The 130,704-nt window shown below is 33.0% G+C and overlaps 6 protein-coding genes and 2 pseudogenes across 11 annotated transcripts; 6 read left to right on the top strand and 2 right to left on the bottom strand.

Annotated features, from left to right (window-relative positions):
* Positions 1–18,721: 18,721 nt before the first annotated feature.
* On the top strand, positions 18,722–22,038 carry LOC128160579 (uncharacterized). The gene has a single exon (XM_052823913.1). The coding sequence runs from the start codon at positions 18,722–18,724 to the stop codon at positions 20,690–20,692; it is 1,971 nt and encodes a 656-aa protein (XP_052679873.1). The 3' UTR covers positions 20,693–22,038.
* A 3,451-nt stretch (positions 22,039–25,489) lies between these two features.
* On the bottom strand, positions 25,490–35,567 carry LOC128161694 (uncharacterized). Its single transcript, XM_052825058.1, has 23 exons — positions 35,426–35,567; positions 35,200–35,262; positions 35,029–35,107; positions 34,758–34,825; positions 33,856–34,588; positions 33,583–33,690; positions 33,101–33,207; positions 32,360–32,425; positions 31,933–32,031; positions 31,502–31,551; positions 30,379–31,388; positions 30,116–30,223; positions 29,480–29,655; positions 28,978–29,040; positions 28,586–28,661; positions 28,335–28,405; positions 27,379–28,108; positions 27,008–27,115; positions 26,796–26,896; positions 26,433–26,492; positions 26,216–26,320; positions 26,018–26,067; positions 25,490–25,787 (listed from the first exon to the last, which is right to left on the bottom strand). The coding sequence occupies exons 1-23, from the start codon at positions 35,537–35,539 to the stop codon at positions 25,664–25,666; spliced, it is 4,269 nt and encodes a 1,422-aa protein (XP_052681018.1). The 5' UTR covers positions 35,540–35,567; the 3' UTR covers positions 25,490–25,663.
* A 143-nt stretch (positions 35,568–35,710) lies between these two features.
* Positions 35,711–37,185, bottom strand: LOC128160706 (integumentary mucin C.1-like). Its single transcript, XM_052824060.1, has 2 exons — positions 36,166–37,185; positions 35,711–35,823 (listed from the first exon to the last, which is right to left on the bottom strand). Exons 1-2 carry the CDS (start codon positions 36,794–36,796, stop codon positions 35,711–35,713), a joined length of 744 nt encoding a protein of 247 aa, XP_052680020.1. The 5' UTR covers positions 36,797–37,185.
* Positions 37,186–44,788: 7,603 nt separating this feature from the next.
* Positions 44,789–79,399, top strand: LOC128158280 (protein kinase C delta type-like). Of its 5 annotated transcripts, none has more exons than XM_052821039.1 (19): positions 44,789–44,889; positions 50,571–50,821; positions 61,401–61,569; positions 64,599–64,795; positions 68,041–68,101; positions 70,176–70,208; positions 71,509–71,668; positions 71,816–71,847; positions 72,118–72,203; positions 72,649–72,778; positions 73,049–73,188; positions 73,500–73,676; positions 74,211–74,384; positions 74,662–74,753; positions 75,322–75,384; positions 75,694–75,832; positions 76,535–76,723; positions 76,921–77,061; positions 77,362–79,399. In XM_052821039.1, the coding sequence occupies exons 3-19, from the start codon at positions 61,446–61,448 to the stop codon at positions 77,506–77,508; spliced, it is 2,085 nt and encodes a 694-aa protein (XP_052676999.1). In that variant the 5' UTR covers positions 44,789–44,889; positions 50,571–50,821; positions 61,401–61,445; the 3' UTR covers positions 77,509–79,399. The 5 variants fall into 5 exon arrangements, with proteins under 5 accessions (XP_052676999.1, XP_052677000.1, XP_052676998.1 ...); XM_052821040.1 differs by lacking the exon at positions 44,789–44,889 and adding an exon at positions 50,292–50,384; XM_052821038.1 differs by lacking the exon at positions 44,789–44,889 and adding an exon at positions 50,344–50,491.
* A 15,817-nt stretch (positions 79,400–95,216) lies between these two features.
* LOC128158276 (uncharacterized) lies at positions 95,217–99,197 on the top strand. The gene is made up of 3 exons (XM_052821036.1): positions 95,217–95,580; positions 98,505–98,723; positions 98,944–99,197. The coding sequence occupies exons 1-3, from the start codon at positions 95,217–95,219 to the stop codon at positions 99,195–99,197; spliced, it is 837 nt and encodes a 278-aa protein (XP_052676996.1).
* A 984-nt stretch (positions 99,198–100,181) lies between these two features.
* LOC128160705 (uncharacterized) lies at positions 100,182–105,323 on the top strand (annotated as a pseudogene).
* A 3,552-nt stretch (positions 105,324–108,875) lies between these two features.
* On the top strand, positions 108,876–110,942 carry LOC128157665 (uncharacterized; annotated as a pseudogene).
* A 15,597-nt stretch (positions 110,943–126,539) lies between these two features.
* On the top strand, positions 126,540–128,733 carry LOC128161303 (uncharacterized). 2 transcript variants are annotated; one of them, XM_052824561.1, is made up of 3 exons: positions 126,540–126,936; positions 127,340–127,555; positions 127,775–128,733. In XM_052824561.1, exons 1-3 carry the CDS (start codon positions 126,591–126,593, stop codon positions 128,026–128,028), a joined length of 816 nt encoding a protein of 271 aa, XP_052680521.1. In that variant the 5' UTR covers positions 126,540–126,590; the 3' UTR covers positions 128,029–128,733. The 2 variants fall into 2 exon arrangements, with proteins under 2 accessions (XP_052680521.1, XP_052680520.1); XM_052824560.1 differs by having other exon boundaries at positions 127,337–127,555.
* The last annotated feature ends 1,971 nt before the right edge of the window (positions 128,734–130,704 follow it).

Genomic DNA, 130,704 nt, shown 5'->3' with positions numbered 1-130,704 from the left:
CAAAATGTTGAAAAACATTTAGGCTTGAAGATCGTTGGTATATAGATTGCACCATAATTCACAACCGTTGAGGACTGTGGGAAGAACGATCGTCTTATAGGGGTGTGACAAAGTAAGCGGGTTAAGATAGTTGGAGCTTATATCGTTGAGAGCATGATAATATGATTTTTGTCCTTTTCTACAAGCTGTTATAATCCTATATGAGAGTGTAAGTTTGTTGTTGATGATAATGCCTAGGTGAATATAGTTGTCAGCACTAGGAAATATTGTATCAGCAAGTTTCCATATATAATTAAAACCTAATAAGGAGCCTTTGGAAGCGGACTTGTAAAATGCACGATTTTGGGCATTGAAGGAAAAACGCCACTTCCTGGAATATTCGTAAGAGACATCAATCATACGTTGTAACGCTGTCTGTGTTTTTGCAATACACGCGATATCATCCGCAAGCGATGGACAGTTGCTGGTTATACTAAAAATACCAGTATTTGTACAGGACTTTTCCAGGTTAACAACAATTTCATTAATATACTAGTACACAAGATATTAGTAGGTTGACAGAATTTCACCTTGTCGTACACAATGTGACACGGGAAATTAGTCTGATTGGGTTTGATTGACACCAGTTGCACTGGTTGTGTTTGTATGACAATAATTAATGATTGACCAAAGTTTTCCAGATATACCCATTTCGCGTAATTTGATGAGGAGGTCATGCCTCCAGACCGTATCAACAGCTTTTGAGATATCTAAAAGCATAGGTTAATATTGCTGCCCTGTTCAACGTTATGTATATAGTTTCTTGCATATTGAAGGAATCGGTAAAACACCCAAGATGCTTTTGAAAACCTTGCTGTTGTCCGCAGGTGAAATGTCTGTAAATGACAAACTCTGATATTCTTGAATTGATAACATGTTCAAAAACTTTAAGGAAACATGACAACAGGGCAACTGGTCTGTAGCTATTGCAAGACGTCTTAGGTTTGTCTCCTCCCTTGTATAATGGTACGATGAATCCACGTTTCCAGAATTCTTTGATTTTCCCGATATATACAATTGCATTAAAGAGCTTAACAAGACGCATATTCAAAAGGTCACCGCCAAAAATAAGATGTTCATAGGTAACAAGGTCTGGTCCCGAAGATTTGCGGCGTTTGAGTTCGTTGAACACTGCTATGTCATTTGTTGATATTTGGCCACCAGGTAGTTCGTCATGCGATTGAGTACATTTGGTTTCGATGTTCGTGTATTTTGATTCAGTTTGAACATAAAAGGTTTCATTAAATGACGGATCCTTAGACGGCGTATATATTTTTTCATAGTACGTCGCATATATATTTCCTTTGAGATAATTATCTCCGAGCATCATACTTACCTGTTAGAGTTTACGATAGCTACTTATTCCGGAATTTGTTACCACCGCCGAGTCAAATTTTAAACACTCCCCCAACCTTAACAGCGCCCCCTTTACTACAGCGCATGCTCATCTTCATTAGAGATGCCTTCTGTCTGATATAAGTGGGGAGGTTGGGAGGGAGTCTAACAGGTAAGTATGATGCTCGGAGATAATTATCTCGAAGGAAATTTATAATCTCCTTCGCATCATACTAACCTGTTAGAGTTTATGATAGCTACATATTTTGAATCTAATTGGAGGTGGGTGTACTAACTAAGTGCCTCACCAAAATGAAAATATCTTATAAATTAAAAGAAATATAAGGAACAACTTACCTCTGAGGGTTATTCTGAGTGAGCAGTTGCCATCACAGCTCTTCCAAAGAAGGATTTCCTGCACATATCTCTCATGTAGGAGGATGTAAAAGTATTATCTGATTTCAGGATGCAGCTTCCATGATGTCTTGGATGGGTGTTCCTTGAAACAGTGCCCAAGATGATGAGAATCTTCAAACATCATGTGCTCTCACTCCCTCCAAACTTTTATCTGTATAAGCTATCTTGATAGTACTCACAATCCATTTAGATATTGAATCTTTAGAAGCTGGATTGTGCTGGTTTTTCTTATAACATATAAATAATTTATTTGACCCGGCTCTCAAGTGCTTTGTCATCTTAATGTACATTTTCAAGGCACGCACTGGACAAAGTAAGTCATCTTCTCTAATTGAAGAAAATGTTAACATTTGTTTTTCAAGTAATTTAATGAATTATTCTAATCTAAGAATTCAGGAGAAGGAATAATAGAAACACTATCTCTGTTCCATCTAATATGTCCTTCATCAACAAGAGCATGTAAACAGCTGGCTCTTCTACCTGAAGCTGCATCCACTAAAAATAATGTTTTAAAAGTCAAAAACTTAAAGTCTACCTGACTTAAAGGTTCAAAGGGGTGTTTACACAAGGCTTGTAAAACAAATCTAATATCCCACGTAGGAACGAGTCTCCTCTTTGGAGGACGAGCAATGAAATATGCTCTCAACAGTTTCTCCAAACTTTTTGTCTTACCAACACCTACATCATCCCAACCAGGATGAACAGCAGCTATAGCAGACTTATAACCTGCAATAGTTTTAGCCTGTACATTTTTTACTGATAATAGGAACTTAAGAAAATCAGCTATCTGAGTTTCAGATGCTAGCAAGGGATCAATATGTTGCTCTTTGCCTCAATCAAAATAAAGTCTGAGTCTGTTATTGTACGTTTTGTTTGTACTGTTTCGTCTACAAGATGCTGCTCTTTTTGACACTAATCTAGAAAACCCTTTCTTAAGGTACTTTTTGCGGATATTTTCCATGCTGTCAGCTTTATCATTTCTCTGCTTGGATGATGAAACCTGCGTCTTTGCTGACTGATCAAGTTTTGTAGCCTTGGCAGTTTCACTGGGTAGTCTTATAATAACTAAGCTAGATCTGGAAACCATGGCTGTCTTGTCCAGAACGGGGCTATCAGTATTATTACGCAGTTTGATGACTGAATTTTCTGCAATATTTTTGGAATTAGGATTACTGAAGGGTAGGCATATCCCACTATTCCCTGGCGAGAGCATCCACTGATAGTGCTAGTTCGTCTTGAAATGGAGACACGAAGGTCTGAATTTGACAATTCCAACGTGTTGCAAACAGGTCTATTTGTGGTCTTTCCAACATATTGAATATTGTCTGTACCACAGTTTTGTTCAGCATCCACTCTGTTGGAAGTATTTTGGATCTTCGAGACAGAAGATCTGCCAATATGTTAGCTTTTCCCGCTATATGTTGAGCAGTTAAGGCAATCTTGATGACTCACTGGTACATGTTCCATACCAGAATGCATAGGGATGGAGAATGCTTCCCCCCTTGTTTGTTGATGTAAGTCATTACAGTGGTGTTGTCCGTCTTGACCAACACCTTTTGATCCCTCAGTGACTCTTGAAAGTATTGAATGGCAAAATAAAACTGCCATCATTTCTAAATAATTTGTGTTTCGCAAGGCTAGATCCCTTGACCAAACACCCGATATCTGCATCTGACCTAGATGCGCTCCCCAACCTGTCATAGAAGCATCCATTACCAAGGTTTGAGAGACTAGTTTTTCTTTCAAAGGTAACCCTTTGAAAAAGTTTTTTTTTTTTTTTATTTTCCACCCGTGTAAGTGTGCCTTTACATGATTTACATGATCTTTACATGTAACTGGTATTTCTAAGTAAATATTCTTCTCCATTACTTTCCAGTAATACAGGAGATGCATTTGAATGGGCCTCATGTGCAATCTTGCCCAAGGCACTAGATCTATGCAAGAATTCATTATTCCCAATAACCTTAGAAATGTTCTGACTTGGATCTTTTCTGGTGTTTTTATAAGATAAATCAAGTCTCTCAAGGCTTGGTAACGTTCTAAAGTAGGAAAAATCATACCCTTCTCCAGATCTATAAAGGCACCCAGAAAAAAGGGTTTCTGGGTTAAAAGAAAATTTGACTTCTTCCAATTCACCAAGAACCCAAATATGAGAATTTGCTCTATAATACATTGTTGTTCTACCTTCAGTTATTGATAACATTGGTTTTTGATTAGCCAGTCGTCTAAATAAGCGTGGGGATGTAATCCCCTTTGACGCAAGTGGCCTAACAAAGTTGACACTATTTTTGTGAACCGGCAAGGTGCAACAGAAATTCCGAAGGGAAGTACTTGGTACTGATAAACTGTTCCTTCTACTGCAAATCTTAAGAATTTTCTGCTTTCTGAATGGATAGGTATATGCAGATATACATCTGAAAGATCTATACAAAAGGCCCAGTCCCCTGTATTTAGTGACTGAATTACTGATCTAAAAGTTTCCATTTTGAAATGCTGATTCTTTATAAATTTGTTTAATTTTCTTAAGTTCAGAATTGCTCGAACCCCCCCCCCCCCCCCCCCTGATTGTTTTGGTACAATGAATATAGTTGAATAAAACCCCGCATCTGAGTTTTGGGGTTCTACAATTTCCATTGCATTTTTTCTAGGAGAGACTTTACTTCCTCCAAAACAATGTTTCTTTTTTCTGGGTCCTTTGGAATTTCTGCGTGCCTTACGCCTGAAAAAGAAGGAGGCTTTTTCAAAAATTCTATTTTGTAACCTTCTGATAGAACTCTGAATATGAAACTGTCGTCTAAAAATTGTTCCCAATTTATAACAAAATATTGGAGTCTTCATCCAACTTTTAAACTGGCATTTGGAACCTTCCATGACTGGCTAAGGACATCTAATATTTTCCCTTTTTTGGAACTAAGATGGCTGAAAGTTTGATTTTGATTGGTTATCCCAATCTGAGCGTCTGTATTCATCAGGCTTCTTATATTTAGTGTCTCTGTATGAGCTGTTTACAACGCTAGCTATATCACCTGATCCATAGCTGCTTGGCTTGTCTAAGCGTTTGAATTTTCTATCAGAGGCTTTACCGCCATCAGATTTATCAGGGAATGGTCGTTTCTGGCCATTGGATTGTATCCCATAGGCCTTGGATGTCTCTCACACATCTCTGATCATCTCTGAAGATTTGTGAGTAATTTTCTGAAATTTGCCAGAAAAAAGTTTGTCCCCCTCTAGAAGGCACTTTCAATAATTCGTTTTTTGCAGATGAATCTGGGATATTCATAGCATCAATATGAGTGTTGCGTCTGGCAAGAACACAGCGAGCGGAAGCTCTTACAGACAAATACCATTGGCGATTCAGTACCCAGAAAACTGCATGCATCGTCATCTTCCTCCATTACGTTTAATGGGGGTTCATTCGACACAGCGGTCGTATCTGCCGAAGACTGCTTATTCGAGGTCGATTAAAGATTAATAATTTTATTTTCGAAAGCTAAAAACCTCGAGTTGAACATCGCATCGACATGGCAGTCGAAGAATTAATCTCCGAAATAAGATAGGAACTTACCGGTTCCGAAAAATCTTGTACGAGAGAGATAAATTGTCGGCTAGATGACGATGTCTTTTCGTGGCGAGAATCCTTACCAGGATTCTTTGAAGTTTGGTTCTTACTAGAACCACGAGGTTAATGTTCCTTACCGGGAACTTTATTAGCATTAGCCTCTTTCTGTGGCGAACTCGCCTCCCCCGTTTCTCTAGAGCCCTGAGAAAGATGTTTATCTTTATCTTTCCCCATCATAAAGGGACGAAAACTGTCTCTTAAAACAATCAAAACTTTCTTCTCGATGTGGTAACGTCTTAACAAAATGGCGCCGAGAATGAAGATGAGCAAGCGCTGTAGTAAAGGGGGTGCTGTTAAGGCTGGGGGAGTGTTTAAAATTTGACTCGGCGGTGGTAACAAATTCCGGAATGAGTAGCTATCGTAACTCTAACAGGTAAGTATGATGCTCGGAGATAATGCACTTGCGACGTCAAGGGGATCGCGAAAGGATACACCTTCTGTCGAAATGATTTTTGGATATCTGCAGGAAGTTTTAACTTTGTGTCTTTTCACAAGTTTCAAAAAAAGACGTATATCGCACTAATCGGCTTCATCTAGATGTTGATATACTTTGCGCATGTGATCTTCGTATTGTTTAGTGAGCGCATCTCTAAAGCGTCCTTTTGTGCGTTTATAGTTGCGATAAGAGACAAAGACCATGGCATGTGGCCTTCCTTCGCCTATCCATATGCGCCGGAAGTTTCGTTCAGTGAAGTGCAGTTGCTTAATTTCCTTGGTACATCCTGGTCGAGTGTGAGGGTTATAACCTGTATGGGGAATGCATTGCCGTGATGTTACGATAATAATGTTACACAGTTGTTCACAAAAATGATTCAAATCGGCAACTGAGTGCATTTCACATTCTAATGGACTGCGAAGATCGGATAGCATAGTTGCCTTGTAGCAATTTATAGCCTCAGAGGTTGCTTTGTGCCAAGCTGGTGATTTTAGTGTGGATGTATGAAGACAATGGGGTAAACATTGAGATTTAAAAGAAGCTAATACAGGCAAATGGTCTGACGTGTTACAAAAATAGCCCTCTTAAAAAATCTGTTGAGTAACTAGTGAATCCAACATGCATTTGGTAAATAAAATGTAGTCAAATATTATGTTTTTAGGACAAATGTAAACAATTTGCCTGAAATTTTAAAATCTTTACCAGGCATACAAAATTGGCATTTGCTAACAAAGTCAAGCAACAGTTTGGACTTGTAAGCGTGTGTTAAGATGACTTATAATACTACAAATTGAGATCACCTGCTGTAATATCTATAATGACAATATAAACTTTCTACATGGTTGAGTTCTTGTATATAAGTATCTACATTACTATCAGCAGGGAGATATACTAGTACATCAAAAATATACAACACTTTACCGTTGTTGTATGTAAGTACAACACCAACAATCCGATGTGAGTTACAATATGGTATTTCTTTGATTGAATATTGTAGTGACCTTTTAAAAATGATACTCACTCCACATTTCCCAACAAAATGATTTTTTTAACAACTGTTTTTATTACCCCAGAAAATGTAAAGGAATTCTTATAGCCGAGGTTGGGGAGCCTTGGAATCTATAAGTTGACATGATTATATATTCTGAATATATTTTGATACAGGGTATTTTTTACAAAGAGCATCATTCATACGCCCACTCATTCAGTTGCATGTATATGCACATTACTCTACATCATAATCAAGTACAAAAAAAATCAGCATTTTACAATGAAACAAATATTAAGTACTTTGTAATATCTAAGATCAAAGGGACAAAAGGCTGAAAATCAACAATCATTATCGAAGGACAGCCTCGCCCATCTTCCTTGAATTTTTTTTAATTCACAATTTTTCGTGAAAATAAATTTTTGACATTTGTAAAAATAAAGTATTTCACGTTTGAGTCCAATAAAGGAGGGTGATTCTTTTCATTTTTCTATATATATGTCTCTTCACAATACATATTATTGTATTGAAAATATTATTATATTTGTAGTATTTACCAAATATAACATCAATTCTGTTCAATTGATTATCTAGTTCAAATTCTTCCTTCATACAAACTAGTAAGTTATCCCAGAATTCACTTACATATTCACATTCCCAAAAAAGATGACAAAGAGTTTCTGCATTACATCTGCAAAATACACATAACTCTGATTCATCTATTCCTATCTTACGTAAATAAGTATTAGTGGCAAGCAGGCTTGGGGCGAATTACATTGTAAAGTAATGCATTACATTACCATTACTTCATGAATTTGGGCATTAAATTACCATTACCATTACTTGATTTTCTTGAAGTAATGCATTACATTACCATTACATGAGTAAAGTAATGCATTGCCATTACCATTACTTTGTTTTAAAAAGTAAAGCTAGTAAAGAGTTTTTGCAAATGTTTCAAATACATAAAAAACTCTTAAGCATATCTACAGGTCATGCTCAGTATCAGGTTCAAATTCAATGACTATAGAAGAGTCATTCTTTATTTGCTCAATCTTTAATCATCTTGTGGCATTATGAACAACATATTACATATACATAAGTAAAATGATATTTATAGACATTCGGCATGATACAATGTAGGATACGAACTTGAGACACAGAATTACATGCATAACAAAAAACAATTTATGGAATAATCATATGTTGCGATTATCAAAAGCTAAATAGAGATATTTCCCCAGATTACTCAAATCTTTATAATTTTGGACACTTAAGTGTATTAATTCATAAACAGATGGGTTTTCCCAGTTATATTTCTGAAGATACTGTATTTGAATCGTATTTCTTTCTACTGAGGACACTTTAAGACAAAAGATTGCTGTTGCACTTTATGATCGAAGTTTCAAAGGGTTCATACGAAAGCCGAGAAGGATCATTCGAGATTCGAGATTCGAAATACGAGATTCGAAATACGAGATTCGAGATTCGAAATTCGAGATTCAATATCTAAATTAACCAATCAAATCATGGATCTGAAACCTGTATCCTAGCAACATCAAACTGTTCTAAATAAAGATCATTCGTACATGCTCTTTCCTACAAATAAATGTCTTAATAGCTCTTATATAGTGGTTATAAAATGGTTAAATTAACATTGATGAATTAACCCCACACAGTATAAACAATTAAATTAGAAATAACACTGTTGGCTTTGCGAATCTAAGTGGTTTTGTTTGCCCTGTATGTATTTCCCCCCGAACAATTTTAACCCGAAGTGTATTCGCCCCAACTGTGTAAAAATCGGCTCGCAAATAAAGATCTGTTTAATCTTAATGTTTTAGCTATGAAACGAAACTCAATGCAAAAATCGACATGTCAAAATATAGGTTATGATAAAGTTTTAAACCATAGAAGATATACTAGTAATGATTTACAACCTCAAAGACAAAAATCCAGATACGAATAGTGTATTGTAGGGTATGGCAATGCCATTGTCGATATGAGAGAGAGAGAGAGAGAGAGAGAGAGAGAGAGAGAGAAAGAGAGAGAGATATTCTCTTTTGAGAAGTGGACAGGCATAGCCTACATCCATGGATGTATGCTATGCCTACATCCATGGAGGCTATGCCTGTCCACTTCTCAAAATAGAATAAGTGAGAAAGAGAGAGAGAGAGAGAGACAGACAGACAGACAGACAGACAGACAGACAGACAGACACAGAGAGAGTAGTGTCAAATTCAGTTTGATTTAGAATTTGAAATTGATTTGATTTGTTGCAAACATATATAGACAATAATTAAGCCTCTAAAACGAGAAAAGAGAGGAGGTAGCTAGGGTAGGGCAGACCAACTAGCAAGCTTTAATTTTAACGGTGTTAGCGCACCTGTGATTTACATCGACTCTCTCTCTCTCTCTCTCTCTCTCTCTCTCTCTCTCTCTCTCTCTCTCTCTCTCTCTCTCTCTCTCTCTCTCTCTCATCACCTAGCATTTCCTTTTCCGTGAGGGGGTTTGGGGTATTTGTGATGTCTTACATTAGCTAGCGAAAATGATAAAAAAACATGAATTTTTCTTTAAATTGTGTGCGGATGTTGTACGCCAATAATCTGTTTTCAGTATATACATTTCAAGAGGGGGGGGGGGGCTATATAGTCCTAATTAATTTGTCAGTTATTCTGTCCCCTCTTTGTTTTCTCTTCGTTTTCCAGGTTTTTTTATTTGGCTCGGCAAATTAATATAAAACTTTCGGTGTAGCTCCATAACGATGCACTGTAGATAAATTATGAGTAGTTTTACTTTTGATAAACAGGTACATATCATTACTTGATTTTTAATTTGACTCTTATAATCGGATTTAGTATTCCAATAATTAAAGGGTAGGAAAGAGTAGACGGGACTTTTTTGCGCATATCCTACTGTACCATTTATTCAACACAGGTAATAGCACTCATCGAGTTCGACTTGCTTTCCTTTTCTTTCATCCACTGGATTTAAAGCTATTAATTTTTGAAAATATTTTGAATTTATGGCCTGATTATATATAAATTAGAGCTGCGCTGGTGCATATATTTACCAAAATGGACCAAAATATAACGAAATGAATCTAAAAAATTTGACAAAATTAGTTTTAAACGTACGACTCTTTTTCAATTCTAATCGGGTATGTCCTTTAGAAAAATCTTGAACCACACACATTTTAGCAAATAAAACGACAATTGTTTCATTTTTTTATGGGGAGGGAGGTGGTGCCGGTAAAGGACATGTATTGCTTGTGGCAGTTGTGCTATACTCTCATTTGTTATAATAGGTAATACTACATATTGATATAAAATGAAAGTTTCCAATTACACTGTACATAGCTTCTTTCACGCATTTTGACCCGTGCGATAGTTTAAAACAATTTTCAAAGCATTTAATGTAATTCAACCGATCATTTTTGAAATTTAATTTTCTGGATCCCCGCCTGATACGTCCGCCTTCTTGTATATCAGAAATACATGTACGTTAACCATATGTACACATTAACTTAATCGGCTATGTTATGGGACGATAACATTTTTTATCAATGTTTTTGCAGGATCTGTAACAAATAACAGCCTATTTGTGGGTTTTTGCACTGATTATTTGAGATAATTTGCCGCCATCTTTTATGCATTCCACACACCACTCACAGTTTCTTTATTTGGTGTTCTGTGTGTATGGCGACAAATTGGTAAATTTGCACCACTCACCCCTTGTAGCTTCATCCTGATTACATTTTATCTGGCTAAGTGTAATGTAGTAGTATATTAAATACACACATCTTTGTTTGCAGTGCTTATTTACATCATTAGAGATTTACTTACAAAAAAAGTAAACATTTGTATGACTTATATGTAATTATTGTCAATTTTGGTGCGGTGGGGGGTAGGGGGGTAGGAAACTACAGAGAAAATTAACTTGGCTGTGAAACATATGCTTTTATTCTTTCTTGTTGATATATCAATGAGTGAATTATAACAAAATATATGTACAACAATTAATTTTGAAATATTCATGCACAATCAAATAAAAGGTTTTACTGTTCTCTGCACAAGAAATCGGCAATGTGAACAAATTGGCACCCTATCATCCCTACCTTTAATTGTAGAGAGTAGGTATCCTTCTATATTGAAAACAATTCCAAAAGTAAGACTCATAATAAGTTGTTTACTGAGGAAAAGGAAAAAAAATTGTATTTCTTAATAATTCCGTATGATGTGATAATATCTCAATGATTTGTTTATAATCATAGTACTAGTGTATCACTGTATGCATACATAAAAACGATAAGTAATGCTTATATTTATTAGTGAAACAGGACAGATTTTTTATATTTAGATTATTTAGATACATGTACTAATCTTCATGCGGGGATCTAGAGAGGAGGGGATCAGGGGATCTGGACCCCCTCCTCGGGAAAATTGGAGCTCATTAAATTTACATAGTAAAATTTTTTAAAATTTGCCTAGGACCCCCTACAGAAAAAATTAGCTACGCTTATGAAGTTCTCTACCATAACCGCATTTTTACACAAAAGGGGTGAATAAACCCGGGTTTTAAACTATAACTGGTGGTGAAATACCTTAGGGTTCAAACGCATCAGGTGGAAATGCACCAGGGCAAACAAAATCACTTAGATCCGCGAAGCACACTGCATTACTACTAGTCTACTTAGATATTCTGTGTAAAAGTAAATACAAATAATTATTTAGTTAGGTAGGGAGAAGTGAACATAGCATTTATTTGTATATAAGAGCATGTACGTATGATTTTTATTTAGAACAGTTTGATGTCGCTAGGATACATATTTTCAGATCCTTGATTTGATTGGTTAATTTAGATATTGAATCTCGAATTTCGAATCTCGAATCTCGTATTTCGAATCTCGTATTTCGAATCTCGAATCTCGAATGATCCTTCTCGGCTTTCGTAGGTTCATCTTTTAACTGCATCTTGTTAGTTTGAAAATCTTCAGAGCTATACTAAATAAATGTTTTACAGGAGCAGTCGCAGCTTGGACTGAAAAGTACTGTTTGACAATCTTTATCTTAGGATACATTAAGTGCAATAATAGAAAAAAACATGAATCTTGTATTTTATGAATAAGTAAGTAAAATTATTTTCAAATGGGTTATAATATTGGAAGTGATATTGATTTTCATCATGGATGGACAGTGCATTCATTTTGCTTTTAAAGGTGCATGTCTGTCTCCAATTATATTGGGACATAGCGAAGGGAAGGGGATTGGGGTGTTTAGCATAGATTGTTTTGATACAATAGATTATCCTGGGGGCATAGTGTGTTGTTGACACATTTCTTATTGAAGTGCAAACTAATTGGAGTAAATTGTTTAGATGATTAAAAACTCTTAATAACAACACTCTTAAAAATGTCATGAAATTGTGCTGTTATATTTAGTAATATTAACAATTCAAAAATGAATTTTTTAAAATCTTTTTTTAATAATACAATTAAAACATTTTTATCTCAAGAATTATTTCCTTCTTCTTAAAAAATAAATTTAGTCAAATCCAACTTCAACTATTCATTTACTCATCACATTTTTTAAAGTGATCATGCATAAATAAGCAGAGTAATGCAAAGTAATGCCATGTAATGCCAGCATTACACTATATTTTGGAAAGTAATGAATTACATTAGCATTACTTGTAATGCTAATTTTGTGGCATTACACATTACTAGCATTACTTTGAAAACATGTAATGCATTGCAATGCATTACCATTACATTTAGCACTACCCCAAGCCTGGTGGCAACAATAAAAATTCTTTCGTGGATTATATCAACAAGAATAGGCTTCATACGGCTAGCCAAAGCACTTGATAATAGCTTATAGGTTACAATAAGAAGTTAAATTGGGCTCCAATTTTTAAGATATTCTCTGGGTTTTTGTCCTTTTGGATAGATTGAGATGATTCCTTGTTTTTTTTGAGTGAGAAAGGATACCGTAATCAAGACTACATGTGAAGGAATTAAATATATAGGATCCAATATCAGACCCAAAATTTTTTTTAAGAAAATTCTGCTGTTAATCCATCTGTTCCTGGTTATTTATCATTTTTAAATATTTTTAATGCCTCGAATATTTCCTTTTTAAGTAATTTCCAATTCTAATTGGTTTTTCATACTTTCTGTAACCTTTTTACACCCTTTTCCATTATTACTTTTTTAAGATTTACCTCATCAAGTAAATGATCTTTTTTCTCATACAATGACATAATTTTTTTTTACTTCATCTAAGATTTCATTTTGATTATTGATCTCCACTTCCTGATCATTTATTATCTTAGATATGTTTTTATTTATATCTTTTTTTTTTCAAGTGCAGCAAACTATTATGTAGGTTTTTCTCCTTCCTCTATCCATTTACAATGATACAATTCTTATTATCAATTTATTTAGTTCATATTTTCTTATATCTTCCAACTCTGTTTGAAGTTCATTACATAAATCTGAAGAAAGTTGTAAGGGACACATGTCATATATTTCTTGCACAGTTTTAATCCGAATAATAATATTTTTTTCTTATCTTTTCTTTCTTTAGCTTTAAGTGATGAGTAATATATGGTTTAGCTTCTGATTTTCTTTTGCAATACATCGAAGAATAAATCCTTGCAGATGATTAATTCCGCATCAGGCCCTGGCAAATATGGAGGCCTTGTACATGTATATTTAAACACTGTGTCATTAATAATTTCTTTAATTTTCGACATGTACTCTTTATCTCTTCTTCCGATTGTCTCCGGTGCACTCGGTTTATATCTATTAGATGGGTTCTTTGGAATCCTGTGCGAATTCTGTTTTATGATATCCTTTGCCTCTTCTTCCGGATTCCTAAAGTTTGTCTCCAGACATTTGAGGACAACTTCTGTTGTATCTTCTTTATCTGCTTTGGGTAAGCCATAGAACAGCAAGTTTTACTTCCTGGAACGACTTTCTTGTTGGTCTATATATTTTTGCAGCTCTTCTATTTGACTCTCTAACTCTGTAATTTTTTTCTCATGTGGCTCTTTTTTCTCAGACTTCATTTGTTCGAGGTCGGCGATTGTAAGATACTGGTAATCTAGGGATTTTTCTAATTCTGACAACTTCGTACTTACATTTGATATCTTTTCCCCTAGTGATCCAAGGTTTGCATTCATCGATGTTTCCAACTTCTTAATCAGCTTCGTAAACAGCGTTTTTAAGTCCTTGTTAGACACCTCCTCACTGCCCTCTACCTCCTGTGCTGCCTTAGGACTAACGTCTTTCTCTTTCTCTTTATCACTTTTCGTGCGTCCCATTTCGAATTTCCTCCGCCAGTTTCGAATTTACTATATAACTTTACGCTTTGGAACCCCCAAAACCATGAAATATCACTGGACTGTCATTTATGATCGCTTAGCAAAGTTTCTGTTGAGTCCAACACGCTATAAGGTGGGTCGCGGGTTTACACCATTAAAAATCTCAGGAGAAAACATACCCTGAAAATTTGTCAAATCGTTCTGTAGTATTTACAGTTTATTATATAAAATATTCATCATTTGCCTACGCTATTTTTATGCAATACCGCCTTGAACTTGGTATTGTTGATGGTGCTGTTTTGACGCTTTTCTAATGATTACATAGGAAAATGAGCATTTTTCGAAATGGAGTTATTTTGAAAAATTGCAAGTAACTTTTAAACAATTTAGACAAATTTATCAACTGTTTTTGTGCGGAAAGAAAAAGTGATTTTTAAATAAATTGATGTAAAAAAAATTATATGAGCTCTCGCTAGATTTATTGCAATTTTATCTTTATTTTAAAAATTTTACCGAAAATTGTCGTATTTCCGTATTTGACGTCGTGAGTACGACGTCATTTAGTTTTAACCCGTTCCACTTATTTAGTGATAACAATCACTTAATAATCAAATTTAGAGTTCTTAAGTTAAAACTAGTAACTTACATATACAAAAAGCAATTTTGGAGAGTATGAAAATAATACAGAGATTAAAAAAGGCATATTTTTACTATGAATTCGAAGTTATAAGGCCTCCCGTGTACCCCCAGTTGGCATTGGCCTGTATAAAAGCCCAAATATTCTTAATTTTGCTTGTATTATAAAACATTCTGTTTTTAAATTAAAAAGATTTGTTTAATTGCTATTAAGGGAATCAAATTAAAAAGGACACTTTTGCTCTCTTATTCTAAATCAGGGATGCAGAGCATATATTTTTTATTTCTAAAATTTAGAGGAAAGGGTGGTACCAAATTTTTAAGTAGGTTCCCCATTTCCACTTTCTCTTTGTTGAAATGTTATGTTAATGCAAATATATGCAAATATTCTCAAATCTAGAAAACTGATGATATTCGTTAGATATGTAGTAGTTATCCCATATAATATTGTTGGTTATGTGCAGATACCCGATGGGCGTGGTCATAATGACACTCGGGAGCGTAGCTCCCGAGTGTCATTATGACCACGCCCATCGGGTATCTGTACATAATCAACAATATTATATGGGATAAGTTACTTGTACCATAGTTTACGATTATTCATTATATCTTATTATTATAGTAATATCGGGAGTACACTTGCCTCTAAACAATACGGTGCCAATGCGCTGAATTTCCAGAATGACTTTCTATCCCTGACAAAGATTAATGATTCTTCATTTAAAAAAAAAATCATAGCCATAATGAAGAGATCGACTTCTCATTGTTATATTTTTATTTCATATTCATTCATTTCCGACTTATAGTATCGATATTTGCTTCAAAGAATTAAACTTATTAACTCAATTGCATATACATGTACGAACCCTAAATTGTGCAATGCATCTGTTTAAACAATTGAAATTAAATTTAAATTGATGAAGGTAATAAGTTTTTTTAAATCGTATTTGATACTCCATAGAACAAAATCAGTCAATAAGCAAAAAAAAATTATTTGAGAAATGGATGTCGCGAAACCGTGAATGGTAAATGTCAAATTCGATTGGCTACCGCTATTCACTCTGTCCACAACAAGTTTTCTATTCAAACGCTTTCTTACCACGTGATTGACTTTCTATAAAACCTTTAAACAGGATACCCGTATTTCATTTAACACGCGTTTCTCTACTTGTCCGAACACATGGAGAGGAATATTAAAATAGAGCCTTTCTGACAAAGCCATTGCCGATATTGTTTTGTCTTGAGCTAAAAATAAGATTTATTCGACGAACTAAGTTAGTCGAGTCATTATCCGTGTTGAGTTTTGGCGATTTTGATCTGGAGGAAGCTCTTACTGTGGAGTATTATGGACGAGCTAAAAAACAATTTTGTTGATGTTGTTTTTACTGAGATAGTGGGCGGAGTTAAAAAAAAAGTGTGGGGTATGTACATATAACCCACACTATTAACAATAGAAAACTCGCCAAGCTATGGTACAAGGACTTTTACTTTGGTTATCAAAATCTTTACAACTAATTTTAAAAATTTAATCCCCCGGCTTTGCTCCTCCCTTTTTTCGGTCAAAATAGTTACGATATACTTACAATTAATGCTTGTAAAAATTTTTTTGAAGAATAATTCCCGACCCAAACTATTTTACATAACTATCTCTCTCTCTCTCTCTCTCTCTCTCTCTCTCTCTCTATCTCTCTTGAGACTACACGACTGTCATTACTTGGTTATAATTTATGTACAGTTTCACATAGAGTTAAAAGTAACGCTCCAATTCTTGCTAATAATCTAAGAAAATATGATGTATTGCTTCCAATCTGCATTTCAAACTTACGAATCTTACATGAAAACTAAGACTTGGTATGAATTACTACTATTGTATTTACACCAAAGACCTAAATCGAATTTCTTTATTATAACTAAAAGCTTTTGACGTTAGAAAATGTGAAGCGGGAAACTTTGAGATGTCATCGTTATGACATCATAAACAAATGTGCACAAAACAGCCTCTCAAGTTGTCTAAATTGAGTACAGAATTTGATGACGAAAGCAAACCCGCGGCCCACCTTAAACATATTTGTCATCGAAATAAACCTCACCTTTCTTCCCCCGAGAAATTCTTGCCATTTTCGGCGCGCACGAAACCAACAAAATGTTGGTAGGTAGGCAATTTAACACCTGTATCTACCTTAACAAAACTCAAATAATCTTCATGTACAAAATAAATGTCCTTCAACTTATGTTCAGAAATAACAGCTAAGTCGCATTGAGTTTGGTCTAACAGCTTTGACAAAGTCGAGGACATAATCCCTCTAACATTCCATGGTAAAATAACTACCATTGCAAATGATAATAATACATTCAATACAATTGTGATTTTGTGAAAGTACATAAAACTTCTTTAGTAATAGGCATCCCGTTTAATGAGTCATACTCTTGTCATCGTTCGGGTTGCCGCTGGTACCTTTCATTGTCACTTCGATTTTGCCATTTATTCTCCCATTCACGAGAGCTGTATAACCTTCAGCACGAAATACCGTCAGGCCAGAATCCGCGATTCTCTACACGTTGTGCGTGTTGGTGAGGTATGTTGATTCTTGCTGCCAATTGCGACCGATGAGAGCGACTGGAAAACAAAACAATGTGTGCGATATTAAAACCTTTGCTTGCGAAATAGTTTTTATGCCTTGTTTTAATGATTCGGGATCAATTCCTGAGAGATCAAATCTGGAGTTTCTCTTGTAAGTTATCCCTCGGAAAATGTCTTGTGTAGAATTACCGGGGCCTTTGGTGTCGTCAAAGGTAACCTTCAGGTCAACTGAATGAAGACTGGCATCTGTGACAAGGTCGTGCCTGACCGGTTGTGGTTGACGAGACACGGTTACACGAGTACCGCTATCTGCTTGATTGACTTGGCTTGTAGAGTCGGTGGAGCGTGATGTACATTGAGACACAATTGAAGAAAAAAGTAATCATTCCTCTATGTTAAACCATTTTTTGGCAATGACTATTTATATCCATTAACTAACTCTTTATTTCATCGATATTTCACATGATCATGTCTACTAAATGAAGTTCCTCTTGATTGATTCAATGTGATATTTATACCTGTTCTCAATTAATTCAATGTGCAATGGTGCGTGTTGAAACTACAAACTATAAACTTTTAAAACAATTACAAGTGTTTGGGGTGCTCTATACATAATAGACAACAGTTGTCCATTGGCATCACAGTATATAAAATCGTTAGTTATATATTCTCCGTATCTGTCATTAAAAATTTGTAAATCTGTTTCAATACACATTTGAAATAACATTAGCCCGTAGGAATTCACTGTTTTGTATGGACACACACGGTCACTTAATATATTGTCCTCCGTGTAATTAAAAGTAGGTGTTATAAACTCAAAGATTCGATCGTGCACCCTGTCACATCCATATTAATCATTTAACACTCAGTATCTACTAGTTTCTCTGCTCTGATATGTAAGACATTCAAACGGCACGTAATCTACATTGTATATAAAACCGAATTCCATGTATTATATGATATGTCTCACTGACTTTTAATTTGCTCTTTGAAACTGTAATGAGCATTTAAAACAATATCAAATTTTATGGACCACCCTGTATTACGCTATAAGAACAGTATATTATAAATAATGTAACCTATATCATCTGTGAACTTGGTCGACCAACTATACATGCTATATTATCAATCTATTACCCACAGTATTCTCTTTAGTTGATGGAAGGAGCTTAAACGATAGAATACATTGCATCCGTCCAAACGCCTTAGGGAATATGTCAAAAGAATGATTTTGTTATTGATAGCAATCTATAAAACGTATTCAGTTCCGTGACTTACTCTGGTCAATGCTGTATCGTACAGTATGTGAGATATTACGGCTTTATGTAACAAACTATTTCTAAAATGTACCATCGATACTGGATCTTTCTGTTTTACCTTAAATTGGGAGCGATCGTTTTCTTTATCAATGTTCTTTTTTTTACAAAAGATTTTTACAACACAGACTTTTACAAACGTCCGAAAAGTACTAAACAACCAGTCAGACATTGGACCGAAAAATCTCCGTATCTGGTTGACACCTCTGCTTGTAAAATTCCAAAAATTGACCCTTTTGACCCGTCAATTGCCAAATTCATCAAATCTCATCGCGAACCACTTCTGTGTAACCGACGACCGTCCCTAACATATGAAAACGGGACCAGGTTGCACATTAATTGGACAGCAGTTAATCAAATAAAATGGAATGGCCAGTTTGGTTACTGTAAAATCCAACCTATATATAGACCGCCGGATAACCATGACCACAACTATTTCACATACTTGCCGAGTGAAAAATTTTACGATATCATTGAAATGAGGCATGAATTCGCCAGAGTTATATGTTTCGACCGCAATCATAGGAAAATTCATAAAAATTTTCATCAATTTATTTTACCGAAATCCGATGTCGATGAGAGGTGTTCACTTGCTTTTAATGAGCACAGAACAAGTTCTAACATTAAAGAGACTCTCAGTATTGTCATGATTGGGGTGGATTCCGTGTCAAGGCTGAATTCTCAAAGGTACATGAAACGCATGCGGAATTATCTATTGAAAGAACTAGGTGCATTTGAGATGACTGGTTACAACAAAGTAGCGGATAATACCTTTGTGAATATTGTTCCTATGACCATGGGAAAATTCTTGGAGGAAGTGCCCTGGAATGAAAGCATGAGTAAAATTCCATTTGATGATTACGATTTTATTTGGAAACAGTTTGCTTCCAAAGGATATCGGACTCTTTACGCAGAGGACGCTCCAAAAATAGCTATGTTTGATTATTTGAGATCGGGATTTCACCGGTCTCCAGCGGATTACTTTAACCGACATTTTTCATTGGCTATGACGGCGGACAAGAGTGTTTGGTATTACAACCATAATTGCGTAACAGATAGACTAGAAACCGACATTATTCTAAGCTACACTTACCACTTCATGGACATGTACAGATACTCTCCATATTTTGCTTTTTCTTTTATATCTGGTTTAACTCATGATGACCTTAACGATGCGAAATATGCAGATGTTCCATATTTAGAATTTCTGAAGAAACTTCAGGAAAACAGACAACTCAATAATACAGTGTTGATCTTGTACAGTGATCATGGAATGCGCTTTGGAGAAATACGTGAATCATACGTTGGGAAAATGGAGGAGCGCTTACCTTTTTTCTCTATTGTTTTTCCACAATGGTTTCTCTCGAAATACAAGGATTATGCAAATAATCTGAAAACGAATACTCAGCGGTTAACAACACCATTTGATATTTATGAAACTCTTTTTGATATTCTTTATTTTAACAAATCAGTACCAATGAGGGGGTTTAAAAACAGAGGCATCAGTCTTTTCCGAGAAATTCCGGAGGACAGAGGATGCGAGGAAGCAGGAATACTTCCGCACTGGTGCACATGCGCTGAATTTCAAACGCTGTCACTGAATAATGAAATCGTACAAAAAGTAGCTAACGACATGATAAAGGAAATCAACATCCAACTCAATAAAGTGTCTAAAAGATGCGCGTTTCTAAGATTAGGAAAAATTAAAAACGCCATTAAACTTCTTCCATCTGAAAAGGTTCTAAGGTTTGAAGAAAGTAAGAATAACGTCATCAACAGATTTGTAAAATATGGAGACCGCGTCAACGCACCGGTGAATTATCAGCTGACGTTTAGCACTGTTCCCGGTAACGCGCTGTTTGAGGCTACCATGCAATTTGATGAGAGGGACGACTCGTACAAGATGGTCAGCGATATTAGTAGAATCAACGAATACGGCCACCAGTCTGATTGTGTTGATGACTTCAACCTGAGGAAATTTTGCTTCTGTAAATCATGACTACATGTATGTAAATTGAATACTTCCGAGAAAAACTGTAACATGTTTGGCAGCTCGATGGCAGAAAATCATGGTTAAAAATTGTTGCTGAAAATGAATGCTTTGTAAACATATTGTGCCACTGCCAATCATAAACCGTAAATTGTTTTGAAAGAAGTTTTATCATTTGTAATATTTTTACAATTTAGAAAACCTCAATAATGGTGTGATATGAAAGGATTTTTAAATTTTCAAAATATATTTAAATGTATTAGATATATACGAATTAATCATGTATTAAAGTTAAACTTATGAATCATGTGGTTGTTGGTGATAAAGATTAAGGAATAAAAAAATGTTTCAATTTTTAAAGTCGGTTAACACTGAATTATTGTATTGAATGTATCACAAAGCTTTGTCCACCTTTTTAAACATTAATATGTAAGTGGAAAAGGTTGCTGATCATGAGTTGTAAAAACGTGAATCCAATCTTATGGGGTTTGGTTTTTTTAGTTTACAATAAAATGTGTGTAAAAAAGAATTGTTTACGTGTAATTTAATTCATGATTTACGTTATTTGTGATCAACGGATTTGTTTAAAAAGGCTTTTTGTAACTTTGTAAGGACTTATATTTAGAGAAAACATGCTGACTAAAAGGACTTTTTTTTCATTTTACCTTTATATATGTATTATATTGTACTTGGACTATGAATACAACCATAATGCCATTACATATGTGTGGAAGAAATAAAGCATTCAAAATTATACTAAAAAAATAATAAACGTCTGTTTCTTTAGGCGATGGGAAGAGCTCAAGCAAAAGAATGTATCTTGCTCCAGGGAAATCATGTTCGGCTTGTTTGACGGGTACATAACAAATGTTTATCATACCAGTCTATTTAGACTGCCTTGACTTACACTGTTTGATTATATATTTCATGCACACCCATTTTTTAAATCGACGTTTGGGGAAGTTCGTAGGCAATACGACCCTTGTGGTTTCCTTTAACCATTAGAAAGCAATGCACTTTTTCAAACATGAAAAAAAAAATGCTGTGGTCACTTAACCAACCAGTTCATTAATAAGTCTTGACTATCATATACGGTGTTGTCACTTATTCTGCAAGATCTTGTTCTATAAAGTAAACAAGGCTATTCATCTATTTTCAGTATGCACCCTCGCCGATGATCCTTCGTGTGCAGCCATGTATGTTTAACTGTGATCATTTCCTATGCAAACGCGCCTTTATCAATCATTAATTACATCAGATTTCATAAACAAAGCTTTCCTCCAAAGCTGAATAAGATCTGTAAACCTTGATTGTGGTACAATATACACATGTTTTTGACTCGTGAGAGGATATAATAAGAAGTGGATTAATGTAATTTTTGGAAATAAAGTATACACGTTACATTTATGGTTTTTTTTTATCTTTTGATAGGTATCTCAATATTTGTTTAATGAAGTGTAAAAAGAAATATTATCATAAGGTACATTTGACCCCTAATCAGAAATATTTTGATATAGAAATTTTCCCTATTTTCTACATATTGTATCTTTATATTGTAATTGTGTTTCAAATTATTTCTGGAACAAAATGCACAAAAAGTAACTAATATCTTTTTGTCACTATAAAACCCATTTCGCCGAGAGGAAATATTTTTTATCACCTGATAATCTGCTTCGTAAATATTCACACTTATCACGGCGATGAGTGTAATATCCATCTAGTTAAGGTCAAACAAATTTTACGTAACAAATTTATTTTCTTTTAGAAATTCCTTTTGATGTATGATCTACTCAGTTAGTGTCAGGTCATCGGATTAAGCCCCTTTGTCTACCCACGCTATATCTATCTTTTTGTCAAGAGGCCCTCGCAAGGGAATCTTTTGTTATTTTTATTGATACAAAAAGTAATTAACCTGTAATGTACTTCACCTGGACTAAGTCGATTTTTGTCCCAAGATCCCAGCGCGTCACTTTATGCTGGATCTTCGAGGAATAAACTTCTTTACCTTATATCGACTCAATTATCAATTACAGGTAGGACATTATTTTATATACATTTTTATATGCATTTTTATTACAACTATTTGTCTTTTTAAAGGGTAAAACATTCAACTTTTCCTGTCATTGAATTTTATAATGTCTTAAAATTACATTTATATACATTGATATTTTATGCTATGATATGAATTTATTGTTTGTCAGAAATATTAACTTGTATGTTTATTTTCTCAATCATTTTATGTTCATATTCATTTTTCCATCTGTTCTTGATATTTTGTTATTTTATTTTTGATTTTCTTACCTATCAATAATTAATATTCCCCGCTTTTCACTTTGATAATTGCTAACGCGTCTTCCGGAATTACCATGTGATTGGTTCTAAATTTAATCATTGTTTACACTTCCGCCCAAGAGGAAATGCGGGTTTTACAAGAGTATACGTGCTTCACTATATAATTTTAATCGATCGTTCTTAAATTATAACGTAAGTGTTTAACATGTTAATTTTTATCTACACTTTCTTTTATTTGAACTTAAGTTCTATATTTAACTTTAATCCACTTTACATTTTTATTTCGGCTCGACAACATAGCCGAGTACATATGTACTCGTGCCAAGAATAGGTTTATAGCTTGTTACTTAATATAGTTGACTCCTCAGTAATTGTGGTCTTCATCATAGCTAAGCGATCTTAGTTAAGTTAATTTCCTTCATTTATTTAATATTTTTATTTATTATCATATGATAGTTACCTACATATAAAACAAAGTTTTAATGTGTCAATATTCACTTAGCTTGTCGATATGTTACAATTGTGTAAGGGTATGCAAAGACTCATTTTATTGTGGTCCTTTTATGTTGCATCTCTATACATATTTTGTAAAGACTCCTTGTCTATATTCTCTTAGCACGTGTATATGTTACAATTGTGTTAGAGTATGCAAGGACTCATTTTATGTGGTCCTTTTTATGTTGCATCTCTATACATATTTTGTAAAGACTCATTGTTTAGTACTCTGTTTTCTTTGTCATTGTTTTTATCATTTGTTTATAATTCAGTTTATGCTGGATCTTCGAGGAATAAACATCAATACCTTATATTGACTCAATTATTAATTACAGAACACCCGACCATACAACCTCTCCCATACGCACCAAACTTTTTCGTGACAATATTATTGCGTGGACCCTGAGGTCCACGCAGAAAATATATAAGCAAGGTTAAACCGGATGCTATGGGGAAAATCCAGCCCGCGCATGAGCTAGCCTGGTTCATGTGCGAAATAGGTAGCTCAGGGAACCAGGCTAGCACAGGTTTATCTGAATCGGGATCGGGATTCCATGCTATATGCACATATAAGTTCAAAGGCGCTGTAATTGTAAAGTTGTTGGTAAATATTACAGAAACAAAGTATTCCTTTTAAAGAAATGATCGGCATGTGATATAAACTGCCAGTATTATGAAATAAGGTAATGTTATGCCGAAACTACAACATGCATCAAATAGCATAATTTGCAATGTTTTGTTGTTTTCCGAATACACATGTATAGTACCAATCAGACCCAACCTAACAGAGAGTAAACCCCAACTAAACCCTGGGTTTATTTTCCATGACACTTAATTTAAAATTATTTTGTACTTTTACCAGGTACATGTTTTAAATTCGAAGGAAGATACTAGACTTCTCTTGTAGATAAATATGTAATTTCAGCAGTAAACTTTTAAAATAATATTCTTTATCAATAAAGCATTTTAAAACACTAAGAATGGTGTGAGCAATTTTCGATAGAGTTATGCCCTTTTGACGTGGAAAAATTCTATTCATTTGCAGTTTTTGTTCGTTTTATTCGCAGAAGTTGCACATATTGAAAAGAAAATTGGTATACAGATTAATTGTAATAATATCTACGTCAAGTTCGATATTGGGTAAGATTGTGAAATTTTCGACAGAGTTATGCCAATTGGACTTAGAAAAATTCCATTTTTTTTGCACTTAACGTTCATTTTCTTTGTGGATGTTTCAAAGGGAGGGAGCATAAGTGTCTCACTAACATCTCTTGTTTTATTTTACATAAAATAGATCAAAAAGTACACAAAACATGTGGATTTGGGTTGTTCAATTGCACAAGAAAACAAAATTTGTTGCGCTCAAATAATAAACAAGTTTTTCATTCGTACAGGTTCTGCATATTTGTATACTTTTATGTTGCTTCATTACAGGCACTTTACATAAAATGTCACCAAGAATCTGATTTTTTGATGAATTCAAATGGTTTATCAGAGTAGATTTTTACGCTGTTAAAATATTTCTCAATTTGTTCGAATTTGTTGGTCACATGCGTCTTAACTGATGCTCAACGATGCTCTAAGGCTCGTTATATTAAAACTAGCATGATGAGCCCATATGGGCACATTCGCCGAACCTGCTCTCTATGGATAAATTTTAAGGCCTAATTTTGTCGTCTGATGTCCACTAATGCTAATGCCTGAAGTAATTAATATTTACGCTCTGCAAACATTTTCATTATAGAGATGACTTATTTTATCAGATATAAATCTCTTACTTTTTTCCGAGGAAAGGCACCATATATCAGCTGTTATTTCGAAACTCAAGAATACGATCCATATTAAATACAAATAAAAACAATCTTTTTTCATATATTAAATTTGTTTTATTGTTTGATAAAACTAATATACATCATTTGTTTTTTTTTACATATTATGCTACATGCATTGAATACATATATATCACTTGAATGATTATATATGTGATGTATTTGTCAAGTATAAATTAATAATTCATAAAATCATAACGAATCGATTAAAAGTACAATGAAATAATGAAATAAAGTTATAAGCTGCCTATATATCATGACATTTAAAACTGTATGAGGTAGAAAACTAGAGCATATGTGACAATACTGATATTGTAGTACCTGTTTTATGTATCGCGGTTTTAAATAATATTTGATATAATATTTAATCCAGAGGATTTGCCAAACTTGACAAAAGGTGACACTTCTGGTCCGGGTTCATACTGGATCCGCCCGGACATCCAAAGGCCGTTTGAAATGCAGCATCGTTCTGAAGTATTTTGTTAACCCTAAAAAGTCAACCATATGCACTGTTTTTAAACTTATCTTGGATAAAACAATAAGTAAATAGCAAAGTTAGAGAATTTCACTGAGATATAAACTCAGTTGGTCACGTGGTAAAATCATCTTGACTGGTTCCATCAAAGTTCATGTTTCTGACCTCTTGTTTATTAAAAGTTCGCACAAACGAATGGCGAATGAACTTAAAATTTATTTCCATAATTAGTTTCAACATTACCTTGATTGACCTGATGGTGTACCAGATAAGTTGTCTATTTCACACATTTGCTGCATAAAACAATAAGAATATTAAAATACACAAAAATATTGCAAAACATATTTCTTAATGAAATGATTTTTTAAAAAATAGGAAAAATAAATAACAGCATAATTGTTAAACAAAGAACGACAAATTGCATAGAATAAACATAGATACCTGTGCAAACGTCAAGAAGATTAACTCTTCCATTGAGAAGATAGAAGAAGGGTCTGGAAGGACGAATTTCTGTATATCATCAGCAGAAACTAGGTCTGAGTATACCTTAAATAGTAATCAAAAATTTTATACACATCCAATTTATTGAAACAAAGTTGAATAACTTGTACGGAAAGGGAAATAGTAGTTCTATTTGTTCTCTTTACTCTTCTGTTACCTTTGTAATGAGATCCAAACTAACACCTCCAGCAATGAGGTCACCAATTACAAAATCGTCCTTAAAACAGAAACTAAAAAGTTAAATTTGAAAGCAAATATTGGGGACCTTCTTTAAAAAGATTGTCAATTTTATATGTAAATACATGTATAAGATTTTTGACATTATTATATATAATATCATATAATTACATGTATAAACTTGTCTAAATACAAACCACGTTTGTGGTAGTACAAGACATTGGAAATACTTATATCAAAATTATACACTGTCTTACACGATTTTTGAAAGATCAAAATAGTACTAATATTTTTAGAATTGTCACCTGCACAACGGTCCTGTTATAGTTACAAAAACCCTTACCGAGTTGACTCCTGGGTTTTGGGTATTGTAACAATTTTTCTTCTCCAACAAGGTATCTAAAGACGAAGTGCTCCACATAGCAGGAGTGGATGTAAAGTCCCCTGTAAATGGGAAAGAATTTGAAAGAATTTATCAAGTTTGTTTAGAAACCAACTTATATCATAGATGCACCAGGGAAATAACTACAAGAGCGTGAGAAGCACTATAATTACCCATCACAGCGGTTATCATTTGTCTTGCAATTTGCCAACCGGAAGTAAATAAGGCTGGAATCTGTGGGTCGACTGCATAATGAAAGTCTAAAGCAGGATAGGAAATTCCTATAAACACAGATAAAAAAAAATAATGAATGTCATCACAATCATCTCATCTACAAGGTTAGTTAAGCAGATCTAAATTGGCTACAAAGATAATGTTTATGTCAAGACGGCGTACAGACAACTACACTTTAGACAAATACAGTGAATATTTATAATTATTTCACAATATAGGTCGGATGATGTGACTGAAATGCACAAATTAAAGAGACTCTTTGCTGATATTTATCATATAAATTATTTAAAACAATTTGAATTTATCCTACCCAAAACATTGAGATTGGAGTCCAGTTGAATACTTGTATCAGCCCACGCTATGTCTGATTGCGTTGCTGGAATTCCAATCGTGTCAAACTCTTGATACCTTTTCACCTGTATTGCAGCATTCGCGCGATAAAGAAACGATATGTCTGGTGTATTAAAAATTGAGACCGTCCAAGAAATCTGCGGATCTTCCGGAAACTGAAATTTTAGCTGAGTTAACTTTGTACGTATTCTTTCAGATGTAATATCACTAAAATCACTTGTTGATGTTATATGGTTGTATAATGTTTCGTTGATTCTTTGTGATAAACTTAAATAATACGTTGTCTTTGTCTGTATTTCTTCCTTATATTGTAATCTATATTCGTGATGAATTTCCTTATTAAGTAAGTTAAGCACGGAGTCTAGACAATAACCCCTTGAAAAAGGACTACTTGTATCGTTTCCGTAAATGCCTTCCATGCTCTTCCTGATTACGAGCGGAGTGTGAGGTAAAACTCCCGTCAAAACTGCCTTTATATAGATATGCATGGCAATAATATCTTCATTTGTGACATTGAATAACTGGTCAAGACTCTGAAAGTAGGACGGCTGGACAACTCTGATGGGAGTGACAGCAAAGTTCTGCTGAGCAGGCAACATATATACCCAGTCAATATTTGGGTATCTCTGCTCGAGTTCTATCAGACTGACGTCAACATAGGGTTCAAAAACATCATCTGCTTGAAGTGCCTAAGAGGAGGGAAGAAGGAATGTCACTAATTCATCATTTGCTTAATATTATGTCATTAGAATTATAGAATATATATATTTTCACAAGAACACTACATAGATACAACAGCTATGATATAGATTTGAAAACATTTCAATTATGTATTACATTTCGTTATAATGTATATCTCGTACATGTTTATATTGGTACTTTTAAAACTATATGCATGATAGTAAAAGTACACACCTTTGCCAATTCTTGTTCAAAAGCAAACACCTCCTTCAATCGTTGAAACAATCTATCTGTAATGTCCTCACCTTTAAAGAACAATTCAATTTATTGTCTAGAACTAAGAACTCTTGTCTAGAACCAAGGGGTTGTTTTTTTAGAAAAAAATGTGTGCGTGTGTATAAAGTAGTGTATTAGGCTATCTTTACTTTTACATTGTTTCTTTAGTAGCCTTTGTATACCAGAAATATAAGTTTTAAACATATTACTTGCAAATGGGGCCCTTAATTGTTCGTTGGACGTTTGCAAAACAGGTACTAATCTTTCCAGGTATCGTTTGGCTATCTACAATAACATCATGAAATACATTGCAATGCAAGTGTAAACCATGAAGTCAATCAATAGTTTCTTTCTTTTTGCAAATGTTGAAAAAAAAACCAGAGTATGGATTACGATCTATTTACTGACATACATTATTTTATTAGGATAAATTTAATGTTCACTTTTGATTTCACAAGGTGATCGGGATAAAATTAACAAAGTAAATATTCTATATTTTGGTAAAAAAAAAAAAAAAAGAATTGGCGTTCTAGATGGCGTTTTAAAAATGTTGAGATAATACGCGAAATCAAGTTTAATGAACATGATTTAATGGAAATACCGTGTTGTCTTCATAAGGCAAGAAGTAGGCATCACTTCTTAAATATAGAGTCGATGGAGTTATCTATAAATATTAAATACACTATAACCACAGGCACCTCACGTTATAATTTTTTAACTTACAAAAAGAAAATGCTCTCCACCTAGTAAATAATATAGTATATATTATTACATTATAATTTTTTTTATTTTTTATAGTTTAAGAAGATATTTAACGGTGATTGTTTGTGTCAAAAGCATCTTTAAACACTACAAAATATCACATTAGATATAACTTAAGCGTAATATGTATGATGAAAACATGACAATAACAAACTGTCAACCATCTCAAAAATCCATAAAACGAAATACAATTTCAAAGCAGAGCAATACGGACCTCCAAATAGATAGAGATAGGATCGGGTGTGCTCTTGGTGTGCATAAAAAGTTCACATCATATTTGTAAAAGTCATAAAGAAATAAATTCCATAAAAAACTTAAAATTTTAAGGTACTGATGCTTACTTGCAATATAAATGTTGGTGTCTGGTCAACAAGAGCCTGTATAACGCCGTAATCAAACACCCCGGATCCGCCAAAATCAGCACCCAGAATGCTGTGCATGAGAGGTGGTCCCAAATAAGACGTAAGATCACTTTGCATGCCCAACACGTCTAAAAGAACTTGCATATCATTTGTAACTGCAATAAAAGATATAAAATTATGTTTGAAAGATGTACATGTAAAGTTACATGTATATTTTAATCACCAAATAGACAACATGCATAAGTACACACATTAACTTAATTAAACTTGTAAGATAATATCATCATTACAATGTTATGTACAAAGATCTGTCTGTTCAATCTTGATATTGGTGCATTGATGCATTATGTATTGCTAGTTTGCTCCAAATCACTGAACAAGCAACAACTTTTACTTTCTATTATAACAAACCAAATTTAATTCTTTGAACAGAAATGGGCAATCATTTTCAAACAAAACTGAATATGATTCTAAAAGGACAAATTAAGAAACTTTCAAAATGTACGTTAATCTTTCATCTTTGAGTTAAAAAGGGCAAAATATTCCAATATCTTACTTATGTAAAATCACTTATCAATAATAGCACAAACTAAGAAATAGCGTTAATTTTCTCACCTGATTCCACCTGTCTTATCTTATTGGAAACCGTGCATGCCTCATAATGTCGTTTAATCACCTGGAGGTATTCACTGTCTTCATCAGTAACCTTAGCTTCCACAATGCCTGACAAAAGCATTCAAGAATTAACTTCCAAACAAACATCAAAACGGTCGAAATCTTTTATATGTTTATATTGTTTCAAATAAAATAACATCTAGTGGATTATATATGCTTGAAATAGAATTAGATAACCATATATGATATAGAAGTGATGTTACCTAATAATTTTTCTCTAAAATCATAACGCACATCCTCTGTAATAGAGTTCCTTGATTTATTGTACATGTTAAGCTCCATTAGAGTGTTCCTTCCAGACACCCACCCGCCACACGCATGCTGGTAAAAATCTTCACATGGGTCAGCAAATAGATCCAGCCGAGAATAGATGGAGTATGCCAAGGAATAACAGAATCCTGACTGGCATATTGGGGGCTCAGTGTCTGGGTCTTCATTAAAGGGATTAAACTCTGTTGTACTTAGTGTGTCTTGTTCCGTTGTTGTCCGTTGAGTAGATGCAGCTGTCGTCGATGTGGTCGTTGTAATTGTAGTAGTTGTTGTTGGACTTGGAGTAGTTGTTGTTGTTGGTTTAGCGGTTGTTGTTGGTTTAACTGTTGTTGTTGTTGTTGTTGTTGGTGGTGGTGGTGGTTTGGCAGTAGTTGTTATTGGTTTGGCGGTAGTAGTTGTTGTTGGTTTAGCGGTAGTTGTTGTTGTTGTTGGTTTAGCGGTAGTTGTTGTTGTCGTAGTTGGTTTAGAAGTAGTAGTAGTTGTTGTTGGTTTAGCGGTAGTTGTTGTTGTCGTTGTTGGTTGAGCAGTAGTAGTTGTTGTTTTTGGTTTAGCGGTAGTTGTTGTCGTTGGTTTAGCAGTAGTAGTAGTTGTTGGTGGTGGTTTAGCGGTAGTTGTTGTCGTTGGTTTAGCAGTAGTAGTAGTTGTTGTCGTTGGTTTAGCGGTAGTTGTTGTTGTCGTTGTTGGTTTAGCGGTAGCTGTTGTTGTCGTTGTTGGTTTAGCAGTAGTAGTTGTTGTTGTTGGTTTAGCGGTAGTTGTTGTCGTTGTTGTTGTCGGCCTTGTTGTTGTACTTATAGTAGTTGTCGTCGGAGCAACTGTTGTTGGAGGTACGGTATAATTGGTTTGTTGAAACAAATGACACTTATAGCGTGGGTTCATCGTGGAGTCGGACGGGCATTTGAAGGCTTCAATAAACGAGTTGTCGTTCATAAGAATAGTGTTCCATCTAAAAAAAAATACGGAATGCATTCAATGTCTCCATCAACACCAACATTTCTATCCGTTTAAAGCTTTTCAAAATAATTTAATCATTAATTTTAAATACTCATGCAATATTACCTTAATTTGTTGGACAAAATATCTTCCGCTTTATCAACTTTGCACATTTCCTGAAATAATTCTACTCTATAAGAGCTATATGAAACGTTTAAATGGTTTTGTTTGCAAAGAAAAGTGTGTTCTTATTAAATTTTATACAAAATAGCTTTCATATTTACGTTGATTTTTATATGAACTTTTGTTATTGTCTTATCTAATTATATTCATAAAATAAAAAATGCGTTGTTCGCCAAATTCCTTTTTTTAAATAACTCACAATTCTTCCCCTAAATTCTAAATGTGGATGCACTTTGGTTTTTATTGAAATACCAAACATTATCTAATAACCTCTTTAAATCTATACAAATAAAAGCATACACTGTTATCTAAAATCACTTTGCACAATAATGCTATATGTACAATATTTGCCAAAAATAAGACAATAAACTTACTTGGATCATTGAAAGATAGAACAGTTGTTCTGAATGGAGAGCTAAAAAGGGAAACTGGTACTGTTGGATCAGGTTATTCTGCAATAGTCGTTTTTGTTCCTGATAATCAAAGCAAACAATTAGGAAAATACAACTCTGACTTTACGTCATACAACGATACTTTAAAACGGAAAACAATATCTATTTCATTTGTTTTTAGGTTATTTTCACATATTGGTGCTTCCAATGCAGACTTCGTGATACTGTGGACAAAATTTTTGCGATATTAAACTATTATTTTGAAGAAAAAAAATATCCAAATATTTTCGCTTTAAAATTGGATGTATCCTTATATCATTATACAGAGTCCTGCGTCTAAAGGAGAATATAGCCTAAAAATAGCCATGGTCTAATGTCCACATAAACAGTGTAAACAAAACAATCACACCTGAATCACAATGTAAAGCCCTGCATGACCAGACATCACCCGTTTTGTTTTGTCGATCCCAGTCTCCTGAAATTATACACAAAATCATGTGTAAGAACGTTATAAACAATATTTTATTTACTGATATTGCATTTTATGTAAGTATATACTTCACCAGGCACGTAGCATCAGGAGGGCCCGGGGGGGGGAGGGGCTGCCCTACCCCCCCCCCCCCCCCCCACACCTTTTTTGAGCAGCAAAGATTTTTCTTTAATTTACATACAAAAAATTGAATTAACATGGATTTGCCCCCCCCCCCCCCCCCACACACACACTTTTAAGGGACCATGTAAGAAAATTGATTTGAAAATAAGGAAAAAACCACTGAAAAGTTTTCGGAATTTTGGAAAGTAACCTTTTTCCTTTTTTTTTTTTTTTTTTTTTTTTTTTTTTGCGTGTCAAGATTTTTTGGATGAGTCACACCCCCCCCCCCCCCACTTTCAGAAACGATGCTACGTGCCTGTTCACCAAAAGTTATCCATACATGCAACCAGTATTCTATATTCAGTGATTAGCGTTAATTTCGTTTCCTAATGGTAATGATTTTGAGGAAACCAACATTGATATACCGGTATAATATAACGCAAATCACTTTCATACTGGTTTAATTTTCTTTTATTTTCAAAATGTTGAAGATTTTTTGCAATATCAATATCAATTCTCATCCAGTCTACGAGAATTGTCACAGTGTTGCATACTTACAGTTCTTTTCTCAAACAGCTGATTGGAGAAGCAGTTTTGTTTATCCTCAAAATGTCGGAAAGAACTTCCGCTCCATTCGGTGTTTGGAGACTGAACGTCCAGAGAACCTGAGAGCAAACAATAAGTGGATGCAAAAATTTTAGAAAAAAATTAACCTGAACGTCTAATTTAGATATATATTGTGAATGAAAAATTTGCACAGCGTATACTGAGGAGTGTTAAATTCAAGGTGGATTTATTAATTTTCATAGATTTTGCAGACTACCCCTTTCAAACGAATTTACGTCTGCAACGAAATGTGGAACATTCACGTTATTATCAAAAAATCATGTAGATCCCCTTTCCTACTTTTCAAACCAAAATATTATGACTTTTTTATAAGGAGGGCATTTAATTTGTCTTAGACGAAACGATAAATGACTTTATAAGTATGCAGAAAGTACTTTTTTTTAATTTCAAATAACTTTAACCATCATACGTACCATAGATTGCACTGGTAATTTTTTCAGATAGAAGTACCCCCACCGATGACATGAAGGAAAACTCAGGTTTCAAGTTTGTTTTCCAAGAGAGTGTTCCATATGGTATTCCTATAGTTAAAATTAAATCATTAACTTAAAAGGGTTTGTGATAAACGGAAGACGTATAAAATTCATTAACATATTGGCCATAAGATTCTTTTATAACAGTCTTAATTGTATTGTATATATAACTGTATAAAAGATCTAATTACACAAGGAAATAAATTGTTATACCGATTGTGTTGATATCTTTGTCATACACAATATCGACATCGCTCCATGGAATGAACGGCATAGAATAGACCTCACCTATCCTACTCACTAACCGACTGGCGTAGATCTGGGAGGCATAGTTAGCCCTGAACAGATAGAGTACGTCACTGCTGGTGGGGAGGGTGACCGTCCAGGTAATGATGGGAATAGGTGTGATCACCACAGACAAAAAAGACAGAGTTCCAGACACCGTAAACTTGGTGGAATCACTGTATCCTCCGTAAGCCATGAAGGACCGCAAGCTAGTGTCAATCAGATTGGCGGCCAAGGAGGAAACGTACTCACTCACTGGTTTGATACGATCAGCGTATTTTGTGGAGTACTCCACTAGGACTTCCTCCGGTAGAAGTTTGAGAGTACTGCCCATGCATTCTATCCAAGTGTAGTCCTGTGCGGTTTCAGACTCGTACATGTTATCCATGAACTGTCGTGTAGCTTTAGGGGCATAAGGAAGAATTCCGGTTAAAATCGCGCGGACGTAAAGGTACATGGTGAGAGTGGATCGGTCGATTTTGCCAAGCATTCCATTCAGAGAGGTAAAGTAGCTTGGGAAGTTGAGCTGGATTGGGGTATCGACGGACAACTGTTGTGCGGGTAAGGCAACGGTCCAGTTGATGTTCGGGAAGTTTCTCTGGAGGTCGGTAATGGTATATAACAACTTGTCCTCGTTGGAACTTTCTGCGATACGGATAGCCTAAGACAAAGATATGATTTAGATTCATTTTATTTCTTTCATAATGTTTTCTTCATGGGTTTTGGTGGATTTTTGATATAGCTTAATGCATATACTTTTTTTCAAGTAAACTATATATTAATTTATTTAATAAGATAGAGTTGAATTCAAGTATTTTATCATGCATTACCTGTGAAATTTGTCTTTCAAATTCAAAGACTTCTATAACTTTTCGTCGCAAATCTCGTCCGATGTCATCTGATTGAAATAATATTACTGAGTTAAACAATTAGTTACAGGTACCAATTAAGGTATTGCTACAATTAGGTACCAGTTAAGACATTACTATCTAAAAAAATGTTTTTTTCATTTATTTCATTAACTATATTGCATATGTAACTGAAGTTAATAGAACTAATACATGTATTTGTAATCACCATTGTAAAACCTAACAAACTCACCAAAACTGGAGCTGCTTTCCCAATGGCTGTTGAAGCGTTGAATCATTGGAACAACTCTATCTAGATAACGCCTAGCAACCTAAACATAGAGAAACCAATCAATCATACTATAGATATTCTGAATGAGTAATCTCCTGAAAACAAAATATTCTTTTGATTTTTTTTTCAAACCTGGTTGTCTTCATACGGGTACAGATAAACGCTGTTTCGCAGGTACAATTCAGGTGGATTCAACTGAAAGGAAAAATATAGATGGTGCATGGTACATCATTTGTTACTAAATTTATGAACATGGCTAATTGTTGGACAACTTGAAATGAAATGCATCTATTTTTCTTGTAATATGCGAGAATGGTTCGTTCAGTTTTACATTAGATTCCTCCAAAATCAAAATTACCTGAAGAATGTTTCGTTTTGTGTTTCCAACCATAGCCCCTTCTATCTCGTAAGTAAAGAAGCCAAAGGCACCGAACTCTGAGAACAGAGTGTATTGCATCATTGATGGCGTCATCCAAGTTGTCAACGTGCGGTCAACACCAAACACTTCTAGTAAACGTTTTACATCGTCTGTCACTGGAAGAAAATTTGTTGACGATTATGAATCCTTAAGGTTGCAACACATTATATAAAATATCGAATTGTTCTGTGTTTTCTTTCTTGACAAATTCATGGTTAAATTATACTAACCTTGACCACTATCAAAACGAGTGTTTGAATCCATACAGCTCTGATAGTGAAGCTTCGCGGCTATCAAATATTCCGAATCCCCGAACAAGACTCCTTCTTCAAGCATCTCTTGAAAAGAAGTATCAAAATATTCTTCATGCTTTATTTTTCATAGTCACTGATTTTAGTCTTTTGACGTGAATTTGCATTCTATTTTAACCAATATGCACCATTATTTACCTTTGTTATGGCGTTAACATGAAATAATCGTGGTATAATGATTAGATTCAAAGTTTAAAGTACCAAAATATAAACAGTAATGCTGTTTCTGATAAAATTGAAAAAAAAACGAACTACTTTGAACAAAATATGGAAAAGTCATTAAAACCAAGAAATCAAGGATCAAACACCAAAGGGGGAGGACTTTTTGATACTAGTATTGTTGTAAATGTTATGGTTATGATATAATACCTCTAATTTTTTGCTTAAGATTCAACTTGGCATCACTCAGCACTGAATTTCTGTCCTGATCAATGACATTCATATCCAGGAGGATTTTTCTACCGGAGATCCAAGCACCACATGAGTAGCTATAGAAGTCCGTGCAGGGATCGACTGACGTGTTCATTCGTCCCAACATCTCGTACGACAGCGTGCTACAGTATGTGTCGTCACAAAGCACCGGATCTGACGAAGGTGCCAATGTTGTAGGCGGCGCTGTTGTCAGTGTTTTAGTTGTCAACCTCGTTGTGGTTCTGGGTTCTGACGTAGTAGATGACGCAGTGCTCGTTGTTGTTGGACGAGGTGTTGTGGTTGTTGTTGTTGTTTTGGTCGTAGGTCTTTTAGTAGTAGTAGTAGTTGTTGTTGTTGATTGTGTTGTGATTGTTGTCGTCGTTGTTGTTGTCGTTGTTGTTGTTGGTGGTGGTGGTTTTGTTGTTGGAGCAATATTTGCTTTGGTTGTTATCTTTGGTGTTACAGCTTGCGTGGATGACGTAAATAACGCATTATCTTTGGTTGAAACTGATTCAGGTATTGCCGCAGACTGCTGCATTGGTCCTTGTATTGCACTGTCAGACGATGTTAATGAACTCGCCCCCTGCATGACAAAATGAAAGACATCACAGTAGACGTCATAATCACAGGCGATACATAATAGTTTTTAATTTCTGCTACTCTTTAAAGGTTCTTATAGTCTGTCCATTTTAGTAGCATATAAGTTGTGTTTATCAAAGGATAGGCTTGTTTCTTCTCCTAAGACAAATTTTGGCAGACCTTCGGGCTAAAACACTATTAATAGGAAGCAGTTTTCCGTTTGATGAATTTTATGTGCACTTTAAAGGTACGGTAGGTGAAGTATACATATCATTTGTGGTTTGTAAACAGGCCGCTATGTTACAGGGCAGAAGGATTACAAATGTCAATATCTAAAAAGATAATGTACTTCAGGATCATTTGCTGGTAAATCTAATATTAAATTTTAGTTTTTGATTAAGACCAAATTTAATTGCACCCACCGGACGTTAAAAGGATTATCTTACTATAGGCCTTTTCTATGTTTTTTAAAGCATAAAAAATCATACATACACACTTTTATTTTGACGTCAACTTATATTTCTAATATAAGTGTTATATTTCTGATATATCTTTTCATATTTTAATATATGTGCAGTCATGAATGTTCATAAATAAAAATGATTGTATTGCAATATTGTATTTTGCCAATGTACATTAACTGATAAATTTATGAACTGAAATAACCAAAGAAAGTGACATGCCTGACTTATATAGCATGTACATTATCACGTATTTCTTTTTCTTTTACCTTTTGACTCTGTGTTCTTTTTCTCTTTTGTTTTTCGTTTAGTGTGTTTAAAGGTGTTATCTATGTCCATTGGACAGGTGTTTAATCATATTGTGTTGTTAACACCATGTATGAGAAAACATACCCTTGCCACTCCATGTTTAAATAAATAAAACTACTTATAGAACCTTCTCTGATTGAACAATGAAATTTTATACTGTGTAATATAAAATGCAATATGGGTTTAAGAGTTGAGAAAAACTTACTTTTAGTCTGTTTATCTGTAGATATTCTTTGTTGACATTTTGAAATTGATAGCTTTGTTTTAATATTATGTGAGGAACGAGTGGAAACTTTCAATTTTCAATTTATAATTACACCAAGGTGTCTCCTTTTACTTAATGACTTTAAAATACCATTTCATTTATTTGCGTTATTTTTTTTTCAAATTTTATTTATCCTTACTTATGTAGCAAAATACCTTCATCACCTGCATATGGTGTTTTTGTCTCTCAGTTAATTCGATACAAAAGGACATGCTCTTCGTATGAACAGTTTCTAAGACTAGGCAAGCTATTGAATAACAAATTGATTAAACAAGACTATCAACAGTGTCGTTTGAAATCATCTCTTCGTACGTTCTATGGTCGATACAACGACATTGTCAGCAAATACAATCTTCCACTGGGTCGCATGCTGACTGACGTTGTTCATACTTATTGTTTGACCATAATCACCTTATTGTCTACGGACTTTTCCGTTTTTTCCCGATTACGACAGAGAGCACACGGCGGGTGTGACCGGTCAGCATAGGATGCTCACTCCTCCATGGCACCTGAACCTACCTCTATCTTTTTAGAGGTCTGTGTTGCTCTGCTTTGAATTTATATTTCGTTTTATGGATTTTTGAGATGGTTGACAGTTTGTTATTGTCATTTTTTCATTCAAATTGCTTAAATCAACAAAAAAATGGAAATAGCAATTCTATGATGAAAAGAAAATAAATAAGATGATAAGTTTGTTTGAAATATATGCTTGTAAATGTAGAGGACAACACACGGTTGTCATAGTTTTGCAGACTGGGAAAGAATGTTAATTTGTCAATTGAAGAAAATAAAAGATACAGACCTAGAGGTCGACAAGGAAAATTTGAAAATAAATGTCAGAACATTTGTCAATAAAACTCGTGCATATTCAAAATTCATTCGTAAAAGAGTGTGTTGTAACAATCATATTCAGATATTGGTTTTTCCTGCTATACTAACGGGGCATGATTTCAAACGATCATGTACATGAACGTATTATCTTAAAAATTAATATTGAATTGCAAAGACTTGGATTGGTGTATAAAAGCAGTGCAGTCCATGTACTCGCATTTATTGCAAACATGTCTATAGTATGAGAGACAGCTATTGACTACTTTCTGTTTACAAGAATAAATGATAAAATGTTGGCGATAGTCAGATATACATGTATATGAGAAACAATAAAGCAATGTTAAAAAGATCCTTCGGTAATGATCTTGTTTTTTCCAACATGCACAGGAACAAACCGTTTTTCTTTCTTTTTTTCTTTTTTTTTTTTTTTTTTTGCTCTTCAGTAGGTTTTAACATGTATTTCAAAGGTATTACTAAATATATCAAGAAGTACATCTATAAATACTTACTTTAAAAACAAATGAGGTGTATACGTTTTATATTTTTTGTCAGGATATTCATTTGATATTTTATTTCAAGCTTTAGTACCTGCATGTTTTATTTCAATTTACTATTCTATTGAAGTTCGTCATGGCTTAATTAGTAAACAAGTCCGTGACAGTAAAAAATGGCGAGATGTGTCGTTTCCTTTGTATATTCTTTAATTATGCAGTTGTTGTATGATGATAAATGTTTATATTTTTAGCGAAAAAGTAATCATTCTTCTAACTTTGTATCATTGATACTATTTTGAAAAGCAAAATTGATTATCTTCCATGTTTCAAAAGATTTTTCATAATGATTGAATATGTGCTAAAGTTTTATAGGAACAAACGCGCTTCATTAAACATGTATGATGTACTTACATTTTTCAACTCGTTGATGTTTGAGTCCAAAGTTTTCAAAGATGAAACCAAGATTCCAACAATAACTATGAGCGCTAAAAGGGCGATAGCCATGTACACGGCAATACCATAGGCAAACTTTTTGAACGTGGAGCATTCTTTCCCGCCATCACTGGATCTAGGGGATCCATGATCATCACTGAATTTCTGCCACTGATGTAGGCGGTTCCTCGCGGAGACAGGGAAGTAGCTGAAATGGTCATCTGGTACTGAGCTTGGAGTCGGAAGATCGAGCCTTAGATCGTGGTTTGGAGAATAGGCGAATTCGGTTGTTTCCGGTAGATACGAGAACTCATGTGTTCCTTGGATGGAGGAGGGAGTCGCTAGCGCCGACTCGGCAAGGTCGTAGGGGGAATGGTAAGGTGTTGTCTGCAATAGAGACAGAATCTCTTTTGGTGGTTTTCTGGGCAAAGTGCGCATGGCAACCAATCGAATTTCACTGAAGTATCCATGGAATTCCTCCTCGGAGTAATTCCTGATGTCGCCTGTCCACCAAGACATTTTAACCACATTAAAACAGAGAGCAAAAGAGAACTAGACTTCCATTTTGTCGCTCGTCTGTGGTCATATGTTGAAAAAAAAGGCTGATTAAGAAATTTGACCCTAATGGTAGATTAGCGCCAAAGCGTGCTTTACAAAAGCGGATTACAGAAATAAGATTTTAAAACCAGCAAGGAAATTAAATAAATTGAAGTCTTATTTTCTTGTTTAAATAAATACAGATGTGCTTTTTGTAACCTTTATAAGCGCTTAAATCATAAAACACAAATGCGTATTAGTCCAATATCGTGGACAATAAAACTTGCCTCATTGACCACATATGTGCAATGGAGAAGTCCACTCATGTGTTTTGTACAACCCTCTTTAAACTTAAAGATAATTAATCATTCAACAAAATCTATCATTGTAATCTGGTAACAGGAATTTTGTTTTTAAACTTTGTATTTAAGATATAATTTTATGGTGCATTGTGGGAAACAAATTTCATCGGTCAATGTTACCATACTAGTTTAAATGGACGTAATTTTATTCAAGTTAAACTTGGTGTTTTATAAACTTTACCATTTCAATGAATCAACTGTGTTCGCTTTAATTTTTGATAGAATACGTCTTTTCAGGCACATTTGATAAAGTTTTTCATGTACAATGCAAAATCATTTGTATATAATAACGTACGGTTGTACATCAAAATAGTTATGGTTCAAGAAATCGGCCCAAAAAATACATGCATTAACAGATATCAGTATTTGCTAACATAAGATATAAAGATGATCTCCTGATTACATGTAGTATGGTTCCTCAATAACATGTTTAACATCTGAATAAAGATTTTAGACATTGTGTAATGACAAATCAGATTTAATTAAATTTTTATGAGATTAAACATACTAATGATTGTCATAATCATTACAACTAGAATCAGTTTATGTCTAATCAACTGACATTAACAACCCAACCTGACCCCCCCCCCCCCCCCATTACCGAGGGCATTTATGAGCTCAGAAACAAGTGAACATGATATACTCAACTCGTGTGGGTTGTCACACACACACACACACACACACACAGATATATATATATATATATATATATATATATATATATATATATATATATATATATATATATATATATATATATATATATATATATATATATATATATATATGCGTGTGTGTGTGTGTGTGTGTGTGTAAGGAATAGTTAATAGTTAAAGAAATATTACAAAATTAATTTATACAAGATTCGAAAAGTATAGTAGATAACTCATCAAAATGTATTAATTATAGAATTTTTAAAACAAATTTCAATTTAGAAAAGTACTGAAATAGATCTACGGATCACGTTTACAAAATTACATTACGATTCCCAATAGAAACAGGTAGATGGCAGCATATTGAAAAAAAATAAGAACATATACAATGTGTGACTCTAATAGCATTGGGAATAAATTCCATTATATTTTAGAATGTACACATTTTGTAGACGATAGAAAAATGTTTTTGCTCAAGAGATATTATGAAAATACAAATATTAAAATATAACGAGCTAATGATTACTTTTAATGTAGAAAACTATAATACTTGTCAAGATTTATAAAGAAAATTTCCAAAGTCTGTTCTTCCACTTCCAGAAACAAACCATAACAACCTACTGAACATGTATCGTAAACTCGAGAACCTACTTTTTTGTCATTATTACTTCTACTGTACATGTGATCCTTGACTATTTTTTGTGTACATTTGTATATACTTATTTTGAAACTCAAATACCAGTGAACTGGTCTTGAGTGAATAAAGAATTGAAAAGTGAACATTTCTAGTCATTAATCGTATGGCATTTGTCTGTCTATCTGTCTAAGTGTCTGTCTATGTAGTCGTCTGTTCGGATAGTCGCCTGTCCGTCTGTGTAGTAGTTTATCTGGAAAATTTGATATCGCGTTCTTAAATTTTTTTTTATTTCAAATAGAACCAATGGACCTAACTCAAATGAATGTAGTGTGAAGGAGTCTAATAGATGAAGGAAGATATTACGGGACGCTCTCTCTCTCTCTCTCTCTCTCTCTCTCTCTCTCTCTCTCTCTCGTACGAATTAATTCTGGACCAACCTTGAGCTTACATGAGTTTGGTATGCATCAGCACCGAGGGTCTGATTCCAACTGCTATAATTACAATTCAGTTCTATGTATAATGAACAATGGAATGACACAATAAAGGATTTACATAATAGGTAGAGATCTCAGGAAATCAATTATCAAAAAGCTATTGAGTAATTCATGATATTTTAGCAGCATGTACATAAAAGGATTAATGAAATGAAAGATGAAGTGTCAATAAACATAAACAGAAGTCAATTAAAAGATTAACTGTCCATCTCTGACTGTGCCCCAGTTGGGATAAAGGCGGTGTGGAATTTAGAACGTTTTTAAAAGTTGTTGAAAAAGGAAAAAGTTTTTGTAGCAATTAACGCAAAGTCCAAAAAAGTTAATTTACACAATAATTAAAAGTAGTCCAAAAGACTGGATTTCAAATCGTGACAAAGGTTCAAGCTCTTTGATTCCAAGAGGAAGTACGTGTATATACTAGTATACACATGAAAAGAACAATGAAAAAATGTAAAATATTTCATAGGATTTGTGATAATACAACGCAAAGTATCCGATTTGATAGTATACAGTTCAAATCATGCACAATCTCACACCGTTAATTTAAAAGGACTACAAAAATGACGCCATTTCCTCCAGAAAAAGAAATAATATTTTTAAAAAACCCAGGAAAGTTGTTAATGAAGAGACATGTGTTTACTGGAATTGAAGGGGTGTGTTCACGATTTGGGTCAAAATTTATTTCTCAATTTTTATTGTTTACAGTGCTTATGTAATGTTTTTCTAATGATTAACCAAAATTTGAGCGTCAGTCGCAAAGTTAAAAGCAATATATAGAGCTTACAATTCTTTGTTACGTAAAAAAAAGCTAGGCTCGTGCCATGATTTTGTTTACATTGGTTTAATATACCAGTAAATGTTCTTTTTCGCCCTGATTATTGTTTTTTCTATCTGCTAGTTTGTTTTGTTCATGAATAAACAGTTTCTAATGTTTGCTACATTCATTTAAGTTCTTGACCTGGAATTTTCTTTTCAGCATTCTTTTTCTCGCAGCAACAAATTTTAATTGAAGTTATATACTTCGCCACCCCCCCCCCCTAACGGATTAGGATTTTGAAGATTTTGGAAAACTTAAAATTCCCCCCCCCCCCCTTTTATTTTTGCTTGTCATGAGTCTGCCCCCCCCCCCCCCCCCCACTTTCAAAAACGATGCTATGTGCCTGAAATGTACACAAAAAATGACCTTTTTGAGCTCTGGCTTAATTATAACTTGATGACTGACATTCAAATTTAGATAGACTATTAGAAATGTCTCTCTGAAGCATTGAAAGCATTAAAAAATAAAATGAATAAATGTTTAACAGAATCGTGACCATGCCCCTATCATAATATAGTATAAAATTTTTAAGCAAGCTTAGAACTTTTTCTCAACGAATGGTTGTAAAGAGGACGCCAATAAAAATGCCCCCCCCCCCCTCCTTCATATTTTTTTCAGATTTCTAATTCTTCATAATAAGTCTGTAGCTATGCAGTTCAACAGAAAATTCACACTGTTCCTTACAGTGTGAGGCTGGTCGCTGTATTCCGAACTAATAGATCAACAATCATAGTGGACTAGTAAACACCCCCCCCCCCCCAAAAAAAAGAATGAAGGAAAGAAAAACATGTATGACATCGAAGAAGCTGAGTGAATGATAGATATCATAGGTTCACAGATATCGAGGTATAAACATAAACTTAATGATCGAGTCAAATAGACTAAGAGACCACGGTATCAACAAATGGTCCTGCCATTGAGTCAGCTACATAGGTATGCTCTCCTTGATTCTACATCATTTCCATTGTGTGCTCATGCATTATCAACCAAATCCCACCAATATATATGGTTGGGTCCTCCTTTTGAAAAGATTTGACATGAACATAGCTCTTATTTGTTATCGAACAACAATCCGCGAGAAACCATGCATACTAGTGCTTGTTTAAATTATAATAACTATGCTAAATATACAAACAAATTAATTTGTAGATTATTTACATAAAGCAGTGTCATGCGCGGATAAAAAAAAAAAATAAATTCGGGGGGGGGGGGGGGGGGGAGAGTCCGACGGTTATTTGAGATTTCCAGTTGGGGCTCCATGTCATATTTTGGGTAATTTTATAAATTAAAGAACTTTGAATTTTGCAGGGGGGTCTATATACACCCCCCGATGCCCCCCCCCCCCCCCCTCCCGATCCGCATGAGTGTACATATGCTCCTAAAGCTTATATATCATGATTTAATTTGATTTTTTTGTCATTTGATTCTTATTTGATATGGTACAATGTATCAGTAACCCTACATAATAATTAAGAGAATTTGGTCATGTTCAACGGACATCCTACATAAATATCATCATTATAGGAAATGATTTTTGTTTAACGTAAGCAAAAAAAAACGCCAGGTTTGATGACAATTTTCTTCGAATTGCCTCTCAGCTGAATCATGATTTTTATTCAAAACTTATAGATTTTCCTTTCCCTGTGAAATAAAAACGTCCGTGCCACGCCCAATCCGGAACTATACTCAGTGGCGGATTTTATTTTGGTTTATATAATCCGTGACGTCAGAGTGTAGTTTTCCGCTTTCATGGTTCATTTTTTTCTGCACAAGAGTTAATGTTTTGGACATCTTTACCTTGTCATCAGCAGGTATTTTGATTTAATTGATTCACATACCTATTATTTTTATATTTTGTTTGATATATAGTTAACGGATTATCTGTTGTCTAGTTTATTTAACGACACGGAAGAAACGTAATGTGTGCATGATTTAAGGCTACAGAAGTTTAAAGATCACAAATGTCACAGTTTTCGTTTCTTCTATTGACGATGTTTTTGTGAGAGAATAAATAACATTGTTACGTAAACAGGACACGATTTTTAATTGGAAATGTCGTTCTTAGTATCGGTTCTATAGCGTATCTGATTGAAATTTTCTGTTGTCTGAGATTCTGATCAAGATTTTATCCATGTAGCTTGGGGTTTTTATGTATCCATGGGGAGAACAGGTTGACAGAATTTCGTCTCAGTGTTTTGGTTTAGGCCTGTATGTAAACAACCACGGTGCCACTAAGATGTCTACATTTTAATTAAGAATACCAACTTGTCATCTTCAAAGTTAGAAAACAGGCCGCTGTGTGTATGCATGCACATTTTCTGCATGTGAAGAATTATTATATGAATTTATCTCATAAATAGAAAGAATAATGTGTAGATGTTCATTATTCATGTATGTACACCTGTAATATGTATTATATTTCCAATCTTTTTAAGCTTGTCTTTAAATTCATTCAAAGAGAACAATTAAATCAAATCCACTGGAATTTGCTAGTGGATGATCGACCCACTAAAGTGTATACAATATAGTAATTATTGTAGAAATGCAATAGTATGAAGATTTGCTTTATTGCATATAAGTTCATAAAACCTATCACATTCACATTTTAAATTCACAATGTGAAAGTGAGAAATGTATATAACTGGATCAAATACAAAATCACCTTCTCTGAACTGTTGGCTATGTTAGCAGGAAAGAATTGCCCTGTGATGACTTTTATGAGCTAACCATTAGCAGCCCAGAGCTTAGCAACCAATTAATACCCAACAGCAGACAAATTCATCCATTCCCTGCATACAGATAGCACATCATAATAGCTGCTGAACAAAACCTTATATAATTAATGGTATATTGGAGCCTATTGATCTCTGGCAGTATTTATGTATGCATTTATGCATCTCCTTCTATTCCCATTGGTCTTATGATCAATAATTTACTTTTTGACCAAGTAACAGAAACTATAAGGCCACAAGTTAGAGTATTATAAAAGAAGTGTCATTTTAAGTGCTTTTCTTCCCCTGATAGTGCAGTGGTATTGTTTGGTCATCAACCTATGTTAATATGTTTTCTCTCTCCACAAAAGGAGATATTTTTTTTTGTATCCAGTGCTGAATTAATGTTATTGATTTCAGAAATATAATATAGAGTTTGCCTGACAGATACATGTACATATATGATAGGTCTTTGACCTTGTCTAGATGTGCAAGTTTTCCACAAAGGAAAGCAGAGAAGCGCAAACTTAAATTATATTAATACAATATGATATATGAATCACATCATTTCCTTGTGAATGTCAACACTCTGTGTTTAGAGTGAATACATAACAAGGTTATTATTATAGAAGTGTAAATTGACATCATTATAGCATATCCTAAATGAATTTTAATAACATGTATTTGCAGAAGTTGGATGTTTGCAATATCATATTTAAGTTTAAGGTACAACTGTCCCACTGACAAGGTAAATAACTCTAGTTGGACTGATTTGACAGTCACATGTAATATCCAGCATATTTCTTTTATAGCAAAAATTAAGTTAATTTTGTCAAATTTAACCTTGAAATGTATCCTAAAGTTGTGTGCATTTTGATTAGAATTTTCATGTAACTAACATGGAAAATGTACATATATTAATTTTCTTTATAATTTGACAGTGTTATGGATGATGATCCTCCAAGGGTATAATGATAAGATTAGATAAAGATCTATATTGTGGCAGGCCATAAGTTGTATTTTACAATCTTTTAGACCGTATTAAATTTTAAATTTATTAAATTTTTTAAATTTTGACCTTACTTGATGAAAATGATAGATCTGAAAAAAGGTAACTAATACCAAGATATGAATACATCTGTGCTTCATAGAATTTTATGGACCGAGACTAATTTGCATGAGACATTCTTTTCAACACTTCCCAAAGAGCTTTTAAAGGCCAAACAAGACTTTTAAACAACGACAATTGAAATAATGTGAGGAGACATGTATATGTATGGGTACACATTCCATACTTGTTTTTAGTTTAATTAACTTAAGGTTAAATTAATTACGGTCTAGTAAACAAATATTGGTGCTCACATAAATATAAAAGGTTAATACTGTCATTAGGTTGTCATAATGTAATTTTTTAAAATATCAGAGTTATTAAATGATTAATAACTGTTGACATCATGTTATACTGTATTGTTCACAAAAAATCGTAATTGACAAAATCCGAAACAACCGACATTTTTTTACAGTAATGATAAAGCTCAGAACAGATAATTGAGATATCAAAGCATTTGGAGGCTTAAGTTCATGTTTTACCACCATATAGTCTTACAGCACCAAAAGACATCTTGGTATTAATTGATGCAGTTTAATGAGCATCTTGCACACACACTGCTTTTGAGCGATAGGATTTGAGACAACACTGGGGGATACTTTAGGATTCTGATTGACAAAACTAATGGAAAAGGTGTAAAAGATCTCAACAAAGTTACCATTGAAATAGATTACAGTTGGCTTAAAACATTAAACATATCTGAATAATGGATGTTGCTACAGGGGGAAAAAATGTACTTAGTGACTTAATCAACAACCAGTTTTAATCTCTTCCTGATGAAAAAATGGATATTAGGTCTTTTCACTTGCTCAGATAATGACTTTGTGTTGCAGGGAAATATTAAATGAACAGGAAAATTTGTCCTCTGAAAAACATGTAAAAGGAGTAGGAGTATTTTTTTGAATGTTAAACCTCGGATGTGTGATGCCTGATTTCTGTCAAACACTGTATAAACAAGTAAGAGCCATGGGGCTAAGGAGATCTCGAAATTAAATGAGGGTTAGAGTTCACAGTTTGGTCTGATATTTTTTGTGTTTATTACATGTTGCAGATTTATAATGTAGCTGTATATTTGTAGTACATGGTTTTTAATCCCATAATTTCTTATGTTATTACCCATATTTAATCTTTGTCACAACCATTGTTCAGAATATTTTAATTGCAAATGCACATAATTCCATATACTTTTCCACTGTAGATAATATATTTTTTCTCTGTTTTACATCAAACAGCAGATGCTTATAATTCTCCCAATGTACCCTGATTTCAGTGTGTTAACTGTATTGAATGAAAGCATGCCTGAGCCTCCTTTTCTTCCTATAATACAAATGAATTCCTTAAAATCATTGATAATATTAATACACAAACAATATTTTCAAATCTTGGCTATTAATCTAGAATTTTATATGTCCCCTTAGCCCCGAGCCCTTCCCTCCATAAAGAAAGAGGCTGCTTTTGTTGTCTCGACAGATCTCAATGGCTCTTGATGTCATGTTTCAGTGATTGGATGGTACACCCCTTCCTCATTCCAGTGACTTTACTCACCTTTATCATTGAACACAGGTAGTTTTGCTTCCTAATATGATCGGACAAAATCAGATCACTTTCATTGATTCCCAGGTTGATTTTTTATGTAATAGAAATCAATCATTTTATCAGGTTTTCACATGCATGCCCTTTTAATACTCTAAATTCAATGATAACATTTTTGTATAAAATGGTAGGCACTTTGTGCTTGCCATTTGCTGGAAAGAATTAAAAATTTTATTTTAAAAAAAATGATAAGTCCGCTATGCATCAGTGTACATGTATGTAATTCATTAAGAATATTGCAGAGGAAAAAAACTTTGGTTGTTGAAGTTGCAAACTCTCTGGTGGACATGCTTATAAAAGCTGACAAATGTATGTCTATGAGGAATGAAGGATGTTTGATAATTGGACTTGCTAATAATTATGACACTAAAGATTCTAATTGGTACAGTATTTGACAAATTATGTGATGAATGACATTAGGAGGCAAGGTTTATGGTAGATTTAAGGCTAATGCATTCAATCACTTGCATTTAATTTTCTTTGATTAATTGCACATAATTAATACAATATGGATGCAGCTATATATAAACCCATGCATGCACGTGGAGTCAACTATACTGTAGCTCCTGCTGAATGCATTTGCATGTACAGATCTGCTGTGTCAATATAAGTTACTTCGTACATTAATGCATTCACATTCAGGTTAACATCCTAAAGGCTGTAACTGTCCAAGTCGAAGTCAGCTCAAAGATCAGATGGATCACTTCACCTCTTGTTTACAACAGAAAGTGTAAAGTGTCTATCTTACTGCTAAGCCTGTGTGATGTCTGCTACTCATACCCTCCCAGTTCCCAATGAAATATATGGCTAAAGCGATGTTACCAGTTATCTAATGTTCGCACTGTAGGAAAGCATGAAATATTCATGGGTTTTCCTTGGGAGACATTTGTGGCTGTGTGTAGATCCATTAGATATAACAGTATAGTCTAAAGCTCATTGTAAGGGGTCTGGTAAACACAGAAATTGATAAGATATTGCAATTTCTTAGGAAGATGAGCATGTTATCAAGGACTTTGATAAACCTTTATGAGCTAATAATGGAGTTGTTATCTAAACCTCTCTGTGAGTGTGTATCTTGGGTATGCATGAATCCTATATATATCTTCTCCATGGTCATTGCCACAGTAGAATCCACCAGTGGTAAAGTTAAATTAGAAAAAAAATAATTATCAGAATTAATCTTTAGAACGTGCTTGAATACATTTAAAATGCCAATCAATTTGATTTTTTTTCTTCAGTAATTGATAGCATGATTGTATGTATACTGTTAAGAAAAATTCAAACATGATAACAGTATATAGATTTGTATGGTGGTAGTTTCATGATAGTTTACAATTTCTGGAAATGAATTGCCTTTAATAATACAACTCATTTCAAACAACTATGTCCTGATGGACCATAACAAAACCAAGAAATCAATTCCAGTATACATATAGGGAACTGATATTTGTTTGATAGGAAAGTACAAAACATAATGGACATGATCAAGGAAGGTCTCACTAGTATACGTGTATTAATTATAAATGAACATGGATATTAAGTATATTATTATATGTTTAAATCAGATAATGTACCATCCTAAAATGATTTTTTTCTAATATGAATAACAGCACACCCAATTCATATTTTTACATATTTACATGTATTTAAAAAAATCTATTTTGTTAGAAATGTCTCTATATATATTATCTGCTCATTTTGATACATAAATATACACAAACCATGATTTAATGTGAATTGGTCATGCACCCAATACATTGTAGTTGAGTCACCACAATGAAAGTTTTCCCTATTATTCCAGTTGATTGAATCAGTCGGAGTCCGCTGTCTATTATTCATCCAGGTCTATTATTATCCAGTGATTGCCTCCCACAACCCACGATCCTATTTAGGGGTACATTTACAACCAGCTATCCACTCATCACGCTTTCGTGTTTGGGATTTAAATGTCGACTTTGCCATGGTTGAATGGATATTTTAAATATGGGCCTTGGCTAGACTGTAGGTTTTGCATTCAATGTTGTATGGTTGAAGGAAGTGCTTGTATATTGTATTAGTGTTTGTTGTCATTCTTTTGCAGGTCATGTGATTCGATACCCTTAAATACCGTAACTGTGGAGGTCGGGTATCTGTGACTATCGAGGTATATACCAGAGAGGGGCGTGTCAGTAGTACCTCACCTCAGGGAACTCAGCTGGACATAAGAAGAACTCTAGGCTGGTCTGCAATTGTAAAGAATTTCAGGGGATTTTAATGGCTGAACAATGAACTAGATGATCAAGGGACTCAGACACTAGGCCTGAAAGCAGCACTTCAATTGACACAGCTTGGGTAAGATTATCATTATGACTAGACATGCAGTTGTGTCTGCTATTCCTTGCACTTGAAATTTATGATTTATTGTGTATACCTGTTTTAAGTACCCTTGAATGAAGGACCCCCATATGTTATAATCATAAAGATGTTAAAGTGTTTTTTTGGCTGCTACCTGTACAAATGTACTGTAACGAGAAGAGTACTGAAAAGTATATGTATACCTGTGAATTTTAGTTTTCAACAAAGTAGTGAACAAATCAAACCTTTTACGTACAGGTGTACTGAGAGTTAACAAAAACATAATCTGCAGTACTTTAAATTTTCATGTTCAATTAAAAATAAGGTAACGCTTCGCTACGTCTTCATTACATAAATATTTTCGTTATCTGCTGTCATCATCATATATTACAATACATTTAAGATACTCTTGGTATTAATTTACAAGCTAGCAGTGAATGTGTGGGGTCTGGTAAAATCATGTTTTATTAGTACAAATCATTGATGATCATGAGTGCATCGTTTTCTTGACTTGAATGTATCAAACACCCATGCATACATCCTGAGTTCAAGCTAGCTTATGGAGAGAGAAAGAGATGTACCTTCATATCCACACAGGATACAAGTCTTAGCTCCCCCGCGAGTGCCGGCCAACATCAGCACTGATCATTATATATAGTCACTGTAATGAAGATGACCTGAATCAGATATATGTATAATGTATATCTCTCTCTCATAACAATGACAATCTGTCTGCTGGCCATTTGTCATTGGCTGTTTATTGATTTGATGTAGCGTTTGACTACAGATAAACAGGAGATTCAGTATTGTGAGAGATGAACTTACTCTCATATGCTGCTATGTAACCTCTGGAAAATTGGTAAGCTGCAATGAGAGACAAAGAGAGGAAGAGCGATTGGATATGTTGTTACAGTAGTGATTTCTATCGAAATCTACTGGGGCAGGCTTAGCTCCTCTTGATGCATTACTCTTCTTTCAACCGATTCAAACAGGTAATGTTTGGCTTTTTCAGTGTCATGTTTCTAATGGTAGAGTGATACTAGGTTATGTATCTGTAATTTATCTGTAAAGAGAAGATGGAGAAAAAGGAGTTTTCTTGAAGACAAAATGGGATTGCATTTTTAATTACATGATGCAAACTAGCTTTCTCTGCCATGTGCAATATTGTGCAAGGTTGTCTTTTACATAGTTCATGTAAATATAAATTTAAGAGTGGGAGGGAGGAGGGATAGAAGGATTAAGGAAAAATGTCATTAGAAATGTTGCTTTTACTTCCCTGTTGATTGTATGTTAACCTTAGATAAACTGAAACTTTCAAGCATGTACATGAATTTGTCATCAACTTGCTAGGTCAGCATGCTTATTGAGCATGTTGATTGTTGCTGTTGTTGTTTTTAATATGTACTTGCTTACCGAAATTAAAAAAAAAACAATTATTGTTGGTGTTTTAAGCATTCACTAATTTCTGCTACATATACAATGTATATTATAAAGTAACTTTAACTTACAATTTTTGGGGGTTTATCCTGCATATATTAATTATTGCATGTGATTGGTGTTGCAATTTTTAATTGAACGTATTACATGTATAGTTTCGTTGATTTTAGTTGTCCTTTGTACAAGAATAATGTAATTAATGACACCTACATGATTTTATATATATTCATCATGATTTTTTGAAAGAAATCAGTATATATGTGATGAAGCTATCATGATGGCACCATTTTTCAGTCTTCATGCGAAAACATCAACTTAATTTATACCCCCGAAGTGTTCAACATTGTGAGACATCTAGAGTATGCATGCACATGTGTGACTAAGTGTAAATTTATATGACCTAATTATATATCCCTTAAAAAGGTACAGACATGATAATACAAACATGATAAACACAAACAATTAAATGTATGTACATTTGGACATTAAATGAATTTGTTTATCTACATGCATATATGTACATCGCCGTTATAAAGATAATTGATATGTGTATTGTAATTATACTTGTGTGCAGACACATACAAGTTGATATATACATGTACATGTGAAACAGTTGATATGAGCTTGTTTATCCTCACTGAGCAATAAATAGATACTGAGTGTACATTTTTAAATACATAATCAATGTACAAGTTTAATTGTTTAAAAGATGACATATATTTAGTTATATATGTAGAGCCGATTGTACACATACAAACATGATGTAATTAGTGTATATGTACATGTTGTTAGTAGCTAGGAGATGGTTATGTTACAACATTGTAAGTACTTTTTGTTATAATACTGATAGGGGATCTGTGTAAATCTAGCCATGCTGGAATGCTCAGACACAATAAGGCAGGCATACATCAGTGTATAGTGAAGGGATTTAGATACTAATGAATCAGATTTGTTACTGATGCTCCGCAGTGCATTTTAGTTTCACATAAAAGCAAACATGGCATGGCATTGAAATCTGTGTTGAATAGGAAATCCTCTTAATTTAAAAACTGTATTTTGGTAAAGTGTAAAATTCATACTTTAATCTCTAAAATCCACACTTTAAAGTGTAAAATTCACACTTTAATCTATAAAATATACAAATTAAAGTGTGAATTCAGGACCAAGAGTTTCGTCAAATGATATGATACAATGATTCTACCATAATGGTATATATTCAAATAATTTAATAGAATTTATAGGGGTTACATAATTATATGCATGTAAATAGAAATATTTGATGTTTGAGTATTAAATAATATCATAGACAATTAACCTATTCAGAACAAGGAGACATATGATTTATATGAAAAATTATTGTCTAATGAATATGATATATCGCAGTAGCTCTAGGTTTTCTATATAAATACAGTATAATTTGAGTAACATGATATCCCTTTATCCTTTATTTTCCAGTATTTTCACCTTCAAATACTGAAATGGAAAGCAATAAACTGTATTTTTAGCATTGGCACAATAAAGTATAACGTAAACTACAAAAGGTCATTGATTTTTGATATAATGGAAAGCAAAGTTATTTATCTGAATTTTTAAACCATAAAGCCAACAATCAATGATGGAATAGATAAATATAATGATTGAAATACTTCACATAGCTGAGTATCATGCTGCATTATTTATTGATCTCATCCCCATGACTCTACTTTAGTATCTGAAGTGATATATCTAATCAAAGCTGTGGTATCTTAAACTATCTTTTAAAAATGTTGTTTGCATCATATTATGGTTATCGTTATTAACTTCCTGTTGGGACAACAAGATGTCAGGAAGGACTTAAGTCACTGTAAGGAAGAAAGCTACTACATTTTCTGTTCCGCCGTCATATCAGTGACCGTATATACATGTAGCATATCTACAAGTTACTGTCTAGAAAGTGCAGAATTATAGTACATGGCTTTGATTTACAAATAGACTAACAAAAAGGGGTGTATTGTTTCTTTTTTTTTCAATACAGCTATTTATTTGTTACAGATCTTTGTCTGAAGTAAACGAGTGCATATGTGTGCATGCATATATAATTCATAAATTACTTAAATTAAATATATATTTATATATACATTTTTTAAATGTTGAGAGCAGCTTCTGTTATTGCTTGCATTTAGTGCCTACATGTTAGCTAACAACTTATATTTAGTTGTCAGTACTTGTGTTTGAACCATTTGTATATGTATTATATATACAATAAAATATGTTCAAATTCAACTTATTCTGTAACTATTGATGAATTAATTGATTTACTGTCAGTTGTTAAAAATTACTTTCCACATGACATATATCAACTCTACAGTACAGTACAACTTGCTAAATTAGTGGTTGAAACATCTCTTTATTAAACAGTCTTCTAGTTCCTGTAGTTATAGCATAAATTTCAAAAAGAGGAATATTCTTCAGCTCCAAGGAATGTTCTGGAGATGTATAACTGCTGTATGTTTTTGTTCAATTTCAAAAATAATCTTTGAAGTCAAAAATGATTATATTGTTGTGATCTTTAGAGACCGACAGTGATGCTCTCAGTACGGCCTTTTGTTGTTTTAATTTAACAGCGGTAAACCCTTTCTGATACTGATTAGACATTTTTCTCCTACTTAGTTGTCATAGTAACATTATAATTATGCTAATTTCTGTTTCCCAGAGGTAAAAGATGCAGTGTGATATTCTCTATTTTGAACAAAGTACATGGCGGGAGGTAGAACAAAATTAATTCGGGATGAAAAATTATATTGAGTTTGGGATTATTAATGCAGTTATGTATTATGATGTTCTCCTCCAATTTCATTATATGAAAGCAATATTTCACTGCAGTCAACAATAGGTCAGAGCTTGTTTATTACACAGAGATGAACCGGCCAAGTTATTTGCTGGCTTGGCGCTATGTTCTTTTTTATTTATTGAGTATCTATTCATTTCATTGTCTAGATCAAGTGTTCTAACTACATCTAGAAAATGAGTCTCTCTTGGTTTTTGCCATCAATTGTTTGTTTTTAAGTCAGTGCTTAAAAGTTTTTGTATTTTGGTTGGAAATTATTTCCTTCTTTATTGAAAATAGTTTTTCTCCACCTCGATAATTGAGAAGGGAAATGTTAACACGTCTGCTTTTGTCATCTTTGAGGTTATGGTTTTGTATTCGATCAATAATTGCTTGTCAATGAGCAATAAACTCATACTGCATGATGAAATTTGTAAAGTTTATCATCTAATAAGGGATAATATTTTCCTCATTGTTGTTTGTGTTTTTAAAAAAAATCATTGTTACAGATATAACACAGTATGAAAATTATTCATGCCGGTTTATAAACTTAAGTACCCTTTCAAAAGTCAGAGGTGTCCCCTTGTATGGATTAAAGGTCAAGATTTATTATGAATTGTAAGTTAGACTGTCTTTTTGATGCAACCAATCCGATTGCACATCGTTAAGAGTTTGACAATTAATCTTCGGCTGTACTTAATTGATGTCAATGTATTTAGTATGTAGAAAATGAAATCTTTCTCATTATAGAGATTGACTTGTCTTCTGGTCAATCTGGACTATACCTTTAATATTTATATGCATATATTTTTCAAGTATTACTAGCAGTACCTATAACTCTGTGCTGAATCTTTGTATCTTTATCTGGATATATAATACCTTAACCAAGATTACATAGTGACTGCAAATTATAACATGCAATTGTTAAATTCACAAAAATGCTTTTGCAGTGTGGACTAGTTTGTTGAACATGTTGAATGCATTAAAATTTTTAAGATTACAAGATTATAAAAATCCTGTTGCGCATGCATTCATCATAAATGCAGGTATCTTTAAGTTTGCATTATCAATAATCAGAGCTGAAATTTTCTAGTGTGAAAAACTTGCATTGATAAGATTTTTTTTTCACTGATTATATACAGGAACTAACGCCCATGAATCAATTAAAGGTTATCAAAATTAGAAATGTATATACTTTAAATATGAAAATGAAAGTAAAAAAAACCCTTGCAATCCACATGCTGATCCAATATGTACATGCATGGCTATGACATTTGCATGCATTTTTTTGACACTACTAATTCAGCTTGATCTGCATATATGAAGTGATTTAGAAATGAAGTGTACATGCATATTTGCGGGTGATAATTTTGCAGGGTTGAAAAATTGAAGTAGAAGGAAGAATAAACAAGTAGAAAGGGGGGGGGGGGGGGTATGGGGGGTTAGCTTATAGCTAGATAGTGTTTAAAATGCAATAGCTAGATAGTGTTTAAAATGCAATAATAGCCTGGTAATTAAGGCATTATAGGCAGGGGAATTCCCCCCCCCCCCCCCGACCCCCAACCCCGGGTCTTAGAGACAATCCTGAGTTTGTGGGATTGCGGCAATCCATGTAAAGTAATGGAAGATCTGTATCTACATGTACCAATCTGCATTTAGTAATATGTTTTATGTACCGTATTTTTCGGGGCATATGTCGATGTGGGGCATAGGCCGAATTGCTAATTTTTAGACAAAATTCAAGAAAAATCATTAGACTAGCCGAATTAGGGGATAAGCCGATTTTCAATCGATGATTGCTTTAGAGAAAGTATGACCGCTGATTAAGGAAGTCATCGTATTAAGTATATACTTTCAGAATATCGATGTAGAAAGTCAAAAGAGTAATTAAAGTTATTAAATTTGCTTAACATATATATTTCAAGCAATTTTTAAAAATTAATCTGTGTTTTGTGGCTGTTTGGTCTCTTCCGTATTCGTCGTTATGTATTGTAATTTTACATAGTGTAAATTTTTATTGCAACACCAATCTCCGTGGTTCTGTCTGGAAGAACTAAGTATTAATTAATATTTTGCCAAACCTTTTATATTTTATTAATACCTTATTGCTAAATCTCATCTAATCAAGTTATACTTTGAAAGCCACTTGTATATACGGGGTATGGCGTCCATTAGCTTAACACGTGGTTTCATATTCAAATAGAGTTATCCCCCATAATCGCTATGAATGAGAAAACGAAATACCAAACATAAAATATTTAATTTGTGTTCTTTTCATTAATTAATTAAATAGTGACTTGCCGTTATGCAGAGAAGTTGTAATGTTAAAAACACTGTAGTCAGTTAATGCAATGAAGTGTAACGGTGTACACTAGACTACGTGCCCCCAGGCTGTGTTTTAGTCACGGGTTTCACACCTTTGTATACACACGACACCAGAATACCGTTATTTCATCCAACAGAAAATTAATTGTAAAAACACAAAGCATTTGATTTATTCTACACCCAAGACCAGTGATTCCCACGAATGCAGACATGAAGAATTCACAAAAATTCCGTCACATTACATTCTACCCTGTTTCGTTTTCTTTTTTACTACGCAATAATAGTTTCCAGGGTTCATACACGAACGTGGGAAAAAATTCTTTTGATTGGGATTGTAAAGAAATACCTCGTACAGTACTGTACATTTTATTACTCACGATGTCATTACAAAAATTATCAACGGGACAACTATCGAACAATAGTTCAAACGGATAAAAAAAAAACCAACCCTCATAATAAACTGCCACAACAGTACAACGGATAAAAACAGTGCATTTTATATTTTACTGTTAATTTTTTTCAACTTTGAGACTAAGAATAGCCGATCCCGGGGGATAGGCCGGGGCTCGCTCATCGGAGAAAACAAATACCGGCCTATGCCCCGAAAAATACGGTATATTGTTTGTTACGGATTTTTGGAAATCAGAAAGAAATGCTTGTACCATGATTATAATTGTGAACTGGGGTGTTCCATGTAAGGTGCAACCTATAGTAACATCAGCTGACATCAGATTCCCCCATTGTTTGTTTTAAGCATTAGCACACATTGATGGCTTCCTTGTAACAGTATAAGGAAATGAATTTACAAGGAGTATTGTGTCATTGAGTATTGTGACAGCTGACACAAGAGAAGGTGATGTTCTTAGCTTAAACAGTCAGTCTCCTAGAAAGAATTATTTCTTGAATTTGAATCCAATGCAATGTCGAGCAATCAAATAAAACTTTCTACTAAACTACAGCAAGTAGAACCCAATGTTTGCATGGTTTGTTTAATCAGCAGTGTTTATGCTGAATAAGAGCAAAATCTAGCACCAAATAATAAGACATGCTACTAAAAGGAGTTTCTCCCAAGTGACAGTTTATTATAAAGTCTGCTTGAAGTTTGAAATTGTACATGATTAATGCTCTGACATTTGAGAGGATAATCTTCTAACTGGCTGCGTGTGGTAGTGAATTATAATTAGGCCAAATGAAAATAATTAGTGAAAGAAGCTAACTGTTAGGCTTGGGAATTGTAAGAAGTTGATTCCAAAGTAAAAATGTACTGTATTTTTTTTTAGCATTTGTGGAATGGGAACATTGATTTACACAAGAACAAATACTGGCTGATATATTGCACTGGCATTTAAAAGAGTACCTGTCAATAACTGTTATAAATATAATATCATTGGAATTTTTTCTGTCATGAACTTATAAACTGTATCCTCATTATTTCTAGGAATTTTATTTTTCAAATTATGTGGGGTCATCAATATTTTTTGAAATTAGTTGGGTTTAGTTGTTTCAGTTGATCCACCTAAATGTTTTTTCAAAAGTTCATTTAAGCAAGATACATGCAGTTGATGAAGATTTTATTTGTAATTACAGTGTGTATAAATGAAATATTATAAATGACTCACAGACACAGAAAAAACATATATGAAAACATAAAAGAGAATAAGAAGCAATTGAAAGGCAAAATTCTGTTGCATGTTACCATTTCTGGTTAAAAGCAATTAATTGTCATTTCATCCTGGATAAAGTGAGAACTAGATAATTTTCAGTGGAACAAGTCCATGCCCTAGCTATTACAGTATCCACATAGCTGTAGATCTGTAGATTACTAGTTTGAAAAAAAAAAATTGATGGACGATGACCTGTCGCAGAAGCACAGCACCACGTACCTATTGCAAAAAGTGTATACGGAGAAAAAATCAGGAAACGGTACACTTTTGTGCTCAGTAAATATACACTTTTTGCAGTAGGTGGCGATGTTGCTCTCTGGTCATTTATTCACTTATTTTCAGATGAGTGAATAACAGATCTGAAGCTATAGTATCCATAAGGAGGCATATAAACTGATCAGCCACCTAGTAAAGTGCATTAGCCAAGGAGCTGTCTATATGCATACATATTGTAATTTAAAGGAAAGTCCTTGTTTAAAATTTTTTGTTTCCAGTTGAGATATTGTTACCAAGAGCCTATTTAATGCACTTGCAGTTTAAGAAAAACTTGATTTTCTGTAGCAGTCTAGCTCAGAGTGATATTTCATGTTGATTTTTCCTGATAAGACATTCCAAAATAATCAAAAATGGGTTTGAAATTACATCATTGATTTTGAGACTTGTTATTACTTCCTGAATTTTTACACGTTTTTATTTAATATTTTTACCTGTAAATATTAAGATGGTGTCTGTGTTTGTGTACTCGGCCTGTACATGTGTGACATTGTATTATATTCTATATTTGATATGGAGGAATTTAAACACAGATCAAACTATTTTAGGGAGTCTTTTTGCATATTTGTATGTATCTACCATATTCTCTTTACTGAAAAACAAACATTAATAATTTTATATACACTGATGTGTAAAAAAAACTTATACATACATTTACTCTGTATTTTAGTTTTAAACTGAGAATAAAAGTTACTCGATCATCCCAAATATCTGTATTTCCATCAGTTATTGTTAAATTAACTGTTTCATATGTTGCAACTCTAGTGCAAAACATTATATGTGTCATTCACTGGGAGAAGCGGGACCTACTATGAACATGGTCACACCTGCGTGTGTATAGGGTACAGTTGCACCGATACATGAGAGGTGTTGTTAGGATGGTGACAAAGTGTTGCTATAGGGAAGTAATCCTGGCTTTGTCAAGGGAAAATCTTGTATATGCAGTACTTGTGTGTAGGTGTAATTTATGTATTCTCTCGAAAGCCCCTACTGTGTTGTATTGTACAGAAATACTCTGAAAGCTCTACATGTACAATTCGAACAAATGTCATCTAGTCCAGTTTCATTGTTTTGAGACGGTACAAAAGTATCCAGTGATCCACCTCTGCAATTTCGTCAGTGTTGTATTCAATTAGACTCGGCATGTGTTTGACACAAATTTACTCTAGATATCAATGATAGGTGGGATATTACATAATCGGGAGACTCCATCAGATCTCTCTGCATGGGGTAGCTGCTGTGATGCTAAAACATATAAAACCTCAAAGAAATGAGTTATGTCATTAGTGAAGCAGTCAAGTCAGAAAGATATTCATGGGAGTGCTGATTTTATTATAATATTAATATATGTATTAGGAAAAAAGTATATGGTCACCAGCAACAACACTAGACCTGCTAAAGGTACAAGATAAAAGCCGTTAAAAAGGTGATCAGCACAAACAATGCATTGAATTATTAGATGTTCACACTGATTTTAATGAATTTAGATTCATTTTATTTTAAGGAAAAGGGAAATTAATGAGTAACTCGGAAATGTAGAATTTATATCTCCATCCAACTTGATGACTAAAAAACTTAACTAATATCATGAACATGTTATATGCATTGTTTTGCTGAATCTCAGTCATTTCACTGGTAAAACAAAAAGATATTTTCTGTACTTGCAACAATTTGAAGTACTGTAGAAGCAAATATTTTCGTTGGGTTCAATTTTTGTTGTTAAACCAAATACAATTTCGTTGGCATTTAATTTCGTCATATTGTAATCCCTAAAATGTATTGCATATCAACCTTATATTTATTAATTCTTAGGTTAAAAATTTGTCATGGATTGAATGTCCTTACTTTATACTGCCAACGAAAATAATGACATTAAATCCTCTACGAATATTTCTGCTTAAAATACAGTATGTACAAACTTATTGATAAGAACATTAGCTTCTCCATATGTACCAGTCTGTTACAGTGTTACATACCATATGTCTATGGAACGTTGATGGATTAGGAATCAATAATTTCCTGTTTATGAGTGATGAGTAGAGAGTAATTTATTTTTTGCTGTGTTTTGTAGGTGGATAGTGAATAATCAAAGTCCTGAGAGTACTCAAGGACCACGATGCCGGGGGTTGGGTTCATTCGGGTCAAGCTACTTCAGGTAGACAAAGGGGACGCTGTGACCACGTCGGAACCGTTTGATCCGTTTGTAGCTGTCAATGTCAAGGAAACTGTCAACTCACCAGGTATGTTCCAATAACATCACACTCAGGGTTGAAATGTTCAGTTCATGATACACACAGTAAACGTGTTCCATTTTGAAAATCATTCAGTGAAGGTGCATATTTTTCATGTTATGTAAAACAAGACACAAATATTACTCACTTTAAGTGTTCATGAACCTGATCCTCATTGAAAAATTAAATTACAATGCAATGTCATGTGAATTTTGTGACGGAGTTAATGTGATATTGACATGTGGAAATTTTACACAGCAGTTATAATTGTATGAAGAACAGTTGACTGAAAACTGTAGTTACCGTGCTGTGTACAAATTTGCAATTGTTTAGAATTGGATATTTACATGTAGTTATAAACAGTTTACAAATATATCGATCAATGGATTTAGGATATAATTTATATGCATGTTGCTTCATTCTTCGTAATTGTGTACCTGTTTGAAATATTAAACAGGTTTTTTGTTAAGTGTATCCATCCCAGTTAACATTAAGACCACCGACACACTGAATCACACATCCTATAATGCATTATTACAATCACTCCGATGAAAATGTCACTTCACGGAAAAAGCTTCCTAAATATTTAATTTTATCCAAATCTCTACAGTTAGCATGCAGTTGGGTAATATTCCCTGTTTGTTTGATTGTTATTTAATGCAATCTCAACCCTTGGGGAATTGTTTTATGGACACCATAAATTCCTGAGTATCGATTCCCAGAAAAAGTGGTTATTTGTTGTTTTTATGATTTAGGTTGTCTGCTAGCTTCCTACAGGAACATTCAGTGCCTGCATGCCCATGTTCTTGATTTGTCTTACTATGGGTGGTTTTGGCTATAGTAGTTCCTATTTGTGGAGGGTCCATATTAAATAATGTTGTTATATGTATGACTACATGTACATCAAGACTGGAGGGTTATACCTTTTATATATACATTTGTTGTCTTTATGAATTATTCAGGCTTCCATAAAGGATCATATCCTACCAACATTGTTTCCTTTTGATTAAGGTTGAGAATACTGTTGTCAGAATCTTACAATGATATCCACAGCATATATGTTCTCAGTTGTTCTCTATATGAATAATAGATTTAGTTTGCAATGGACTACTTTTGTATGGAATCATATCCTTCTGAATGCATGTATATTCGTTATCTTTATTATTAATTGGACAGAATCTTATCCCTGATATCTGTTAAATAATGTCTTAATGATGGTAGGCAGGTTTGATTTTCTGGTTTTATTGCAAGTTTATTCATTGCAAGCTTAACTTTTAATTCAGAACTTATTAATAATTATTGTTTAGATCAAATAAGTGGTGTTATTTTGGTAATGACCAGTATGTACAATGTACTTCACTAGAACATAACTAACCTCCTCTCTTCCTAGCCTAGGTCCCTTCAGAGCTAAAATCAGTAGCAAATTTATATATGCCATCCTAGGCAGAGGGCAGACTCTCTAGTCCAATTAATTCATTAATCAAATTAAACTTGCATGAAGATTTTTCTGAGAGAGAAATATCTACACCAATTATATATTCCCATGGCACAGTAAAAGAATCGATTTAAACTGCTACAAAATGAGATGTCTTTCAGTGTGTGAAAAATAACAGCTTTAATTAAGAGTTGATTATTCCCTATGTTCTAAACCTTCAAATGAATGGGCTGTGTGATCTGTAATTACTCATCTTCAAACAGCGCGGCTGACACTGGAGACTTGATGTAAGGTACAAGACCGCCATATTGTTGGATTCTGAACAAGTTTGCTGTTTTTTTTAATGAGATTGCTCAGAACAAAATTCGATCAGCTCAGATCAAGGTTCAAGTTATTAAGGATGTGAAGGCTGCTATAATGTGGAAATAAAATGATTCGGATTTTGGCAATAAAATGAAAACTACAGATTCTGCTGATTTGCCTGAGTGAAATTCATAAAAATTGCATCAGGATAAAACTCCGAGTGAAGCTCAAAGATGAACAGGGAGGAAGATAATCCCTCTTTCACAGGCACATCAAAGCCATTCACATTTTTGTATAATGAATTGAAATATTATTATAGCTAGCTTATGTTAAAAAAATTTTTTCATTGAATAGTTGAAAATCATGTAAGGATGGCATTATGCTATAAGCACTTAAAGTTACAGAGAGCATTGAATTTCCTGTTAAGAATTAGCTATCATTCAGCTCTTAGTATTAGAATGGAACTGCATGAATAAATGCATTAGTGGCAAAATGTAGACTTGATTTCTTTTCATAATTATAATATATTTCATAAAGATAAAGCTTTGATCATTTAGTCTTGCATTTATAACAAATTGCATTGAGAAGTAAATATCACTGGAAGCTGTATGATAAGTGTTAAATATATTCACATTCACTTTGTAATATAATAATATTTTTTTTTATCCCCCCCCCCCTAATTAATAATATAATAATCGTGCAAACTGTTGTTTTTCTGCAAACTATATTGAATGATGAGGAAGATCATAAGAACTTTTATAAGCATATTGCTATGTATATTTCATAAATATACATGTACGCTTTGTCTTAAAATTGCATGCTTTTATGCTTTTATTTACAAACATGCTTACAATACAATCCTCTGAGAACAGAAAATACTGTAACAGCGAGTTGAAGTGTATGTCTGTTGTATTGGTAATCTAGCTAGGTCCTGATGGCTCTTTTCCGGAGTCAATTCATGTTTTACAAATTTTGTAGGTCAGTCAGCTTACATTTCCTATTCATTTATTTATGATAAAGCATCACATTTCCTAGTTTTAGTAAGGTTGCATTTTTTAAAAATTGATACGTGCTTACAACACCTGCCTGTCATGCACTCACAATTGTTAATACTGTATATATAGAGTTTTGCTACAGATAGTTTTCCCATATATTATGTATTTGATAAATGTTGTATCGGTATTATAACCATTAATGCTCTAAATAAATGAACGTTCAGATATTAATGGTCTTTTAAACAAATAGTACATTCAGTGCATTTAGAGCACAGTTTTCTTATATCAGCTTGATGATTTTGTAGGTCAGAAACCACAGTATGTACAGAAGAAACGGACAATATACCCAGAATGGAATACTTGTTTTGATGCTCACATTTACGAGGGTCGAGTCATTAACATGATTGTCAATGAGAAGCCCAACAGGATGTTGGCTGAAGTGACCATCAGCGCCAGAGCTTTAGCTGACAAATGCAGGGACGGCAACATCTCGTCGACCTGGGTAAGGCCCCGCAGTCACTGTAATACTGCTTCTATAGGTACTCTCAGTGAACTGAGTACAATTTACTGCATCATTGGGATCCTCACTGTATAGGTTTATTTACTCTCTAGAAACCTGTGGAAAAACCAACAACAAAACACTGCTAGGCTCTAGGTGTCTTATTAGGTCTAGGTGTACTTGGTAACTGTCAACTGCATTTTGGGGTATTCTCACTGCTTATAGGTTCATTTAAACTCTGTAATCTTGTATTTAAAAAAAAACCAATGCTAAGCTCTACATGTAGGTAAATTTAAGTCTACTGCATCTTGGGTATCCTTACTGCTTAGTTTCATCTCACCACTATAAACCATTAAGAAAAAATTATCTGATGAGCTTGTGTTTTGGGTTTGCTATATAAAACCAGAAAAGTAGTTAATAAAAAAGTGTAATGATTTCAAGGTGGTTTATATTATAACTGCATATATCATTGTACAATGTATACCCTTATGCCCTTTTTATAAAAGATATTTGGAAAGTGAATATCACCTCAGTTCTGGTTTCTCTTCATCACATTCTAAAATCCGAGGAAGGAGTCCACTGTCATATAACATTTATTTATTAAATTTGAATCAAAATAATGAAGGAAGAAATTGAAACTCATAAATATGAATGATTCATAGTCTAAGTTTGAAGATCAATTATAAGTAGGAGAAAATCAATTGTTCAGCAGAATCAATTGTTTAGCAGTTTGTGCCATAATTATATGTATCATGTCATTGTTTTCTTGCTATAATAGACAACAGATTTTCTGTTTAACAAACAACATTAGCTCTCCCAAGGCTTCATGGCACTTAAGTTTTTAGTGTATATGTACTAGGGAAGCTTTATCAAATAGCAGCCCCTTTTTTCTCCATTTGTATAATAAAGAAATCTTGGTGGTTTTCCTTAAATGTCTATGATAGGCCCTATTACCGTATTTTTCGGGGCATATGCCGATGTGGGGCATAGGCCGAATTGCTCATTTTCAGACAAAATTCAGGAAAAATCCATAGACTAGCCGAATTATGGGATAGGCCGATTTTCAATCGATGATTTCTATGGTGAAAGTATGACCGCTGCATGATGAAGGAATTTAAGTTGACGTATTAAGTATATACTTTCAGAATATCGATGTAGAAAGTCAAAAGAGTAATTAAAGTTATTAAATTTGCTTAACATATATATTTTAAACATTTAAAAAAAATATAATTGTGTTTTGTGGCTGTTTGGTCTCTTCCGTATTCGTCGGTATATATCGTTAGGTATCGTAATGTTACATAATGTAAATTTAATTGCAACACCAAACTCCGTGGTACTGTCTGATAGAACTAAGTATGATATTTTACCAAACCTTTTATATTTTTATTAAAACCTTACTGCTCAATTTCATTTAATCAAGTAATACTTTGAAAGCTACTTGTAGATCGGGGTATGGCGTCCATTAGCTCAACACGTGGTTTCATATTCAAATAGAGTTATCCCCCGTAATCGCATGAATGAGAAAACGAAATACCACACATAAAATATTCAATTTGTGTTCTTTTCCATTAATAAATTAAAAAGTGACTTGCAAGTTGTAATGTTAAAACGCAATTAATGCGGTGAGGTGTAAGGGTGTACACTACGTGCCCCCAGGCTGTGTTTTAGTCACGGGTTTCACACCTTTGTATATACACACGACACCAGAATACCGTTATTTCATCCAACAGAAAATTAACTGTAAAAACACAAAGCATTGATTTATTCTGCACCCAAGACCAGTGATTCCCACGAACGCAGACATGAAGAAATTCACAAAAGTTCCGTCATATTTCATTCTACCCGGTTTCGTTTTTTTTTACTACGCATTAATAGTTTCCAGGGTTCATACGTGAACGTGGGGGAAAAATTCTTTTGATTGGGGTTGTAAAGAAATACCTCGTACAGTACTGTACATTTTATTACTCGCAATGTCATTACAAAAATTATCAACGGGACAACTATCAGAGACGTATATACTAACGGGCTCTGTTATATCTATGTATCTGCAACTATCGAACAATAGTTCAAACGGACGAAAAAAAAAACCAACCCTGATGATAAACTGCTAAAAACATTGGATTTTAAATTTGACTGTTTAATTTTTTCAACTTTGAGCCTATGATTAGCCGATCCCGGGGGATAAGCCGATGCTCGCGCATTGGAGTAAAAAAATACCGGCCTATGCCCCGAAAAATACGGTAGTTCCTTATTCAGTAGAAATGTCCTTAATCAGTGAAGAATATGTCTAGATTTACAGTATCATACAAGGATAGCATAAACCTTGATAGACCATACTTAATCTGTAATTTGATCGAGTGTTTAGATCGTATAACAACGAGCTCTGCCTCCTTTCACGCTATTGATTCCTCTCGGTTAGCCCTTGTCATCAGGCTCCTTATGGATTCTAGCACTTAATTGCCACTTTAAGAGAGGCCTGTAGAAATATCTTCATCTGACCAGCTAACATGGATGGTAGCAAAGAGATCTTTACCATGTTGCTTTACTGCTTAGTATCATGAGATATCATCAACATCCCTTCTCTCTCTTTCCATCCCCCAACTCTCCTCTCTCTTAATTATTATCTTGAGATGTTATCTGCGCCACTTTTTTTTCTGTTTGTGGAATCGGAAAGGGAAAAATAATGTCCTCAAGTCATATAATGTCAGGTCTTATGATTACTTGGAGGAGAAGGGAGATGAGATATATAGGATTGATTTTCCATATGTCAAACACCCTGTTCCAACCTTTTGACGTTGTTGGGGTCTGATGTAAAGTGTATCTCAGGAGATCTGGCATTTTGTTCACAATTGATGCTCCCTTCACTTTACAGCCCGAGATTATTAGTCTTCATCCTATGGTTTTTTTTCTCTCATCCTAGAGAGAGAGGTTTATTACAGTCTTCAGATCATGAGTCAGGGTTTCTCACATTTTTCTTTCTCATTTGTTGTTGGTTTTATCATGATCTTGTTTACATTTTTTATTCTGCATTTTTCAAAAAATGCAAACAAAATTTCATTGCTCCAAATGTGTTAACTTGTTAATTGAATATTGAATTCATGCTTTTATTTCCAATTAAATCTATTTCAGTTTGATTAATGATTTTTAACCCCCAATAAACAATATGTTTTAATTATTAATTTCATGCTTTTGCTGACATAGAAAATTTTTATTCATCTTTCACATTGATATATTGATTTCGATTTCAGCTGGATTTGAAGCCATCTGGGAGACTGCAGATACAGATTCGATTTTTCTCCGAAAACGAAGGTAATGTCCCAGAGACGTGTTAACATTAAATGTCATAATCTCTAAAGGCATGAAAAATTCATGTGATGTGTTTGCATCTTGTACCATTTTTTTGTTCGTCTTTACATAATATTCATGTGTTAATGTATGTATCTATAAGTAAAAATATATTAAGATTATGATATTCATCAGATTTCAAGTGACTTTTGCATGCAAGAATCTGTTTTCTTTCCCAGTTCTAATTAAAATGTAGTTAGATTAATTCACTTTTAATATAAAAAATATACACTCCAGTCAAAGCATTTTAGTCTACCCATTTAATGATTTGTAATGATTTCATGAAATTTTTAATTATGCTGTTATGAATTAATCCCTTAAAAGAGTATGTATTCAAGCATTTGTTTGAAACAACATACGATGTTTTTGTTCTTTATGTACATGTAATGTACTTAATATATTCCAAAATGAATATTATGGTTTTTTGCAAATCTACACATATAATTTAAGCAAAAAGCAAAACTATAAAGAAATATAATAATGAATGATTATTTTTATGATTATAAAAAAGTAATTTTTGAAGTTTTATGAATTATTTTTGAAAAATTAATAAGATTTTGAATATGAAGATGTAGGGAAGAGAGAGAATGAGTTGTCTTCATGTGAAAAAGACTTCCATGCCTATACGTAGTGCAAATAATATGTTGGCACATATAGTAGCCTGTTATTCAATCATACAGCTGTGACTGCTTGACAATTTAAATCTAAAATTTAAACATGAATGGCTAATGGCATTATTAACGTAAGAAAATCAATAATTTGATTAATGACTAAAAAATTAATCATTATATATAGTTTCTCACGCCAAGTTTTTGAAATGTTGATGAGGGCAGCAGGTATTTATTAATGACTCAAATTTACAACCAATCTTTTAGTTACATGTACTTATTTGTGTACTCATCAGCAGATATTCATTTAACTGATACATTGGCAAAGGTTAAATATTATTTTTTGTTCTTTTTAGTTAAACAGTGTTTCCTTTTCAAAGAAAGAGTTTTTGCAGATTTTAGAACAAACATGACAAATGGTATATGCCTCTGTTTCATTCTGCAGCTCATCTTCTCTTCCACAGTAATAACACAAGTCTGAACTAAAATATGGGATTTCTAATGGCATATTACACAAGTGAATTTGCCTGATGAAACATTAGTCAAATTGAGCATGGGGTGTTTTCTTATCGATCTTTAGTGTCTGGGAGACAAGACAAAAAAATACGGAAAGTAAAAAACTGCAAAGTCCAACTTTACAAATTTGCCATCATAAAATTTCCAAAGAATACACTTGTCCTTTTTTCTGCTTCTAGGCAATATCATAAAAGCTTCAATTTTTAAAGATAACAGACATTTATTTGGTAGATGTTTCTGTCACGTTTCCATTGACAGAGACTAGCATTTATTCTGAGTCACCTAATCGTTTGTTTACAATGGAGAAAACCAATAATGATAAGCTACGTGTATAAAAATCTGAAGAAAAAAAACAACAATAAAAAAGTTTGATACGGCGTTGATTTTTCTGATGTGGCGATGCCTTAGAAACAAGTCATTAATTTTTTTTGGCCCAACATGGTTTTTTCAATAAAATGTGTCTGTATTGAAGTAAATAAGCCATATATTATTCCTAATATGCATCCTGGGTGTCTAGAAAATTGATGAAGGAGGATATCTATATTTGTTAAATTATGTCATTTTGTCATTGAATCATCTGTAAAAGAAATACTTGCTTTCATATGTAAGTACTTCCCTTTAAAATAGAAATACAAATATGTGGCTGAACAATTCTTCATGTAAAAAAAAGTTTGATATCTTATTATAATGTAATATTGTAATAAATATGTCAATCAATTTATTCTATGGAAAGGGGAGTGGGTGCTAATACTGTCAATGGGAAAAATCCTAATGCCATAAAAATACAAATGCCAGAAATTATGGTAAGGTTCAAACCCAGTTTTGTTGGATTTTCTCTTTAGGGAAAGTTCAAGTTGAGTGTGCATGACAAAAGCATGTATCTGTTGTTATTGAGATTGTCTTGTTGTTTTTAGAGGTAGCTCCCGGACCCTCTGTCAAGTCCAAAGGTAATGCATCAGTTTGCTTCCATGACTTGTAATGTGATAGATTCTGTAATATAGATCTCAGTGTGTGGTTGCCCGTGCTTGTAGTGTATATCCTATTGCTACCAGGTCATTGCTTCACATCAATATCTCAATCATTGTTTTTACCTGATCATGTCACATACTGCATGTGTTTGTTCATATAACTGACTGAACATCAATAGACATCTTTCCATGAGATTTTAATACATTTTTTTCATATAAAGTTTTTATCATTGTGTGTTTTTAAAATTTTTTTTTTTAGTATTTCATTTTTATTTATTGATTTATTTTAATGTTTATTTATTTTTGTTTGTTTGTTTGTGCACTAACTGTTCTTGGAAAAAGTTGAAATGAATGCTTTTTTTAAAGGTGTGTGGTATGCATCATGTGTATTTCATATTATCAATTGTATGTAAATGTTAATAATAATCACATCTATACAAAAACATGCAGTTATGAATATCGTATACCAAGATATGAAATGCAGTTAATGTGAATGTTTTTTCAATTATGATCACTTAAAAAATGAAGTAAGTGCTTAAAATTAATACATGTAGATCGCTGTACAATTGCAATAGGAGATAGTTAAACCGAGAGGACATCCTGAGTTACTATTTCCCTGTATTACGATACCCTATCCACTTGTTTTGTTTATAGCTTATATATGCAATCTTATAGATCCATTATTTTATTGTACCCCATGCATTGTTCTTGTTTAAAGTTTATTTGCTATCAGATGGATGCATTATCCTTTTTTAGTACACCCATCCTCCCTTCCCGTTTCTTGCTCCCTGCTACGCGTGAATCAATCACTTCCTGTACAAAATGATGTACCATATCATGATATATGAATGTTATTAATTGTTAAACAGGGGCTTTCTAACTTCTTTGCCTTAAATGAATTATGTTGTACTTGTATGGATACTGAATTGAATTGATTTTGAACATAAAGTTTGTATCTTTGCAAATAAAAAAAATGCAGCAAAATTGAAGTGTGAGTGTGATGAATGTATATCTAGATGTTTTTAAACAGGGCATATGTACCATAAATCAATATATCTGACAGCAAACGTCAGTGCATGTACTAAAAACTAAATTCCACTGTGCCAGGGTTAGTGTTATGTAACTTTTGGAGGATCCTGCAAGCCAGTTTGAAGGATCAAAGTGGAACGTTGCGGCCATACAAAACAGAACTTGTGCAAAATGTTTCATTAATTGTATCAACTGCTATTAGCTAGATCATGTAAACACCTCTATATTATTTTCTGAATGTCTCTTGCAGAACAAATTCCACAGACAGACCCAGACAAGGGGGGAGGAGGGATCACTCGACGCAGGGGTGCCATCAAACAACAGAAAGTTCATGAGGTCAAGGGTCACCAGTTCATCGCCAAATTTTTCCGACAGCCAACTTACTGTTCTTTCTGCAATGAGTTTCTATGGTAATTTACATAACACATGATTTATAGGAAGGATAACAAAAATTTCAGTATATCAATATCTGTTGAATCATTACTTGATATTTTGTTTCATTATTTTAAAGTTTGAAAGCTTTTGATTTATGATATTTTGAATTTTATTTTTGCCAGGGGGCTCAACAAACAGGGCTATCAATGTAAAGGTAGGTTCTTTTTGCAACAGAGAAAAAATGTTTCAATTTATCAAGCAGAGGATAAAATATCATATTGTTAAACAATATCTGTCCAGCAAAGTAGAAAACACATTCTTCTGAATTTAATGAAAAAAACACTTCACATTTTTTTCTTTGTGTTCCTTCATTTTAAGTCTAGTGTAAATGCTAGGTAATAAATAATTTTTCCTGGATGTCATATGATATTATTAAAAAAGTTATGAAAAATAACACAAGTTCTTTATTATTGTGATGATGTAGTTTGTAACTGTGCTGTCCACAAGAAGTGTCATGAGAAGATCCTGGGCCAGTGCCCGGGCAGTGCCAAAGACAGCAGGGAGACCAAGGTCAGGCTCACTCCACCTCTAACAAAGATTCCTTAGTCATTCTGATGAATTTGTTTTGCTTGATCTAGAAATTGACAAACTGTAAAGGTTGCTTATAAAATCCAAGCTGTGAGGTTTAATTGACAAGGTTTTCAACATTAGACTGGTCATATTTAAGAATATAGTGCAGAAAACCAAATATAGTAATATTAAAAAATAAATAGATACATAATTATGAAATGATTTGTGAAAGATCTGTTTTACCTCACTCACACAGTCTGCTTTTCAAAATAAGAAATATACTGAACATTTGATACTCATTTAGTTTATGAATCTGATACTGTAAATCCCTGATTTATGCTTCTCGCATTTTTACACAACTATTAATTCCTTGTGATAAATAAGGAATCTACTGTACACAATATTTATATAGATGGAGTTTAAAAGAAATATTTTGATGTTTCAGATGATGTCGGAGAGATTCAATATTAACGTTCCGCACAGGTTCAAGGTCAATAACTACATGTCGCCGACCTTCTGTGATCACTGTGGCACTCTGCTGTACGGTTTGTTCAGACAGGGACTCAAGTGTGAAGGTACGGCAAAAATCGTAGGACTGTATCCTTCAATCAAAGGGAGGCAATTATCAAAGGATTTCTCTTCAAATGAAACCTTCATAGTCATTCATTAAATTTTAGACTTAAGGATAACTTTAAAGCTTGCACAATATGATAATGATTTTTAAAAATTCATTTGAAAGTTAAATTTGTTATAGATTTAAAAATCAGTAAAATTTTAATTAAATTTATTTTTTTCTGAAAGTTCAGTAAATATATATCTTGAGAAAAATTAATATTTGTTTGCAGTATGTGGTACAAACTGCCACAAGAAATGTGAGAAATTCATGCCCAATTTATGTGGTGTCAATCAAAAGATGTTGGCGGAGGTTCTGAGTGAGGTCAGGAAGGCGCCATCTGTCAGTCAACGAAAACAAGGCACAACTACGGTAAATAACGGCTGTCTTGTCAAAATAATAGAGGAAGATTGTATTAGTGCAATCATTTAGATCTTTTGAAGTATTTCTCAATTTTTTTGTACATATCATAATAGCTTTTATGTTTTTGCTAATTTGATAACATGCATGTATACAGAATATGATTTTGTGAATGAAGTGAGACAGAACTCATGGGATTTTTATACTTTTCACAGCTTTTAACACTATAAGCAGTCTAAGGGATATAAATCCCATGGACTCAAGTGATGCCTTGTTTAATGAAAGCATGATAGAATCAATTGCATTTGATTTATATGTTACAGAATAGCCAAGAAGAGAGTAGCTCAGATGATGAAGGCCAGGGATATGAACAGATCTGGGAAAAAAATGGCCCCCCTCTGGAGCCCCCAGGAAGCAAACCCCCTGCTGTCCCTCGACGAAAATTCACACCCAACGATTTCTCTTTCCACAAAGTTTTGGGCAAAGGAAGTTTTGGAAAGGTATAATGGGCAATGGTTTATTTTTTGAGGGGTTGAAATTTGTAAAATTCATTACTGTTGATTATATTTTTTATTAAAGCAGTTTTTAACAATTTTTCTAAGGAATTATTCATGTATTGATGTTGTTTATAAATTTCACACTTATATACTTTATATGAAAAATTATTTGCCCCCATTTCATTTTCGCCCCTTTTGCCTTTGTCAGCGGGCAAATTTAAGACAGGGCAAACTCCAAAGTCTCAAATATTATCTTTCAAACACAACTTGGTTTGGGCAAATTCAAAAAGGGGAGAAATTGTTTGCAAGTGAAAATGGGGCGAAAAAAACCCTGTATTCAGTATTTATAAATATGATTATTGTAATGGATTTTGTTAATTGCATTTAGATTTTGATATTTTGTAATGAATTATGGACATGAAATATTATTAATCTCGATTTGTATTCAAAAGAGAAATCACTGAAAAAATATCGCAGCTCAGGTCATGTCAGTTAATTTTGAAGACATGTTGATAATTTGCTTTACCTTTCTTAAAGGTCATGCTAGCAGAGCTTAAGGGACGAGGGCGATACTATGCTATCAAGGTTCTCAAGAAGGACGTAGTGTTAGAGGACGATGACGTAGAGTGTACAATGATAGAGAAACAAGTCCTGGCCCTGGGCTGTCAGCACCCCTATTTAACTCATCTACACAGTACTTTCACCACACCAGTAAGTAGAGACTAGAACAACAATTATTATTGGGGGGTAAACGGTAAGGAGGGGAGCTTCATGTATTAAAGTTATATTTCAGAGTCAAAGAGATAATAAGATGTAAACTAAATATAAAAATCCCTTTCGGAAATAATTTAAGTTAAGAAAGAATTGGTTCTCTTAATAATTTGTTAGGTACAACAGATAGTGGCTTTTTCAGCGTTAATGTGTTAATTCTCATCTACTTAAAAGAATTCGATCATGTTTCATTTAAACGAGATATGGATATTTTCAGAGCCACCTGTTTTTTGTGATGGAGTACCTGAATGGTGGAGATCTGATGTTCCATATACAGCTCTCCGGGAAATTCGACATGGCAAGGGCTCAGTAAGTTGTTGTATTCATTCTCATCTTATACATGCAAAGCCTGGCTTAGATGAGATAATCATATACTCATCTAATACTGTGGAATCATTTTTATTTGTGGTGTTCATTGTTTGGGTAGCCAAAATTTTCCTGGTTCGTGGGCACGTCATTTTGTTTGTAGTGCAAGCAGACCATTTTGATAAATATTAAACAAATGATTGTATATAGGTTCGTGGGGATGTGAATTCGTGGGCAAGGGTTACCCACGAAAGCCACAAACATTGGTCCATTGGTCCCCCAAGAACGATGATTCCACAGTACATGTAGACCCTGGCATAGATTAGATAATCGTTTTCATCTTAAACAAGTAGAGACTGGTTTTCTTAGTTAAAAGCACAATTTTTGATGTATGATACTTCTTACAGAATATATCAGTTTTTAATACTGTTCAAGAAATTTTGCCTAAAGTTGTATCGACCTTTAATTTTGATAGGCCAAGACTGATTGATAATATGATTAATTAAATGTATGTATGCCTGAAAATTGGATAAACTTGAAAATTAATGTAACAATTGAATTCTCTTTTCAGATTTTATGGTGCAGAAATTTTGTTAGGATTGCAATTTTTACATTCAAGAGGAATTGTTTATAGGTAAGATTTAGGTTCTTCAGTCTACAGTCAGATTAATTCCAAAGTGTAATTAGCACCCTAAGAATGTAGTCTGTTTTTTGTATTGCAATTTGTTGAAAGAATTTACAACTAATTTTTATGAATCCATCTTGTAAATTTAAATACAGACACACATATCTCTGTAAAAAACCTTAATTGCAACAAAAGCTTCTTCAACTTCAATCAGTTTGATTTTCTTACCCTGAAAAAAAAGTAGGTGCCAATTGAGAGCATGGTCTCTCTATTTCATGATGATATTAAAGTCACAAATAATGGTGTTTTACTTTGCAGAGATCTAAAACTAGACAATGTGTTGCTGGACCGAGAGGGACACGTAAAGATAGCAGATTTTGGCATGTGTAAACTGAATGTATTTGATGAGAGGAAAGCCACCACATTTTGTGGAACTCCAGACTACATCGCTCCAGAGGTAAGGAATGATGTTGAAATAAAACTGTAGAATTAGTTACGTGTACAATGAATAGTTGTGTTTCATCCTGTGTTGTCAAGAAAATGGAAGAAGATGTTTGTTTGTAACATCTTGGTCCTAATTTCATAATTTCAAGGGATGATTTTAATAATGGTTTTGCTTAATATGGGCATATAAAAGTAATCCTTTATTCATTTTTTTCACTTATCTTCCTAAAGTTGGTTTTGTTTACAATGGATGCATAATATGTGGGTTGAAAAAATCCCATTAATGGGGGGGGGGTGTGGGGGGGCGAAACCAAATGTTTACACCTTACTAATCGTGCCCATGATGCATTAATATTTGTGCTGGTTTTTTTGTGTTCCCATACAGAAACTAATTTTTATTTCCATTAATTGCATTTTTCTATCTGTGAAAGGAGATTGATCTGGTGTAAGTAGGTGAAAGTCTATAACTCTCTTGGATAATTTGTTTGTATGGAAAATTGTTTTGTACTGTACTAGCCAAAAAATTGGACCAAGCAGCTTTAAAAATATTATATATAAATATGTTCACATTTTGTCGAATTTATCTTTGTTTTATGGAAAACAGGAGATAGAATGGCTCAGACAAAGAGTTTTCTCCCTTTTGTTGTGTACCAATTTATTGTAGATTTTTTAGTTGAAAATATTCACATCTTTATCCTTGAGTTTTGTTTCACAGATTCTGAAAGGTTGGAAGTACAACCAGTCAGTTGATTGGTGGTCGTACGGTGTTCTGCTGTACGAGATGATGATTGGCCAGTCACCTTTCCATGGAGATGACGAAGACGACTTATTTCATTCCATTATGAATGACACCCCTCACTACCCTAGGTGGCTTTCCAAGGAGGCAGCATCAATGCTTAGTTTGGTTCGTATCTCAAGAAACATTCATATTATAATTTGAAATGTTTCTCTACTAATTATGGCAAAAAGTTGCAAAAACTGATTAATTTCCATCTGTAATCTGTTTTTTTTTTCATCGGCGCTAGAAATTTTTTTTGTTATTGTAAGAATTTGTATGATAGTTATAATTTGTTTTTGAAGAATGTGCATTCTTTTATACAGTTATTTATACGAAATCCCAAAGAGAGGCTTGGCATGCCCGATTGCTCGGCTGGACCAATCAGATCGCAGGCATTCTACAAAAACATTGATTGGGACAGACTGGAGCTAAAACAGATGGACCCGCCATTCAAACCAAAAATTGTAAGCAGCCTTGATTTAAAGATATTTTTTTTTCATTTTCATCTTTATGGGTAAAACTTGATTGCAACTTGTTTAACTGTCATGAAGTAAGTTTGCAAAATGAAAGCATTGCACAAAATTCTGAGAATTTTTTAAATTCTAAATTGTTGTATAACTATATAATCTAATCATATAATGTAAACAAAAACAAATACAGATAAAATATTTAAACAGTTTTGAGAATAGAATTTTGGCTTCTAAATCTCCGTATACATGCTGAATGCTATGGTAACTGATTTTTTGTATGCTTTTCTGTTGCAGAAATCTGATCATGACATATCAAACTTTGACAAAGACTTCACAATGGAGAAGGTCCAGCTCACTCCACCAGACAAAGAACTTCTCAAGACAATGAATCAAAAAGTCTTCAATGGCTTCTCCTTCACCAGCACCGAGGCAGAACACTAAGATCAGAAATCCCGAATCCGCTCGGGAAATCTCCGGGAAACGTTCAGCCGTCAATCCCTGGTCTCCAATGGTGGCCATCTGTGATCCTAATAGAATATATGTCTCTTCTATTCTACTGTGTATTACGGACTGTGTTGTTTTGTGCAGAATCTGTGTCAGGACCTATGGAAACTGAGGATTTTGTATACGGGGCCATCTCAAAAACTGACTGATGGACAAGCTGTACAGCATTACGTTAATGGCTTGGTGTTAGATATGATGATTCACATTCTCTACTGTCAATTAGTAGTGAAGGATTGGAATTCATTTTCATATTTTGTCTTCTTTATAGGTGTGAATCGAGTTTCGAATTCATTGAAAAATATAATACACAAGGAAATATATGTATTTAATAGTTTAATTTGTGGATATTCCAACTCACAAGCAGATTATCTTCCTATTTTTAACTTGTAGCTTAGATAAACGACCAAACAATTTTTTTCTTACTTTGTATTTACATTTTTCTACAAAATGTGATTGTGCCTTTTGTGGTTTATCCAAAGTTATTTCTGTGTGTATGTTTGTCATTTGCTTACCCCCTTTTTATTAAAAGCAGTTTGTATAACCTTTAAAAGAGATGTTCCAATCTGAGTTGAAAACCAAACGTTTATTCTATGTAGCTACCAGAAAACAATCATGATTTGATAGTTGATAAATTATACTTGAAAAGTGTTAAATGCTAATTGCTTGTCAATGGTTTGATATCACAACAAAATGATGTATAATAGAGTGTTAATAATATGAGAGTGTTTTGCATTGACTGCATAATAATAATAGCAGTTGTATTCTCTATTTTTTCATAAATGAAATCCATGTAGGTTTATTTTCTCTACCCAAAGAAAGCTAGACTTGTTTTAACTTTTGCAATGACATGGGCCAGACAAATAGAAAATGTTAAGCTCTTGTATATGTTGGACTTGGAAGATGCTCTCTTCTTCATGGATTTGTTATACACTCTAGAAGTGTACTTATTTTTAGAGTATATTTAATATTTGTGTCTTTATTCCTTGAACACATTGTAGTTGTTCCCATAATAGATTACATCTTGAAACTTTTTTTTTTTTTTATTATCACATTCTCAACATTCACAAATATTTGACTGGTATGTTTTACTATCAACACCTCTGTGTTAATTAATGTAAATAAAAGTTTTATAAACTGGGCCAATTTATGGTAAAATTCGAGTAAAGAGACAAATCTTATGCACTACACATTACATATTATTATAAGTTTGCAATGTTCTGAACATATATATTTCACAGGAGTTATAAGATGATTAATGTTGGAGGTCTGCTAAGACACATTTCACTTGCATTCACAGAAAAGCTTGCATTAACAGAATGAGTAACATAGAATCATAGGCAAATAAATGAATTGTAAATGTTAAATGGATGGCGTGAATGTTAGATAGCAGCATTGTTAAACAGACATGAACAATTGTAAAAAATTTAGGATTGGGTCATTTATTCTCTCCCAGTCTTCATTTTTTAAAACAGAAGTACTTGTTTCCAGTTTTTACTCAGGAATGATGATTTTTTTATCAAAAGCACAGGTATTATCTGCAAGACACATACTAATGGCAGTCAACAAGCATATATTGAATCAATTACCCAATTTGCCCAGCATACTTCAGATAAAGTGTTAGCAAATATGTGTGGACATTGTATGCTGCTGTGTTTGCAAACGTGTATTATGTTTTGCTTCAGTACAATTGGTAAGAACAAGTATTTCCCCCTATCTGGTACATAGTGTCAGCAATGTAGTGTAATTATGTATACGTAACTCTTTTACATTTATACATGTATCGACTAATGTTTCATCAGGACTAAAAATAAAATTCATGTTAAATCTATTATTTGTACCTTATTAAAATTTTATGTCTTGTTTTTATCTGTCAAATGCGTAAAACAGTTCAAAGGGACATAGACATAATTTTAGCTCAAATAATATCAATTTTTTATATAGCTTTTGCATGTCTAGAACAATCATCATTAATGTGGCATTTCCAATAATTTTCGAAAATTTGAATGTCAGAAATCAGTTGCAAGCGAGATACAGAGCTTATGGTTTGAACATATTTTATTACATAAACATAATTATACAAATGTAGCAACAACTTACGAGGTTCTTAACAATAACAATATATATATATAAGTAAGTATAACAATAAACAACTGTGTAGTAGTTTTTTAATGGAAGGCACATAGAAACGGATATTACTAAAGTGGTTAAATTATTGAACAAACGTACATGTATTTATAAACAGTTCTGTTTGAATTTGGTCTAGGTAATAATACTGAAATTACGAGAATCTACCACAATCTCTGATAAATCTTTGAACAGCGGAAAAAGTACGTTGGTTGAAATTGACAGTCGGAGATTCATCTCCCCACAAAAATAAATGTCAGTTAATAATGTTAATTTGATTTAAATTTAAACGGTTTGAAAACAGTTCATTTCGTGCATTGGTATATTTCTTACATCCAAAAAACAAATGATAAGAATTTTCTGGTAATCCACATTGGCAATTAGGGCTTTCCATAATATTTCTTCTGAAAAGGTCGAAGTTTAAGATACAGTTATGACTAAGTTTTATGTGTATAGATTTAATGTTAAGTCGTCTCTTTCCGAAGCAAAAATAGGACGGAGGTTTAGTTTGGTTTAATTGAGTACTGCTTTTAAACTTGTAAGCGAGGCACATTTCTGGTGATGAAACTTAATGTATTTCATTTATTGATCGTGTCAGGAACAAACGATTTCTTGAAATATATTGTCTACATTTTTCAATAGTATTGTCTTCTCGATTGCGTGTATTGTAATTAGATTCTAAAGTCCTGGCAGAAGGAAAAATGTTTTTTTTTAAATAGTCCGGTACCAAATTGTATGAATTTTATACATTGTGCTCAATTTTGCTAATTTTTGTTCTGAGAGAGGAATCCAACCTGTTTCTAAATAAAAGGACTCTCTGGAAGATAATATGGGCAAGCCAGTGATGATTTTTGCTGTATAGAATTGAACTTTTGTCTAATTTTTCGACATCTTGAAAAGAACAACCATCCCAGACAACCGAGCAGTATTCAATTAAAAGGTCGAATAAAAGTAATGTACATTTTTGATAAAGTATTTCTACCTATGCTAAATATGAGCTTTTTCCATAGACCTGATCTTTGAAATGCATTTTTAACAATATTATCGATATACTCAGACCAGCAAAGGTTCTGACAAAAAAGTAAGCCCAAGTTTTTGTGTGATGAAACATATTCTAATCGACTATTTTAAAGTTTTGGAAAGTAAAAATTTGTTTTGAGTGTGAAAAATATCGCTTTTGTTTTGGATGGATTAAATTTGAACAGCCAATTGGATGACCAGTTTTCTAAAACTTTTAGATCATGATTCAGGACATATTCAATATTAGCAACATTGTATGAAGAAGATTGTAAAGAATCATCATCAGCGCAAAGTCTACACAGTGAAAGCATATTTTCTGACACATCGTTAACATAAATCAAAAATAGAAGAGGGCCAAAAACTGAGCTCTGTGGTACACCAGCATTGAATCCTCGACAGGAGGATAATATATCCTTATACATAACTCTTTGTTTACGATTTCATAGCTTTCAAACCAATTAAAAATATTGCCACATATACCATATGTTTGTAATTTAAAAGTAGACCTCTATGCCACACTCTGTCAAAAGTGTTTGACAAATCACAAAAAAAACCATACAACAAAATTTCCTTTCATCTATAGCTTTAACAAAACTGTGATATATTTCTAGTAACTGATATAAAAGTGAATGGCCAGGCCAAAAACCCAGCTTGATTATTTATAAAATGAAAGATTATGAAGTAATAGTAATGGTTAAAAATAATTAAGGTCTTCCGTTTCCAACGGAAGACCTTGTACTGATTCTGTTGGAAATTCTTCATTATTATTTTTCTTCTTCTTTTTCTTCTAGACGTTTCTTTAAACTGTAATATCTCGCTTGTTTGTCATCAGATTTTATTCAAATTTTCAGGGTTTATTGTAAATGACAATAGCTTACTATAGCAAAAAATATGGTGAAATCGCTACTTCCGGTTTTGAGTTATTCCCCTTTGAATATTTTTTTAGTGGGTCTCGTGTACCTGCAAAGGCTCCGAGTAGATCCGTAGCAAGTAGTTTTAATTTACAAATCTTTAATGTAGACATCTTGAACGTTGTCCTCCTAGTTTTACATGTTTGATTAACACACGTATACTGCTTAAAAAATTACATCGAAATTTATGTTTCAAAAAATGTTAAATTTTGCTTATATCTTTGCTCAATAACTTTTTAGTTGTAAATTTTTTCTAGACACATATAGAATAAAAGTTGTGCAGAATATCAAGAGCTTTCATTTGATACCATAAAAAAGGGGCTAGCCCCTAAAATGAGGGGTCTAGATCCCTTTAAAGTCTTTGCTTCATAGCTCTCAAACGGTAAATGTTTCGATATGGGCGTCGCTGCAAAAAATGTTGTTTGTGACTTTATTGATCTCATAAAACTGTTTTTGTGTTCGGGTAGTGCATAATATTCGGGCAAAAAGTAATACGTGTTGACCAGTACTCGCGGCATTTGGCCAAGCTTCCTCGCCCGCGGCCGAGAAAATCGGTCACCATGGTCGCGGCTGGGCTACCTAGCGGTCAGCGGTTATCTAATACACGAGAGTTGCGTCTCTCACAAATGAGTTTATTTAGTCGCGAACTCAAAAATTGTTATAGTTTTGATTACACATAAAAGTTTTATGGACTAAACGATTGGGTGTCAATTAAGAAATCGTTCAGTTAATTAATAAAAGTAATGTCATTCTCAATCTAAAGCAATATCAGACATAGATCAATTGTGGGTTTTAGGTTTAAAATAAAGAACGTCTATTTGATAGAACATGGTCATTATACGGCAAACTTTTCAAATCTTCCTGGGTTCTGAGATGTGCGTGTCTGTGCGTTGTACCTTTACGTAATCTATCCTTCGTCCACGGCCGATCAGCCACGGCTGCACTACTAGCGGTAAGCGGTTATCTAATACACAGGATTCGCACACTTAGATGAAGATGAACGTGTTTGAGTTTATATAGCCGTAAATACAAGAACTGTTTTAATTTTATATTATAAAAGTTTGTCCATCTTGTATTTATTTAATTAAACATTTGAGTGAAACTGAATATTAATGAAAGATATTACTCCAAATCGGAAACATAGTCAGACATAAATTAATGGTTGGTTTGTATATCTAAAAAATTTTAACCCCCCCCCCCCCCCAATATTAAATGATGATCATCCCTCGCACATGGCCGAGGAGATCCAGCGCGAGTGGACAAGTGATCTGCGGTCGGCTCGTGTTCTTCTATATGTACCTTATCACGCGTTCATGTTTCATATTTTGCACGGACATAATATATTTTATTATGTTTTCAACTATTATATAGATTTAAGACGAAAATAAATAAATTTATTTTACTTGTACAGTTGATTAAGCATTGATTTTATTATACGATAGCGTACAAGGTAGTTTAAAAATCAAATCAAATTATAATCAAAGTTCCATGTTACATGTACATGTTTGCGGTAAGTGCTAGCACGATAAAAGAATCCTGAATTGTCCTGAATTGAGGCATTTGATGATTATTTAAAAGAATATTCACATGAGTTTTAAACAACTTAAGATTAATAGATTCTATCAGTCACATATTAATCACTCTGTAGTTTTTCTACATGGTTGTTCGTTTCAGTGTGGAAGCGAACTCAGTGCTGTGTCCCCCCTCCTCCCGCCCCTCTGACAAGTGCTCGCGCTGGATTTTTTTAAATTGGCGAAAAGATATCCAGATCTGTCGAAAATCATTTTTGGTGACTTCTTTTCTCCTCGTGTTTAATTTTCCCACCCGTATGTTTATTCGGTCAGTCTGTGTTAATTCAATCGCCACGTGCGACCGAAGATCTTGTGTCGCTTCAGCGCACACAACTCAGAACATATGTAATTGAGTAACAACTGGAAGGGTGCTTTTATAAACAATAAGACTATTATTCTAAGTCAATCATCTTCACATAAAAGATGTGAAATCGTAACCTAAGAATGTGGCTAATAAATTAACCTGTTGATCACGCTAAACTTTTATAGTTATGAACATAATAATTCATGATATATTATAATTAAAAGTTTGAAGACAAAGACAATTTTTTTCTTGGGAAATACGACTACATTATGCAATGCAGTCGATCGCCATAGAAATCATCAAAGTACTTCAACTGTCGACGGATATCTTATTTCTTTGAAAGACCATGATAATTCACTTGACTTGCAGGCTATAATATAGCGATATATCTGCCTCCCAAAAATATATGCGCTTCTCAAAGTTACACTTAAGTGAGATAGATGTGCGTTATTGGGAATTTTATTTATTGCTAATTGTATGGAAATTGATTTAAAAAAAACAACTTTTAATTGAAGTTGTGTATTATGAGGTTGTAATGCAACTTAATTTACTTACAAGGTAAGCTACAGCCAGTGGAATATAGGTGGCTTTTATGTGAACAATGAATACCCAATATATTAAATACAAGATAAATAGTTTCCAGAATTATAATACTAAATAAATATGCTTGTGTATATGAAGGTTGCACCCTCATTTGTATGGCTGTAGGTGAGGAGGTATAGGTGTATCGATGTACATACAATGTATGACTGCACATACGGATTCCGGACCATGGCTACAGACGATACCAATGATAGTCTTTTAATACATCAATGCACAGTTTGATCTTGGAACTGACCAGTTTCATAACTTCTTCGAATTTCTCTAACACGGACTGTCTAATTCCTTCCCAGAATTCCAATTTACGCAAGCGCAATTGAAGTTGTTTTTTTTTTAATTTAATTAGTCATCCCACTGACATAAAAATAAGGATTTTGCATATTATTACATCGTCGAGAGAAGTAATATTCATTTCTGTAAATAAGTTTATTTAATTCACATTACATAGCGGTGTCTCTATGAAACAGCACCATCTGGTGTAAAAGTTAGATGCTCGCCTTCGCATAAATTCTCCCGCTCATCTTTTTTATTAGCTGATTATATATTATTTTGAATGTCCAAATCTACTCGTATCATTAAATAATATCAGACGACACACATTTCCCTGAAGAAAATCTTAAAGATGCCATCAATTTTGACTAATTACTAAATTTTGTCAGCCCGTAACAATTTTAAACTTGCAAATAGTCTTCAAAAATTTAGAAAGATTTAAATAAACAAGTTATCTTAGAGAAAAGGTTACGTGTTTTGTAGGCGGGTTAGTTTTTTTAAAAAAAAATGCAATTCCTGACATGAATCATGAGTACATACTGTTTATAACAATGCTTGCTACCCTTTTTAAAATTTAACTCGCCATTAAACATCTCACATTTTATAGAATTTTTGAAACGATTACACAGACTGTGTTCGACAAATAGTTTTCCTAAAACATTTTCTTCCTGTCTTGTTCAAAACACATTTTATATACAGGCTTTCAATCACAACACGTTTTTATAACAAAAGCAGAACTGAAAGTTTAGTCATATAATCGTTTGACACCATATTACATATATTTTTAACCCGCAGCAACAACGGAAGACCTACTCGTGGCTTTGCCACGAGCTTTGCTCTAGTTGTAGACATTACTCTTTGATTATAATTTTTTCCATAATTTTAACACAGTGATACAGGTCTATAGTTTGTTGCAACAGAGAGGGTCGTCCTTTTTAAACAGTGTAAATACATGAGCTTATTAGTCCCCTACCGGTTTCACCGGAGGGGACTATAGCTTTCCTCTGCGTCCGTCAGTCCGTCTGTTCGTCCGTCTGTCTGTCCCACTTCAGTTTTCCACTGTTCTTTTTCTCTATGGGTTTGACGAATGACATGAAACTTGCTGAGCAGCTTCAAAATGTCAAACTACAGATCAAGTTTACGCTTTTGTAGTGTCTGGTTGACATATTTTCGAGAAAATTGATTTTTTATATTCAAATGTTTTAATGTTCGGGTTCGTTATCGGGCTCGGTGTTTATCAAATAAATTTCTACAAACCGGTAGGGGACGTGTATTGCTTATGCAATACTCTCAGATTGCTTGTTGTTATTTGTTATGTAAAAGAAATCATGCATTGTTTTGCTAAAAAAAATTGTACTGTAAAGACATTTCCATAAAATGACTCGTGACAAAGAAGATAAACTGTTTCATTGTGTTAAAAATATCTTTATAAACAGAAAAAGAAAGATTTGAATGAAACTTTCTAAAATAACACTTATGTAAAGGTTAACAAGTCAGAGCTTTCTTCACAAAACAAAACATAATTCTGATCTATTGGTCTTGCTAACAAATAACATTAACAATTTGTTTAAGAATTAAAAAAATGCCGATGTAAGCCGTTGAGACATTTAAAATAGAAAAAGAGTAAGATTTGAAAATTTTTAGCACGAATGATGTTAATGTCGGTTTAAATAATTGCATGAAGATTGCTGCTGACAATGGTGTTCCTGTGTAAATAATATAAAAATTATGGCAACTATTTTTAATCGAAAAAAAATGAAAGTAATTGGTTTATGATCATCAAGGGATAAAACATTACCAGTTACACCAATAATTGATCCATTTGTTTCACTTTTTTTTTTTTTTTTTTTTTTAATACCATTTATTGATTCCTTATAAACAAGTACATAATAACATATCAGAAAATAGCATATGGTGAAAACAGAGTTACAATATATATCAGGATTTTATAAACTAAAAATGTACACTGTATATGTATATGAGATAATCAGAAAAAAAGGGAAAAAAATCAATATATGTTGAAAAAACGTATACGATATATATCAAGTTTTTATGGAAAAAAAAAGTTACATGTACACCGTACGTACATTTAAACATGTATGTGTTAATCAAAAAAAAAGTGAGAGAAAATAAATCCTTGCATTGATAATTTACATGTGATTTTTTTATATTTTGTATATATTTTGGCCCACACATAACAAAGGGTTTCCCTACCATCAGTCAAAGTCTGTGTCCATGTTAGAAACCCTTGTATACAACAGAGGGACTGTCTCCCTCGGAGGGTGGGCGTATATAAATATATATATACATACATAATAGATATAAGCATAAGTACATATTCATAGCATAAATGAATATTCATAGTAAAAATGCAAAATTTTGAAAAAGTTTCTTTTCTTTCATTTGATGTAAAAAAGATAGAACAGAACAATAAGATAAAGTATTCTCTTTAATATACATTCTTAACGATTGGCTTGTTTCTTCTAAGTTTTCGACTCTACAGAACATTTTATATTTGTAAATTCTGAATGCAATAAATGAGAGGAAGATATTATAAAGCTTTGTTGTTTCGTTATCATCAACAAAAAAGCCAACAATGACATTTTTCCAAACAATATTAAAATTTAAGCATTGGCTTGCCATATGCCAAACATGTTTTACATTTACACAATCAAAAATTAGATGCTGTGCATTTTCTATCTCGGTTCTACATATTTTGCATTTGTTATTTACCCCTTTATTCCACTTACTGATTAACAGATTATTACTTAGTAAATTGTTTAAAAGTTTATAATTAAATTCCGCAATACTTTTATCTTTGACATTTTTAATTTTGTTGAAATATATTGATTTCCAAATTTCCTTATCTTGGATCTGGAAATCCCTACCAAGCTTTCCTTGTGAAATTGGACTTTGAAATTTGAGCTTTACAAGCTTCGAATAAAAACATTTAGTTTTGTATTCTTCGTCATTCTGTTGCATTTTGATATAGGGGATTTTAGAAAAATCATACATGAATTCAAATTTCTTAAACACTTTTTGTATTATTTTATACTCGCAGATCCAATTGCTTTTTTTGTTTAACCTATCAAATATATCTCTTGTACTTTTTAATTTACCATTTTCTTCAAAGATATCTTTAACATACAGTATTCCGCTTTTAATCCATTCATCAAAACATATCGTTTTACCTTTAAAAGTAATTTTGTTTCACTTGACATATCGTAAAATGAATAAATTTTAATATCCGAAAACAAAAAAAAGTTGTTATAAATATTTTACACGTGTAAGGAGATTCCCTTTCAGTGACAAATTGCGTTTCTTTTATTGCTGCTACCAAATTTTCTAATATCAATTTTCTTTAAACATGTTTTTTTTGGTTGTTAATAATGAGTATGAGACAGAAAATGTCTTGTTTGAGCATACATAACGCCGCTTTGAAATATGTTATTTATATACTTTTTGAAACAGTTATAATAAAACTTTCACTGCAGGATTCATACAAAGAAAGATTAATTTGATATCCCGAAAATGCAAACGTCAAACTTATACAGTTACATGTTAATTTATAAAACGGTTTTTTATATGCGTAAGAATTTTCATTCAGAAGTACACTTCCCGTAAGTTGGTCATTCATTGCTGATCTCAGAAAGTTAGAAATTTGTGATTAGCTTTAAGATAAAATAACAATGCAGGGACGCGAAGCGGAGGTTGACAATGGTTTTCGAGGGGCGTCAATTTCAACTGTTATCCTCCCAAATAGGCACTATTTATTTTATTATACTGAATGTCTTAATTTTAAAGAAATGTTTCTGCTTTTGTATAGAAATGACGTGAATTCTACGGCGAACTGTACGCGCATAATTTACGCGCATGTAACAATTCGTTGTGTTACCCGTTGCCAAATGTGTTGCTAACGCTGAGGGTAATAGAACAAATTATTAACTGCGTCTAAACCAATCAGATTTCAGTATTTAACATGAAAGTATAGTAAAAGAGGTTGCTACATACCACGTTTTCAGTCAAATGAAATATTAAATGATTGAAGTCAGAAAAATCAACCTTTGAAATGTCAAATTACCCAAGACGGCAAATATAGCGGATAGTATGAAAGAGTTAAAGTTTTGAAACCGAAACTTTTAAGTACACACATGTACAATTAAACTGTGAAGAGCAAGTTACACTTCTGTTCAAAGACAATTCAAAACTCTGAAGTCGGAGTCAATTTTCAACAGGGTCAGTTTTCAACGTGTCGATGTCCTTAGAAGTTTGAAAAATATTTTTCAAGCTGTTGAAAACTGACCCCAGGTATAATTTCACGACTTTTGGTATCAATTTTTCAACGTTGAAAAATGATATCCGGGTCAAATTTCAACCCGGGTCAAGATTCCTCGTTACGCCGGCGAATTCGTCATAAATCTCCAATACTCCCTAAACACACCCACGAAAAAGTTTCTGTGTAGTGTTTGTATCTGTATTGAACACAATATTTTTTTCTGTCAAATCAAGATAAGTAGCTTATTAATCATAATTTTGTTAATCTTGCAAGTTTAAAGAAAAGTTATTGTTAAGTTGAATTAATTAAATAATCACTGATCGCGACTTGTCTGATAAAAATATGAAAACTGCTCATTATTGTTCTGTCAGTTAATTATCATGACTTCTCAAAATAAATTAAAGTTGAAGCGATTTACCGGAAATATAACATAAACGGCCGGTATTGGTTTGACAATCTTAGCAAACCACGGTCAACATGAACGATCATGGTGGAGAGATATATATATATATAAACGGACACCGGACCATGGCTTGAGACGATGTTGTTTGACATATATTCCTTTTAGCTCTATCTACACAGTTTAACAACAAGAGACAGAGTTCTTAGTCTTAATAACAAACTGTTGCTATCGGGAAAAAAAAAACCCAAACAAAAACTAACAAAAACAAAAATCCATATCGGCATGAATATCGGACAATATTAGGAATTAAAACATGGAGCTGAAATTTTTTATCAGATACAAAATAATTAGGTAGAGTATCATTAGTGGTCAAGGTAGTACTTATTTCTCAGTTTTTTTCCATATCATTAGAGGTTACGGTTTTTGACCGCTAATGATACAAATCTGAAATTATATCATTAGCGGACGGTTAGGTTGTTCGTTAATGATAAAATTATATCATTAGTGGTCAACATCCTGACCACTAATGAAACATTATATCATTAGTGGACGTTGTATCATTAGAGGTTGCTACAAGGCATGAAAACACAATTTAGCATGTTTTGCCAGTTTATTGTCTGTTATGAATCATAAATTCACCAGACCATATAATCCCCAAATCATTTTATAGCAGCTAGAGCACAAGTTTCAGTCTAGGTTTTTTAACCCCAAGTTTTGTATTTTACAGCTTAATATCATTAAAAGCACAAAATAAACTGAAATCCTGATATAATTAAAGTAAAGGTGTTACCAAAACACAACCAAACAATCACACATGTTATTCTAATAAAATTACCTAGTTATATGTGACCCTGTTTTGGAGAGATATTTACTTTGAGTGGAGTTAATTGGCCTCTTCTTATGTGTGTTGCATACTGAGGTAGTGACACAGTCTACCTTTATTTTTCGCAATTTCTTTGACACATTTTACACATGTATCAATGAAACCAGAAAATTGAACCTTTAAGTTCTACCAGTATGTTTATAATAACTGTATAGATGCACCTTTACCTGCATTAAGTCTCCAAACAAAAAATCCTGGCCTATGAATAAACCATGCTTATATTATTCATAAGTAGATGCCCAATCCATCACCGGCTAGTCAAAACTTGTTATGTAATATCAAAGACATTGATAAAAATGTCATAACTAATACGATTTGCTAATAAGTCATATCCCAACAAATTTGAGACTATACTACATGTAGTATGTAGTTGTACTTTATTTTTTAGTATTTATATGATAATATCAATATTGTTTGGGAAGTACCAGTATTTCCAACCGTCCTGGGAGTATTTTCCGCTTTTTGCCAACCCTGAATATGAGTATTTGTACCAAGGAATGTTTTGAAAGTTAGAGTATCGTATGGCATCTAGGTATCAACATGAGCAATGTTTAAAAACACGGAGAAGTCACACCCACCAAAGGATTTCGATAATTGCCTCATTTTGCTTTGATACTCCATACAGAAATAATAAGGGAATATCCATATCTCAGATATAACAACAGGTCTATTGAAATTCGGACGAGTACAACTCTTCATCAGATAATAACCCTCAGAAAATTTAACCAGAACATTTGAGAAATAAATATCTTGAAAATTGTTGTATATACTTGCAGAAAGAGAATCTAATGAAATATTTGATATATTGCAATTACATATTAATATTTTGCAAAGGAGATAAAGATAATAGGAAATGCATTAAATCAACATATAAAATTTTATCAACAATGTAAAGATTTGATCTCAAACAGAAAATTTTTGAATGCAGGAATCATGGAGAAAAAATATCACCATTCGTTTCAAGTGTTTTACTTCGTAAGAAAGAAAGAGAACCTTCAAATATTCTTATTCATACCATAGAAAGAGGGATATATATAACACCCTTTGTCAATCAAATATTTTTTTCAGCATTAGAGATGAAATCAGGTCACTATAACAATAAAGTCGAGATTGACGTTTTCATTTCTCCTATGTTTAATCATATTAATGCCCCTCCTGGCACTTGGGTATCTAAGAATCACAATCTGTTAACGAACACTCCGAAGTGATTCAAAATCACAAAAGTCTGTTACTTGGCCGATTACTCGGTCCCTTTCTAGAACAACCATTTTCTCATTTTTGTGTCATCCCTTTTAGGCATTTTTCCAAATTCTGATCCGGGGAAGATTCAGATTATTCACGACTTATCATATAAAAAAATGCTTCATTTAACTCAGGGATGCCCAAAGGAACTTTGCAGGCTCCATATATGATTCTAATAATGATATTGTTAGATTGGTTTCTCAGTTTGGTAGAGGTTATCTGATGGCAAACATAGATATCAAGCATGCAATCCGAATTATTGCTATCAAACCTTTAGATTGTCATCTTTTGGATGGAATTGAAACTATTATTTTGATAAGTGCTCATCATTAGCGCCAGCAGCTCATGTTGTTTTTTTTCAAATTTAGCTCAGCTGTACAATAGGTTATTCTTTCTAAATATGGCGCATGGGGAATGTCTCATATTTAAGACGTTTTCTTTTTTATTGTTCCATCAAATTCATAACAATGATCTTTCAAGTTTTCTTTCACTTTGTGAAAACATCCCGATAAAAAAGAAAAATAACACTCCCACAACCACCTTTGATATTAATAGAAAGATTCTGTGATTATGGAATATTGTCTAACTTAGAATATGGTGTCCAAAATTAAGACCATATTGAAAAAAATTATGGGTAGAAAAAATTCACTTGCAGTGTCTTATTGGTCTGCTTAGCTTTGCATGTTTCGAAGTTGTCTATGAGAAGGCATTTCTGAAACGAGCAATTGATTTGACTTGTGGTGTGAACAATCTTGAACATTGTATACTGCCTACTTGTAAAGCGAGAGCTGAACTTCATGCAAGGAACTCTTTTATTTAGAATTACAATGGAAAATCTATGTTGCTTCCCAGTCGTTGATTATCGTCAGATTACCTTACAATATTTACTGATGCTTAAGGGTCTGTATGTTTTGCTGCTGTTTTGGTAAGAATTGTTTGGCATCTAGAGGGACATGCTTTGAACATTATCAAATACCAAGCAAAAAATTATTTTCATACTATATGACTGTTGTTGATATAATAAACACGCAACCATTTAAAGACAAAACACTTATATGACGCTGGTTAGGCTTTTAGTTATTTCTTCTCTAAATTACAACCTACCTTTTTTGATACAAAAAACACACATTACTAGAAAGCACAATGAAACAGCTGATCACCTTTCACATTTCAAATTTCAGGAAGATTTCAGCTTTTAGCTTTTTGATAGTTTAAGGGAGATGTGCGGTCATCTTGTACATTTGAGGATAAGAATGTAAACATTTCTTGAACTAGCTTGTTTCTGCCCGAAACTGAAAAAATGTTGCCAAAAGATATAAAAGCAATAAATATGAAATCCTACATGTCATTTGGTTTGAAAGTATGCATACACGAACAGGTCAATGCTTTTTTAATCACTCAAAACAGCTGTTGAACTGCGCAGCAACAGACTTAATTTGAAGATTTAAAAATCTGAAAGAATATGAAGGAGGTTTATTGGTGTCCTCTCTATGCAGGAGTTACAGATTTATTAATCATACAATTAATAAATTCATAAATATAAGTAATAAATTAGTTGATAAATAAATTAATATAATTATGTGTTAGTTATTGTACAAGTACATTTTAAACGTAATACTAAAGTATCTAATGAAATCTTTTATAAACTTAAAAATCCGGTCATGGTCATTTGAGTAGAACAGACATCTGTCTTCACCATGACATAAATTGCCATATGGTTGTATCTAAGGTTCTGGCCAAATATATAAGGTATGTAGGTATTCAGTTGGTTGTTAGTTTTGTCTTCTTTGATTTTATAGGTTGTTGAGATTTCCCTCCACATTCTTCGAGCTGGTTTGTTAGATTTCTTTGTCACATCGAAGAGAGTAGATGTTATGATTTGAAAGCTGACTGTTGAAATCCTAACAAACTCTTCCTCTTGGAAAGTTAATATTACTAGTTCTAATAATTTTAATAAAATAATTTAACATTTCATTGACAGTGAATTCTATAATATTGCCAAATTAAAACAATAGCTCATGCACTGTAAGAGTGAATGATTTTGTAAGATATTAACTTTTTCATAGATAAAGTGAATAGATAGACTGAAAGTGTTAGCTGCGTTTGGTTTCAAACAGCAATTCCATTAAAAATTGAAATATTTATTCATTGTTCAAAAAATGTATTGAACTGTTTAATCAATTTATTTTAGAATCTGTTACAAAGCAAGAGCTAGTATAACAACACAAATTGTGATATGCTATTATGTAGGGTAAGTATTTTGCTTCTCTACATATGTATTTATTTCATTTTGGTCCCACCGTATAGCACATGCGCACATCAAATATACGGTGTCCTAAGTTGAAAGTTGTAGATTGTACTGTAGTATTTCCCAAATTTGAATGTGGCCACACTCAAGTACTTCTTTGAATCTTTTAAAACTGAGGGATACTGCAGATATGCACCTTCCTGCAAACTGAAATGGATGTACTAAGGTGTGGTCTATATGAACTTGACAAATTTGAAAAAAACCTTAGCAACTGAAATTTAGACAGAGCAATCTTTAATAGGATGATTTTTTGTCTTAATTATTTTTAAATAGAAGAAATTAATTAAAATTAAGTTTGAAAATATTTTTTTTGTGTATTTACAAAATCATCTTTTTATTAAACATTTTTGTAGAAAAGCATATTAATCTGCACAAAACATGTTGTATTTAATGATTTTACGCTGTTTTAGTGCTTGAAACTTTTTGGCAATAAAATGTACCAGTTGTTTCAATTCACCCATCAACCCCCATTTCAAAAATCATTGATTTAACAGAATTCCATCGCTTTACAGCCAAGTTAATTAAAAAATCTATAAAACAACTTCAATATGCTTAAAACATGAAGGCATTTTACATGTATAACTAACGAGTTGTTCAAAAATCAGAAGGCAGTTTTGCCAAACTAAAAGTTTATTAGAGGTAAAATAAATTACCTGGTCTTATCATGTGACTAAGAAAATACAACAAAAGTATCCTAGGTGTGTCCTGAGTACCTGATGTTCCTGATGTATTTCCCCCCACAACTGATTAAAAGAGAAGCAACACAACCTTTTACCCGCATTCTGGTCCTCTTCAAAGCAGGCTTATTGACACCCCTCGAATGAAGACATGGCAGAAACTGTGACCATTTGATTATGGTGGAAGGTAATAATGCAGCTAGTTTTTCTAACACGCCTTTTTATTTGGCGCCTAGGCCAGCTGATTTGGTGCGCATGTTACCCATTTTGGCCCCCTTGTAAGCGGGGATGTTGAAACCCCCGCTGTAGGTGATCGATATATGGGATGCAATTTGAATGTTGAGTTGTATTCTAACTTTCAAACAAGTTTTTCCATCCCCATTCCCCCCTTGCCTCGCCAAAATATATGTATTTTTAGGAGAAGTCTGACGAACTTGTGTATGACCTCTCAGATTTTGTTGTGTTAAAGTGATATCCGAAAGGCCAAGGAGTTTGAGGACAATGATAACGCTAAAGTCAGAACAAGACCCATTTGAAACTTGAAACAAGCTTATCGGCCCTTCTAAAAACGGATTAAAACCTAAATAGTTAACTCCCAATACTGCTTTATATAGAAACCAATTTTGTTATTCCGATGAAATTTGTATCTGTAATTAATAGAACATTGTATTTCGTTGACGAATGTATGTAGCATAAGTTTGAAGACCTAATTATTCTTTCATTGAAAATATCAAAATTCGAAAGAGGTACGTGAAATTTGCAGCTAAGATAAAATTTGAATCGCTATTGTCGCGATAAAAAAATAATCAGGGATGAGGTGCCCAAGGTAAAATCACATAAAACATGTTTAATAATGAAATGCTTCCCAGTTTGTAAGAGGTCGTCTTGGGATTTTATGAAATCACCCAATATATTTAAAATTCGTATAAAAATTGAAACACTCAGTAATATTCTTTTTATTTGAATGTTTGTAGCAAATTTTTTTGGAGGCGATTTGCTCCAAAATCAAAAGGTTACAAACGTGTATTTCTTTAAATCCACCATACAAATCTTAATATGATTCAAAGGAATCTCAACATCCTATTGTCGAATAAGTCATATAAAACTTTGCAGATGTTATACGTTCTGTCAGTTTGTTATTGGGAGTTCATACACTGCTCATGTGGGGAAAGAATATATTATGGAACGGACAGAAATTTCGATGGAACTGTTCCAAAATCTGAGTCGTATTTTATCAACTCCAATTCTCCTCAAACGCAATATTATTGCGCGTTGAGATGTTTTAAAAGTGTAGTTTTTTGCATTGGCTTTCTGTTTAGCTCTCAAAATGCGTCCTGTAAGTTGTTGAAGACATATTTGACTGATGCTGACAAAAACGGTAATTTTGTTGGAGAGGACTGGGAATATCGAAAAAGATCAAGTAAGTATTCAATTGCATGTCTCCCTCATAGTATGACTTCATCAATATTCGTTAAAAACATGCCTGTATTTCCGTGAATGTTGCTGTTAAATTTATCTTTAAATCTTTGTTTTTTCAATGCAATATTGAATATAAGGTTGCATATAAGATTCATCAGCCACACATTTAAGCATCCTTCATACTTAGAATTTAACTAAATCCGCCTTATGTTACTTATGTTATTGATATCGCACGATTGTAAACACATATGTGACGCGTCCAGCAAAAACCTCCCTTAACTGAAAATTATGATAATGTCATTCTTTATTGATTCTAATTAAGTTTTTCCTTCTTGTTCCAGCGATACACAGCATTACATATGTTTCTCATTTTTAGAGTGTTGCATGAGCGCATTAAAATAAAGAATATGCTTTGACGTCGATTGCACAAATAAAGGCTACATAATTGTTGCTATATTATTAACTATAGATATTTTGATCACAATACATCTATCTTATTTTGACTCAGTATATTTGAAACAATGTAATAATAATTTTTGAGATATGGAATCTTACAAATGATTTAAAAGTCCTAAGATATATAAATTACAATGTAAATCTCTGCATTTTTCTTGAAGATGATGTAAATTGATTTTCATTGATTAAATACCCTCCTTGTTTTAAATGTTTTCAAAACCATAATAAAACGTGACTTTACCTAGCAAGATCGTAACTATATGTATGAATTGTTATGAAAAGTTGTCCTACAATGCTAAATTGATTTTTTTCTTGTTAAAACATAATAATCCTACACCATGTGGCAGAGAAAAGGCAGAATAAAGCTGAGATAATCATTCAGAGAACGGCTGCATACCAGATCCCATTTCACCCTTTCTAGATTTTCTCTACTTATGATTTTGACAGACCACGCATATTTCCAGCAAAGAAATCACTTCTCGTTGTAAAAAAGATATTGCATTTGCTAACAAATGGTTTACATTTTATAACCTTGCGATGAAAAATACAATTTTATATCTTGTGTAATTTTATAAACTATTTTCCGATGTACATACTTATGTTCTGCGTATATATATTCATTTCTCTCTCTCTGTCTCTGTCTCTCTCCCTCTGTCTCTGTCTCTCTGTCTCTCTCTCTCTGTCTCTGTCTCTCTCTGTCTCTGTCTGTCTCTCTCTCTCTCTCTCTCTTTTATTTGATATTTTTCTGTTAATATTTTTAATACTGGAACATCGACGGAAATACGTGGAAATATTAACTGCGTTTTTCAAATTGATTATAGAACAAAAAAATTAATAGGAAAACAAAGAAACAAAGGACTTTTTATTCAAAGATAATGCATTTAGTTTATCTGTTACGTCGGTAAAATAATTACAGAACTAATTACACAATTTCAAAAACAATTCTTTGTTTTAATTTTCATCGGTTCCATTGGCATGAAACAGGAGAATAAAAATGAAGGAGGTTTATAGAGATAATACAATTTATTTTCTTCTGTGAAAGGAATGCACAATCGTCTGAATTAATATCGATGAAACATTAGTTTAATCAAAACAATAGGAATATAAATAAGTTAAAATTGGTCTATTTGCATGTGGATAAGCATTAGTTTCAACAAAAAATTTAAACAATGGAAGAAAGAATAATTGAGAGTAGTTTATTTACATGTGAATCTGCCAAGACAAAGGACAGAACAATTTGTTCTCAAAGAAAAATATGTTTTAATTTCATTCTACAAAATAAGCGAACGTATTTTTAATAAAGAATATGACCATAAAATCAACAATTTAACATTATCACAACAGGAAAAAAGGAGTTAAATTTTTCATACCATGAATACGTGTATCTTTTGTAAAAATCGAAATTTGGGATTTAGTCACGAAACGGGTTCTTTTGAGTGTTATAGATGCATATACATAGAATGTTTCAGAAAAAGATGACTTTATGATTATGATTAGCTTCTGTTTACCGCAATACGTGTATCTTGCGAGATATTTTTTTTTGGAAAGGACAAATAGTTCAACACTTGTTTACCGTTATTACTGAATTACGCTGTTTTTTATTAAAGAAAATCATTGATGACGCAAAACTTTATTAAGCCATAGCAGAATTTCCTTCATAACTATGTAATTGATTCTTGAACACAGAAGTGAAACACTCATCATATACATGTAAGAATACTTATACAGCGTTTACGATGATGTAATAGGTACACACGTATTTTAACGTTACGTCACAATTGAGATAAGGGAGGTTTTTGCTTGGCGCGTCACAAATGTTTTTTAAATATCAAAGAAATTAAAAGCTTAATATAAGAGTCATAAATCAGAATTATAAGACTTATCATAAACAAAAACCTTTCGCTAAGGGATTTGAACAATAGATTCTAGAAAGACAGTTTTAAAACTGTGTGTCATATATAGGCTGAATACTTGCAGTACTCAAAATGGTTAAGACTTGGACGTCTTGAAGCTTAATTTTCAACCTTAACTTACTATTGGACTGTTTATTATAAAACCACGATGATAAAACAACCTCCTTTCTAAAATAGAAAAACTATATTTCATTTGAAAAATTTCATCTCGAACAATACATTAATAAATTATATATACATTGACAAATTAGACCATAACCCTAAAGGTAAGGTTGTGTGGGACAAACCTTAATTACCTTTCCAGAGAAAGTTTATTAAGATTTGAATTGATGAGATAGGGAATTACAAACAAAAATGAATATCATCATGTATATTCATTTTGTTTTATCAAAGTCATTCATTAATGGATATTTTTGGTTTCTTTTAACTCACTTCTTATTGAGCGTCTGTTTAACTAATTAATGAATTCATTGTTTATGAAGACATTCATTTTTTTCATTTTCAGGTATTATTACGAGTAAAGACAAAATATCATTTTTCTATCATTATATATTAGCAGAAATCCTGTCTTTGAATAAGCCCGTCAGTGCCAGTTCAAATTTTGAAGATTACTATCCAAATGCTGGCCACAAACTCATTTACCTCGTAGATGGGATAACAAATGCACCTGGAAAATTTCACACGTATTATGAACCGTATCCCTGGGTGACGATCGACCTTGAAAAATTTAGTATCATTAGGGATGTGGTTATGTATAACCGCGCCGATGATCATGGTAGATTTTTTCCAGTGATATAAGCTTACATTTAGTACATCCTTTAATACATGTCAATTGTAAAATCACAATGATTAACATATGTCCATGGAAGGTTATAGAAATGACTATTGAAGCAAAACAAAATACTTATCAAAATCTTTGAAAGTTGAGTTAATAGTTACATGTAACATAGCAAAATGACTCAATGTCGGATATGAAACGTCTGCACATGTTACAGGTCGGTGGCTTCACAGTGTGGAGATAAGAGTGGGAAACTCTTCTGTCTGGTCAGAGATGACTACTTGTGGCACATACCAAGGACCCAGTGAGACGGGGGATATAATTACCGTTGAATGCAGACCATCACGTTATGGAAGATACGTCACTCTGAAGATATTTCAACTTAACTACATAACAGATGACTGGAATGCTAGAAATGGCAACAATGCATTAGTGCTTGAGGAAGTTGTTATCAACGGACTTTATTTGTGAAAAAAAGAAGAAATATTTCTTCAATTATTGATATTACAAGTTAGTTGAATTTAGAATAGGATAAAAATAAATAACGGATGGTATATATTTTTTTTCCTTGCGATTAATGATGAAGTCAAGATAATATAGAACAAAGTTACGAATGTAGGAAAAACTAGAGACGAGCTCGTTGCAAGCAACGATTAGATCTTTCGCTGTAGCTGCGTTATACTTGTGACGTGATACAAAATTGATACCTGACCATGCTACAATACTAGATGTATAAACACTGAGTAAAAGAGACAAATGCTTTCGATATACGTAAGAGTTTCATGATGATTTCAATTGCCTTCAAGCCATATACATGCAACTTTATTGATATGCTATAGATATGTTGTGTTATTATCGTCCTTGTAATGCTTAAAGCCTTATTAGGCTAATACAGTCATGCATTTTTAGTCTTAGATTGGATAAAAATATCTTGGTCGTAGGCTTTTGGCTCTTGGGGCTTAATTAGTCATTTTTTGTCAATTGATCGGGGATTGTTTGGAACTAATATAAAAAGTTGGTATGGATTGTTTTTTATCGTACAACTCTATTGTAAACTCTTTAACAATGCATGCTCAGAAATATAACTCATCGCGTTCATCGTATAAAATATGTAAGCATATCAGTCTCATTTCGATTATTTCTAAAGCAGCGTCACTTGATTAAATATAAATCACAATTGTTGTTATGCCTTTTTCTTATAATAATAAGAATATAGTATAGACATCTGTTCTCTTAACTCTGGACCTCCCCCTCTCAGTTTTCTTCGAACAACATTCTACTTATTTTTGCTCATCCTGTCAAGGCGATTGATAAAAAGAACATGTCTACTAGTTGTACTATACTATTTAAACAAAACTTGTTTATTGTTTGATTCGCCGCGTGTTGTTTATTGTATGTGCATTTTATTTTGAGAAACTTATTTAATCATCATAGTTGATTAAATGTAGACGGAATATGGACGACGATTTTATTCACAAAGTGGGTATGCCCGGTATGAAGGTAAAAAGACCAAACATTTTACAAGCATGTTTAATAATGAATGTATGCTTTACCAATTTCTAAGAGCTGTAAATGCCGTCTGGTGATTTTATAAAATCACCCAATTTATTTAAAATTCGTATTAAAATTGAAACACACAGTAATATTTTTTTTTTAATTTGAACTGTGTATTTTCTTTAAATCCACCATACAAATCCTAATATGATTCAAAATGAATCTCAACGTCCTATTGTCGAATAAGTCATATAAGACTTTTCAGATGTTATACGTTCTGTCAGTTTGTTATTAGAAGTTCTTACACAGCTCATGTGGGGAAAGAATATATTATGGAACGGACTGAAATTTCGATGGAATTGTTCCAAAATCTGAGTCGTATTTTATCTACTCAAATTCCCCTCAAACGCCAGGTAATTGCGCGTTGAGATGTTTTCAAAGTGTAGTTTTTTGCATTGGGTATCTGGTTAGCTCTCAGAATGTGTCCTAAGTTGTTGAAGACATATTTGACTGATGCTGACAAAAATAATAGTTGTGTTGGAGAGGACTGGGAATATCAAAAAAGATCAAGTAAGTATTCAATTGCATGTCTTCCTCATATTATGACTTCATCAATATTCGTTGAAAACATGCCTGTATTTCCGTGAATCTTGTTGTGAAATTTATTCTTAAATCTTTGTTTTTTCAATGCAATATTGAATATAAGGTTGCATATAAGATTCATCAGCCACACATTTAAGCATCCTTCATACTTAGAATTTAACTAAATCCACGTTATGTTACTTATGTTATTGATATGCACGATTGTAAACACATATGTGACGCGCCAAGCAAAAACCTCCCTTAACTGAAAATTATGATAATTTCATTCTGATTCTAATAAAGTTTTTCCTTCTTGTTCGAGCAATATACAGCATTACATATGTTTCTCATTTTCAGGGTGTTGCAAGAGTGCATTAAAAAAAAGAATATGCTTTGACGTCGATTTCTCAAATATAGGCTATATAATTGTTGCTATATTATTAAATATAGATATTTTAATCACAGTATATCTAACTTATTTTGATTCAGTGTATTTAATTTTTGAGATATGGAATCTTATAAATGATTTAAAAGTCCTATGATATATAATTTACGATGTAAATCTCTCCATTTTTCTTGAAGTGTGATGTAATAGTACATGTATAAAAAACACGAGAAGTTTCATTATTCGTTCTGAGCCAAAGGATTACTACAATAGTAACATCTTTGCACAAATTGGTAACAAGCGATAGGATTCGGCTATAAAAGCATACGTCTGCCGTATACGTGTAAAACCGCCTGGTTAAATCTCTCAAGGTCGCACATAATGTTTAAAGTGTCGCACAACAGATTCTAAAATTCATGGAAACCGCCTTACCATCACTTAAATTTATTATGAAGTCAAGATGAAATACATGATTGTTTTCTGTCGCCCGACCAGCAGCTGGGGAAAAACTACATTATGTAGTAGGCTTTCTCCCAACGCTTTAAGGAGGCTGGGGGTCAAACTATGATATAATATAAAACCATCAGATTTATTTGAAAATTTTATATGCGATTTCTGAAGCTATCATTTACAATTTGTTAAAGAAAAATTTCATATATTTTAATATAAAATTTTATCTTTTCCATTATCTTTATATTGAGCTCTACTTTTAAAGGAGATTATTATTGTCTAAAATGGCAGCCACCCCCAGCCCCCTTAATTAAAGGTTTTAGAATAATATTTCTAGACAGCCAGTCAGGTTTAAAATTGATTATTTTTTTTTCAGCCGAATGTTGCAAATTACCTGGATACATTTGTACACGTTAAAGTGTCTAGATCTGTTTCCGATTTATCATTTCATATCGGCAAAATTATTACTTGGAATACATAGAACTGAACTACATTATATTAAATGTACAAGGTATGATATGGTATGCAGTCATGAATAAATGTGTTTTCAATTTGTAAGTAAAAATGCTTTTGGAATGTTGGATATGAATTTTAAAAAAACCTTAAAAATCACGTAGTCTGCCGATCTGTTCGTGCAATATTGTTCGGCACCTATATCTGTCCCGAAGAACAACCTATTCTGCCTTAGTACTCTAGATAATCTCTGATCGCTTTATAACTTGCCAGTTTTGTATACGAACAAATAAAACAAGTAAAAAAAAAGTTAGGGGACAATTTTTAGTTTTTGATTTTCATTGTTTAAATACCATCCTTGTTTTAAATGTTTTCGAAACCAAAATAAAACGTGACACTACCTAGCAAGATCATAACTATATGAATGAATTGTTATAAAAAGTTGTCCTACAATGCTGAATTGATTTTTTTGTTAAAACATAATAATCCTACACCATGTGGCAGAAAAAAGGCAGAATGAAGCTGAGATCATCATTTAGAGAACGGCTGCATACCAGATCTCATTTCACCCTTTCTAAATTTTCTATACTTATGATTTTGACAGACCATGCATATTTCCAGCAAAGAAATCACGTCTGGCTGGAAAAAAATATTGCATTTGCTAACAAATGGTTTACATTTTATAACCTTGCGGTGAAACAATTATACTTCTAAAAAAGAATACAATTTAATATATTGTGTAATTTTAAAAACTATATTCTTTCTGTAATGCATATTTAAAATTTCGATGTACATATTTATGTTGTACGTATCTTCATTTTTATAGCTCTCTCTCTATCTCTCTCTCTCTCTCTTATTTAATATTTTTCTGTAAATATTTTTAATGCTGGATGACATCGACGGAAATACATGGAAATATTAACTGCGTTTTTCACATTGATTATAGAAATGAAACTTAATAGGAAAAAAAAGAAACGAAGAACTTTTTGTTATAACAAAATGCATTTAGTTTATCTCCTACGTCGGTAAAATAATTGCAGAACTTATTAAACAATTTCAAAAACAATTTTTTTAAAAAATTTTCATGGGTTCCATTTCCATGAAACAGGAGAATGGAAATGGAGGAGGTTTATAGAGATAATATAATGTATTTTCCTATGTGAAAAGAATGCACAATCGTCTGAATGAATATCGATTAAACATTAGTTTTATTAAAACAATAGGAATATAAATAAGTTAAAATTGGTTTATTTGCATGTGGATAAGCATTAGTTTCAAAACAAATCTTAACAATGGAAGTAGAAATAATTGAGAGTAGTTTATTTGCATGTGCATCTGCCAAGACAAAGGACAGAACAATTTATTCTCAAAGAGAAATATGTTTCATTTTCATTCTACTAAATAAGCGAAAGTATTTTTAATAAAGAATATGACCATAAAACCAACAATTTACTTTTATCATAACAGGAAAAAAGAATTTAAATTTTCCATACTATGAATACCTGTATTTTTTCTAAAAATCGAAATTTGGGATTTAGTCCCGAGACGCGGTCTTTTGAGTGTGAAAGATGCATATACATTGAATATTTCAGAAAAGATGACTCTATGGTTATGATTAGCTTCTGTATACCGTAACACGTGTATCTTGCGAGTGATTTTTTTAAAAGGACAAATAGTTCAACACTTGTTTAGCCCTTATTTATTTATTACTGAATAACGCTGGGTTTTTTTTTTATTAAAGAAAATCATTAATGATGCAAAACTTTATTAAGCCATATAGAATTTCTTTCATAACTATGTAATTGATTCGTTAACACAGAAGTGAAACACTTGGCAGATAAGAATACTTATGTAGACACGTATTTTGACGGTACGTCATAATTGAGATAAGGGAGCTTTTTGCTTGGCGTGTCACGTATGTTTTAAAAATATCAAGAAATTAAAAGCTTAATATAAGTCATTAATCAGAATTTTTAATCGTATCATGATCAAAAAAATGTTTGCTAAGGTATTTTAACAATAGATTCTAGAAAGAAAGTTTTAAAACTGTGTGTTATATATAAGTTGAATGCTTGCAGTACTCAAAATGGTTAAGACTTAGACGTCTTGAAGCTTAACTTTCAATCTTAATTTACTATTGGACTGTTTATTATAAAACCACGATGATAAAACAACCTCCTTTCTAAAATAGAAAAACTATATTTCATTTGAAAAATTTCATCTCGAAAATTCAATAATAAATTTTACATGTATTTATAATGATAAATTAGACCATAATCCTAAAGGTAAGGTTACGTGGGACAAACCTTAATTACCTTTCCAGAGAAAGTTCATTAAGATTTGAATTGATGAGATAGGGAATTACAAACAAAAATGAATATCATCATGTATATTCATTTTGTTTTATCAAATGTCATTCATTAATGGATATTTTTGGTCTCTTTTAACTCACTTCTTATTGAGAGTATTGTTTATGAAGACATTTGTTTTTTTTCACTTTCAGGTATTATTACGAGTAAAGATAAAATATTACTGTTCTTTTTTATCATTATATATTAACAGAAATCGTGTCTTTAAACAAGCCTATCACTGCCAGTTCAAATTATGAAGATTACTATCCAAATGCTGGCCACAAACTCATTTACCTCGTAGATGGGATAACAAATGCACCTGGAAAATTTCACACGTATTATGAACCGTATCCCTGGGTGACGATCGACCTTGAAAAATATAGTATCATCATCCGCGCCGATGATCATGGTAGATTTTTCCAGTGATATAAGCTTACATTTAGTACATCCTTTAATACATGTCAATTGTAAAATCACAATGATTAATATATGTCCATGGAAGGTTATAGAAATGACTTATTGAAGCAAAACAAAATACTCATCAAAATCTTTGAAAGTTGAGTTAATAATAAATGTAACATAGCAAAATGACTCAATGTCGGATATGAAACGTCTGCACATGTTACAGGTCGGTGGCTTCACAGTGTGGAGATAAGGGTGGGAAACTCTTCTGTCTGGTCAGAGATGACTACTTGTGGCACATATCCAGGACACAGTGAGACGGGGGATATAATTGTCGTTGAATGCAGATCATCACGTTATGGAAGATACGTCACTCTGAAGGTAGTTCAACTTAACTACATAACAGATGACTGGAATGCTAGAAATGGCAACAATGCATAAGGGCTTGAGGAAGTTGTTGTCAACGGACTTTATTTGTGAAAAAAAGAAGAAATATTGCTTCAATTATTGATATTACAAGTCATTTCAATTTAGAACAAGATAGAAAATAAATAACGGAGGGTTTATGATATTTTATAAAATAAAAATTGCGATTAATGATCAAATCAAGATAATAGGGGACAAAATTAGGAATGTAGGGAAAAAACTAAAAGGATGAAAATAACAGTGCATAAGCTTTGGTAAGATAAGCAGAAAGCTTAATGATCAATTATTTGAGCCCAATATCTCTTTATTTGTTTGATTTGTTTAATGTTAAACAAGTATTAAGAAAATAAGATATACACAGTAAGTATAAAAACACAATTCAGGATGTTTTGTCATTTCATTGTCTGTTTTATGATTCTTATATTCACCTTGTTATCTATTCCCAAAAGATTCTGATATAGCTTATAGAATTCAAGTCAACGCCCTGCTTTGTCTCCCTGAAGTTTTGTGTTTTGCAGACGACTTATTATATAAACACAAAATAAGCTTTAATCCTGTTATGATTATTATAATCAGCTTCTTCTATGTATTTTGCATAATGGGCAAGTGACACAGTCACACTTTATTTTTCACACTTTTGTTGGCCATTTTTTGATATTTGTATATAAAAGCAACCAGAAATTTAATCCTTTTTTTCAATTCTAACAACTGTATGGAGCCATCCATACCTAACGAGTGATAAAAATGTCATAGCTAACAAAGCGCAGTATATATTGACATTCAGATTTAATCAATATTTCTATGGCGTATACTGTGTTTTCATTATTATTCGTGGGCATCACTTTTCATGGATATAGTGAAAATCGCAGTTTTCGTACGTAAATTTGTGGTAAATTATCCTATCAATATTAATTCCGTTGATAAACAAAACAACAAAATTTGGCATTCAATGAATACTGATGAAACCAGACTGCTTACATGAAGTCGTACTTTATTTTCCAGTACGTACTGGAGAATACAAGCAATTTCCGAGGAATTGTAGAATTTCCCATTAACATTGGAAATATAAGTATTTTCCACTTTTTAACAACCCTGAATATCAGTAAAAAATTTTATTCAAAGAATGCTTTGAAAGTTAGAGTATGGTACGGCATCAGGGTAGCAATAGCAGCAATGTTAAAAAAACACGGTTGAGTCAGGCTTACTAAAGGATTTCGATAATTGTCCCATCTTTCTTTAATACTCCATACAAAGCTAAGAAGCGGGTACCCATATCTCAGATGTAGCAACAAGAAAGGTTACAGGTCAGTCCATTTCTGTTTGAAATCCAGATCAGTACAACTCCTTCTTAGATAAAAACCCTTTACAAGTCTTCAGCAGATCATTTGAGAAATAAATATCTCGAAATTTACAGATTATCTAACTTGAAGAAAGAAAATTAAGTGGAATTTTTTTATACACTTCAATTTCATATTTTTGCAGAGAAATAAATACAGTACCGTTCAGACCCAAACTAACTCTACAGCAGACCCAAGTAAATCCAGGGTTTAGTTTTGGTGTTTACTCTGCTTTTTGAAAAATTGCGGGTTAACTTGGGGTTTGCTTTTAGGATCGAATTTTTGCACTGAAGTATGAAGCAGACCGTCTTTATTTCTTATTATCTTACCAACTGTAAATCCCTCCCCTTGTTTATTCTAAATACACAAGTAGAATCTGCTTTCAGGAGTTATTTCTGATCCGGGTTTACTCCCTGTGTTCACTTTGAATTAACTTTGGGTTTACTCAGGTTTAACTCTGGGTCTAGTAAACCCAGAGTATACCCATAGGAGACCCCGAATGTAAACCTAGGGTTACATGTAAGTTGGGGTCTACTTTCTGTTAAGTTGAGTCTGCTCGGTAATGTATATCACGTATTGAATATTCCCCTTCTCCATGAGAATCATCAAACGTCAATGTGCCTGCATATTAGTAAAACTTTTTACTATTTTTTAAAGAAAGATCAAATTAATTTTCTATGTAAAAATGCGACCCCATTGATGTCTCATCCCCCCCCCTTTTTAAGCTTTTCTTCAAACTCAAATATTCCGCTATTTATACCTAGGTAATAATCGACCTCCTCCATTGTGGCCCCACCGTAAACCGGGGATCATGGTTTGAACAAACTAGATTATGCAATACCTGATGATGTCTCTGAACAAGTTACAGATTTTTTGGCTAATTGGTTGTTAAGAAGAATACCTTTGAAGAATTACCCTTATATATTCCTATGTAAATATTCTACCCTCATTGTGATCCCAACGTAAACCCGGGGATCATGATTTAATCAATCTAGATTTTTTATACCTTACGATGCTTCTACACAAGCAACATCTTTTCTGGCCAATCAGTTTTTGAGAACATTTTTAAAGACTTTTTCTCTGTACACTACTATGAAAATTTCGACACCTATGGTGTCCCTACCCTACCTTCGGGGATCTTGTTTTAACGATATGGAATCTACACTCTCTGAGGATGTTTTCACACAAGTTATAACTTTTTTAACCGATTTGTGTTTGAGGATAAGATGTCTTTTAAGATATCAACATATTTGTAAAAATTCTTGGTTGTTTTCCTTTGAAAGGGGACGTGACTTTTCAAATCGAACAAACTTGAACTTTGTTTTTTTTATCTAAAGATGCTTTGTGCAAAATTTGGTTAAAATCGTCTCAGTAGTTCTTGAAAAAAAGTCCAAAATATTAAACGTTTACAGACGGACAAACAAACAGGCAGACGGACACCGCACTTATCAATCATAGTACGCTCTCTACATAAATTTTTTTAAAAATTCAATTTTTTTGTAAATTTAATGTGAAGAATGAAATAATAATATTACAGTGACAATAAACCTTAAAAGATAACAAAAATCTTTCCACTAACAAATACAAAAAGAGAAAACGTGTGTAGTTATACAGATAGGAAAAATATATGGGGCTAATTGTTTTCAGTTAGAGGTAAATTGCCATAAATTGGAGCGACTTGTCTTTGGTTTATCGAATTAACTTGTTTTGAGGGCGAGTTGTCCTGATCTTGGTGCGATCTGTACGTATCGTATATAAACAATAGTTAGCCATTTTTTAAACAAGATATACTCTTTATAGTGTTCCAAATATACTTTATTATGCTTCAAAGAGAGGCTGTAATCGAAGTAATTTTTGCTAAGGTGGGCGTTGTAACCTTTTGTGACCTATTTTGAAAGAATTGTTTTTGTTAGTTTATTTTGACAAAATACCAGGCATTTCCTCAAATAACTAATGTATAGATTATCGATCTAAACCTATTCAGGCAAATGAATTAATGTCACACACAGTTTTCGAAAGTTATAAAAACACATATTTTATAGATGAACTACAGAACAATTCATTTTTACAAAAGCAATGTTCAACATCTTTGATTATTCATGATCGGATACTTTTAAACAAAATTGTTTGGTTGGCGAAGACGCAGTAAAAAGCTAAATGACTTTTGATTGGTCAACTTCTTCAAAACAGGAAGAGGTCATTAGTTTAAGAACATTACATATATTTAAGTTTCTAGGAATAGAGTTATATACGTAAAAATCTTATTTTGCTTTCACTTTAACATGAAGATACCAGTCCTTTTACCGTATACAACTTTTTGGACCGTTATTGTTCCGACAACCGATTTTTGGAATTACATAGACGGTTCTTGTAATGTAAACGTGCGTTACGAGAGAGATGTAGCCTTCGACGGAGTTGTTCCGACGCCTGCATGGTATTATATAACCTCTTTCCCTAATCTAAGCTTTGCTTCGTGTACTTTGGCATGTTTTCAAAGCGTCTCTGTATGTATTGAATATCTGTTTAGCTCTCAGCAATTATCTTGTAAGTTATTGAAGACTTTTGACACATATTGATAGAAATGGAAGTTATATTGGAGGCGGTTGGGAATATCGTAGCAGAGCAGGTTAGTCATGATTCATTTAATGTAGCATATTTGTTTTCGTTTTTCAAGTTTTACATGAAAAAGAAATTAATACTTCTTTTATATAATTTTCGTTAAAAATAACTCTTTGAATTAGCAATAATAAAATGTTAAGACTGTATATGTAAACATAAAAAGTTTTAATTTTTAGCCAATGAAATAGCGAATTAAAAAAAAGAATATCATCACGTATATTCATTTTGTTTCATCGAATATCATTCATTGATAGATATTTTCGATCTTTTTTAAATCACTCCACATTAGGCGTCAATTAAATTAATGAATAAATTCATCGTTTATAAAGACATTTATTATTCATTTTCAGGTATTATTACGAGTAAAGATAAAATGTTTCTATTTTTTACATTTTCATTTTAGCAGAAATCCTGTCTTTGAATAAGCCCGTCACTGCCAGTTCAAATTATGAAGATTACTATCAAAATTCTGGCCACAAGCTCATCTTTCTTGTAGATGGGATAACAAATGCACCTGGAAAATTTCACACATATTATGAAAAATATCCCAGGGTGACGATCGACCTTGAAAACTTCAGTATCATTAGGGATGTGGTTATGTATAACCGCGTCGATAAACATGGTAGGTTTTTTCCAGTTATATAAGCTTTCATTTAGTATACCCTTTAATACATGACAATTGTAAAATCACAATGAAAAACAAATGTCCATGGAAGGTTATAGAAATGACTTATTAAAGCAAAACAAAATATTCATTAACATCTTTGAAAGTTGAGTTTATTGTAACATGTAACATAGCAATATGACTCAATATCGGATATGAAATGCTGCAAATGTTACAGGTCGGTGGCTTCACAGCATGGAGACAAGGGTGGGAAACTCTTCTGTCTGGTCAGAGATGGCTACTTGTGGCACATATCCAGGACACAGTGAAACGGGGGCTATAATTGTCGTTGAATGCAGACCATCACGTTATGGAAGATATGTCACTCTGAAGACAGTTCAACCTAACTACATCACAGATGACTGGAATGCTAGAAATGGCAACAATGCATTAGTGCTTGAGGAAGTTGTTGTCAGCAAACTTTATTTGTGAAAAAAGAAGAAATATTGTTTCAATTATTGATATTACAAGTTAGTTCAATTTAGAATAGGAAAAAATTAAATAAATAACGAAGGGTTTATAATATTTTTCTTAAATAAAGAAAAAATCATTGCGATTAATGATCAAATCAAGATAATATGGAAGAAAATTAGGAATGTAGGAAAAACTAGAGACGAGCTCGTTGCAAGCAACGATTAAGTCTTTCGCTGTAGCTGCGTTATACTTGTGACGTAACACAAAATTGATACCTGACCATGCTACAATACTAGATGTATAAAAACTGAGTAAAAGAGACAAATGCTTTCGATATACGTAAGAGTTTGTTTCATGATGATTTCATTGTGAAAGGCAATTGCCTTCAAGCCATATACATGCAACGTTATTGATATACCTCCGATATGTTGTGTTATTATAGTCCTTATAATGCTTAAAACCGTATTAGGCTAATACAGTCATGTATTTTATAGTCTTAGATTGGATGAAAATATCTTGGTCGTAGGCTTTTTTCTCTTAGGGCTTAATTAGTCATTTTTTATCAATTGTTCGGGGATTGTTTGGAACTAATATGAAAAAAAGGCTGCGATCCGTTTTTAATCGCACAACCTTATTGTTAACTCTTTAGCAATGCATGCTCGGAAATGTAATTCATCGTGTTAATCGTATTGAATGTGTAAACATACCAGTACCATTTCGATTATTTCTAAAACTGCATCACTTGATTAAATCTAATCACAATTGTTGTTATGCCTTTTTCCTATAAAAATAATAATGATAATACTATAGTATAAACATCTGTTTTCTTACTTGTGGACCCCCCCCCCCCTTCTAAGTTTTCTTCGAACAGCATTCTACTTTTTTTTGCGCGTCATTGATAAAAAGAATATGCCTGCTAGTTGTACTATACTATATAAACAAATACAGATCTTTAAAATTTATCTATTGTTTGATTCGCCGCATAATGTTTTTTGCAAGCGCATTTTATATTGAGAAACTTATTTAATCATCATAGTTGACAAAATATAGACAGAATATGGACGACGATTTTATTCACACAGTCGGCATGGCCGGTATGAAGGTAAAAAGACCAAACATTTTACACACATTTTATATCGAACGCGACAAGCGCCAGTGAATCTTTAAAAATAGATGCAGAGATCCTAGATACAGAGGGTTTTGAGGTATAATTTTGTTTTCCGATTATACGTGGATCAGAAAATAATTCCGGGGGTTAGGGTCTGACTGTTAACGTTATTTAATTGGCCAGGGGATGTCCGAGGCATATTTATGGTAATTTTATAATGTTCATGTTATTTAAAGACATTTGAATTTGCGAGGGGGGGGGTCTTGGACCCTTTTTCTTTCCTTCTAGATCGGCAATCTTAATCATTTTTATTGAATTAATCATTTTCAAAATTATCGGAATGCCAACATTTAAATTACAATTACAAAAAGATTTGCTCAATGAACTTAGAATTTACTGCTAACAAATAACAAACAAACATACAGAGAGACATAGAACCACATGTAATTTCTTCTTTTTTAGAAATCAAAAGAAATTCTAGGAAAAATCCTTTTTTTTTCTTTTTATGCCTTCATCAAAACGTTGATCAGCAAGGGTTTCTATGGCGTGCAAGCACCTTCTTAATAGATTGTTACCATGCACGGATCTAGGGGGTCGACTCCCCTCCCCTGGTGAATGAAATTAATTAAAATTTATCAAAATTATCGCAAATATGCCTCTCTCCCTCTCTCGTGATGAATTCAAAATGCTCAAACAACACATACGACAAGTTGTCAGGCAAGACTAAATGTGTACAAGACTGTCGTATACATGCGTGTTTTGAAGTTTCAGCATCAATTGAGAAAATATACAAAATATACCGTTATGATATTTTAATCATAATAAATGTAAGATTATGAATCTACTGAATCTACAACAATGACAAATATCGAAAAGGCAATGTTGTTGGAGAAGGATAAATTTGTAGTTTGTTATGGAGGTTTATTTTTGTAAATTTTATTTATCTGGATTAATTTTGTTAGTTTTTTTTGTTTATTGAAAAGGGGAATAAAGATAATGAGTACCAGTAATTTTCGAAATGAAGTCAAGCATATTTGTTTAATTACCGTAGACTAAAACATGTTGGAAAAAAGAAATATCAAGCAGTTACTATGCGATAAACATAAAGATCATGCATTCGTCTATAGTTTTTACAATTATCAGTTCCTATACGTAACAACTTAAGGAGAAATAAATTTCCAAAGAAATGATAACTAATAGTTAACAGTTAAGTTCCGGCTTGTGTTCTGCCACATGCAAGCATGTGTGTAATCCTGATTTAAAAATAGTTATCATAGCCCGGGAATGGAGCGGGGGGGGGGGGGGGTTCATCGCAACAAAATTGTGTACTAGCGTGGTAGAGTGTACAATGTAAAATTTATAGTTGATGTTGAATTATTATTAATAAACTAGATACGATCTCGTTATGAGTAACGAGTAGGTCTTCCGTTCAATTTTTAAACGATACGATTAAGATACGATTAAGATATCAATGAAATATCAGAATTCCCCCTCAACCACTCCCTTTAGATAATGCAAACGATTGTCAATATCCCTTGAAATGTTTAACAAAGATTTAAGATTTTAGTCCTCTATAATCCCAAATTACGTCATCAATTGGTTTGGCAATGAGTTTTACAAACTGATATTGCTACGACCAACAACTTTGTTTCTGTAATGCATTAAAAAATCTTGATCGTTTTTAAGGTATGTGTAATAGTTTTTACGAGTGTCTTGGCCCTAATTTAAGGTGCCAGCCCCTTTTTCTTGAGTTCATTCGAAACATCTCACGGATACTAACATTTTTTGTTCCAACACTTATCTATAATTGCTGTTTATTTTTGAGATACAAATGATTGAATAGTTTACGGGCCAGCCCTTTAGATCCTTAATGGGGACAGACTTTGGTGCTTTGATAAATGGAATCGATTAAAATTATTAATGCAAACATTTTCTCTTCTACAATGCTTAACAAAGTATGTCTCCTTTTCTAAATATATTGCGTGAAAGTTTTCGTACTTTGGCCCCTAAAAATCCCTTATTACGTAATAAATGGGCGTGGCAATGATTTTACCTGATAGATATTGTTACGATCAACAACTTTGCTTCTTTAATGGATTAAAAAATCTTTTTCTTTTTAAGGTATATGTAATAGACTTTACGAGTGTCTTGGCCCCTAATTTAAGGGGCCAGTACCTTTTTCTTGAGTCCATTCGAAAGGTCTCACAAATACTAACATTTTTTGTTCTTACACTTATCTTGAATTGTTGTTCATTTTTGAGATACAAATGATTGAATAGTTTACGGGCCAGCCCTATAGATCCTTAATGGGGACAGACTTTGGTGCTTTGATAAATGGAATTGATTAGAATTATTAATGCAAACATTTTCTCTTCTATAATGCTTAACAAAATATGTCCCCTTTTCTAGATATATTGCGTAATAGTTTAAGTACTTTAAGTACCTTAAAAACCCTAATTACGTAATAAATGGGTGTGGCAATGATTTTTTCTGATAGATATTGTTACGATCAACAACTTTGCTCCTATAATGCATTACAACATTTTTATCATTTTGTAAGTTATTTTTAATAGAGTTTACAAGTGTATTGGCCCCGAAAAAAGGGGCCAGCCCCTTTTTCTTGATTTTGTTGGAAAGAACTTTTGAGTATCTACTACTTTTGTTATAAATGTCTTAACAAAATATCAACTGATAAAAAGTTAAAGATCAAAACTTATGAAAATTTTGAATAAAAATCCGTACACAATTTTCGTGCCCAGGCGAGCTCCAAGAAATGGCGCCACTGGCGTAAAACAACATAATAGTGCACAACTTCACACTATAGACTACCTATCCTGAAAATTTCATAGTCATATCTCTGATAGTTTCTGAGATCAGCTCTGCACAAAATAGGTCGTAAAAATGAACAAAATGGCCGATAAATCTGTACCGGAAGTGACGACAGGAAAATTCTCGCCGCTGGAATTTTCATCAATACGAAAGGTAATACATAGTACAAGACTTCAAGCCAGAGTGTCTCATTCATTAATTTTTACGCAGTTATAGTGGACAAGTCCAAAATAGGAACTTTTGAGAGACACATCAACACTGGGGCATACATGTAACTTTGCGTCTAATTTCTTATTTTGAGAGTCCTTTTTATAGTTGCTTGAAAATGACGGAAAGGCTTTGAATATTGTTATCTTAATGTCATAGAACATGTGAAACTGTTTTCATTCCACACACAAGCTTGAAATAATGAAATAATTTTAATGAAAACAAAATAAATTGACGTCATAAATCCCATATCTAACGACATATTACCACCTGAATCTGCGCATCTCTTTAATGAATTTATGAACTGTGGCAAATTCTTAAATGTATTTTTAAAGGTAGTGTTAGCAGCAAGTCTGTAGCCGGCCGGCCCTCCCCATATACATTGTTCGATTTTACTAGGCCTAGCATTGCATTGCTTTGCATGTACACAGAATCTTTTAAAAATTCAACACTTAAAACGTTTATTAATATGGCTATATGAATATCGTGGTTCAAAATACCCAGAACGGAAGATGGTAAAGAATTCTATCATTGAATCTACATTTACTAAAATTTGTAAAAAACACATTGCAGGTCTGAATGTTTGTTAAGAAGTCAATCTATAAATATACAATTTGTTAATTATTGTCGATTGCTGAGGCTGTAGAAGCAATCGAAAATGTTAAATGTGCATCAAATACGCTGTGTATTAGACGAACATTTAACAACATTTTTTCCAAGCATATTTTTTTCCACGGTAGATAGCGAGTATATTTATAAATCACAATTTTAATTACCTCATTAAAATTGTGTATTACTACATGATTTATAAATTTCTGATGAAGGCTGTTTGATAATTTCGTTTGTATATGTTTTACAAATAGTTTAAATAAAACGCGAAACGCGGGGCGAGTCATAATTTATATCCCTAGAAACTTAAAATTAGCGGCTTTGGATTCAAATAATAATATAGTCGAATATAAAGTTCATATTTTAAAATCATCTCTACGATGATAATAGTATCTTTTTCGGTAATTTGTATTCTGTTATTATTTTAATTAAAAGAAAGCGTTCGATCGAAATCAATCCCGTGTTTGTTTAAATTGCCAGCGTACATTTGATATATCAGTAATACAAATTATGCTTTATATAACGGCCGTGTAGTGTAGGAAAGTTGAGTTTAATTACTATACATTGGAACCATTTTATTAACACATCTCCTGGTACTGAAACAATTATGCATCTAAATATAGAGAGAGCACATTTTTAAACAAACAAGAAAAATAAGGTCACAGAAGTTCATCTTTATGAAATGAAAATGTACATATGAATATAAAAAAAACCATTTTGGAATTTAATGAGGAATCATCTGTACTCGCTGCATGTATCAGTTTGTGCATTACAAGAAGCCCTTTCATAACTTCTTAAATGTACACAACCTCATGAAAAATACACCAAACTGACAGAAACTGTTTCTGCAGATACTGACTATATATTACGAAAGCATCAAATTATATACTATGGATAGAATCGAAAATAATTTTTTTTACAACTTTGCTTCAATAATGCTTTAGAAATGGCTATTCCTTTACAAGTTATTAACAAAAAACTTTTTGAAGCCTCTAACTCCAGAATTATAGGGGCCAGCCCCTTTTTCTTCATACCGAATTAACGTCTCGGCAAATCTTACAATTTTTGATAAACATCTTATATCAAAATTATTATCAGGTAGAAAACTAAAACGAAAAATACGTGATTTTTTTGCATTTTTTCTAACCTCTGTTTTAACACCTATACCTCTCCTTTTATTTGCATTTAAATAAAAAATAAAGTCTTGCACCATTTCAATGGATCTGCTTCCTCATCTTTGAGACTCTGCCAGTCATCATTAGCTAAACCCATTTGACAAAAGAAGTCGTGAAAATTTAGAATAGTTCAAAACCGGATAAGGATTTTCATCAAGTAAAATATGAAATGACAACAGTGTGCGGTATGTTATCGGACCGAAAAAACAATCGGTGAACAAACCAGTGAGATATTAAGGATCAAAGTTGGCGTCTAGAAGAAGAAAAAAAGTGGAAATCTGAATATTTTTAGAATAATATTAAAGTTTTCCGCTCGAAAGCGGAAGACCTTAAAAACTTGCAAATTTGAAAATTGCAATACATAAGCTTTGGTGAGATTAGCAGAAAGCTCAATGATGAGTTAAATATAAGCAGGGTAGCCTGGAAGCACCAGTTTTGGGAATAATCAGAAGTAATAACCAGAATTTCCCGTCCGGGTACATGCTACTGATTTTTACTAAACTTGGAGATACCGGGAAAGAAAAAAAATCTTTATTTGCTTGATTTGTTCAATGTTAAACTTTATTAAGAAAATACGATATAAACTGTTTGCATAAAAACACAATTCAGCATGTTTTGTTATTTCATTGTCTTGTTCATGAATTTTAAATTCACCTTGTTATCTCTTCCCAAAAGATTCTTATGTAGCAGCTAGAACACAAGTCTTCGCTCAGCTTTGTCATCCCGAAATTTTGTGTTTTTCAGATTATTTATTTAAACACAAAATCTTAAAAGAATTTCAAGATTTCGTAAAATATTATATGCATATTGAAAATTTCTCGTGAGTTCCCGAGACTTATTTTTCCTGCGGTATTGTCAAGTAATACAGTATCTGCACACATGGACATAACATCAACGACCAATGACTTTATTTCGGGGTAAAATTTTGGGAGCGTCATTTTAAAAGCGTGAGTTCCCATTTTCTTTCAGGACGCCGATAGCTAAGCATTGACAATTTTCAAAGCGATCTTCAATCCACCTCCACCCCAACACCTTCCTTTTTTCATGAACATCCATATAAAATAGAAAAAATTGTTGTGTATTTTTATTTCCTATTAAGCCTGTCGCTTTCAGACCACAAGGATAGTATTTTGCATAAATTATCTAATCAATCACATCATTTATAACATAAATAACGGGAGTTATGGATTATTTTAGTTGTAAAATATTGTGACATTAAGAATCAAATATTCAAACATTTTATGATTAAATTTGTAAACTTATTAATTATTGGCATATAATCATCCATTGTCATTTTCCTGATTATTTCAAAACAAATTTGGTTAAATCATAAGGTCACAAAAGTAGCAGAGTACAACATACCTATTTGTTTGTGATTTTTCTCTGTACAAAGATGATGGGCTCAGGTGGTTAAATTTCGAGCAGATAAAGGTTAATTATTTCATGGATTATGCGTGGAATAATGCTTTATGCAGAAATGGTCTTTTTATAACATTATCAATTATGGATAAATACTATTATGATTATTCTACTATTGTTAGCTTCTTATATGTATTTTGCATAATTGGGAAAGTGACAAAGTCACACTTTTTCACACTTTTATTGGCCATTTTTCATATTTGTATATAAAAGAAACCAGAAATTGAATCCTTTCATTCAATTCTTACAACTCTATGGATCTATCCATACTTAACGAGTGATAAGAATGTCATAGCTAACAAAGGTTTGTATTTATTGACATTCAGATTTAATAATCATTTCTTTGACGTGTACTGCGGTTTCATTATTATTTGTTAGCATCAATCTGAGTTAAATTAGCAGTTTCAAGGATTCGTAAATTTGTGGTTAATTAACATATCTTTATTAAGTCGTTGATAAATATTGCAACACAATTCATGAAATCTGGTATTCAATGAATATTGACGAAACACAGTGCATACACGAAGTTGTGCTTTATTTCTCAGGTATTTACTGGAAAATGGCAGCAATTTTCAATAAATACCAGCATTTCCCTTTATCATAGGAGATATAAGTATTTCCTGCTTTTTGCCAACCCTAAATATCAGTTTTTGTATCAAAGAATGCTTTAAAAGTAGAGTATGGTACGGCATTAGGGTAGCAATAGCAGCAATGTTAAAAAAACACGGAAGAGAGATGTTTACTAGAGGATTTCGATAATTGTCCCATCCTTCCTTAATACTCCATACAAAGTTAAGAAGCGGATACCCATATCTCAAATGTAGCAACAAGAAAGGTTTCAGTTAATTCCATGGCCTGTTGCCATATAACTTAGACGAGTTTACTTTTGATCTCAGTCTCACTTTCCCACTATATATTCCTTTTGTAAAAGTGAGACTGAGATCAAAAGTGAGCTCGTCTAAGTTTTATGGTCCCGGGGCCAGGTCTGTTTAAAATCCAGAGCAGTACAACTCCTCCTCAGATAAAAATCCTTTACGAGTTTTCAGCAAAGCATTTGAGAAATAAATGTCTCTAACTTAAAGAAAGAAAATTAAGTGGAATTTTTTTTAAACACTTCAATTTCATATTTTTGCAGAGACAATATATATAATACCGTTCAGACCCAAACTATCGCTACAGCAGACCCAAGTAAATCCCGGGTTTTCTTTTGGGGTTTACTTGGGGTTTGCTTTTAGGATCGAATTTATGCACTAAGGTATAAAGCAGATCGTTTTTTATTTTATTATCTTACCATCTGTAAATCCCTCCCTTTGTTTATTCCAAATACACAAGTTGGATCTACTTTCAGGAGTTATTTCTGATCGGTATTTACTCTCTGTGTTCACTTTGGATTAACTTTGGGTTTACTAAGGTTTAACTCTGGGTCTAGTAAACCCAGAGTATACCCATAGGAGACCACCAATGTAAATCTAGGGTTATGTTGGTGTCTACTTTCTATTAGATTGAGTCTGCTCGGTAATGTATATCACGTAATGAATATTGTATCCTCAAACTTCTTAAACAATTTCTCATAAAAATATACACCTGCATCAAACTTAAAACCCCTTATGTATTCCAAAATTTATCCAGGGCCAATCAATGAGAATCATTAAACGTCAATGTGCCTGCATATTAGTAAAACTTTTTACTATTTTTAAAGAAAGATCAAATTTATTTTCTATGTAAAAATGCGACCCCATTGAGAAGAATACCTTTGAAGAATGACCCCTATATATTCCTATGTAAATATTCTACCCCCATTGTGGTCCTACTGTAAACCCGCGGATCATGATTAAATAAATCTAGATTTTTTAATACTTTAGGACGCTTCTACACAATTTACATCTTCTCTGGCCCATCAGATTTTGAGAATATTTTAAAGACTTTTTTTCTCTGTATGCTACTATGAAAAATTCGATACCCATGGTAGCCCCAACCTACCTCCGGGGATCTTGTTTTGAACGAAGTGCAATCTACACTACCTGAGGATTTTTTCACACAAGTTACAGCTTTTTTGGCCGATTGGTGTTTGAGGATAAGATGTCTTTTAAGATATCAACACATTTGTTATAATTCTTAGTTGTTTCTGACTTTTAAAATCTTACAAACTTGAACTTAATTTTTTTTATCTAAGGATGCTTTTTGCAAAATTTGGTTTAAATCGGCTCAGTAGTTCCTGAAAAAAGTCCAAATATAACAAGTTTATAGACGGACAAACAGACAGGCAGACGGGCGCCGGACTTATCAATCATAATACGCTCTCTACATTTCTGACACAAATAAATTTTAAAAAATTCAATTTTTTTTGTAAATGTGAAGAATTTAAAAAAAATATTACAGTGACAAAAAACCCTCAAAAAATCTTTCCTCTAGATAATAGAAAAAGAGAAAACGTGTGTAGTTATACAAATATGAAAAAATATATGGGGCTAGTTGTTCTCAGATGGAGGTAAATTGTCCTCAATTGATGCGACTTGTCTTTGGTTTATTGGAATAACTTGTTATAAGGGCGAGTTGTCCTGATCTTGGTGCGATCTGTACTATCGTATAAAAACCAAAGTAAGCCTTTTAAACAAGGTATACTCTTTGTAGTGTTCCAAATATATTTTATTATGCTTCAGATAAGGCTGTAATCGAAATAATTGTTGCTAAGGTGAGTGTTGTAACCTTTTGTGACCTATTGTGAAAGAATTGTTATACCCGCACTTTCTAAAGAAAGTTTGGGTATATTGTTGTTACCCCGTTCCGTCCGTCCGTCCGTCTGTCCGTCCGTCCGTCCGTCCGTCTGTCACGTTTTACTTTCTCAAACTGCTCCTACATCTTATAAACCAGCAAACTGAACTCTTGGAGTTTGATTTGGGGTATCATGTTGTTTTGTAAAAAGGTTTCAAAATTTCTCTGTTAGTCCTGGGGGTCAAATTATTGGTAAAAAATGACGTTTTTTCACAAAAAACCTTCTTCCTCGAACTCCTCCTACATTTTCAACAGTAGACAAATCATCTTTTGGAATATGTTTTAGGGTATCCTATAGATGCGCAATAAGGTTTCGGAATTTTCAATTTTGTCCTGGGGGTCATTTAATGGCTAAAAAATGACGTTTTTTTTTTTTTACAAAAAAACTGGTTTCAAAAACGTCATTTTTTTTGGCAGTAGCCAAATGATCTTCTAGAATATGATTGGGGGTGTCATATTGAGGCGTGATCAAGTTCCAGAATTTTTTTTTTTATTAAGGGGATCAGTGGGCAACAAAAAATGACGTTTTTTGGCAAAAAAAAGATGGTTCCCAGAACTCCTCTTACAACTTTTGGAGTAGCTACGTCATCTCTTGGGATATAATTGGGGCTGTCCTATAGATGTGCAATAAGGTTTTAAAAATTTAAATTTCATCCAGGGAGTCAAATAGTAGCAGAAAATTGACGTTTATCACTAAAAAAACAAACATTGATCCAAGAGCTCCTCTTATGATTTAATGGATAGACAATCATATCTTGGGATATGATAGGGACTGTTCTATAGATGTGCAGTAAGGTTTTCAAAATTTAAATTTCATCCAGGGAGTCAAAAAGTAGCAGAAAATTGACGTTTATCACTTCAAAAAAACATAGATCCTAGAACTCCTTTTGTGATTTAATGGATAGACACATCATATCTTGGGATATGATAGGAACTGTTCCATAGATGTGCATTACAGTTTTGAAAAATTAAATTTAACCCTGAGGCCCATTACCTACCGGTACATACCTTTTGATGCCCTTTAAGGATCAAGAATATATATGGTTAAGGGGTGGGGATCTCAACCGTTTTCGAGATATTCGTGCACTTCCTGTTCAAGGGGGGTCATGACCACCCCCGGGGCCCATGACCTACATACCGTTTGATGCCCCTTGACACAAGGAACAAGAATATATATGGTTTAAGGGTGGGGATCTCAACTGTTTTGAAGATATTAAGGGACTTGCTGTTTGAGGGGGTCAGGACCACCCACAGGGCCCATGACCTACATAACATGTGATGCTCCTTGACATCAGAAACATGAATTTATATGGTTTCGGGGTCAAGATTATAACAGTTTCTGAGATATATGGTAATTTCAAATTCCTGGGGGGTGGGGATGACCCCAGGGGTCAGATCTAATAAACCCTATATATTGCCAGTAACAGCCAATATATGATTATGAAAACCCTATATTATTATCTTTGTCCGTTTTCAAGTTACCATTTACAATAGAGTCTACGATTCTTCCTACAAGGTTCAATGTTAGACCCCCCCACCCTTTTGACACCCCCCTCCCCCCTCCCCCGAAAAGTGGTTGTCTAGCCCAAAATGAGAAAAATCAAACCAGAATGCACAACTAGATATGCAGGCCTATCATATCCTACAGTTTTGTAAAATTCTGTTCAGCCATCTCTGAGAAACAAGTTCAGAGCAGGAAAGAAGAAAAAGAAGATGAATAATAATACATGTACCGTATTAAGAACCGTACAAAAACAATGAGCCTCCAAATTTCATTCGGGAGACTTAATAATAAAGATTAAATAGAGATAGGATCATCAAACATCAATAACTTAAAGATAATTGACAATTTCTGATTCTAAGGGGGTCAGGATGACCCCTTAGGGTCATGACTTACATGCCATAATGATCTGATGCGCCTGCATGACCTAAGGAGGAATAATATCTTTGGATTAAGGTGGGGATCTCAATGGTTTTTATGATATTTAATAATTTCAGGAAGAGCACTTGGGATCATGACCTACATACCATCTTAAATGCCTTGAACAAAGAAACAATAATATAATATGTTCATGATATATGATTCAATTTAAGAACCTTATATAGATCAATCATCTGTTTTGTAATACTTCCTATGTATATATACATGTACATGTATTTAAAGTTTGTGTTTTGTTCTATACTGTTCATGTTCATGACTGTAGTATGGCTTAGTCTTATTTAAAATTACATTAAAAAATTGTCAAATATATGACTTGGAACCCCCACTCCCAAACAAACTCAAGTATAAACTGTTCTCCCACCCCCCCCCCCTCCCTTGTCGAATGATCTATTAAAATCAAAATATAATTTGGGTGTCTAAAAGCTTTTATAAACTGGTAAAAAATGTTATTCTTAAAAAAAATTATATTACATCTTGCATAATTGACAAATGATCTATTGAGATATGATCAGAGGTCATATTTCTACCTTGGGATCAATAAGTAGTACATGTATTCATTGACAAGTTAAAATTAATAACAATAAACGATTCAAATTATAAATGTTTATACTCCACATTCACACGCCCCCCCCCCCCCCCCAATCTAACCTGGTTATAAAGATTCAGTCTTCTTAATACATTCTTACATGTGTACAGTAGCAAATTTTAAATCATTTCTTGATTGCTTTTTCTCTCGTGATTCACATTTACATTTTGGAAATTGCTTAATTCAATTTTTAAGATTTATAAACAAAATGTTATATGCATCACTTCCATGTGTATTCGCCTATTTGGGGCAATTGTAAAGTCTCCTAAACAAAGCAGTGACATCATTAGGCTAGGATTTACCCACATGGATCAAACACTACTGTATAACATATGAATAAGATAAAATACATTATTATTTCTAGTTCTAAAATGTCAGGGTGTCTCCAAGGGGGCATAATCTACATACAATTTTATGCGCAATGACACAAAGAGCAAAAATAAATTATATGGTTTAGGGATGAGGATCTCAGATCTCAGAAGTTAACAAAATATACAGTGTATCATATCATTTCCTATTTCATAAAGGCAAGGGGGGTGGGGTTAAAGACAACACCTGGGGGTCATTAATGTACTTTACACCATTTGATGCATCATAATGACATTAGAATATATTTTGTATTTTCCTGTTTCGTGGGGTCAGAACAGTCCCTAAGGTCATGACCTACATTGTTTTTAATGCATTATAATACATTAAGAAAGAAATACTCCTTCCTTCCTATTATAACTCATATAAAAATGATAAGTGTCTACACCTACTTACATGTAATACACAAATTTAATAAGAAATTGTTTATACAGGGTCAATATGGGGTCAACTCAATACTGCATGCAGTCTGACAAATGAAAAAAATAACTTTTGCAACTAAAATGACAGAAACTTTACAAATGCGATAGGATAGGTAACGATGATAAGCTTATTTAAATATTAAAAGATGATGATACAGTATGCTGTCAAAGGGAGATCACATTTAGAAAGTGAAAGTAGAACTTATAATATGTATGCTGGCATCTCATTATATTATGCTACTGCTACTACATGTATTATGCTTACCTAAATTGGTCAATATCATAATGATAATCCAATTAAAACACAATAATGAATTCCTTTAGCTGATCTTAATTAATCCTTTTCTGCATACGAAAAACACAGACATGCATGTATGGGTGTTGCTAAAACGCGGAATGGAAAACGGAACGGAAAGCGGAACGGAATGGAAAATATCATCACGTTTATTGCTTAAAAAGGGTATAGACTGGCCAGAAACGATTTACTTTGTATCTTTTATTTATATCTAATGAATGATTATCAACACGTCGTTAATATTCATATGAATGTCTATCAATTATAGCATTGTATTCATTCAGCTTTAGTTGAGTACGGAAACGGAAAAATCAAATGTATACGAATTGTGAAACATTAACATGATTAAACGAGCAAATTAGCTATAACTTTTTACTTATTTTTCTTATATGGTATTGCTGGCATAACAGCGTAACGTACGCAGTTAGTGAAAGCGTTTTATGCGTGTTTTGAGTATTTTTATATTTCAAATATGATGTACATGTATATACTTACATCAAAATTGAATTTTCGGTGTTCTAGACGATCTTTTATCATACAGACGATACAGTATCATTGAGATGGAAGAAAAAAAAACCCGTAGGACTGACGACATTAAAAATTAAAATACAGTTAACATTAAAATACCCGGTAATTTGTGAGACTAGTAATTTGTGAAACTAGTATTTTTAGCAATGCAATTTTGTTTACGTTTGCATTACTAAGCAGTTGTTTATTCCAGCAGCTATATACATATGATCCGAATAGAGAGCTCTAGAAGTTGCCTGGTTTGATTTTCCGATTATATATTGGGACTATAGTCTGTCGATCCCAAAATATTCATGCAGCACATTTGGACGATTTATAATGGAAAATGTTGACATCTTTTCTCCATTTGGAAGTCACTCAGAAGACCTTGCACAATTTTTCAACACTATCATCCGGGTCTGTTGAAATGCAAAACCCCGTAGACTTCTTTATTTTTAGCCGTGTATTTATACCAGCTGATAAGCTAGAGAGGACGTTTTAAAGAAAGAATAATGAGAATGTTTAATGCTTCTAAAAGAGAATTGCTTGAACCCTGAGGTATATATAAATATACAGCAAAAAGTGAATCGAGGATATTTTGGGACAGAATATAGTGGTCAATGCATGTAGTGTTAATTTTGAGGAAATAAATATTCTTGAATAAATAATCTAATATTGCTAATCTTTCAAAAAAAATTAAAAAGGTACTTAAAGTATATCGTTTTAGCATGATTAACAAATCTATGAGGTTAATAACATTAGATAAGATTTTCCGTTTTCCCTTCCGTTCCGCTTTCCGTTCCATTTTCCGTTCCGCGTTTTAGCAACACCCATGTATATATACACGTGAACCCATCTAATCGAAGAGCTGGGTAAAACTAGTACCCACTAATGAGACATGCAGACCTGTGTTGTGTACGTAACTTCAGACAAAGATCATTCATTTGTAACATGCATGTATTTTTATGACCTATTCTTCAAATCCGCTTGCACTATTTTATTAGGTAAATAACAGCTTTAAGGTGGTGCAGGACACCTGCATATTGTAATGTACATGTATACTTTCTATTGAGATAAACAATAAAGTATATTAAATATTGATTAAATATTTACCCCCCAAATAATGTTACCTAACATTGAAGCGCAATGGGTTTGAGCGTTTACATGTCTGTAAGAGCATTGGGGTCCAAGGTGTATTTTTGGTAGTTTTACAATTGATATAAATGAATTTTCATGGGGGGGGGGGGGGGGTCTGGACCCCTCACTCCCACCCCTTCTCTAAATCTGTGCACACGATGATGTTCATGTAGGCACACAGAAGCAAATCTAAAACTGGCAACTGCCACGGGGAGGGGGCATAATTTAATTTTTAATTTTGTTTGTAATAATTATGTAGACCATTATACTTTCTATGACATAAAATGTTAAGATTATTGATTAACTGAAAATTCACTGCAAACAGTTCTACCCCAAATTGCACATAAAGTGCTGCTCATGTCACGATGTGTATTATCATATGGGAAGGGATCTCATCCTTCAGTTATGAAAATTATAAATTTTAATTGTATTACCGGAGCTTGCATATAGCCTTCATTTTTAATTAAACTGGTACAAAACAGTGTTATTTAGGGGCAAACACATGGTGCGGGTATTACTGTCTAATGACAGCATCTAGTTTTTGTTTATATTTGAAAAAATACCAGGTATTTCTTCAAATAACTAATGTATAGATTATCGATCTAAACCTATTCAGGCAAACGAATTGTCACACATAGTTTTCAAAAGTTATAAAAACACATATTTAATAAATGAACTACAGAACAATTCATTTCTACAAAAGCAATGTGCAACATTTTTGATTATTCATGATCGGATACTTTTGAACAAAATTGTTTGGTTGGCAAAGACGCAGTAATAAGCTAAATGACTTTTGATTGGTTAACTTCTTCTTCAAAACAGGAAGAGGTCATTAGCTTAAAAACATTACGTATCTGTAAGCTTCTAGAAAAGAGTTATATACGTAAAAATCTTATTTTGCTTTCACCTTAACATGAAAATACGAGTCCTTTTACCGTATACGACTTTTTGGACTGTTATTGTTCTGACAACTGATATTTGGAATTACATAGACGGTTCTTGTAATGCAAGCGTACGTTTTGAGAGAGATGTAGCCTTCGACGGAGTCGTTCCGATGCCTGCATGGTATTATATAAACTCTTTCCCTAATCTAAGCTTTGCTTCGTGTACACTGGCGTGTTTTCAAAGCGTTTCTGTATGTTCTGGATATCTGTTTAGCTCTCAGCAATTATCTTGTAAGTTATTGAGAACTTTTTTGACACATATTGATAGAAATGGAAGTTATATTGGAGGCGATTGGGAATATCGTAGCAGAGCAGGTTAGTCATGCTTCATTTAATGTAGCATATTTCGTTTCGTTTTTTAAGTTTTACATGAAAAAGAAATAATTCAATACTTTTTAATATAATTTTTGTTAAAAATAACTTCATGAATTATTAATAATAAAACATTCAGACTTTATATGTTAACATCAAACTTAGACATTTAAGCCAATTAAATAGCGAATTAGAGACAAAAATGAATATCATCATTTATATTCACTTCGTTTAATCAAATGTTATTCATTGATGGATATTTTCGATCTCTTTTAACTCACTCTACATTGGGGGGTCAATTTAAGAAATGAATGAATTCATCGTTTATAATGACATTTATTATTCATTTTCAGGTATTATTACTAGTAAAGACAACTATTACTTTTTTATTTTTTCATATTAGCAGAAATCCTGTCTTTGAATAAGCCCGTCACTGCCAGTTCAAATTATAAAGATTACGAGACATATGCCAGCCACAAGCTCATTTACCTTGTAGATGGGATAACAAATGCACCTGGAAAATTTCACACGTATTTTGAACCGTATCCCTGGGTGACGATCGACCTTGAAAAAATCAGTATCATTAGGGATGTGGTTATGTTTAACCGCGCCGATGACTATGGTATTTTTTTCCAGTGATATAAGCTTTTATTCAGTATATCCTTTAATACATGACAATTGTAAAATCACAGGAAAAACAAATGTCCATGGAAGGTTATAAATATGACGTATAAAAGCAAAACAAGATATTCATTAAAATCTTTGAAAGTTGAGTTAACTGTTACATGTAACATAGCAAAATGGCACAATGTCAGATATGAAACGTCTTAACATGTTACAGGTCGGTGGCTTCACAGTGTGGAGATAAGGGTGGGAAACTCTTCTGTCTGGTCAGAGATGGCTACTTGTGGCACTTACCCAGGGCCCAGTGAGACGGGGGATATAATTACCGTTGAATGCAGACCATCACGTTATGGAAGATACGTCACTCTAAAGATAGTTCATCCTAACTATATCACAGATGACCCGAATGCTATAAATGGCAACAATGCAATAGTGCTTGAGGAAGTTGTTGTCAACGGACTTTATTTGTGAAAAAAAGAAGAAATATTTCTTCAATTATTGATATTACAAGTTAGTTGAATTTAGAATAGGATAAAAATAATTAACGGTTGGTATATATTTTTTTCTTAAATAAAAAAATCATTGCGATTAATGATCAAGTCAAGATAATATAGAACAAAGTTACGAATGTAACAAAAACTAGAGACGAGCAAGCAACGATTAGGTCTTTCGCTGTAGCTGCGTTATACTTGTGACGTCATACAAAATCGATACCTGACCATGCTACATTACTAGATGTATAAACACTAAGTAAAAGAGACAAACACTTTCGGTATAAGTAAGAGTTTGTTTCATGATGATTTCATTGTGAAATGCAATTGCCTTCAAGCCATACACATGCAACTTTATTGATATGCTATCGATATGTTGTGTTATTATAGTCCTTATAATGCTTTAAGCCTTTTTTGGCTAACACAGTTTTGCATTTTTAGTCTTAGATTGGATGAAAATATCTTGATCATAGTATTTTTACTCTTACGGCTTAATTAATCATTTTTTATCAATTGTTCAGGGTTTGTTTGGAACTTATATAAAAATATTGGTATTGATTGTTTTTTATCGCACAACTTTATTGTTAACTCTTTAACAACGGATGCTCAGAAATGTAATTCATCATGTTTTTCTTATTGAATGTGTAAACATATCAATACCATTTCGATTATTTCTAAAGCAGCATCACTTGATTAAAGTTTAAATCACAACTGTTGTTTTGCCTTTTTCTTATAATAATAATAATAATAACAAGACACGGTCTCGCTGCGAGCAACGAGGAGGTCTTCCGTCCGATTTTAAGAAAAGGAAATGGAATTGCCTTTGATCTTCATCAACGAAACATATCAGTAAATGCGGGGGAATCTAAAGATTGTTTTCAACAAAAGTTTAGAAATTATATACCGTTCTCGAGATATCTGGAAAAGATCTTTTTTGGGGCCGGCCCTATAACTCCATTAAGGGACCAGGTAACAAAACAATGATGGTTGCATATCGTTAAGCACATTATTTTGAGCATTTTTGTTCAATATTACTATACGAAATTTTTCTCCATTTTTATATATTAAAGATCAAACTATCGGACTTCTGGCCCCTTAAACCCTAATAACGTAACAAAGGAGTAAACAATTGTCATTTATATATAGGTGTATGGTGTTTCGATAAATATAATTGCTTCTATAATGTATTACAAAATACTTCACAATTTAAAGTTATCATCAAAAGACTTTGAGCCCATTAAATCCCCTAATTACGTAACATATGAGATTTTTTTTTATTATATATGGATGCATAACTGAACGATTAACATTTTTGCATTTTAAACATATTACAAAATATTTCTCAGTAAAGTGCTATGGAAGAAAGACTTCAGAGCCTTTTAGGCCCCTAATTTGAGGGGCCAGCCCCTTTTTTGTTGTCAAATAAAACTTTTTTTGATATTAAACATGTTTTGTTCAACAAATGTTTAGAAATTCGTTACCGTTTTTGAGCTATCTTAGAAAGAACGTTTTTAGGACCGACCCCTTATCTCCTTATTGGGACCAGAGATCGTAATTTTGATGGTTGAATATTGTTTAGAACATCATTTTAAGCATCTTTTATTCTATATTGCTTTTCAAAATATTTGTCCTTTTTATGATACAAGTGATCGAAATTTTGAAATTCAGGCCCCTTAAATTTCTTAATTACGTAACGCATAAATTTGTTTATATAATGAAAAGTTAAATAACTTAAAGATAAACATGTTTGCTTCTTAAACATATTACAAATTTCTCCTCAGTAAAGTGCTATTGAAAAAAAGACTTCAGAGCCCTTTTGGCCCCTAATTTGAGGGGCCAGCCCCTTTTTTGATGTCAGATAAAATGTCTTTTGATATTAAACATTTTGTTCAACAAGTGTTTAGAAATTCATCACCGTTCTTGAGCTATCTTGGAAAGAACGTTTTCGGGGCCGACCCCTTATCTCCTTATTGGGGCCACAGAACGAAATTTTGATGGTTGCATATTGTTTAGAACATCATTCTAAGCATCTTTTATTCTATATTGCTTTTCAAAATATTTGTCCTTTTGGTGATATAAGTGATCAAAATGTTGGACTTCTTGCCCCTTTAAACCCCTAATTACGTAAGGCATGAATTTTTTTATAATGAATAGTTAAATAACTGTAAGATTAACATTTTTGCTTCTTTAATATATTACAAAATATTTCTCAGTAAAGTGCTATTGAAGAAAGACTTCAGAGATGTTTTTGCCCCTAATTTGAGGGGCCAGCCCGTCAAACTTGATATCGAATGAAAGCTCTTGTAATAAAAAAATAATTGCTCAACATGTATTAACAAAATATTTTCGAGAAAAGAGATAATTAAAGAAAACCAAGAAAAATTACTACATTTTTTATATCTCAATTTTCGGGTCAGGCGAGCTTCGGCGCCTTTTGCGCAAGACATAAGTGACCCACCTTAAGTATTTAATTCTATCAATAGACGTAGATTACTATAAACGTTACTCTTATCATTTTACTCTGATAATAAAACATTTATGGGCTACATACATAAAAATTCAAATCACGGGTTTTATTTTACATAAGCGTAAGGATATTGGTCGGAAGTATGATTCATTAAAACGGTGTTATATATATATATATATTTTACTGCAT

The sequence above is a fragment of the Crassostrea angulata genome, chromosome 8 (assembly GCF_025612915.1).
Source record: "Crassostrea angulata isolate pt1a10 chromosome 8, ASM2561291v2, whole genome shotgun sequence".
In the NCBI taxonomy this organism is placed as follows: domain Eukaryota; kingdom Metazoa; phylum Mollusca; class Bivalvia; order Ostreida; family Ostreidae; genus Magallana; species Magallana angulata.
Note: the sequence above shows the minus strand (reverse complement) of the source record. Positions and strands in the feature narration are given on the sequence as shown.

What these genes read in the sequence shown, in the direction of transcription:
- LOC128158276 (XM_052821036.1), top strand. Translation starts at nt 95,217, where the DNA reads ATGATTCAAAGGAATCTCAACATCCTATTGTCGAATAAGTCATATAAA. An exon ending in GGAATATCGAAAAAGATCAA is followed by an intron (nt 95,581 to 98,504) that starts GTAAGTATTCAA and finishes ATTATATATTAG; the next exon opens with CAGAAATCCTGTCTTTGAAT. An exon ending in TAACCGCGCCGATGATCATG is followed by an intron (nt 98,724 to 98,943) that starts GTAGATTTTTTC and finishes CACATGTTACAG; the next exon opens with GTCGGTGGCTTCACAGTGTG.
- LOC128161303 (XM_052824560.1), top strand. Translation starts at nt 126,591, where the DNA reads ATGAAAATACGAGTCCTTTTACCGTATACGACTTTTTGGACTGTTATT. An exon ending in GGAATATCGTAGCAGAGCAG is followed by an intron (nt 126,937 to 127,336) that starts GTTAGTCATGCT and finishes TTTTCATATTAG; the next exon opens with CAGAAATCCTGTCTTTGAAT. An exon ending in TAACCGCGCCGATGACTATG is followed by an intron (nt 127,556 to 127,774) that starts GTATTTTTTTCC and finishes AACATGTTACAG; the next exon opens with GTCGGTGGCTTCACAGTGTG.
- LOC128158280 (XM_052821039.1), top strand. Translation starts at nt 61,446, where the DNA reads ATGCCGGGGGTTGGGTTCATTCGGGTCAAGCTACTTCAGGTAGACAAA. An exon ending in TTCGACATGGCAAGGGCTCA is followed by an intron (nt 74,754 to 75,321) that starts GTAAGTTGTTGT and finishes TTCTCTTTTCAG; the next exon opens with ATTTTATGGTGCAGAAATTT. An exon ending in CAGACTACATCGCTCCAGAG is followed by an intron (nt 75,833 to 76,534) that starts GTAAGGAATGAT and finishes TTTGTTTCACAG; the next exon opens with ATTCTGAAAGGTTGGAAGTA.
- LOC128160579 (XM_052823913.1), top strand. Translation starts at nt 18,722, where the DNA reads ATGTACCATCGATACTGGATCTTTCTGTTTTACCTTAAATTGGGAGCG.
- LOC128160706 (XM_052824060.1), bottom strand. Translation starts at nt 36,796, where the DNA reads ATGCAGGGGGCGAGTTCATTAACATCGTCTGACAGTGCAATACAAGGA. An exon ending in TCTTAAGCAAAAAATTAGAG is followed by an intron (nt 35,824 to 36,165) that starts GTATTATATCAT and finishes CTTCTTTTCAAG; the next exon opens with AGATGCTTGAAGAAGGAGTC.
- LOC128161694 (XM_052825058.1), bottom strand. Translation starts at nt 35,539, where the DNA reads ATGACGCCATCAATGATGCAATACACTCTGTTCTCAGAGTTCGGTGCC. An exon ending in ACCCGTATGAAGACAACCAG is followed by an intron (nt 35,108 to 35,199) that starts GTTTGAAAAAAA and finishes CTCTATGTTTAG; the next exon opens with GTTGCTAGGCGTTATCTAGA. An exon ending in TGCCTTATGAAGACAACACG is followed by an intron (nt 28,662 to 28,977) that starts GTATTTCCATTA and finishes ATGTTATTGTAG; the next exon opens with ATAGCCAAACGATACCTGGA.